Source organism: Perca flavescens, chromosome 2 (assembly GCF_004354835.1).
Source record: "Perca flavescens isolate YP-PL-M2 chromosome 2, PFLA_1.0, whole genome shotgun sequence".
In the NCBI taxonomy this organism is placed as follows: Eukaryota; Metazoa; Chordata; class Actinopteri; order Perciformes; family Percidae; genus Perca; species Perca flavescens.
This window is the reverse complement of record NC_041332.1, coordinates 12,283,706-12,390,464: the sequence shown is the minus strand read 5'-3', so window position 1 is coordinate 12,390,464 and position 106,759 is coordinate 12,283,706. Positions and strand designations below refer to the sequence as shown.

The 106,759-nt window shown below is 41.5% G+C and overlaps 7 protein-coding genes and 1 long non-coding RNA gene across 12 annotated transcripts in view; 4 read left to right on the top strand and 4 right to left on the bottom strand.

Moving 5' to 3' along the window:
* Positions 1 to 1,296: 1,296 nt before the first annotated feature.
* On the bottom strand, positions 1,297 to 59,323 carry LOC114547667 (collagen alpha-1(XI) chain). 3 transcript variants are annotated; one of them, XM_028566966.1, is made up of 68 exons: positions 59,201 to 59,323; positions 52,469 to 52,539; positions 50,415 to 50,595; positions 33,986 to 34,153; positions 33,780 to 33,871; positions 32,711 to 32,832; positions 32,341 to 32,503; positions 30,767 to 30,889; positions 29,452 to 29,571; positions 29,226 to 29,354; positions 29,045 to 29,092; positions 27,953 to 27,994; positions 27,723 to 27,785; positions 27,566 to 27,640; positions 26,773 to 26,856; positions 26,613 to 26,669; positions 25,613 to 25,666; positions 25,448 to 25,501; positions 25,299 to 25,352; positions 25,159 to 25,212; positions 25,026 to 25,079; positions 24,886 to 24,930; positions 24,172 to 24,225; positions 23,266 to 23,310; positions 23,129 to 23,182; positions 22,996 to 23,040; positions 22,867 to 22,920; positions 22,685 to 22,729; positions 21,471 to 21,524; positions 20,996 to 21,040; positions 20,642 to 20,803; positions 20,126 to 20,179; positions 19,973 to 20,026; positions 19,839 to 19,883; positions 16,796 to 16,849; positions 16,611 to 16,655; positions 16,481 to 16,534; positions 15,555 to 15,608; positions 15,024 to 15,077; positions 14,750 to 14,857; positions 14,030 to 14,119; positions 13,855 to 13,908; positions 13,386 to 13,493; positions 13,158 to 13,265; positions 13,002 to 13,055; positions 12,772 to 12,825; positions 11,761 to 11,868; positions 10,950 to 11,003; positions 10,779 to 10,832; positions 10,625 to 10,678; positions 10,470 to 10,523; positions 10,231 to 10,338; positions 9,330 to 9,383; positions 8,074 to 8,127; positions 7,900 to 7,953; positions 7,657 to 7,710; positions 7,465 to 7,572; positions 7,310 to 7,363; positions 6,283 to 6,336; positions 6,093 to 6,200; positions 5,551 to 5,604; positions 5,382 to 5,417; positions 5,214 to 5,267; positions 4,777 to 5,086; positions 4,449 to 4,561; positions 4,182 to 4,250; positions 2,354 to 2,587; positions 1,297 to 2,269 (listed from the first exon to the last, which is right to left on the bottom strand). In XM_028566966.1, exons 4-68 carry the CDS (start codon positions 34,107 to 34,109, stop codon positions 2,123 to 2,125), a joined length of 5,094 nt encoding a protein of 1,697 aa, XP_028422767.1. In that variant the 5' UTR covers positions 34,110 to 34,153; positions 50,415 to 50,595; positions 52,469 to 52,539; positions 59,201 to 59,323; the 3' UTR covers positions 1,297 to 2,122. The 3 variants fall into 3 exon arrangements, with proteins under 3 accessions (XP_028422767.1, XP_028422776.1, XP_028422758.1); XM_028566975.1 differs by lacking the exon at positions 52,469 to 52,539; XM_028566957.1 differs by lacking the exons at positions 50,415 to 50,595; positions 52,469 to 52,539; positions 59,201 to 59,323 and adding an exon at positions 47,884 to 48,280.
* Positions 2,391 to 6,663, top strand: LOC114547694 (uncharacterized). Of its 2 annotated transcripts, none has more exons than XR_003691259.1 (5): positions 2,391 to 2,631; positions 2,801 to 3,015; positions 4,469 to 5,312; positions 5,553 to 5,651; positions 6,090 to 6,663. It is a non-coding gene; the product is annotated as an uncharacterized LOC114547694 (long non-coding RNA). The 2 variants fall into 2 exon arrangements; XR_003691258.1 differs by having other exon boundaries at positions 2,796 to 3,015.
* LOC114547689 (retinol dehydrogenase 8) lies at positions 50,431 to 57,596 on the top strand. Its single transcript, XM_028567011.1, has 6 exons — positions 50,431 to 50,603; positions 54,748 to 54,909; positions 55,010 to 55,189; positions 55,458 to 55,551; positions 57,037 to 57,220; positions 57,330 to 57,596. The coding sequence occupies exons 1-6, from the start codon at positions 50,498 to 50,500 to the stop codon at positions 57,555 to 57,557; spliced, it is 954 nt and encodes a 317-aa protein (XP_028422812.1). The 5' UTR covers positions 50,431 to 50,497; the 3' UTR covers positions 57,558 to 57,596.
* palb2 (partner and localizer of BRCA2) lies at positions 59,198 to 69,549 on the top strand. Of its 2 annotated transcripts, none has more exons than XM_028566998.1 (13): positions 59,198 to 59,372; positions 59,709 to 59,817; positions 59,927 to 59,986; positions 60,066 to 60,246; positions 60,944 to 62,365; positions 63,139 to 64,634; positions 64,769 to 64,921; positions 65,409 to 65,491; positions 65,693 to 65,842; positions 65,926 to 66,042; positions 67,303 to 67,390; positions 67,519 to 67,703; positions 68,872 to 69,549. In XM_028566998.1, exons 2-13 carry the CDS (start codon positions 59,719 to 59,721, stop codon positions 69,107 to 69,109), a joined length of 4,272 nt encoding a protein of 1,423 aa, XP_028422799.1. In that variant the 5' UTR covers positions 59,198 to 59,372; positions 59,709 to 59,718; the 3' UTR covers positions 69,110 to 69,549. The 2 variants fall into 2 exon arrangements, with proteins under 2 accessions (XP_028422799.1, XP_028422791.1); XM_028566990.1 differs by having other exon boundaries at positions 59,199 to 59,372; positions 60,896 to 62,365.
* A 2,163-nt stretch (positions 69,550 to 71,712) lies between these two features.
* plk1 (polo-like kinase 1 (Drosophila)) lies at positions 71,713 to 79,072 on the bottom strand. The gene is made up of 11 exons (XM_028597705.1): positions 78,306 to 79,072; positions 77,706 to 77,874; positions 77,228 to 77,372; positions 76,529 to 76,622; positions 76,197 to 76,422; positions 76,021 to 76,063; positions 75,253 to 75,350; positions 75,059 to 75,136; positions 73,458 to 73,612; positions 73,109 to 73,291; positions 71,713 to 72,622 (listed from the first exon to the last, which is right to left on the bottom strand). The coding sequence occupies exons 1-11, from the start codon at positions 78,666 to 78,668 to the stop codon at positions 72,425 to 72,427; spliced, it is 1,752 nt and encodes a 583-aa protein (XP_028453506.1). The 5' UTR covers positions 78,669 to 79,072; the 3' UTR covers positions 71,713 to 72,424.
* Positions 79,073 to 85,161: 6,089 nt separating this feature from the next.
* On the bottom strand, positions 85,162 to 86,157 carry LOC114574057 (GTP-binding protein Rhes-like). The gene has a single exon (XM_028606362.1). It carries the CDS (start codon positions 86,118 to 86,120, stop codon positions 85,476 to 85,478), a length of 645 nt encoding a protein of 214 aa, XP_028462163.1. The 5' UTR covers positions 86,121 to 86,157; the 3' UTR covers positions 85,162 to 85,475.
* A 5,016-nt stretch (positions 86,158 to 91,173) lies between these two features.
* LOC114568033 (fascin) lies at positions 91,174 to 98,043 on the bottom strand. Its single transcript, XM_028597380.1, has 5 exons — positions 97,125 to 98,043; positions 94,996 to 95,152; positions 94,696 to 94,817; positions 94,213 to 94,383; positions 91,174 to 92,657 (listed from the first exon to the last, which is right to left on the bottom strand). The coding sequence occupies exons 1-5, from the start codon at positions 97,957 to 97,959 to the stop codon at positions 92,452 to 92,454; spliced, it is 1,491 nt and encodes a 496-aa protein (XP_028453181.1). The 5' UTR covers positions 97,960 to 98,043; the 3' UTR covers positions 91,174 to 92,451.
* A 6,415-nt stretch (positions 98,044 to 104,458) lies between these two features.
* The window catches only part of iqce (IQ motif containing E), a 14,880-nt gene continuing 12,579 nt past the window's right edge, over positions 104,459 to 106,759 (top strand). Inside the window, exons 1-4 of the mRNA XM_028566142.1 lie at positions 104,459 to 104,883; positions 105,496 to 105,537; positions 105,645 to 105,690; positions 105,800 to 105,949. Of these exons, the coding sequence (XP_028421943.1) occupies positions 104,812 to 104,883; positions 105,496 to 105,537; positions 105,645 to 105,690; positions 105,800 to 105,949 (310 nt within the window). The 5' untranslated portion in view covers positions 104,459 to 104,811. The remainder of the gene's footprint in view (positions 104,884 to 105,495; positions 105,538 to 105,644; positions 105,691 to 105,799; positions 105,950 to 106,759) is intronic.

Below are 106,759 nucleotides of genomic sequence, written 5' to 3'. Positions count from 1 at the left end.
CGTTTTTCTTGTCCATATCTGTGGACACTGTCATTTATCTTCAGTACACAAACTGAAAATGAATAAAACAGTGTTGAACCTTCCCTGGGTTGAAGCTCAGAGTATAAAATATGCACATTCCCACTGATGGTCGTAGTTACCGATGAGGTTACTGACTTTCATGTCACGCCATCTATATTTAATTGCTAAAAATGCGCCTAAACACTCCTGGTGGTGTTCATCTGCTTCCTCTCATTAAAGTTTCAGCAGCATTGTTTTCAATGTTGTATGTACCGCAGATGTCGATAGACAGATAAGGGTCACCGCCAAAAAGAGTGAATAAGCATAGACAGAAAAAAAGGGAGAATATGAATGATGTATCCTCAAGCTGTAGCCACAATGAATAATAGCGCGCGCACGCACACACACACACACACACACACACACACACACACACACATGAAAAGGCTGGTTTAATGCCAACCCATACTCAGCTCCCTGCCAGAAAAATATGAATAATCTTTGACTCAAATTTGACATTTGAAAAGCAAGTACATAAGGTCTGTGGGCTGCTGCCCTAAACAAACTTATTTAGGCCTTTATTTTAACTTAAACTCCGCATTTCTGCACTTACAAAAAACACTGCACTTGGTTCAAAATGGAGTTGCTGGACTTTTAACCAGAACTCCAGTTCGAGCGTACATTTTATCATCCCTCCATTGGCTTCCAGTTGTTTTAAGAATATAAGCTTTAACTGACACGTTAAACGGATTGGCCCCAGTCTATTTTTCTGACCTTTCAGGATAAAGGTGCTTAAGCAGCCATGTGGTGCATTGTCATGTACTTTGTTTAATTTTGTTTTATATATATATATATATATATATATATATATATATATATATATATATATATATATATATATATATATATATATAAAATATAATATAATATAATATAATATAATATATATATATAAAAATATATATATGAAAATGGGCGTTACTTAAATCAATAGGCTTCATCCCCTGGGGACCATGAATGTCTGTACCAAAAATCATGACAATCCTTCCAATAGTTGTTGAGATATTTCAGTCAACTAGTGTACTGACTGAAAGACTGACATTGCCATCCCTAAAACTAGCTTTTAATTGACATGACTTATACCGTATGCAGTCATTAAGCACCATGTAACCATGGTAAGAGAAGTGCAATCTGAATATTATATATATATAAAAAAAAGATCAAAGTGCAGACCTAAAAACCACACTGAATTGAATTTCTGGTTGGAGAGCATCAATAAAACTAAATCTCACCATATTAACTTAAATGTACATTATGTACTTTTATTAAAATATGTTACTCAGTCACTTCCCCACACAACTATGCATAGAAAGACCTTGAGGCAATCACGTACCACAGTTTCTTTCTTATGTTGAAAAAGTATAAAACACAGCTTCACAATATAAAAAAATGCACTGCCCCAGTTCCCTTTTACAAAGAAATGTACTCTGTTAGGAGCCACATACTAGCACCGTGATGAATTACACTCCAATATCCATCACATAACATATAATTATAACAACAAAGTGACAACAACAAACAAATACATCACAGCAAATTCAGGTTTGATGATATAACGGAACAACACGGTGGGTGAATGTTGCTCAAATATGGTGTTTTTATATTTTTAAAGACGATTCACTGATCATAATGTTCTTAGACGTGTGTATGATTATGTATAGGTGGGAAATGAGTGCATAGATCAATACATATGAACAGACGAGGATGAAACATTGAGAGCACCACTCACTCCTTCCAAGAGGAATGATAAAAATGAAAATATGAAATGAAAAATAAAATGTGTGTAACTGAGGATGTGGTTGACTGTCAATACATTTATGCACTGCTCATGAAAACACAATATGCGAGTCAGTTGTGAGAATGTATGAGATGAATAAAATGAAATTAAGGAGAGCGAATGAATGTCTGTGTCACAGATGAAAGTGTAGATGAAGGAACACTGTTGTAGGTAAATCAACTTATAAATATATGGCACCAGGTAAGTCTTGAATGTAGTTTTCTACAAGTGTCCATGGCTCTTTTTCCTATTAAATTACTCCTGTTGTAACGTTCCCCCGCTTGGTTAACCGTTGTAGCAGACTGGGCCGACTTGAAAACCAAATTTCTGGTTCCCCTTCCCAAAATCAGCCACAGCCACGTCGATGATGGGGAGCGTGTTGGACAGCGGAGCATCAAATTCCAACACCGTCCTCTCTTGCCCCGAGCGCGTCTACAGCAGAGAAACACATCGTATCGGATCAAAAAAAAAATAAATACACGTGTTTACACTTGCCTACATATCTGTGTTGCTCACCTGACACCCGTCGTACAGCGCACTAATGTAATGCGTGTTCTCATGCGTCAGCTCCTCCCCGTTGGCGCCTCTGAAGCGCAGTGCGTGTTCGTGGCTGTGAGCGGCGGCGTGCAGCCAGGCGGCGGAGTTGAGGCAGTGGTAAGTAAAGGTCTGCTTGGCCGTCGCGCTCAACAGCTGCAGGAAGGTCAACTGGACCACATGGACTGGAACGTCGTCCCACCCGGAGTAGGAAATCTGGGTTAGGACACCGGAATCACACACATAAAGTACACAGAAAGGTAATTGTGTAACATGGGCACAACATTGATGACATCTTCACAAAATCATGGCTAACCAATAAAGCAACACAATTTACCTGGCATTGCACCGGCTTATAATGCTGATGATGATGCTCGTGACTGTACATTTTTTAAGCTAATTTTTAGGATTTCTTTTTGGATAGTACAGATAGACAGGAAGGGGAGGAGAGAGCGCGAGAGGATGACACACAGCAGAGAGTCAAGGAGTCCGCCTCATGGATGTTTTAAGAGAACTGGATACAGAGTTCGGCGGTACGTTCCAATGAGAGTGCTCAAAAGCGCATAAAGCAATCATGGAGCTCGGATCTTCCGCGTTGACTGGCCCATGACGTCACGAAGGACATGCGCACTAGCAAAAAAAAGGTTTGTGTTGTCGTAGCAACCGGTAGCAAGATGCTCGTTCATGAGCTTCTGTCTCTTGCAAGCATGGCGAACTCATGAACTCGCCGTTTTCATTGTATAAAATATTCATTAACGTTAAACATAGTGTTTTCATTGTTCCTGATCGTTTACATGCTTATCTATATAAATGATGGTTGTATTTAGACAACCAAGGACATGTAATCATTATGTCGTGCTACTAGCTAGCTAGCTAGCGCTAACTACTAAGGTTAGCCTGCAGCTTCATCTCTCATCCACGTTACAGGCTTTACAGCATACAGCCCTCGGATGGATCATAATATAATACCATGGATGTATTAATAGAACACATGAATTACAAACATTAGCTATATCCATTATTACAGCTACAGGACCTTGGGAGAAGGGCGCAGTCCCGCGGGTCTGCTCGCGTCCATTACGCGCATTCATCATGCCTAGTTTACTCTGGATTCGGCTACTAGTGAATGTTAAAAATGTTAAAAACGTGATGTTTTAAACAAGGACCCTTTAAGTGTTGGGGCTGGTAAGTTGATGTACCCCAAAAAAAATTATCCGCTGAAATAAAGTAAAATAAAGTTTCTTTTGCCATGCAAAGTCAATGGGAAAAGTCTTTCTGGGTCAGAGGGTGCAATTCCACCCTTATCTGCTAAGCCCATGATGGCTTTAAGACATGGCGCTCTTCCTGGGGGCTTGGTCCGCCTACATCGGTGGCAATTAATCCTGAAGTGTACATGAATGCTTGTACCATATTAATCCAATCGTTGTTAAGATATTTCACAAAAACACACATATGCCGACCTGCAGCAGGAAAAATGGCATTAGAAAATTAGCTGAAGCTTGTTAACCAATCAGAAAACTTTACTCCCTGCAGCCGCTCCTGCACTTCTGGTCGGCTCATCCCTGATGTGATCTGATTGCTGCCAAATATCTGACTTCAGTTGATCTGATGTGTTTTGTCTGCTTTCAATACCCACTTAATTAAATGCTGAGTGCCTTTGTATAGCCGACATGTGCTGCTGATTAGCATTCAACCACATAAGCCCCACATTCGCAGCATTCATTTCACATTTGAGGTCCTTTACCATTAAGTCTTGTATAAAAACACACACTGACATACATTGATATAATGTAAAAACATCCAACTATACCTGTTTTCCTTTCCTGAATTTACTATACCAGGTGCCAGACGTCTCCCCTTTCCAGGCTGCTAACTTCACCTGTTGGCAAACAAACCAAACACTGAGTCAAAACACAAGCAATGACAAAATAATGTTTTAACGTTTTTTTTTAAGTTATTCAGCTTCTGGCAAAGGCTCCTGTTACCTCTGAACGGTTTATCAAATGCTCAAAAGTGTGTGTGTGTGTGTGTGTGTGTGTGTGTGTGTGTGTGTGTGTGTTTCCGCATGTGAACTAACCGACTGGAACTTCTTGTCAGGTTGCAGACACGTCTCTCCCTGTGCAGTGAAGTTACAAAACACTTTGAAGGAGTCTCTATGGCAACCCTGGTTGGGATCTATCCAGTACTCACCTGGAGAGAGAGAGAGAGAGGGAGAGAGAAAAAGGAAGAGGAGGACAGAGGGGTCAAATAAATTCAACTACTGTCAACAACAAGAAAACCAGAGGGAAATCCTGCAGATAATATCAGCTGGACAGCAAGGAAGAAATACAGATAAAATGAGTTCAGACATGCAGGCAGACAGCTGTGACATTACTAATGGCTGGAGACACAAACTGATAAAGTACCGTTGGGGAGATCTGGGTGGAGGAGCCAGAGCTCCTTGCAGGTGCGGGCGGGGCTGTGGTACGTCCCTTGCGGGTTTCGCAGATCCTCCACCTCTACTTTCATAGAGGACAAAGACGCAAATACTTCTTCCATGCCTTGGCCCTCCTCCTTCATCTGAACGTCCTGCTCCGCCTGGTCCCTCTGCATCCATTCCTCCTCTCCTCCATCTATCGCCTCTTCCTCTTCAAGTGCAGCACCATCCACCAAGGTGTGGGTTCTCCTTCTCCGTCCTCGCTCTGGCAGAGGGGATATGCCGACTGCTGGCATTCCCTGAGGAGAAGGGAGGAGGGACACAGGAACAGCGCAGGAAAAAACAGATGTTTTGTTTCTGCTAACTGTCAGTTAAGGAGAGTTGTATGGCTGTTGGATGCACTACGTTTCTGTAAGCAGAACTCACTGGTGGCCCTGGAGGTCCTACAGGTCCAGTGTCTCCTCTGGGACCAATTGGACCCTAAATCCACACAGAGCAAAGGGATAACTTCAGGGTGGTAGAGAGGTATGCAGCTCCAACGTGATAGTACTGACTAATTTAATCCAATAAAACAATTATGTGCATCACAGTTACCTGGTTTCCTTTGGAGCCCTTTGTACCAATAGCACCCTGCGAGAGAAATAAAGAGTTAAAGCTAAAGGCACACAGAGGGAAGATGAACAATGTTCCAGTAACCCCATGCTAACGATGGTGATGTATATATTTTTTTGCATTTGCTGTCAATATTATCTTGAATACTCACAGACAGACCCGTGGGGCCAGGGGGGCCGGGGGGACCATGTGGACCGAGTAGACCCTGATATTAAACACGAAAGAAACAAAACTGTCAGATAAAGAGAACAAGTAGGTATGCTGGAGGTAACCACTACGAATGCATTGTTGTTTGTGATGACAATTATAAAAAATATAGAATAATCGCCAGCTTTATCCTTTGAAGATAGATTAACCTGTTGGGGCTCCCCGTGAAAAAGAAAAAGTGATCTATGAGCGAATGAGTTTACTATTTTTGTCTTTCTCGGTCTTTGATTAAGCAAATTCCAATCAATCATGTTGATTTGACAATAAAGTATTGAATCTGGATTACTACAGCAAGAATTATGGCTTATAAAAAAATCATACTGAACCATGAGTATAAAACCATGGCATGTATCAAACAGAATTTTCCATAGTTACACACCTAACATACTGTTATGGCGAGGCCCATGAACCGGCGTACAGATTGCCTACTTTGCCAGGTTGGTAACCCAGGCTTGTGTGTATGTGTTTTGTGTATATTTTCAGCACCTCATCTCCTTTTGGACCCATTAGTCCCTGGTTTCCTGGCAGTCCTCTGTCGCCCTTCTCTCCGATGTCTCCTGGTGGGCCTATCAGACCTATCAGACCGCCGTGGCCCTGCACAGATGTCACAAAGGAGCACGGGGTCAAAGCCGAGTCAAGCTCGGAGTGAATGTTTGTGTGTGAAGTATGCACCCACCTTGTCTCCCTTCTTGCCATGGTCTCCCTTTAGTCCTAGTAATCCCGGTGGACCCTGCCAAGATGAAGTTATGAGTCAAATGTACATGTTTTTATCAGGATACAATATATTGATTCTTTGGACAACGATACAATATTTACAAAGTCTGCCACGATACCATTTCGATTTTATTCAATTCAGGGGCCTGCAACCCATATGAGACAATACCATAAGCCCATTTAACACGATCATTTATATATATTTACAAAAAACAACTATCATCACTAAGCTCTTCCAGACATTTAAATCAAAACTCTTTTTACTGAAAAGAATAGATATAAAGTGTGAATTTCAAAATAAAGGCACATCTTAAAGATGACGATATGTATTGGGGGGGGTGGCAGTAGCTCAGCCCATAGGGAGTTGGGTTGGTCGTTGGTTCAAGTCCCAGTACGGACAGAGATACGGAGTGTGGACTGGTAGCTGGAGAGATTCCAGTTCACCTCCTGGGCACTGCCAAGGTGCTCTTGAGCAAGATACCGAACCCCCCTCAACCACTCAGGGCGCCTGTTCAGCAGTCGCAGCCCACTCACTCTGACTCATGTAAAGGACCGTGCGTGTGTGTGTGTATTTCAGGCCTGTGTGTAGTGTGTAATAACAACAGAGTGTTAATTGTAATTTCCCCATTGGGAATCAATAAAGAGAATAAATGATGTATCTATATTTTCACTTTGTATCGATAATATTGGATCATTGAGGACTGAATCGATATTTCGATCCAGATTGATGTATCGTTACACCCCTAGTCAAATGCAAGTTGAAATGAAGCAAGTGTATATAAAACCTCCTTCATCTATCACTCTGACAGAGAATATAGTATGTGATGGTAAAAGGTCATCCTGCTTCTCCTCCATCTATTTTAACAGCTAAGGATGTGATATCATTGTTTTGATCAAACTGTCAATACAATCTTTTTCTTTTCTCTTAATGTCATTGGGAATATTATTCTTTACTCTGTTATGTTCTGAAATGTGATGAGTCATCTTACCATGGGACCTGGGGGTCCTGTCTGGCCAGGTGGTCCATTTAAACCCTGCTCACCCTGTGAGAGAGAGAGAGACACACACACAAACAGAAACAATTGAACCTACATCTTTTTTTACGCTCCACATCCACTGCTTCATTCTTCACTGTCTGACTTACTCCAGGGCCAGGGATCCCTCTTAAGCCTTGAGGGCCAGGCTTCCCGGGGTGTCCCTGGGCACCTACGGGCACTGTCTTCCCTATGGGACCTTCCAAACCGGGCGCACCCTGAAACAGACGCAGAACAAGGTGAGCTTCAGAAGCTGTCAGAGTTCAGATGTCATTGTTCAAAGAGTTGTTTTGAACTCTCACCTTTCCTCCTTTTAGACCCGCCTTTCCTTCCTTCCCTGGTTTTCCCAAGTGGCCCTGAAGAACATATACACACACACACACACACACACACACACACACACACACACACACACACACACACACACACACACACAGACACAGACAGACACACAGACAGACACACATACAGAGGGTTTAATCTTATACTTAATCAAACAGGAAATAGAAAAGGAGGATTCTGGGTGAACACAAAAACACACACACCCTTCGGCCAGGAGGTCCAGATGGTCCAGGTTCTCCTGCCGCTCCTGGCGGCCCCTGAGAAATATAAAGAAACTATTATATACAGTCATTGCATTGGATGATGACAGCATCTTTCACGTTTTTTTAATGAATTAAAGAACATCACGGTGTGTGATGTAGAAGGGAGGAGCTCACAGAGTTCCCAGGGTCTCCTATGTCTCCTTTAGAACCGGGCAGACCATCCACACCCTGATGAGGAAAGAAAAAACAGTGGGCAGGTGAAAACTACACTTCTTTTTCACAAGAAAGTAAAGCTGAAGATGTCTTTATGGCAACATGAAAGAATCTTTTGTAAAAAAAACCTTATGTTTATAGTGATGTGCTAATGTTGATACAATTATGAGACATATTAAAGAGGAGTAATAAAACAGGCAGACGATGGGTTGTTTGATCTATTTTTAAAACTCATCAAAAGACCTGATCGCAAAAATGAAAAACATCCTGTCCTAAAGGGTTCTCTGTCTTAACTGCCATGACTTTTCCATAAATCTTACCAAAATACAAAATCCCAAATCATTACCTCCCAAAACAAGTCAGGATTCTTTAACTATACTTTTCACTTTGGGGAGTTGAAATGCAAAATAATATTCATATTATATTATATATGAATATTATATATTCAATTGCCAGAGGTAAAGGTACATGAGGAAGTTTGTATTCTCTTCAAATTATGTTTTTTTTTTGTGTGTTTTTTTAAAGATAATGTTTTGGGCATTTTAGGCCTTTATTTTTTTTATAGGACAGCTGAAGACATGAAAGGGGAGAGAGAAGGGGAATGACATGCAGCAAAGGGTCTGCGTCGAATAGTAAACCTCTATATATGGGCGCCTGCTCTAGCCGGTGAGCTACCCAGCCGGCCCTCTTAGAATTATCTTTCCAGTAATATATGATTCTGTCTATTGATCTTCGATTTGAATAGTTCTGATAAAAAGTTTGGCTTATTTCACATTTCCTCCTCCATTTTTGTTGTACTGTATATATATATATATATATATATATATATATATATATATATATATATATATATTTTTTTTTTGGTCAAGTCTTTTTTTTTTTTTTTTGGTCAGCTTTTGCTTTGGCAATTTCACATGTTTCACTTTTTTATTTTTTTATTTTTTAAAGATTAGTTTTTGGCCATTTTTCATCCTTTACTGTTGATAGGACAGCCTAGACCTGAAAGGAGAGAGAGGGGAAACAACATAAAGCAAAGGGCCGCAGGCCGGAACCAAACCGCTGCGTCGAGGACCGAGGCCTGGGCACATGGGCACACGCTCCACCAGGTGAGTTACCCACAATGTTTCTAAAACTGCCAAAATAATTGGAATTAAAGATGAAGAAGAAGAAAAAGAAAAAGGGAAGGAGCAAGATGAGTAGAAAGAGCAGGCACTCACATTGGGTCCAGCCTCTCCCTGCTGTCCAATGTCCCCAGTGAGACCTGGAGGACCCTGAGAAGACAGAGTAGTAGTACAGCATTATAGCGAACATCGATACTTTAATGGCACCAAAAAAAATCAAAATAACTTATTTATCTTTCAGTGCCAAAAGCACCTGAGCGCGTATGTGCAAGCTCATCTGTCCTCTCTGCATATTGACACAGAGCGGAGCTCTGACCGACACACACACACGGAGAGGTGCGGACGGAGTAAACGGTCTGCAGTTTTGTTGAAGTCACAGAGTCATATAAATCAGCCGATAAAGTGGTTTCAAGTGTGGTTACAGTTTTTCAAAACTTCACGCAAACAGCGTTTGCTGTGATATGATATTAATGGCGAGCAGAAAGCGGTCGCTGTGCTGTTGACGTTACACTTCCTCCTCGACAAGCAGGCACAACGGTGGTTTCTCTGCCCTGATGACTGACTGACAGGCTGAGCTTGCAAGGCAAGGCACTTTTAATAATGTTACTCCGAGTGAGCAGTTTTACCAGAATCTTTTAATTTTGATAACTGTTTTCATTCACAATTAAGGTGGAAAATAAAAGCTTTGTGTTTAATGTATTTTTGTTGATGTGGAAATGGATTTTAAAACATATGGTATCGAAAAAAGTATCGTTAGGAACCGGCATCGAAACTGAGGTGTCAAAATTGGCACCGGATCGAAAGATTTTGAACGATGCCCAGCCCTAGTTTTGAATCATGTTAGTCAAGTATGTTAGTATAAAAACTGTATTTAAAATGCATTGTACAGTATAATGTAGGTTCAAAGTGTATTACAGAGCTTCGTGTTGCATTGTGTTGTACAGTATATATAACAGTGCAGTATTAAAGAGTGTTTTTCGGTGTGATTGTCTCTCACAGCGTTGCCCTTGGCTCCATCCTCCCCTGTGAGGCCCCTGGCTCCTGGAGGACCAGCTGCTCCTGGAAGCCCCGTATCTCCCTTCTCCCCCTGGTCTCCATTTCCTCCCTGAAGTACCAAAAGGAGCAGAGTGAGCAATTAAGAAGGCTGGAGCCGAGGCGAAGATCAAAAGAAGCTTATCAGCTACAGATGGTGGGAGAGAGTTTGAAGACGTCTTCAATCGATCAAACCAAACTCACAAGCCTTCCTGGAACACCAACTGCTCCGGGGTCCCCTCCCTCGCCATCCTCCCCCTGAGGGAGAAAGAAATGATGTGTAAGAAGAGACTATTTGTTGGGGACAAAACATCATCATACAATATGTACGCAAAAAGTGTAACTTGCAATTTCTTTACCTTCTCTCCAACAACACCTGGCTGTCCTATCATCCCGAGTCGACCAGTCGGACCCTGCACAACACAAGTGAAATCACATTATTTCTCCAGAATTCAAAACAAGTGCTCGACTACCGTAAATTATGATGCATAAACATTACTGTGAGTTACTTACCTGTCCCCCAATAGGTCCTTGAGGACCAGAGGGGCCTTGTTGACCAGGTGGACCCTAAACCCAGGTATGTAATGAAGGAGAAATAATAACATCAGCTCATCAATTTGTGTAAATGAAGGAAAATGTGACGTAAATAAGGGACAGATCTTTAAAAACAGGATATAAGCTCACCATTAGCCCCCCATGGCCACTCTCACCCTTCTCTCCTGGCAGGCCGGGCATGCCCTGAGAAAACACACACACACGCACGCGCACACACACACACACACACACACACACACACACACACACACACACGCACGCTCGCACACGCACAAACACACACACACACACACACACACACACACACACACACACACACACACACACACACACACACACACACACACACACACACACACACACACACACACACACACACACACACACACACACACACACACAGGATTAGAAGCTTAGAGCTCCAAGTTCCAACTGTCTATTCAGAAGACACCATTTCCATAGTCTATATCCTTAACTTCCACTTCCGCCGGAAAATCCGCATGATTTTACTCATTTAGGCCGGATATCCGTTGCCTTGGGCTTCCTTTGTGTAGATATTTAAAACTCTGGTCAATTTATGAGGACTAGGGTTAACCTTTTTTCGGATCCTTGCAAGGTAAATTGAGACAGCTAGCTAGACTATCTGTCCAATCAGAGTCTCTGTTGCACGACTAAAACAACTTTTAAACGTACACGTTACACCAAAACCAGTTCCTTCCGAGCCTATTTTGCAGCGGCACCGCGGCTTTTCTCCGGTGCTTAGCACCACCCATGACGATTGTGATTGGTTTAAAAAAAATGCCATTAAACCAGAGCACGTTTTCCTCCCATCGTTGATGTGGAGTAGCCAGACTCTCCTCCAGTGCACTTTGGAGGAGGGTCTGGCAAAGCGAGACTATCATTTCTATGATTCATACCCTGACTGCTGCACAAATCTCACCTGTAATCCTATTGGTCCTCTAGAGCCCTTGAAGCCACGGAGTCCCTCATCTCCTTTGGGGCCGTACATGCCCTGCTGGCCCCGGGGGCCCCGCAGTCCATCTATACCCTGTTACACAGAGGAGAGTGAAGAGTGAGTCCTTTCGACTTTTAAAGGTCCTGTAAAAGGTTTTCTTTACATCCCTAATGGGATGTAATTCCTGTAATTCCACAAGGTAACAAAACACACCTAAGACAACATATTTAACTTTTATAACTCTGTTTTGAGTATTTATCTTGGACTCATAATCTAATCTCTTTCATAACCATGAAAGGAATAATTAAAATGTTTTAGCAGCTATGCTTATTTGCTCTCTTGTTGCGACTTAGAAGACATGATCAATATATCGCTCTCATATCTCTCCGTTAAATACGAAGCTACAGCAAGGAGACAGTTAGCTTAGCTTTAGCATACTAGCACCTGGAAATCCTACTTATATATATGTCATCATGGGCATATGTCACCATGAGGTAGCCAGGCAACCTGCACAACTTGCACAGACTCGAGGAAGTCACTATGTTTGGCTAAGAAATAGAACCACAACTTTTCATTTATAAATTGAGGTTTTTGTACATATTTAACAAATGAGATACAGTGAGCTCACTGTATACAGTGAGCTCACTGTATCTCATTTCGTATTTAACGGAGAGACATGAGAGAGATATATTGATCCTATCTTCTAACTCGCAACAAGAAAGCAAATAAGCATAGCTGCTAAAACATTTTAATTATTCCTTGCATGGTTAATGCATTATGAGTCCAAGATAAATATTCAAAACAGAGTTATAAAAGCCAGACAGTGAGCGCAAAAAACAGCATCTAACTGGGTTTTCTCAACATAAGAAATGTTAATTTGTGGGACTTTTGGGATTCACAAACTTCTCCCCATATTTGTGCTTCAGTGTGATTTGAGGTCTTTCAGTTTTCAAAACACTTAACAAAGACAAACAGAATAGAGAGGAGCAGACTCACCGGAAGTCCTGGCTGACCAATTACACCTTGAGTGCCAGCAGGGCCTGAGGGGCCCTGTGGGGGAAGGGGGGGGTGGTGAAGAGAGAGAGAGAGAGAGAGAAAGAAAGAAAGAAAGAAATAAAGAAAGAGAGAGAGAGAGAGAGAGAGAGAGAGACATTCAGACATGATTAGATCTACTCTGGTTATGGAGGACAGTCCATGTTGATGTACTTCTTCAGCTTCAGACTCACAGCTTCCCCTTTGTCTCCTTTGCTGCCTTTCTGCCCAGATTCTCCCTGCTCTCCCTGTGGACATACAAACACACACAGAGGAGACACAATGTATCGCCACAGGACAAACACACACTCTCTCTTTGCCTCACTGACTCACAGACACACCCAGTTCACCTTATCCCCGTCATCTCCTGGAGGTCCTGCAGGGCCCATAGCCCCAAGCATCCCTACAGGTCCCTGATCTCCATCCTGACCGGCTGGTCCAATCGGACCCTTTTCTCCCTGGAACATTAATATATTCAACATGTATTATTCTGCATACAAGCCAAATACACACACAGACACACATACACACACAAAATAACTAAATACAGCAATGCAGAAAAAAGGAGGTGTCATTACAGGCTCGCCCTTCTCTCCCATTGGTCCAGGTCCTCCGATCGCTCCGGCCCGACCAGGCTGTCCGATGGCACCTGCTGGTCCCGGAGGGCCCCTCTCACCTGTCGAACCCTACAGACAGGACGTGTTGATCTTTGATCGTCTCGGAAATTAAAAGTACTTAGGCAATGAAGGCAAAAAATGGTGGAATAATAAAAACTGCTGGAATCTTATTTAATGCTTGATACTGCTTTCAATTATAATACATGACAAAATACGTAGTTGAAAAGATGTTGATTGACTATATTGAAATTGTGAATTTGGTCAGTGGAAATCAATTGACCATGGTTTCATTGGTCTTGTGTAAAGTTCTGCGCTGGAAACGAAAGAAAAAATGCAACTGAAGAAATATGCTTTCATTTCCCAAACCGATTCAGGGGACATCATGAACTATGAACTATAGGAACACAGAAAGAGATGTACTGTCACTCACTATGGCTCCTGGTGATCCAGTAGGTCCGGATCCGCCTTTCAGACCAGGAGGTCCCTGTATTGATCACACATAATTTTTACTATGTAGCTTGTATCACTTATGATATAAAGAAATCAAGTAATTTGTATAGAGTGTGGTGGATGTGTCTTTGTGTGCATCATTCTGTGTGCATTACCATATCTCCAGGGGCTCCTCTGCTCCCCCTGAACCCTTTCAGTCCTGTAGGGCCATTCTTCCCAAATGTCCCAGGTAAACCTGGATCGCCCTGAGACACAAAAACAACATAATACAATTAAAACACACACAAAGACTTTATTATGACTCTACATGGTACCTGCTTGAGTCACCTCGACTCTACTCGCCTTTTTTGTTTTTCCATTATGAAAAAAGGTACCTGGTACCTGCTAACTAAGGTACTTTTTATAGTATCCCCTCCGTCGAGGTTCCAAGCGAGCTGAGGCGATACCAAAAGGTGACGAGAAAACCTGCAGACTACTGATTGGTCGGAGAGAATCGTCACTAATCGCTGCGTCATCATCGCTAGCGACAGACAGGGGTGTCCTGAACAAACTCGCCAATTTTAAATAGTTTAGCCAGCTGTGTTTTGTTGCTGCCTCCAGCTTCTTTTAAAACTAAATTTGTCTTCTGGCTGTGGCAACAGCCGCTGAGAGTCAAAAACACACACCTTTGATGTTCTGTGTGTGTGTGTCGCGTTAGGTCACGGCAGTTTCCTGTGGCGGCGCTATAACGACCAGCCACGGTCACCTCACGCATGAGGCGGTACTAAATCTGCAATGGAAAATGGAGTCGAGTCGAGCAGAGCAGAGCTGGTACAAGCAGTGGGTAAGCGCCTTTAGATGATCATGATGATGTGTGAGTGACTGTGTGGACCCACCTTTCCACCTTCCTTCCCAGCAACCCCAGGTAAACCGTGCTCTCCAGGTACACCTGGTGTCCCTGGGTGACCCCGGTCCCCTGTTGGACCGGGTTCACCTGATTTTCCCTGAAACACACACACACACACACACACACACACACACACACACACACACACACACACACACACACACACACACACACGTGATTGGATCAATTACACCAATACAGACATGGAGCACAAGCCCGGAGAAATATTACGTAACAGAGCTGAGTCACATAGTTGAGCTCACCTGTGGCCCCACAACACCTGAGGGTCCTGGAGGTCCCGTCTTCCCGTGGAATCCCTGCAGTCACAGAAAAAGATGGGTAGAAAACATTTTCTTGTGTGTGTGTGAAGACCATTTCCCAACATGCAATTTTTTTGGATTGTTTTTGAAAGTGTTTATTTTGAATATGTAAAGAACAGAAACAGCAGACAAGAAATAAAAACAAAACAAGTCATAATAAAAAAATAACAAGATAATAAATTAATAATAATTACAACAAAAGAAATTGTGAATACTTGACGATCTGTTCACAGATCCCAAAAGGAGTGAGAAGAAGAATAAACGTTATTTAATCCCACCCAACGTCCGCAAATCAATGATTATAAGATCTACCTGCTTCCCAATTGCTATTTACACGTTCTCCCTCATACCCAAAATCAAATTTCAAATTGACATCAATTATTTACAAAAAAGACGAACATAAACGATGGAAGAATACATTTCAGAAACTCAAAAACCAAAAAAATGACTTTCACGAAACTTGACTTCACTTACCGGCTCTCCTCTTTGACCTGGGTGACCTGGAAGTCCGTCTTTCCCAGCAGGACCCTACACACACACACACACACACACACACACACACACACACACACACACATACATTTGCAAAGACCAAGGTGAGAAATGAATGGGCGCTCAGGATATAAACTGCCAGCATTTTATTTATTGAGCGGATGAATATTCAAATACAACTGCAGGAACTGCCCCCTGCAGGCCATCAGAGGCAGTTCATAGCAGCATATGATGAGGATTTCGTTGTAGTGCTTTCTCAATCAGAATTTTCTTTTGATGATTTATTTTGATGACACCTGCAGCAGTATGAAATATTGGCACCATGCAGCCTGCACCACAACAAAATACCACCTGCCACCCGAGCCCCGATATAAAATAGAAAAAAAAAATCAGATACTGTCTCTGTTTGCCAAAGGTTTGGGACCTTTTGTATTTTTGGAAGATTGGGTTTTCACTGTAAAGGCTTGAAGTTGAAAATTCTTGTTGTTGTCTTCTTCTGTATGTAACGTTGAGACTTAAGACTGAACTGTATAGTACGTGGTTTGTTGTTGTTGTTATCTTCACTAAAACATTAAACTAAAACGAATAAAAATAATTGATAAGAAACAATAAAACTGTTTTGGAAAAAAGGAGCAACAGAGATTTTAGCAATGGGAAAGAAGTGTACCTACTGTGTTTAGCTGAGAAATTATCCTTAGCTGTACAATATAAGTGTTTATTTGCCAGTATACTATGCAAATGTAGTGTTTTATATTTATGTGATTTGTCCCCCCAAAAAAGAGAAGATTGGGTGGAGTGGAGTGGTGGAGTAAATCTTTATCCTGATAAACAATTACAAATACAGATTATGACTAATGAATACATTTTAAATTTGTATGTGTGTGTCTGTGTGTTATCTCACAACTCACGCTTGATCCTTTAGGTCCTGACTCTCCATTCCTTCCTTGCGGCCCTTGAGGCCCCTTAAAAAACATAAGCAGCCATTATAACAGGTGATCAATCAACTAATTACATATATTTTAGTATAGTTTTTCTTACCATTTCTCCAGGAGATCCTGAAGGCCCATCCTGTCCTGAGACCCCCTATGGAAATATAAGAGTGAAGAAGAACATGTAAGCTGTGACAGATAGAAACTGGTGAAGCACAGCTAATGGTGATGGTGTAGTCACCCATTAACAATGACCGACAGAGTGTTACTATTGGCAGAGGAGAGTCAGCTGACCTTTTCTCCTGATTTCCCTGTAGGCCCTTTTGCGCCTCTGCCACCTCGAGCACCCTGCCGTAAAAAAAAAAAAAAAAAACAAGTGTGAGACTAAACCCAAGACAGCCATGAACTTTTACTGACCTGAGACATAAGGTGTGCTTTAAACCAATCTTCAGTTCAGTAGGTAGTGACCAACTATACAGTGAACGTCCAGGGACTGATTTGGTTAACGGTTCAGTAAACACAGTGATGACTCTGCAACATTAAGAACATAATGTTCTTAATGTTACATTAACATTAACATGTTCTTAAGATGTAATAATCTTAAGAACATAAGATTCTGTTTTTTGCCCTTTTTTCGAAAAAGACAATGTTCCGACTAAGCTGTTTACATGGCTAATGAAAGTGAATATTCCACTTAGATTCCTGTTTACATGCAGCCGTGCAAAATATGTTGTTTTCAACGTTTTCCACCGGTGGCAGACTTGTTGGACTGTGCGAAAACAGTCCCCTGTTATTCCTCCCATCAAATTCTGAATATTGTCATATTCAGAATAATAGTGGAATATTGGTGTGCATGTAAACATATACAGTGACGCATCATCACCTTTTAAGTTAAAGGGATAGTTTGGATCTTTTGAAGTGGGGTTGTATGAGGTAATTATCTAAAGTCAGTGTGTTACCTTCAGTAGATGGCGGTCTGCATGCCCCCAGTTTGGAGAAGCGGGCAGGAGTACCCACAAGGGAGCTTAGCTGGACTGCTATGGACGGGGCCACACAGCCAAAATGTAATAAAAAAAAAATCAATATCCGTTTAAGTGTAGGCTATATTTACAATATTTTAACCGCTTTACAATGCCGCCAGACAGCCCTTTATGAGGGGGAACTGAAGCTGTTATATTGCTCTCTTAAAAACAGTGACAAAAACAGTACTTTAACCTTAGACAACACGGGAATTGCTGGTCTACCACTGCCTCAATCAGTTAGTTTTTTAGTTCATACTCTTTTAAAACACCAAAGTTACACATTAAAACTAACTAACTAACCAACCAAATGACTGAGGCAGCGGTAGACCAGCAACTGTCGTGTTCTGCTAGGTAAAATTCTGGAAACAGGAAGTGCGCTGGTCGTTTAAGAGGACAGAGAGTTTACTACAGTCCACAAGAGGGCCTAGATAAACAATGGTCTGTTATAACTTCTGGGCAAGGGCCTATGATGACAAACGTGCTGTCAGATGACGTACTATGCTGTGCGATTAAATCCATCCCCAATGTATAAAATACTGCGTGCTTTTAGAATGTCTTTAGTGATACTCTGCAGAGTGAACTCAGGAGCTTTTGTTTTAAATAAAGGTCCTTATTATATCACCATCTTGGTCTCCTTGTATAATTAATTAAGTTAAGTAAGTCTTACATAGAGAAATCCACAACAACAGTTTCTGTTTTCAGAGTCTAGTAGCTTTAAGGACAGCATGGAGGATATAACAGCTTCAGTAACAGTCATAAACAGCTGTCTGATGTCAAGGTTTAGGTGGATAAAATACGTTTTGCTGAGAGCAGTACAGCTTAGCTTCCTTGTCAGTACTCCTGTCTGCTTCTCCATACTGGGGAGGTGCAGACCGCCATCTACTGTAGCTAATACACTGACTATGGATAAGTACCTCATACAACCCCACTGTAAAAGATCCAAACTATCCCTTTAAGATGAGAAACTTGTTGGCAAACCGTTGCCTATTTACACATCCAACAGACATGGAGCAACATTAGCATTCATTAGGAGTCATGTTTCTGACCACCTGAAAAAAGGTTAGTCTAATATTCACTCTCTTTTTGGTCTCCAACAACTCTTGAGGGAAATGTCTGGCTCTTTAGCTGCTAAATGCTCCACTGAGTGAACCAAAAGTGTAGTGATGCTACTCCATATTCTCAAAGTATGTTCATACCTAATCTGCTGTAATGGATACTAAATTTAAATACTATGTCATCTAAACCAAGATACAGTAAAATGACACTTAGAATTTAACAACATATACAACATCCCATTGGTCTTTAGTACAATGTCAAAGCCTCATGGGAGCTGTAGTTGAATGCTAATATATTTTTTACAAGGGGTTTACATTTTCTTGCCAGTGTCGTGTCAGTGCAATGTAAGGCAAGGCAAGGCAAGGCAGCTTTATTTGTATAGCACATTTCAGCAACAAGGCAATTCAAAGTGCTTTACATGAAACATGAAACATTAAAAAAAGTTAGAAAACAATTAACAACAATTTAAGATCATTAAGACAAGAATAAAATGTACAGTGCAGTATAAGAATTTTAAAGAAAGAGCAGTTAAAAATAGGTTATTTAAAGAAAAGCAACATTAAAAAGATATGTCTTCAGCCTGGATTTAAAAGAACTGAGAGTTGCAGCGGACCTGCAGTTTTCTGGGAGTTTGTTCCAGATATGTGGAGCATAAAAACTGAACGCTGCTTCCCCCTGTTTAGTCCTGACTTTGGGGACAACAAGTAGACCTGTCCCAAACCACCTGAGAGGTCTGGGTGGGTCATAATGTAGTAGCAGATCAGAAATGTATTTTGGCCCTAAACCATTTGGTGATTTGTAAACCAGCAAAAGTATTTTAAAATCAATTCTTTGAGGCACTTGAAGCCAGTGTAAAGACTTCAGTACTGGAGTGATGTGATCCACTTTCTTGGTTTTAGTGAGGACTTGAGCAGCAGCGTTCTGAATCAGCTGCAGTTGTCTGATTGATTTTTTAGGGAGATTTGTAAAGACACCGTTACAGTAGTCAAGTCTACTGAAGATAAAAGCATGTAGCTCACAATATGGACAGAAATACCAATTAAAGTGAGCCTCTACAAAAAAGCAAATGGAAGAGAGGATAGCTAGGAGAGGGGGCATGACTTCATCGCTCTATTTTTAGACATCTGACTCACCTGATTTTAAAAGTGCATTCTGGAAATTGTATAAGGAGCTGAACATGCTGTAAAATTATTTTGGCATGTGGCCTGCTTTTTGAAAATAGCTCACTTTCTGTGCTAGGGAATGTTTTGAGCACTCACATTCGGACCCCTCTGGCCTGCAGCTCCTGGCTGTCCTGGAGGACCCTGGGTAACACCACAAAAGACAGGACATTATAGGAAAAAAGTCTGATTTCCTGACGCAATATCATCCTGATGTTAAACCCTCTACTCACTTTCTTCCCTTTCTCTCCTGCAGCTCCCACTGGACCAGGAAATCCATCAGAGCCCTTAACAGGAGGAGGAAGGTGCACACATTTGGTTCATTACTATATCTGTAACTTGTTTAGATTAATTTAATCGATCATTGATTATTTCATTTATTTTACCTTGGGCCCTAGTCGCCCTGGATATCCCGGCAGCCCAGGAACTCCCAGTTTCCCCTAAAAAGAGAGAGACAGCGTGACTCTTTAAGCTATAGTGCGTAGTTTCTGTCACCCCCATGAGGAATTACAACAAAATTGTCGGCGCGTCCCCATGATACAAGCCTTACGTGATAGTGCACGCACCCCCACGCAGTTGCTAGTAGCCAAGGAGGACATGGAGGATTAAATAAACATGTTGGACTCTTCAGAAGAGGTAGTAATCTTCACTCAAGCTTTTGCGTGGGAAAGTCCCCGGACAACACAATCTTCTGAACATAGCCATACTGAGAAATACAGCGAGAGTTGTGTGGAGCTGATAGTCTTGATTAGCCTTGTAGCAACTCATTTGGAAATGGCTTGAATATAACGGACGTTCATTAATATAAAAGTTACGAGCTAAAGCTTTAAGTTGTCTTGTACAGTTTTGTTGTACATATTCAGTTAAGCATACATTTATTTTATTAATTTTGAGCTCTGTACCTTCTCTCCAGAAGTACCAGAAGGGCCAGCTTCTCCTTGAGGACCCATCTGTCCTTTGGGCCCCTCAGGCCCATCTTCTCCTCGTCCACCTATAGCTCCGTTTTCTCCATCGTCCCCCTTTGCTCCCATCTCCCCTTTGGCTCCTGGGAAACCATCTTCTCCCTGCAGACATAAGGATTTGGAGGAGACAGAAAGACAGACAGAAAATCCAGTTTAACAGACAACATAAAATCCCAGTTGGTAGTGAAAAACACTTGCATGCATACTGTAGTTGTTCTAGGAGGGTAATATGTTATTTTCAGACAACAGTACATCATGAACGGACACAGACTGAACCACTTTTCTGTCTCTCACCTTTTCGCCTTTGCTTCCCTTTAATCCTCTGATTCCATCTGCTCCCTGTCAAACAGGAGAGAAAAAAAAAACAGGAAGTCAACAAGAAAACTGAAAAAACATTATTTTTATATTATATATTTGATCACAGGCTGTTCATGACATCTTCACGAGGTGGCAAGCATATCAAATTGCTACCATGCTTTCCATTAAACCTGACTGTTGGCAGTGAAAACCAATACCTGCTTGATCTTTTCGTTACATGATGGCCAGGTGGTTAGGTCTTCCAAAAAAGTTAACTTTTTTAGAACTACAAGATACAGCCTTATTTCATTCGGACAAACATGTTGTTCTTTTTATTTACTGAAAGGGGTTTCAAAAGACTTCCTCAACCAATAGAAGACCATCAGGTGATGTTAAAGCCAGATGATCAGTAAAACTGTACTCACAGGGTTATTACACAATAGCAGGAATATTTTGCATTTGCATTTCATACCTTGACTCCTCGTTGTCCAGGGTATCCAACAGGCCCCTGCACTCCTGAAGGACCCTACAAATGAACACACACACACACACACACACGCAGAGGAGATAGAGTTCTTATCTTCTTACCAATACACTCATTCACACTTTCATACAAATACGGTCTTAAATAACGCTTAAGGAGCTCCCACAAGAGCTTCATTAGTAATCTGGCGAATATAGCAACTAATGGAAGTTGCAGTCCATTATAATTTGATGTGACCCAAACTGACACAAACCACCAATCCTGGTCCCCACACACACCAACAAGCTGGTCCAAGGGTGGCTCTGTTGCTATACCGACAAGTAGAGGCAGCCAACTGTTACATGGCATTAAACTTTGTGATGAAGTGATGAAGGGAAACAAGCAGAGGAGAGGAGTTGGAAATTAGCTTGGTTCTAATGAAGGCAAGGTGTGTGTCTCCGTTCTGCACCAATATGTTAATTTAAGGCATTAAATTAAGAGAAAGGATGAGGTGTGCGAGCGTGTGTTTGTGTGTGTGTATTTGTGAAGGTGAAAATGTATGAGAAAGGAGTGAGAAGGAAAGCCAGATTGCAATGAAAGCAGTCAAGCAAAACCCCAAATCTGGTCTGATCCTCCTATATTAGCCTGAAATACTGCAATACAGCACAGCCCATTCACTCATTAAGAGACACAGATGCACAGAAAAATAACACAGACACTACAACCACTACCTGCGTTTTATTAACACTCTTGTAGACAGGGTGCACTAATATGATATTGGATTCATTACTTCAGTCATGCATCCTGCACAAAACCCTGTATAATTAACATCTGACACACACAAGTTACCAAAAAATACATAACTGCACGCACATGCATACATCCATTTTTTCACACACTAAAGGAACAGTTCGACATTTTGGGAAATACCGTTATTAGTTTTCTTGTTTCGAGTTAGATGAGAGGATTGACACAGCTCTGATATCTGTCCGTTAAATAAGATGCTACAGCCAGCAGCCAGTTAGTTTAGCTTAGCACAAAGTCTGGAAAGAGGGAGAAACAGCTGGCCTGGCTGTGTCAGAAGGTTACAAAATCTGGCTACCTGAACCTCTAAAACTCACTAATTAATCCTTTAATCCTTCTTGTTAACTTTGACAACAGCAACACAACATGCCTGCATTGCACACAAACACAGATACTGTACATGCATACAACAGACTTACCGGCAGTCCTTTTTCACCTGGAGTACCTTCTCTTCCGGGGTGACCCTGTTGACAAGAGGGCATGTTAATATATGTAGTTAGGCATGTAGTTGTGATGTTAAGGTAAGGATTAGGGACCAGGGAATGTGTTGTGTCAATAGGAGACCTCAGACACACATGAGTACAAACATGCATGTACTTACTGAGGGCCCGTCGTTTCCAGGTAAGCCCTGCATCCCTTTCTTCCCTTGAGGCCCCTGGAAAACAAAGATCAGTCAATCAATCCCGACTCCTTCACCCCAAAGTTAAAAATCCTAATAAAAGTGTCTTACCTTCTCTCCTGGCAGCCCGACTAACCCCTGAGGACCTGGGAAACCCTGTAGGAGAGATGGAGCATTAGTGTTTTTCTGTGTATGCATTTAGGCCACTGAGTTGTTTTTGTGAGTCTGTGTTCTCTGCTTATACCACAATGCCAGGGTTGCCTTGCTGTCCAGATGCTCCGATGTCTCCTAGGGCTCCCTGTTACATACAGGAAAGGATGTCATGGGAAGTAGTTTGTTTTCAGGCTCTCCGGTCTTTACTACTATCTATATTATACTCACTATGTTTCCCTTTGAACCTTGAACCCCGTTAATTCCTCGAATGCCCTGTGAGAAGAGAAAGGAAGAGTTAATACTTCTGCGTCCTTAAGTGAAAGCACAGGAGCTTTTTTATTACAAAGTAATAGGACGCTGGAGGAGAATTTTTTTTTTTTAAAAGCAGACCGTGAGCTGCCAACTCTATATTGCAAATATGAATTCCCCTGTATAGGGTTTATTTTCTGGCAGTACCCTCCATTCATAAAAACATATTTTATTTTCCTGTCTAGCTGTCTGAAGAAAAGATACAAGGAGGGTGCATTGCCTTGTATCATTAATATATTTTCATCAGAGACTTCTAACATGAGCCTCCTGGGGCAACAACTAAATGAAACTAAAAAATGATCAGCCACCCTGATGGTTTTTGTGATACTACCTCCTTGCTTGAGGCGTTTAACGCTCAATTAACCAACTCCAAGCTAAAATATCTATTTTATACAAATGAAAAAGTGCTTCCTCGATGTGCTCAGATGTAAGTCAGTTTCTTACAAGTGCTAACTAGTGTTTCCACAAATGCAAATTACAAAGAAACAGCTTGGGGTGTTTGGAGATGTTGTATTTGGCAGGAAGACAGTCATTTTATCAGATGAGATAAGATTTACATAACATCATGTAAACAAATGAAGAACCAAAGTAAGATCATGATTAGGCATTACAATGTGGCATCGTCTGATAGTGACACTACAGCTGGATTTATGTTGGTAATGAGAAGAGCCTTATTTTCCATGTATGGATAAACACAGAGGCTAGAGGGCAGTACAATTACTGGTATCTTATGCCTTTTAATGTTACAAACGGTAACGTGTGTGTGTGTGTGTGTGTGTGTGTGTGTGTGTGTGTGTGTGTGTGCAGAGGTAAAAAAGTGCTCACAGGCTGGCCTGGGGGACCCGGACGACCTCTGGGTCCAGTCATACCTCTTGACCCCTGAAATACAACGTAACAGTTACATATAATGAGATTTCATTAGTAGATCTATAAGAGTGACAACAGTTTTGGAAAGACTGAATGCTTTGGCTGATCCTCACTTCTACAGCATAGGGTTGTTTAAGGATCAAGACTTGGTTTTAGGGTTAAGGTAAGGAAATAGGGACTCTTTTATGTACAGTGCATGGGAATCCACAGTATCTGTGTGTAATACTGTAACAAGCATCATTAAACAGAAATGTAAGTATAGGAGACATGGGATTTATTTAGTTTTATTTAATCCATACACTGTACCTTCTTTAGGGGTTTCATAGAATAAAAATTAAAAGATTTAAGAAATCTTAGTTATAATGACAGTACTATGAGAGTGTTATTGATCTTCTCTTCTAACTCTGTACAAGAAAGCAAAGACTATTCGGGCAAGAGTTGGACTTTGGCATGTTTAAGTTTAAGCACGGGAATACACTATGTAAATGAGGGTCCTCATTTGTATAAATACACAGTGTGGGGGTCTGTGTCGGTGTGGTAGAATAACAGCCATAATTAAATATATACGTAATTGTGTTTAAGACTAATGTCACATTAAGTAAAAATGTAGTGGATTTAAACAAGTTATTGATTGTGTATATGTGTGTTTTCTTATTGTGTGTAAACACTCACAGCATCACCTGGTTGTCCTCTTGGCCCAGATGGCCCCTCAGAGCCCTGTGAAAAAACACAAACTTAAGTATATCTTGTAAATACATACTGTAAACACAAACGTGCATAAACATGAATACACAACCACAGTGACCTCTCACCTTTTCACCTGGCTCTCCGGAAAGACCTACAGGGCCCGGCTTACCCCTCTCCCCCTGAGAATACACACGCATGGAAGTCGGCAATCAGTATTGTGAAATATCTGCTTATCACTCATTCAGTCAGATAACTTACGTTATGTCCTTTGTTTCCAGGGAGACCTGGTAAGCCATCAAACCCTCTATCCCCCTGAGAAAAAGAGATGTATTAGTTCATATTTTAAGAAGAGCAGTCAGTAAGTCAACAGTGTGACCGTGACATTAGATTTTTTTCACCTTTGCTCCAGCTTCTCCTATCGCACCACGGCCTCCATCTGAACCGGCTCGACCCTTATAGACACACACACACAAACAAGTTAAACATGCAAGACTCGTCCCTGTCAACAGAAGATATTTAAATCAGACTGCAGTCTTTTCAGTCCCACCTTTTTCCCAGGTCGTCCGTTCTGACCTGGCATACCTCCATGCCCTGGAGGACCCTAGGGAGAAAAGGTGGAAAGAGAGCAGTTGAGCTGGTTCTCAAATGAGTTCAAGTGTTATGAAAAGGAGTGAGGTGCTGAGTTTGTTGCCATGACAACCAGCCAACTCACCTGTGGCCCCGCATCTCCATTGTTCCCTTTCAGCCCAGAGGGACCTGGTGCACCCTGGGGAGAAGAAAGTTTACAATCAGTTGTCTGTTTGTTTGTGTGTGTGTGTGTGTACTGTATGAATCTACCTAATATTTGAATTTTCCACCATAGAGACTCAGCTAGTGAAGTCAGCTATAAACTATAGAAATAAAATGATCCATAATCCATTTTATTTTGATGTTACAAACAGCTGGTTGAAACGGTAGAGTTTTAGACAGAGCCTCAACGACTGCCCGGAAGCACGGTAACGTCAAATGGTCAAGCGAGACCGAGAGGGACTGAAGAGAGAGAGCGCCCAGCGGCGTTAGAACGAAGGAATAAAACGTGTTTTTGCCGATTCATCACTACAAATGCAACTGTAGCAAGCATCTCAATATCACTAACGTTATCCACATTCATATTTAGACGAAACAAATGTCATATCCAGCTGCAAAAAAGCCTAAAAGTCGGAAGTTAGAACGGAAGTACAAAGAGGCGTTGCTATGGAGATGCTATGGATACACCGTCTCGTCACATTGGTGTGAACTGGCAGGTTTCAAAACGCTGCAGACCGGCTCGTTGCAAGAGGTAGCAAGTTTCAACTCGTCTCGTCGCGAATCTTTGTTCTGAACTGGGCTAAACATGCAACTATTGTTTTGGGTTCTGCTTTTGTTCCTACTGTACTCCCTGACGTGTGTTTTGCTGCCTTGTCATGCATTTGTCAGTTTTAACTGTGGATTGCTTTCACTGGGTTGAGGGAGTTCACCAGTCAAATTATTTTCCCCAGTAACGTTCAGGTTGCGTAGGTATTTTATTTATAAAATCTAGTAATGTTTCTTCTATTTTTCCTACTAAATAGCAGTGTGGCATGACCAAACACTACATTGTGTTATCGTACTTAATTGCAGTCCATTCAACAGCAACCTGCAGCTTTCCATCTTCTGATTTAGGAGAAACTCAAGCAGCTGCATTTCTCACTCACCAGTGGTCCAGGTCTTCCCCTGAGGCCGAGTGGCCCTGGAGGGCCCTTCATAGCCAGCTAGAAGAGGAAGATGGAGTCAGACAACAACACACACACACAGCAGTAGTTATACAAGAACTCTGTGTGTGATGTAATAGTAATAATTCAGAAGGTTGTGTACCTTGGTCTGCTGCAGGATGGCCTGAGCCTGCGCCTCCTGCGCAGAAACCACAGTACCTGCCTTTGGATGACCACCTGACTGGAACTGCACACACACACACACACACACACACACACACACACACACACACACACACACACACACACACACACACACACACACACACACACACACACACACACACACACACACACACACACACACACACACACACACACACACACACACACACACACACACACACACAATGCAATGCAAAGCTTTTAAGTCAAACTCAGTACACCACCCAGTGGCCAATACGTAGGATTACTTTTCAAGTTTTGCATAAAAGGGTGCAGAAGGGTGAAATTAAAGGCATAAGGTTTGTACAAAAGTGATGTGATGTTATGACCCTCAAAGTCACCAGATGTCAACCCAAATAAACAACCAATTAAGTTTAAAGTTTAAAACTTAATTTTAAGTTAAAAAAAAAAATGAAGTGGTTTCTGACCACAGTTGACACAACAATTAGACCAATATATATATAATATATATATAATATATTAAAAAAACATTTTGAAAAGCTGAATTTAAATGTTTGGTTTAAAATTTTATTGATATTGATATGTGAGCTCTCAGTGAGGGCGGCCAGGTGATGTATGTATCCTGAGGCAGCCCATTTCTCAGTTATGACATTCAAACATTCCCATTTGCCCCAACGCCCTGTTAAGGGTTAAGAGGACCAAATAACTGCCATAGCAACATCACTGCAGCCTGTAAGGCCTCAGGCAACACTAAAGTATCTTTATGTTACCGGTATAAGCATGATGTTTCCTGGGGGGCCCGGTATTCCATCAGCTCCGTTAAGGCCTGGCCGCCCTGGAGGGCCCTGAGAGGAGACAGAGGAAGACAGTTATGGAGACGCGCCAAAATGTGGTGGACTTACACAGCAAACAGAGGACAGTCCTCACCAGCTCCCCGAGGTCTCCTCGAGGTCCTACTGGCCCTGTGACTCCAGCAGGCCCTGGCTCTCCCTGCACAGAGACGAAAAACATAAATAGCCAGCTGAGTTAGATGGAATTATACACATTATTATATATTTAATTGCAAGCTTCCCTTTCCATATTAAAAGTCACTGCAGTTGCACTTATGTCCATCTTTTGTGTTTAAAGTTACATTTCATGCAACAAAATGCACTAACCTCAGGTCCTGGTGGCCCGTGTGGTCCAGTAACCTGTGTTCCCTGCAGAAATTTCACAGAAATTAACTTTTTCGCTGATGATGGAGGCCATTACTAATATTTGAGAATTCAACAGACCCAATAAAAAATGAGACCAACATTTGTACTTAGTGGAACATGTTACTCTTATATACTGTACGTTGTTTTTTGTACATTTTTGTCATCGTTTGAATTGAACTAGTGACATTTTGATGGATATGACAATCAATTCCTTCCTAACTTTCTCTAAAAAAAAAAAGAATCCATTGAGAAATTGTTTATGGATTAAAAAAAAGGAAATTAAACAGCTGAAAAACCAAAGTACTTCTTCACATTGACGCAAAAATCAAACAAAGCAATAAAATATCCTGATTTACAAAACTGACCACAATGCCCTAAAACAACCAGGGACATTAAGGGATAGTAACCACGGTCATTTCTGACGGTAGAAAAACAAGAATTCGACCAAGCATTTAATGCCTTTCTTTGAGTACTTAACTGTTTTTGATACTCAATGCTGTAGATATTAGAAACCTGAACCTGCGTATCGGCCGATACCGAGTACCGATCCGATACCAGAGTGTCATATATTTCATTATGTTTTAACAGCTGTATACTACTATCCCTGTATGGATGTGATATGATTTCTATCTTTGCTGTCGGTCTGGCTCAGGTTAAACTCTTTGTGAAACATGAACAAACACAAACAATGAATGCCCCAGAACATTCTTTTATTCTCCAGTTTGACAGTCAGTTATAACGAAAAAAAGAACATAAATAAACTACTTTAACGTAGATTTTCTTACGTAGGCTTTATTACGTTGCATCAGATCGGTGCATAAACTCCAGTACTTCCCGATACCGATACCAGCGTTTTAGGCAGTATCGGAGCCGATACCGATACTGGTATCGGAACATCTCTAGTAGATATGTTTAATGCAGTTTTCAAAAAATTTTAAGGACAACTTCAAGCCCCTGTTTGTTGCGTGGAAGGAGACAATGGGGGCTTAAAACACAGATAAAAGCTTGTTTGAGTATGTTTTTAAGCATGTGTGTGTGTGTGTGTTTTCTCACCGCTCCCAAAACGCTCGGCTCTCCTTTTTGTCCTTTCTCTGGTATATCCTAATGAGAGGAGATGGAAGAACAACTTTAATGTAGATGGATAAGGCACCAAGGGGTTGTTTTCTACTCCCTACACAGGATTCCTTTATGTGCAACTGCACAAACCCTTGTTGTGTGATGGTTCGGCTGGTACCTGTGCGTTAAGAGAGTACTCCCGTTCTCTCTCGGCCGGTCCATAGCGCTCTTCGTATTCCTCCTGGTATTCATACTCGTTCACATGGTAGTAATCTGTGGTGTTGTCATAGTCTTCGTACTCTACGATCTGTCCAAGAAATACACCCAGAGACAAATAATGAGGGACAAAAAGGAAATAAAAAACACACATAGGCACAAAGCCAACCTCGTGTTTAGAGTCTCACCTCGTACTCTGTAACATTAGGACCTGCAGTCACCGTGGAAACAGAGATGTCTTCATAGAGGTCACTGTAGTCAAACTCCTCAAACTCCTCCACCACATGTTTCTTGGGTACTCTCTCCACCTGAAGTCCATACAAGACAAAACAGAGATGATGCATGATACAGGCATGTGTAACATTTTTTTTATACATTTACAGGACATTCATTCAGTATTGAAATACATTAATATAACTGATTTAAAGAACAGAAATGTAAGTTTTAGGACATAGAGGATGCCTGTTAAGATATTAGATTCCTCTAGTGGTCCTGTCTGGTTGACTGCTCTGTTACATGAAAGATATAATGAAAAAGCCAAGAAATACATGGCACAGCCCACACATGGCACTGCTACAGTTCAGTCTTTTTTTTTTTATTTTCGCTCCTTCAGGATAGCCTGTTGAAGCATAACGGCTTCATCAGCGTTCATCATCATTAGAATACACAAGTGTCTAAATTCCATGTTTTCCATTTTCTTCTTCCTGCTGATGGCATTTCTGGTGGTGTTACAATAAAACTGAAAACAATAAACCAGGAACCCTGGAGTGTTTCGAGTTGTAAGAGGATAAATAAAACGGCAGCACTGGAAGAGGATTTGAAACCTTTAGCAGGAGTGTGAAACATTGGCACTAAGAACCTGGCAAAGTATCCTGGAACAAAAAACCGTGCTTCGTGTTGTAATATGAGGAGCGAAGGATAAAGAGAAAAAAAGAGAAATTAAGTAAGAAAGAGAGGGTGAGAGCTCAGTGGACACTAGTAGCTTTTTATGATTTATTACTTTATTTCAAAATGGAAGTATGGCACCGGCAGCAAGGAAATAAAAAGCTGGAGGCGGCTGAATGATGCTTCTCAAAATGAACCTAAGGGTAAGATATTTGAGTGCTAACTCTCCATGCAGCGCATGTTTCTTCACAGCCCACAGTGATGTTTTAATTTATGTCACCAGTGGGAATATACGTATTGCTGAAAATAATTAAACCATTCATCTTTTTGTCATATCTGCCTTCTAAACTGTCCATAAATACCTGTAATAGTTTCTCCTCTTACAAATGAAACCTCGGGGGCTCCTAAGCTTTCAAAACGACGATTTACAACATTGAACACCTGAGATGCCTCACACCGTGTGTTATGTGTGGAATGGACCAGGTAGACTGAAAGACTTTGTCGGGGTCCTGTTGCTTTTTGTGCGTTCATGCTGACATGTGGTTCAACTCTCTCTCTCTCTCTCTCTCTCTCTCTCTCTCTCTGCCTTCTGTGATAGGCTGTAAGAAGGTGGCTTACCTCCACGGCCTCAGCTAATATGCTGTTGTAAGACAAAGGTGCGTCACAGTCTGGGATGTAATCCTGACAGTATGTCTCTGCTGCCCTGGGGTCAGCGACGATCAGCAGCTGCTGGATGTCTCCCTGTGTCACAATAAAACACACCAACAAATGAGCCAATCTGTGACTCTACATTAGTCAAACCATATTAGGAATGCACATTATGTCACTGCTCCTCACTGTACAATATGTCATTAATTACACGACTGACATGTCATGAGCATCTGTTTCCCAATGTCTGTGTCTTTGACTGTATGTGTTCATTTAGTCAGATCAAAGTGACATAGCGGGCTGCTTATATCGTTGCTCTGCAGTTAATCGTCTCCAGAACTTTCGGTCTCAAGTGGTGCCAGCGCAATAAGTCCACAGACAGATCTCCCTCTCACTCTATTTCACCCATCCACACACACTGAAGGGAGTCCAAGCCAAACATGGCCCGGGAGGAGTTCAGTTAAACAGATGGACCACCTGACATTGCACTGAAAACAAGGGTCAAGGTTAACACTTGAGATCTGCCAAAATGACCTCACACTGCAGAAGAAACAACATAAACAGAACTCATAAAAGTCTACAAAGACACACAGCACACATCACAGCTACAGATTTGGAAGTTTTTTCCCCCTAGTGCTTCTTGTGAATAATCAGCAGCATTTTGTGATCTTAAGCAGGACTGTGTTAATCTCAGCCATAACTACTCATGAGCTAGGAGAGTAATTCACATTATAGAGCATATGTAAGCATTTAACACAACATAACACAACATTTAAATGATCTGCAGCTTTGTAAAGTTGAAGCACTCAAGGTTTGGAGCAGAGGTAAAGGTGCAGTGCATCCTCACAGCCACTAGAGGGCAGTGTAAGGAGATAAGCATTTATGTTAATTATTCATCATTTGTCATCATTTGGTTGATAAACTGAACAAGCAGCAACCAGCAGAGACACTTTCTTACCACATAAAAGCAACTTCTTGTGTGTTCTCATTCTTTGTATTTATTACCAAAACCAAATGAGTTTACACTTAACAAGGGGTAACTACTGTTTTTTCAACCCCATTTCCCCATTTGTGTCTAATAGACTGACGTGACCAAAAATCTTTAAAATTGGTCCAGTACTGAGCGAGATCGCAGTGACAAGCCGGCGCAAACCGAGCTGCAATGTAAACCAACGGGGCAATTGTGCAGTTTTGATTTTTGTCCACTAAAAGTGATTTTTTTTTTCAGATTGTTACTAAAAGTGTCTAAAACCATTATCGATCTCACAAGGTGACTTCTTGTCCGTAGACAGGCAGCCATCCAATCATCCACATTGTCGAAATCATTTAAATATTGAGCCATGGCATTGAAAATATTTTAGATAACAGGAGCCTATCATTTCTGTAGCCTACTCGCTCAGTACAGGACCAATTTCAAAGCTTTTTGGTCACATCAGTCTATTAGACACGGGGAAATGGGGTCCAGGTTGAAAAAAAAACGGTAGTTACTCATTAACAAGGTGTGTCAGTTTCACCTCCATTCACACAGACATAAATGCACACACCTCAAACACGTCTTCGTCCAGCAGTCGTGTTCCAAACACAGTGACCCCCTCAGTGCTGACGTGGGGGTCCGGACCTCTGAGCAGGTCCAGGGTGTCCAGTTTGACACAGTCCAGGTAGAGAGTCACTGACTCTCCCTCCACACTGTAGGCTACTCTGTGCCACCTGGCAGGAAGGAGACAAGAAGAAATTCACTTACTGTCCAAATGTTCTTTTCTGAGAAGGTTTTGTGTCTAAGGTTTATATCAAAATCTGATTGCAAGGCAAAACACGAAATGTGTGTATGGGTGTGTGTGTGTGTGTGTGTGTGTGTGTGTGTGTGTGTGTGTGTGTGTGTGTGTGTGTGTGTGTGTGTGTGTGTGTAGTACCCACTTGCCATCCGCCAGGTTGATCTTTCTAAAGGTGGGGTAAAGTTCAGGAGGTGGCTGACCCTCATGGTTCTCATAAAGGAAGACAGGAGAACGGCCGACCTCCACACCCAGCTGCTGCGTGCCCTGAGAGAGAAGGAAAGAGGGATGATTGGATAAAATGGTAATGGCAAAAGGGAGACCTTGTTTACATGTGTATTTACATTTTACTCTTAACCCCCCGCTATATTTGTTTCACTATTTATTCTAATATAATATTTCATATTAAAGGTGCTCTAAGCGATGTTGGGTGATGTCACTTCTTGTTGACATTCAAAGTATTGTCCCTCCTCCCTCCTCATCCTATCCCCTCCCCCTCCCTTCTGCGCACTAACCCCCCAACCCCCCCCCCAAATCCTTCTTGTCGGTAATGTTTCGTGGGGCAGGTTGGCACAGTTTTTTTTTACAATGTGTTCAGGGGACAGGCAGCTAGCGGATAGTGAGGAGATGTTTGCTGTATGTGACAAAAAAAGGTTGTAGCGTAAAAAAACACGTGACATTGCTTAGAGCACATTTAATGTTCAATATGTTTGTTTGTTTATGTATGCACCAACCACCAAGGCAAGTTCCTTGTAAGTGTAACTTACTTTGGCAATAAACCCTTTTCTGATGTCAGTAAATGGGATATGGAATTTACAAACATAGAAATGCAATATTAATGTGCACTCTCACTGAAGATTAAGCTAAATTGTAATTTTAACCAGTTTTTGGCAAGTCTTTAACAACATTTAGTAAAACTGCCAAAACATATTCCCATTTTGAGGACAACCTGTGATACCGATCCCAGTAGGAGTCCTGCAGAGTGCATGGTTGGTAGGGGTTTTGCTCGATGTCAGTCTAGCATGTTACTATGGTGAATACATTTGCTGAATCATCTGATTAAAGGAAGAAGTTCCCTTTTGTACAACAAAATTCATGGTTGACACAGCCAAAAGAATGAACATGCCCAGTGACAGAAAGCAGAGTGGTTAACCATTCGGCATGAAGCGAAAGTATTTGTCTCAACATCCTGACGTAGCGTGCGTGATGCGTACCTGCGAGTCGTACAGGGAGAGGAGGAAGACCTGTGAGCCTTTCACAGCTCTGACTGTTGTCATCACTGAGAAATCCACAGGGAATGGTGAATCTGGAGGGAATGCACACTCACAAATTAGGGTGCAGGCTCTCAATGACCAATTGAACGTTCATACTCATACCCGGTTATTTACTGCATCAAACAAGCCCCACAGAATTACGTTACCAGGGAAGAGTTGATTGGTGGGCGCGCTCAGTTGAATCTTCTTGTCGATCTTAAAGGAGAGGTCCGTCTCCTCTCCTCCCTGTCTGCTGGTGCACAGTCCTGACTCCAAGGACACACCCTCCATGTCCTCCGACAGCTCCAGGATCTTCAGGACATCAATGGGATCCGCTGCAAAGAGACAAAAACAACAGTATGGCTGAGAAGATTGGTGGGTTCAATCTGCTGTTGCACACAGCACTTCATTCAATGTTTAAGCTACTGAAATAAAAATCAAAGTTTATTGCCCTTTCAGACCCGAAAGTGATCTGCACAGGTCACTTCAGAATCACACATTGGCAAGCAGTGATTTGCATTGCTTCCTTAAATTAATTTTGTTAATAAGACAAAAGTTATTTGTAAGTTAAGGGCCTTCTTGAAACAATTTCAACCTTTGTTCAAGCAATCTATGATGTACTTCACTCGTTATCGGTAACCTCCTTTGCTCACTGATTTAAAACAGTGGTGAAATTGCTGACCAAAACTATGTTTGAGAACTCCTGTTATACTTGTTTTTGAAGCTGCACCAATCAATAGTGTTTCATTAATAATGGATCAAACACTCGATTAAACCTTCTTATAAGAACCTCTTTTCCAGCCAAGCAGACAGACATTTTCAGCAACTAAGCTCTGATAAACACACTATGCATGTCCTACCCAGCACCAAACGGCAGACTAAGTAACTGACCAGCTGATGAACATAAAAAACATGGATTTTCCTCAGCATTGGTGTTAATACACAAACAATCTGATATCGGCCTGTGAATGTACACAACTGTTTTGTGTGACGTTACCTATGATACAAATTATGCTATCTTGTAAACTAATGAAATACTTTATCAGTCAGGCCATCTGCTCTTTGACTGTATCTCTCTCTCTTTCTAGGACACATATTTGTTGCAGAAGCTTGGTGTAATCACATGATAACGCCCATCTTGGCACTGACTCATGCAACAGACATCACACAACAAAGACCGGAGGTCTATAAAGAGTGCATGTGTGGTGATGATGATTCAGCCCGAGAGCAAACGCAGAAACAGAAACAAAGCAGAAGAGACATTTGCAATCTCTAAAGGCGTTTCCAAAAATTTGGCCAGAGTTGTAGCTTGAGCAGAATCATATGCACACACGCATTCTTTTGAACACTGTCGACACAATGGTCATAGAGATCTGTGAGATGGACTAAAGCAGAAAAAGATGGTATGTAAAAGATGAGACCGGGGGGGAGAGACAGGAGAGAAATGTGCAACATATTGAAGGGAGAGATGGGGGGTAAAGGGGGGAAATAGAAGACATAATAGGTGGTAGGGGAGAGGAGGGCATGCCTATACTGGTGTAGCTTCTTTTCACACGTATTTCTAGGGCTTACGTAAACCCTACATCTGCTTTGCACCTTTCAACACACACACACACACACACACACACACACACACACACACACACACACACACACGCGCGTATGAGGTTGGCATAATGTCTGAGTGCCAGATGTATTTGTTGACTATTTCTTTTTGTTTGTCCGTCTGCTTGTCCATCTGTCTGTCTGCCAGCTTGTCGGTATTTTGTCATTTTGCAGGGCATCACACCATTTACTGATACAGCTAAGACTGCACTATTAAAACTTCCAGTGACTTTTGTTGCTTTGTGAGCTGAAAAACATCTGTAAAAAGTTAACATTTATTTTGTTTCAGGGATTAATGCTCTGGTTGCTCACTATAGCTTTAGCACAAAACACACTTGAGTGAACAGAAAGTGGTACAGGCGCAGTGACGGAGGCAGGCCAGCTGTTTCTCAATGCATCCAGTTTTTATGCTATTCTAAGCTAATCAACTGTAGTTTAATATTTACCATACAGACATGAATGTGGTGTCAATCATTACTCCACGGGTTCGACCCCGATCTGGGGCCCTTTGCTGCATATCATTCCCCCTCTCTCTCCCCTTTCATGTCTTCACCTGTCCTATAAGAATAAAGGCCTAAAATCTCCAAAAAAATCATCTTAAAAAAGAAAATTGTCCAAGACATGTGGGCTAGCATCCAAAAAAACTGCAACACAAAATGACTATCCATCCATCCATCCATCTTCGTCCGCTTATCCGGTGTCGGGTCGCGGGGGGAGCAGCTCCAGCAGGGGACCCCAAACTTCCCTTTCCCGAGCAACATTAACCAGCTCCGACTGGGGATCCCGAGTTGTTCCCAGGCCAGGTTGGAGATATAATCCCTCCACCTAGTCCTGGGTCTTCCCGAGGCCTCCTCCCAGCTGGACGTGCCTGGAACACCTCCCTAGGGAGGCGCCCAGGGGCATCCTTACCAGATGCCCGAACCACCTCAACTGGCTCCTTTTCGCCAAAGGAGCAGCGGCTCTCTCCGAGCTCCTCACGGATGACTGAGCTTCTCACCCTATCTCTAAGGGAGACGCCAGCCACCCTCCTGAGGAAACCCATTTCGGCCGCTTGTACCCTGGATCTCGTTCTTTCGGTCATGACCCAGCCTTCATGACCATAGGTGAGGGTAGGAACGAAAACTGACCCGGTAGATCGAGAGCTTTGCCTTCTGGCTCAGCTCTCTTTTTCGTCCTGGCGGTGCGATAGATTGAATGCAATACCGCACCCGCTGCGCCGATTCTCCGACCAATCTCCCGCTCCATTGTCCCCTCACTCGCGAACAAAACCCCAAGGTACTTGAACTCCTTCACTTGGGGTAAGGACTCATTCCCTACCTGGAGAAGGCATTCCATCGGTTTCCTGCTGAGAACCATGGCCTCCGATTTAGAGGTGCTGATCCTCATCCCAACCGCTTCACACTCGGTTGCGAACCGATCCAGTGAGTGCTGAAGGTCGCAGGCCGATGATGCCATCAGGACCACATCATCTGCAAAGAGCAGCGATGAGATCCCCAGCCCACCAAACTGCAACCCCTCCCCACCCCGACTACGCCTCGATATCCTGTCCATAAATATTACAAACAGGATTGGTGACAAAGCGCAGCCCTGGCGGAGGCCAACCCTCACCTGAAACGAGTCCGACTTACTACCGAGAACCCGGACACAGCTCTCACTTTGGTCATACAGAGATTGGATGGCCCTGAGTAGAGACCCCTCACCCCATACTCCCGCAGCACCTCCCACAGTATCTCCCGGGGGACCCGGTCATACGCCTTCTCCAAATCCACAAAACACATGTAGACCGGTTGGGCATACTCCCAGGCTCCCTCCAGGATCCTTGCGAGAGTGAAGAGCTGGTCCGTTGTTCCACGACCAGGACGGAATCCGCATTGTTCCTCCTCAACCCGAGGTTCGACTATCGGCCGAACCCTCCTTTCCAGCACCTTGGAGTAGACTTTACCAGGGAGGCTGAGAAGTGTGATACCCCTATAATTGGCACACACCCTCTGGTCCCCCTTTTAAAAAGAGGAACCACCACCCCAGTCTGCCACTCCTTTGGCACCGTCCCAGACTTCCACGCAATGTTGAAGAGGCGTGTCAACCAGGACAACCCCTCCACACCCAGAGCCTTGAGCATTTCTGGACGGATCTCATCAATCCCGGGGCTTTGCCACTGTGTAGTTGTTTGACTACATCAGTGACTTCCGCCTGGGAAATCGGCGACAATCCCCGTTATCCTCCAGCTCTGCCTCTAACATAGAGGGCGATTAGTCGGATTCAGGAGTTCCTCAAAGTGCTCCTTCCACCGCCCCCTATTACCTCCTCAGTGGAGGTCAACAGTGTCCCATCCTTACTGTACACAGCTTGGATGGTTCCCCTTCCCCCCTCCTGAGGTGGCGAACAGTTTTCCAGAAACACTTTGGTGCCGACCGAAAGTCCTTCTCCATGTCTTCTCCAAACTTCTCCCACACCCGCTGCTTTGCCTCTTTCACGGCAGAGGCTGCAGCCCTTCGGGCCCTTCGGTACCCTGCAACTGCCTCCGGAGTCCGAGATAACATATCCCGGAAGGACTCCTTCTTCAGTCGGACGGCTTCCCTGACCACTGGTGTCCACCACGGTGTTCGTGGGTTACCGCCCCTTGAGGCACCTAAGATCCTAAGACCACAGCTCCTCAAGCAGCTTCAGCAATGGAAACTTTGAACATTGTCCACTCGGGTTCAATGCCCCCAGCCTCCACAGGGATGCACGAAAAGCTCCGCCGGAGGTGTGAGTTGAAAGTCTGTCGGACAAAATGACTATCATTTCTAAAATACGGCACAGAATGTAAAATCCAAAAAGAAAACAACGGGATATGTAGCTAAGATCACAGCTTCAGCGTGACTGTATTGCCTGTCTTTTTGGTTTTTCTTTGCGCTTTTTAGTTTGGTCATTACATTTTTACCAAGAACTCACATCATTCTTCACATCTAACTCTCAGCAAGACGATGAATAAACGTTCAAACTATTCCTTCAAAATTCTCCCACCCATTTTACTTTCAGTATCAGAACTCTTTTCCTATTAACAGATTTTAACAGAGCACCATAAACCATGTTCATGTTGCTAAAAAGTGACCCGGTACCTTTGTAGGATTGTAGTTACAGTGTACAGTATATTTCAGTACATAAAGGTTTTATTTTAAAAGCTAACACGCTTTTCTTAAAGCCGTAAATAGGCTACAAGGTAGCTCCTGGTGATCAGACAGGTTAGAGCCATGGTTATATTAAGCTGCTCCTAAAACTCATAAGCATTGTGTACAAGAAGAGGGGTTTCAGTCGTACATACCAAGAAATGATCTGACATCTGAATGCAGCAGAGGACAAGACAAGACATGGAAACTCTCTGCTCTTACTCGATATGCACTTAAACACATCAGGTAATGCTTCCCTATGCTGTTGATTCATATTATGTACAAGCACAACACCCGCATAGAAAAACAGTGGGCATGTGCACGTGCGCGCACACACACACGCGCACACACACACACACACACACACACACACACACACACACACACACACACACACACACACACACACACACACACACACACAGGGCTGTACATACACTGGGCTGTACATACACAAGGGGTGTTCTGGTCTCCATCACTTGCTGCAGTTATCCCGAGGCTCTAAACTGTTGTGGTGTGAGGGGCACCATGATCAACAGGCACACACATGCAGAGCATGTCAAATGTAAGCCTCAACATGAAGCAGAGCAACCGTAGTTTGAACACAAAGAACAAGACTGAACTCTTAAACTACATAGATAGATAGATTGAACCATCCGAACACAATGGAGATGATTTATGGATTTAGGCTCACAACATTGACAAACTACATTTAAAAAATGTAGATAGATAGATAGATAGATAGATAGATAGATAGATAGATAGATAGATAGATAGATAGATAGATAGATAGATAGATAGATAGATAGATAGATAGATAGATAGATAGATTAAAAACATAAGTGTTCAGACAGGTTTTAAACAAAGTGACAGTTTAGCAAAACTTCTTTAGAAGGGAAAACTGAGGTGAACTTTGACCTACCATACTTGTGGTAGGTAATTAGAGTGATAGTGAAATCTTGGGTTTGCTCACTTTAAGTTTTGCCTCCAAATATACTGGCTTAGAGAATCAGACTACTCGGTTTGCTTGTTTACAGCCTTTATGCTATTCTGCCCACTTGTCTTTCTCTACAGTGAGTTATGTAACTGATAGTAGAAACACTGAATTCTATGATGACATTGACAAAAAAACTATTGGATGGATGGAGGATGGATGGATGGATGGATAAAGTGTTACAAGTGATGATTTTACAAAGACATGTTACACAAGGCTGACAAAAACGTAAAGCAGTGAAGTGTGAAGTGGAGGACACTGTCTTTTATCTGAAATCCATCTCGGTTTAAGGTTCCACATTTATCCATACAGGATACACAAGTAAGTGGAGCAGACTCACAGAAACAAACAACACACCGACACACAAACAACTTAACGGGCACAGTATTAAAAAAAAAGACTATGGATTTGCTGGAAACCAGATGTGTGTCTGTGTTTGTGTGTATGACTTAAGACTAGGTAAGTGCTTTCTGTGCACATGTGCGGTTGTATCAATATGTGTGTGTTTGTCATTAACTCAGTAATGGTGAAAAATGCAATAACATGCTGTTTGCCGAAACAAGAACTGATGTTTGGTCGAGCCACACACACACACACACACACACACACACACACACACACACACACACACACGATTTTCAGATCCCCCACAGAGGATTTGCCCAAGGAGTCTGTCAGTCCAGACCTCTTTACTCTCTCCAGTTTTCCTCAAACGTCTCTCTCAAACATCTGACACGGCTCTCCACAGAGACTAAACCAGGAGAATGATAAAAAAGAGAGAGAAGAAAACCAGAGAGAACAAGAGACAGAGAAAGAGTGCAGAGGGAAGAATAGGATGGAGGATAGGATACCATGTGTTTTCTTTCCTCCCAGTTCAGCTGGCTCTCATCAAAGAAACACAATGGACAGTCTCTCCTGCTGTCGGACACACAGACACAACAGTCTATGCGTACAGTACACAGAAACATACACTTAGAGGAATCCTTAATAGCATTAACAGAGAGAGAGAATAAGAAACCAACTGAAGGACAGACATGTGCTGCTTATCTCCTTCTAGGAATCTGTGGCACTCGTGTTGAAATCACACAACATCTCAAGTCCCAACATATCCTCGTAATCTTCTCTCCTCTTCATCCAACAGTCACTCTTCCTCTCAAACACAGATCAAAGACTGCATCAATATTTGTCAGTCACGGGGCTCCAACTCTTCTCGGACAGCTACACATTGCTTTTTGTGGCCCTGTGCTCTATTATTGTTGGATGGTGCATCAGACACTGACTTTGATTTTGGAGAACAAAGAGTGAGCTTACTTTCAAACATAAGACAAATGTATAGCACACAGACCTACTGTGTCAAGAGTGCAAAATGATAAAGATTACATTAGACATAGTAACTGTAACTGCAATATTTGTTTACCAAAAAACTCGCAATGACTTAAAATATCAAATAAAATGTATAAGTAAAATGTTATATTATCTGTATTTTGATTATGAGCTTTTTTTGAACATTTTTGTGTACTGCATGAAATGTTATATGTTGGAAGCCAAGCATGCATCAAATTGGCTTTACTTGATCAAACAAAATACTTTAGGAAGTGGCCTAAAGTATTTAAATATCCTCCGTTAAGTCAAGTTTATTACATGCAGAGATGGTTGAAACATCTGAAACAAAATAAAAGCTTTAACTGACTGAGCCCGGCATTAAGCAAAAGATAATCATACGCTGGAAAGACGCATCGCAAAGTATTAAAAAATACTTCAAAATAAAACCCTGGCATAGCAGTATAGGATATTTAACCATCATCACATCACCAGTGGTGAAATAACTGTTTCTGGACACTGAATAAGAGTGTTTTGTTGAAACAAGCAAAGGAATAACCAAAGTACAAATTACACACGCATTTACATGAGCTGTCCAGTTAAATGCTCTGTATATCAAAGGACTCCTGCTCTCTCGTCTACCTTCTACCTGATATTTTCAGTGGCTGCCTGTGCATGACAAATTGAAAAAAAAAGGTCTCTCAATCTGTTTTATAGACTATTGCTAAACAGATCACAACATCTATGATTTAACAGCTTGTGTACACAGTTAAATCATTTCAGTCTCATACTTAACATATTGACAGTGTTTAACATATGCTCCAACCATTCTATTCCCACTGCCGGATCTTGTTTTTGCTTTAAACAAATTGATATGGCTCTCTGATCAGACTTGGAAAGGCTCAACAGAGACTTTACACCAAAGTCAACTGGGTTTGCTGTAAACTAGGACAAATCTGACTTCAATTATAGCAGGGTACAATATAGAAAATGGTTTGACAAATGGCCCGAAGAAATGTCAAAAGAGTCAAAACAAAACTACTACAAAAAAACACTACAACAATCTGTTTGTTTTCGGTTGTATTGCTTGCCTTAATTCTATATTTTGTAAAGGAATTATCATGTTTAGTTGTTTTTTTCTTCTTCTATTTTGTATAAGGGGATGACTCTAAGGCTTCTTTCCTCTCATGTACTGTAACTACTTGTTTTTAAAGTCTATTGTGCAAATGAACTAAGCTAAAACTAAACAGTCATGCTAGCAGCTCTGCGTGGCTGAACTGAATGCTAAAGTCAGCATGCTAACATGCTCACAAACGTTAAGATACGTTTAGACAATGACAGTTTACCATGTTCACCATCTTAGTCTAGTGTGACAGCATGCTTACATTTGCTCTTTAGCACTAAACCCAAAAGACAGCTGAGGCTGATGGGAATGTTTTGCAGGTATTTGGTCAAAGACCACTTTCATCAATCACTGCACAAAAACTTTCCTTTGAGCAGGCAGCTCCATACATGTTATTTTGGTAAGCTGAGGCAATGTCTTTGTTTCATCTCAATCTCTCTCAACAGAATCTCCATTTCAGATTCTGCCCTCATTGTTTCCTTGTAGTTATTTAAAGTAGCCAACATATCTTGAAAAAAAAAAAGGTTTACACACATCCGACAACCACCACCACAAGGACCTGGGTTATATTCCTGGTAGTGGTTCCTCCGTCTGGTTTGTGCATTTTAACAAAAAGGACTTTCACTGTGTCCTTGTCTTTGCGCTAGCCATTCCTACTGGTTGGTCAAGGCACCTGTATAGAATTTCATGAACCTCTGCACACATTATGCTCTTGTGGTGAAGCTCTTTGCTGGCAGGCGAAAAGAGGAAAGACAGGTAAGACCCATAGCTGTCTACACCGTAGAAATAGAATAAGAGTAGAACGCACAGTTCAAGAGAAAATGGCGATTGTTCTTAGTTGTTATGAGCACAACACACATCAGAGGGGCCGTAGAGTGTGTCACTCTCACTATTTTAAGAAATCCGCTTTGGCCTCCGTCCCCATTAAGCCGTCCTGTCTCTTGTTGAAGCAATTAAATCCAGCAATCCTCACTTCATTTCTAGCAGCAATGCATGGTGCACAAAAGACACCTATCCATGCTTCATAACTGCTCGTTTGTGGCAAAACCTCACTTCAGGGAATCGGCGACTTACCACAATTCGGTTTATATCGAAGTTTATGCTGAAGTCAGCCCACTAAAATGGCCACAGTTCTTTGTAATGGCAACGGTACACATACAAATGGCTGTTGCTCTGACCCTCCTGCGTTGATTTAAATGGGAATGTCTGTTCTACTACCATTCTATTTCCATGATCTACACCCTCCCCAGGACAAAAGTGAAATTATCAGTGACAGAAAGTATGGCAGTAAAGAGGAAATGGTCATTCCATATTGGGGAGAAATCTGCCAGAAATGGTAAAGCAAGAGCTCAACATTTTTGCTTTAGCAATGCCACCATCTTTGTTTAGTGTGTTAACATGCTAACGTTTGCTAATCAACACTAAACATTAAACAACTAAAGTACAGCTGAAGCTGATGAATGTCATTAGTTTGCAGATACCGGTATGTATGAACCAAAATATTGGACAAAATAACATTTTCATCTGATGATGAACTAGATTGAAAGTTAAGGGATCACCAAATATATTACAATTCATCTTGAAGAAAACCCTGAATTTTCATAAGATTGTTTTCAGATTGGACCAAAGCGGTGGACCAATCGACCAACATTGCCATCCCTAGAGCCAAGCTGCTAGCGTGGTTAATAATATCTAAAAAAGATGATTTCCAAATTGAATGTGGTAGAAAAACTACTACAGCTGTGCCTCTTAGAGTGGAAAATCTTTGCCTGTACCCGACGGGACCCCGATGGGTTCGATCTTAATTTCTATCATTTTACACGGGCTCGGGCTTGCGCTCTGGGTTGTGCGGTAAATGAGCGGTCAGGTGATGCGTTTCGATTTGCGCGAAAATAGATGCTGAGGAGGTGAAACAGAGGCTGGCCTCTGGAGGACTTACTTTATTTCTTTGTTCCAACTTCCCAGTGACCTATAGCCTACGTTAGTCATGAATAAATGATGTTAAAAAATTGATAAATGACTCATTCTTGACAAAAGGTAAAAGACCTGTGTGCGTGTGCACATTTGAATAATGTCGGGCTGTAAACGGGTTTGGGCTTTTAAAAAGCTGTCATTTAAAATGTACTTGTCGGGCTCGGGCCAAATTCTGTCGGCTCGGGCCTTGTCGGGCCTAACTTTTAAGGCCCGATTACAGCTCTAGTGCCTCTGGCCACATCCCATTCAGAGTCACAGCAGGTGTTCCCCAACATCTGCCAAATCAAGAACACCTGCTGTAACATCAATGATTGGGGTTTGGCAAGAACAGCACCATTTTTAACATTTTCATCCTATGCAGACACATGCAGCAACTGATGTTTTTAACCTTTAGTCTTTCAATGTTGTGCCAGGGTAAACATTAAAAGCTATCAAGTTGTTGATTCCAGGCAATGAAATGTAAGAAAAACACACTGAAAAGGTGAGGCAGGTATCTCTTACTTCGTAATGTGTGTGTCTGCTTGGCTGAGAGTCTCAGAGAGTACAGATCTTAAACCAAGTCTGATTTTCTCACCAAACAGAACACTGATATTACTTTTTATTCCATTATCTAACCATCACACCATTTTCAACAATGAGCTCAAAATCTAGCAGGAAGGCTTTAAACTAAACATCCTTGGATATAGCTGTGTTACACTGGCAACCAGAGGATTTTACTGAATAATTTGAAAGCAATAAATAGCAAGGGTCAGGTTTAAAGCTGGTGGTGAACCAGGTATGACCCTGAAACACCTTAGGCCAGACTGTGACATTCTTGACCGTAACTTGACCACACTGCTCATAACTATGATCATAATTTACACCTAATCTGTTGACAGCCAGGTGTGTGATTGCATTTGACAGTAAGCAAAAAATAACAGAGAGTAACATGTTACTGAAGACAGTTTAATTATAGGTGTTACGGACAAGTTTGTCCAGTAGCTGAAGAGGAAAGGGAGACATTATACTGCGTGTATGTGTGTAAGGGTGTAAATTACAAGTTTTATAACAATACAATATTATATGGATTCTTTGGACAAGGATAGGATAGGACACAGTTGCTGAGTCTGTCACAATACGATTTCAATTTGATTCAATTCAGGGGCCTGCAATCGATATGAGACAATATCATATGCCCATTTCACACAGTTGCAAGTTTTATAGCAACTCAAAAAAAAGCTAGTAAAATACCATTTGACAATTTTATTACTGAGCTTTTCCGGACATTTAAATAAAAAAAAAAATTTTTTTTTTTTTAATAAAAAGGACAAATATAAAGTGGTGATTAAAATTAAGAGGTGTGTAACAAATTATGTGTATCGCTTCGCATCGATAATATTGGATCGTGGATCACTGAATCGATACATCTATCCAGATCGATGAATCGTTACACCCCTGTTGTTTTTCTGTCTTTCATTTCACCAGGTGGGTTATTTACGAATAAATTCCTAAAGGATGCGTTCTCTGCTCGCCAGGTGGGAGATGCTACACCCCGACTGAGTTTGACCCTGGATGACCCTAAAGGTCAGGAGGTCACACACTGGAGTAATGACCTTCACAGACAGAGTGAGGTTAGACCCGGCATGTGGGCTAATCATTCTGCGAAAAAGCCTAACAACCTCTGTCTTCACTTAGTTTTTTAATACATCATTGAGACACGATCGCGTAAACTAGAATACAGTAGCCAGCAGGCAGGTTTGCTTTTAATCTTCAGTACAAAGGCAGGTTGTTAAAAAATATTTGAAGGCTGTTGGGACATAACATAAATATTTTCAGCGATCTTATTCAGCACGTCGAGGCACCCTGGTGGGGTTTTTGCCAAGTCACCTGTTCGCTGACTCTTTCACAGTGAATCGCTGATGTAATCCTAAATAAAGCGGGTGCATGCTGACTTGCAAATGAAACAGCTGTTACATGAGGAAAACAACGGCCCTAATGAAGTTAAAATGAAGGATTTTTTTTTTTAAAGCTTTTCCTTGGTTTTCCTGAGTGCTTAGACAGGTTGAGAACTGTGTTCTGGATCTGTAAAGCCCATCAGGACATTATATGCGACTGACCAAACAACCTAAACTCAAGGTCCATTAAGTAGCTGTTCTGGAACTTTTGATTACATCCCATGTTATTTATTCATTCATTCATTCATTCATCTCATCTTGAGTTGAGCTTGTTTTGCCAACTGCTGTTTCCGAGGTCAAGAATTCACTTTGAAGCTTAACTTTTCAAGTATTAGTAAGTAGTTTTAAAATCGTTTTAAGATTTTTGGGAAATCTGCTTATTCGCTTTCTTGCCAAGAGTTTGTCTTTCCTAGATGCCTAGCAACCTTCAAGACAAGGAATGTACTGCCCCTGGCCAAAAAATAGTCCGATATGTATCATCATGTGACACCGCAAAGTGTTGTTGTTAGTGTTGTTTTTTTTTTTTAAATGCATTAAACAAACAAAATATAGAGTGTTAATGAATGTGCTTTCAAGTGCTAATTAGTGGATTGTGTTGTCTTTGTACAGAGTCAGCTAGCTGTCTCCCCGATTTAAATCTTTTTGCTAAGCAAAGCTAAGCTAAGCTAATCAGCTTCTGGCACAAGCTTTGTATTCACTGTACAAACATGAGAGTGGTATTGAGCTTCTGATTTAACTCTCGGCATGAAAGCAGTAGGCGCGTTTCCCAAAATGTCAAACTATTCCTTTAAGCTTACATGGACAAGAAGTGACAAAATGGAAATAAAAACATTTACAATTCCATGACAACGTAAACATTCCATCTGCTGATGTAGTATGATGATGGAACGCTCCAGAATAGCTACCAGATAGACTAAATGCAATGAGACTGTTATGTCAACTATTGTTTCCAAGGTCAAGAATGAAATTTGAAGCTAAACTACATGTGATGTTCTTGAAACTGGACTTCACATTTCTAGGAATATCACAAAGTTTAAACGGAAATATAAAATACTAAATATTTGGAAGTCAATTTAATATTTAGGAATAACCTGACTCATCTGACCTGTCCTGATGCATTAGGCCCAACTCATCTGCTATAACAGACACTTCACTTTCTCTAGTTTTGAAATGTTCTGTAGTTTGCATGGTCTCTTTAAGAAGATACAACAGCAAAGGCTCCAAAAGCCCCAGAAGAACAAAGTCCTCCTCATATGTTTCCAGTGCAGCTCGAGGGGCTGCTGTAAGCAAGAGTCTCCAGTACAGTTCAGCACAGCTCACTTTAATTTTCCTCAGTCTGTTCCCCATTACCAAGTTCAAAACACTGTATGCTGGTGTATGAGAGCACAGATTGATGCAGGTATGGCAGAACAAGTCTAGACATATAGGCCTGTGCCTTTCAACTGTCTAGCAAATGTGCAGTGGGCTCAAGGAGCCCAGAGATATGGTGGTTCAGTTCAATAAGCTTCATGTCTGCCTGACCTGGCATCACAAAAGCATCTGTCAAAAAGCCATTTGTTCTGAAAGTTGAGGGGAAAATGACTAGAAGACGTTTTTCTGGGGGGGGGAGAAGGGGGTGTGTTTTGGGAATTGACCTATCCCTGACAAATCAAGATCACGCAGACAATCAAATATTTGTCTAGATGCACAAATGGCTGACAGTGAGTGTGTTTGCTGGAAAGTTGTACAAATAGTGTTAAGGAAGGGTTAAGGATGACACTTAAACGACGATGAGCTCATCAGGGGCTGGAAGGCAGGTGGTGACAACTGGTGTGACACAGAGAGAGGAAGAAAGGAAAGGAAAGGAAAAAGGAAGTATCAACTTCAACTTTTTACAGGCTAAAATACAATTAGGCAAACTGAACTCAGGGAGCTAATTATTTGCACGAAGATAAACAAGTAAACAGTCATTAACAGTTCAGCCTACCTGCCGTCGAGGTGTAAAACACCGAGACAAGCAGCAACAGCAGCCACGTCCGGCGCACTGGACTCCATCGATCCATCATATTGCATCTGAAGCTATCGATACGGCGGCCAATAATTCCCTCGTGCGTCCCCTGCGCTCCGCGAGACACCTGAAGTCAGAGAAACTTTTGGCTTTGCGCGCGAGATCTAAAGGAACTGCTTCCTCGCGCCCGTGCGTCTCAACGCGCACTTTACCAGCAGGCAATTAAGAGCGCGCATGCATTTAAGGCTGATTTAATTGATGAAGGAAATATATTCAGCAGCGCTTATTCTCCGGTTATTCTACTGGTGTTCTGCTGGACGGACGGATGAAGAGGGGAGACCGGCGGGGGGGAAGAATTCCTTAATCTCACAAGATCTTTTTCCTTCTTCACCCACTTTCCCCACTTTCTCTCCTCCCCCCTCCCCTCGCGCCCTCTCTCCTCCGAGGTGACCCCTCCCTCCCCAGAGACTCCTGGTTAAGGGCTCGTGGGGCTGTACAGAAACATAATTACTGCGCGTGTCATTATTCGCATCATTATTGTCTGAGTGATTTAAGGGACTATGTGGCGTCTATCTCTATTTCTCTTTTGCGCGTGTGCGCACGTTGGCACGCACGCACCCGCACGTACACGTTGCGCGCAAATATGCTCGGGCACGTGCAATAAGTTTTAATGTTTAAAAAAAAACAACAACCTGCCAGCAAAGTTTCTTTCGATAGGACCACATATAAAACATCCAACATGAACAACGAAAAAATGTAAATAAAAAAATTAATATTTTCTTAATGTTCTATTACTCCCTCTCTCTCTCCACACACACACACACACACACACACACACACACACAGACAAAGCATGCTAGGACAGGACATCGGTGCTACCCGACTAATAAAAAAAATGCTGCTGCAGATTCCAAATTCCAGTGCCTGTCTGTCTTTGCCCACCCCACACTTTCTTCCAACACACATACAACATATTCTTCCTATAGGCACAATGAAAAAGACAAAATGTGCTTCCTGACTTTTAATCCAGGGGATAATCATTATTTTTTTTCTGATGTAGAAAAGTCAAAAGAAACAAGCAGCTCATGGGGAGGTATCAGAAACAATTTATAGGGAGAAGTTTATAGGGTTATTTTTCACAAAAAAGGGCCAACAGGATCAGAGCTCAGTGCATGCACCCACATGCATACGTGCTCGTGAATACCTACGTATATGAGCCTCAGGTCTCCCCTGTCCTGCTTCAGAATCCATTTAGACATGTTTTTTATTTTGATCACTTGTAGGCTAAAATATGACTCTTAGAAGACTTAGAAGGATAGTATGAGCAGGTGACTCAGGAACAAATATAACTGTATAATCAAATCAAAAAATATTTATTTAGTACAGCTTATTTTATAGGCTACATTAAAATGTAACAAAAATGCACCTGATATTGGAACAAATTCAACTTTAATAATGAAATCTGTTAAGGAATGTCTAAAATGAACAACAACAATAAACATTTCAGCAGAAAAAGAAATGTGCCAAAAACTGTCTTATCAATAACAGTTTTGGCACATTCTGCTTTCCAGCCTGTAACTGATGATCAGATAAACCGTTCTGTTTTTGTAGAAAGAAAAATACTGGAGAGAAACTGTGTACCATTTGTCATATTCTGCAGGAGGTAAATAGAGTATATGTTTTTAGAGATAAAGATACTTTAAATGCAATGTACAATAATCATTACTAGTTAATGTTTTGGTAACAGAAGTAAATTGTATGTAGGCGCACACACACACACACACACACACACACACACACACACACAGACTTTTCTTTGTATAGAGAAAAGAGAAAAAAATAGATTCCAGGAATATTTCCAAACGCTCTTCCTATTGCTTCAAGTGGGTTGTCTTAAGACAAGCAGCTACGCTCAGGTGTTGAAAGTATGTGTGTGTGTGTGTGTGTGTGTGTGTGTGTGTACGCGCACGTCCGTGTGCGTGCGTGTGTGCAAAAGAGAGGGAGACATGCAGAGATATTTTGTACTTGTGTGTGTATCTTTTGTTTCATCTATTATTGTATAACTCACTCTGCCATAAAAAAAAACATCTTATGGCATCATCACGTATAATGTAGCCGTATTTGTGTTGGCTTTGAATAACAGAAGTCTTTCCATTGATAGAGTTAGACCGATATGAAGAATAATTATATTGACCACCGGGGGGTGCCGAATCTCTTTGCTGAGCAGAAGCCGACTTTTACATATCGATATGTGACTTCAAATTGGTGCTTATCAATTTGTTCTTCACACTGTTGAACAGACACCTCTGACAGGCAGAGGGTTTATTAAGTTTCAGATAATGCCATGGCAATATTTTTCCATCATGGTCTAAAATAAAGAAGTTGGACATGACTCCCACAGGACAGACCGGGGCAAGCGAGCGTTTACTGGCTAGATAATCTCACTGTTGTTGTAATCTGTCCATGTGACTCTCTCTCTGTCTCTCTAATCCTCTTACAGTTGCTCTCACCTTAAATCGCCACTCAGCCTGCAGAGCTGCTGGTCTGCTGGTGTCTCATCAGGGTGACAACAGAGCGGAGAGGCAGGGGAGCCATGGGGAGTCCCGGGCAGAAAGTGGTGCTGATCACCGGCTGCTCCTCCGGTATCGGTCTGAGGATGGCCGTGATGCTGGCCAAGGATGAACAGAAGCGCTATCACGGTAGGTGCATTGTGTGTAGAAAGAGAAGATGGAGAGAGAGAGAGAGAGAGGGAGAGAGAGAGAGATAGAACATTCAATTGCAATTTGCTTTAGCACGTCATGTAAATAGGCTACATTAGTGTTGCCAAAGCATAACAAGAAGGATATGTAAGACAAGAAAGACAATTCAACAGCTACTACCTACCAATAACCTTATTTGCATGGTAAATGTTACACAACTTGTTAAACCCTTTATATACTAATTTGCTATCACTCTACTTCATCTGCACTGTAAGGATGCTTACATAATGAGTGTAGTGCACATAAGAGTGTTACATAGTCTACACGATTATGAAGATTGAAGCGATTATGAAGATTGAAGCCACCTGTTTCTAAAGAGGAGGGATTTCCATCTAAAGAGATGCTGACATGCTGTTTGCGGCGGTTTAAATATTTAAAAAAAAATGATATCTGAACCACATGAGAGTAAATGAGGATCCAATTTAGAATCAATAACAAAACTGTCTGATCCTAGAAAATTAATGGGAATGAACTGATAACTGGATACAATGGAGCAAATTGGAGGCTGTGTCCATTACTGAACCCTGAAGAGGAAACTCTGCATCCTCCCACAGGGAGGTTAGAGGTCACAGTCAACCTTCTGTGGTCCACATACAAAAAAAAGATTTATCTTTGGATTTAACCTACTTTCTCTTTTATTTTTAAACCTAATTTGTCTAACTGCTAGCGGTCCACTTAAAGGACCATACCAATGTTTTTTTCATGTGTCAGCCCATCAGTAAAAATAATGTATACTTTGCATTATACCGTACTTAAAAATGTGAATGAATTGTTCCAGTTAACCATTGGTTTCCATTTCATTTTCATACAGTATTAAAGTTTATTAATGAGTTATATTATCGTTATAAGGTAAAGCAGTGCAGACTTTTTTTAAATCAATCTGCACTTACACTGTATTACCATGCAATAACTTTGTAAAATTGACAAAATAAATCATGCAGCCTCACAAGACTCAAGAAAGTTTCACTTGCTAATTGATTTTCATTCCATATGGAAATTAATGGGAAACATTGGGATAAAATGTAAAGTTTTATAGATGCAGGACAAGCTCCCAGCTCCCTTCGGCCTCCCCTCTGCCACATAGTCTCTGATCACAACTTAAAGTTTTCTACGTTCAGACTCAAGAAAAATCTAATTTGTTTTTCAACAACTTAAGCATAGGCACAATTAGGTTCATGGATATATGAGTTATGCAAAACACACTTTGAAATACGATTTCAGGGGCCAAGGCCACCGGACTAAGACGTATCTGTAGAACACCGATTGGAATCACATTTCAAACCGCTTCCAAATGTCGTTTGAAATGTGATTTGCAAAAATCACATTCATGTGTTTTTTTTTAGTTATCCATACTTTCTAAAAGATCAATCTGTATGCAGTCAGGATAAGCCAAAAAACGGATTTGAACCAAACAAGGCCAAATGTCTTACTCTTATGCATGTAACAGCAGACAATAACTAAAGCCCCACTACAGCCTTGGTTAGGCTAATTATGGCTCAGCTCGCTGAGCTCCATTCTGGATGACAGGTTGGCGAGGGCTATTCCCCAACGCAGTGACGCAGTGCTGATATGTAAACTGACTGTTGTAACAGGAGCACAGATGGTCTATAATAGGGCTACTTAAGGTTATTTTTACAATTACTATCTTTAGCAATAGCTTTTCCATTGTTGTGTCACTTATTCAAAAAGAGAATTCAGTTAGAAAAAAAACAAACAGCCAGGTTGACTCAGCAAAGGGGTGTACAGTATGTGAACACAGTTTCCTTTGTGCCTGTGTATGGGTGTACTTTACCCTCCATTCTCACCTATCATCGCATGTCCCTGACAATATTCTCCCAGTTTATCATGACCTTTACTCCTTTCTTTCCGTTCACTGCTATGACAGGAAACATACACAAAGTCAGGAATCACTCAGGATGGAAATGAACACAGACAGAACGTGTTGATGCTGCACAATAATTCATAAAAACATGTTGTACTTGACACACATATTAAGACACTGGAGTCTACTCATCAACATGTATTTATGTGTGTATCTTGTGTGAACCTACATGCAGCCTGAGGCAAAAAAAACTCAGTTTGACTCTCCAGATAGTGATATCGTCTTGTTTAAACCTCATTTACCTGGGCAGGTTGCCTAATCACATGCCTATTTACAGCAGCAGCCTGAAGGTGTAGTGCTGTGGGAGTGTTGCATCCATTCACAAACTCACACTTGGAAGCTGCCCATGGAAATTAAAGGATCATAATCATACGCAGGGCTATTGGCAAACAGCAATGATTAAAAGAATCATGCCTGCACACAGGTCAAAATGGCATGACAAAGATCTAATTGAGATTGAAATATTTAAATCAACTTGCGGTTTGAAGTCAGAGGTGCTACTCTTTTATTTTTTTATTAAAGCTGCCAATATAAAAACCACAAACAAGTTGTGGCTAGGGCTGCACAATTAATCGCAATTTTATTGAAATTGCAATATGAACTAGTGCAATATCCAAATCGCAAAATTTTGTTAAAGGCAAAATATGTGTCAAACCATTCTAAAATAAAGCATTGTGGTGCTGCAGAGACATCCCGGCCTACAAATCTTATCCTACAGACTAAAGAACAAAATCTTTGTTTGGTACAGATCCTCGCAAAAAAAAAAAAAAATCACACTTCAATCATTTATTTTTTTAAATATATTTTTCAATGAAAATGAGAGTAATGATACAAAAATGATCATTTCCTCCAGTATCGTGAATCATATCGAAATCACAATATCAGTCAAAATAATCACAATTAGATATTTTCCTCATATCGTGCAGCCCTATTTGTGGTATAGCAGAAAAGGTGTGCATGTGTCCTATCTACTCATAAATCTCATGACCATACAGACTTACATTTAACAAACCTTAGAGTCCGTAGCCATGTTAATGGCTCTGTGAGGTGAGGTTGTACTTATGCACAGCAGTGCTTTGAACTACAAGCTGAGCTGTCAATGACAATCCTTACATGCTGATGTTTAACAGATGTTTACCATGTTCACATCCTAGTTAAGTGTTAGCATGGTAACATTTTATTAGTAGTAACACTAAACACAAAAGTACAGCCGAGGCTGAAGAAAATGTCGTTAGTTTGGCAGGTCATAAACAAAAGTATTAGTAAAGGTTAGGGGATCACAAAGGTCAATGGGCTTCTTCCCCAAGGGAACATGAATGTCGAAACAAAATTTCGTGGCAGTCAAACGTTGTTGAGATATTTCAGTCTTGACCTCTAGCGTGGCTACAGTATATATTGAGCGATTAAAAACACATTTTGTTGATAACTGTTAACTGATAACTTTTTAAAACTAAAAGGGTACCTATCGACTACTGTGCTGGACAATAAAGTATGAACACCTCAGCATCCTAGAACAACAGTTTTTGACAGTGTGCCGTTGGCTAAGGATCATGGAATATGTTGTTAAATTGTCATAAACAAATTGTATCTTCTATCTATCTTTATATAAGGAGGTCTACAAATAATACAGTAGATACCCATACAGGTTGGAGTGTGAAAATAAAACCACAGGGACATGTTTCAGAAAGAATTACTGAAGAAATACATTCAAAGTTAAAACCAAGTGAGTTACATATACTAGAGCAGTGGTTCTCAAACTTTTTTCAATAATGTACCCCCTGTGAAATATTCTCTGTGCCAAGTACCCCCTGAACAGCGCAAAGCATTTTTTTGGGGGGAAAAAAAGCCTGTATAAAGAGGTACATTACAGCAGTCTGATTGACTAAACAACAACTTTGTAACTGAAAAACATTTAAATGCTACTTCAAATGTTTAAAATACATTACTAAATTAATTTACTATTATAGTACAATTTTTTCAGGGAATTATGCATGACTGATATTTTTTAATTAACATATTTTAAAAGAATTCTCACGTACCCCCTGCAGTGCTCCAAAGTACCCCTAGGGGTACGCGTACACTCCATTCACGTGGCTGATTAGTACTGCAAGGCATTTTTTCAAAACTCAAGACTTAAAAAAAAAAATGTCTTGTGCGCTCCTCTCAATCTCTTTCTGTTTTCCCTCTTTTCCACCGGTTCAGTCATAGCAACGATGCGTGACCTGAAACGTAAAGATAAGCTGGTGGAAGCTGCCGGGGATGCATACGGGAAAACTCTTTCTCTGGCTGTACTGGACGTCTGCAACGATGAGTCCGTCAAACAGTGTTTTGATGGCATCAAAGATCGACACGTGGATGTCCTCAGTAAGTAAAATGCATCCTCATCGTTAATGCTGTCCCAAAGTGACGTTCATACTCAATTTCTTCCTTGTCCTCTTTGATTCTTTCTTCTTCTCCTGACCAGTCAATAACGCAGGTATCGGCCTAGTGGGTCCAATAGAGAGCATCCCCATCGAAGAGATGAAGAAAGTGTTTGAGACCAATTTCTTTGGGGTGATCCGCATGATCAAGGAGGTGATGCCTGACATGAAGAAGAGGAAAGGAGGACACATCATCGTGGTCAGCAGTGTGATGGGACTGCAAGGTTAGCAGACGGTATGGTAGGGGAAGGGAGGTGAGGCGGGGTAGGGTGTCAAACGCTACAGGGAGAAATGACAGTTTGGCAGCTTCAGTTTGATGTATGTATGGGTAGATGATGGACGAATGGAAGAGAGGGTGGAAAGCTGAAGGAAGCCTAATGGAGTTTAAGTGCTGCTGTATGTCAGTACGAAACAGTGAACAAGAAGAACTGATCTATTAAACTGTGCATGTTGTCTCAAAGTGAAATGTAAGCATTTACTGTGTTTCTATAGGTGTGGTGTTTAATGACGTGTATGCAGCTTCCAAGTTTGCTATGGAGGGCTTCTGTGAGAGTTTGGCTGTGCAGCTCTTGAAGTTTAATGTCACGTGAGTGCCCCTGATGCTACTTCCATCATTACTAACAAACCACACAGACACAGAGTCTGACATTTAACAACAGGCTTTAATCGTGTGTTGCCTCCTCCTTTTATCTAGGCCCCAAAATCATGATTGAACCATTTCAGAGAACCAGTTTGCTAATTAGCACTAAACTCAAAGTACAGCCGAGGCTGATGATGATGTCAGTATGTATGTGGTCGTAAATTAGTTATTAATTAATTAAAGTATTGGACACATTTCAATTTTGGCCTGATGATGGCGCTGGATAAAACGTTAAATGCTTTTCTGTTACGCATTTTTATTTAGTAAATTATATTAAACTATAAATTGTTTACCAGCCACTACTGTAGGTAGGATTGTGAAGATCCAGGACTTAGCCAAAGAATTTGAACATCGACAACTTCTCAGTCCCCCCCCCCCTTTCTGCTACAGCCAAAACGGTCTCACTACCCAATGTGAGTCGAGTGCCGATGTGAGTCGCGCATGCGTCACTTTGCGACGAGTAGCCTACAAGATGAGCTAGCGTTAGCAATCAAACAATCATAGATAGCTAAAACGTTTTTGAAATGACTGCTAGCTACAAGTTAGCAATCAAACACAACAAAGGCTGTCACTTGAATGGCGTTTTGAGCTAACGTTAGCAATCAAACAATTATAGATAGCTAAAACGTTTTTTAAATGATCATCATTTACACATAAACATCTTCTGTTATTGTATGTAAAGAGAAAACTTTATTATTTTACAGATTTCACAAATTTCAGTAAGACACGTTATGCCGTAAACCGTTTAAATCTGAGCATGCGCGACTCACATCGGCACTCGACTCACATTGGGTAGTGACAACGGTCTCCTAAGCCCCTCCCCCCACAAGGGAGAATGAATGCGTGTCCATGAGCAGTGATTGACACGCAGTTAGACAGCCCCCCTGGCCCTGATTGGTGCATCTGAACAGGGAGCTGCGGATTTTTGCAAATCGCACTACAGGCTGTAGGTGGTGCCAGAGGAGCCAGATTTTTTTTTTAAATGACCTGCTTCATGTAGTTCTACTGGAACATAGGGTCAGTTTCAGCAAATATGACAGAAAGTTTTATAAGTCTTACCTACTGCATCTTTAACCAACAACTCTACATACAACATACAACTAAAAGCTCAAAAATATGGTGTTATCCTACTTTCTTTACTTTAGTCGGGCAGTCCAACGCTGTTATAAATCCTGAATACTTTGTGTCCAAATCCCAGGGTCTAATGATACAAAAAAGTCAATTTGTTTTAATTTAGGGAGACTACGCCCAAATGTTGAAGGGATTAATAAATTATTGAAATTGTTATTGATTAATATTCATTTGTGATTTTAATCAATAAATGATTTCAGCACTAGTGTTGCCATTGAGTTCTTCCTCAATCTAACAATGCTCTTTTGTTGAGTTCCAGTCTTCTTATGTTCCCCCTCTGTTGTGTGTCTCTCTCCTTAGATTGTCGATGATAGAGCCGGGCCCAGTGCGCACAGATTTTGAGACAAAGATGATTGAGGAAGTGAAGCAGAAGGAGTTTCCTGGAGCTGATCCAGATACGGTGCATTACTTCAAGAATGTCTATCTTCCTTCTTCTATTGACATCTTTGAGACACTGGGACAAACGCCTGACGACATCGCCAGGGTAGGTTTACATGAGTGACTTAGCTTCCCCAGTGACACATCTGCAATTAATCCGGCAGGTCTGACTGGAAATCTCTGTCTTTTTTTCTCCATTCTCTCACGCTCTGCAGTGTACCAAGAAAGTGATTGAAGCAAGCAGGCCGCGCTTCCGTAATCTGACCAACCCCTTGTACACTCCCATCGTAGCGATGAAATACGCTGATGAAACTGGAGGCCTGTCTGTCCATGCCTTCTACCACATGCTCTTTAACCTGGGACCTCTAATGCACGTCAGCATGACTGTCATGAAGTACCTCACCTGTGGATGTCTGAGGAGCAGGACAGTCGCACCAAACTAGAAACTTGCCATCTTATACACAAATGTGAATCACCTTGAGGATGTAGACCACAAGCTACCTCGGCTTAAAAACAGCTTCAAAGAGATAATGTTCTGTGAGCTGCCATATTTCCCTCTGTTTATACAGTTATCTGTTTTGTAATGAACAGTTACTCAAAAAACAACTCATTTCTATATTCTCTTTTCTGTATAAGATTGTAGCTTATGGATGTGTAGATACCACACCTGAGTCCAGTTGAGTTAAAATACAACAACCGTTTTAGAAATAGTTGTAGCCTACCCAGAGTGCCAAATGTGTAGGGTTTTCCCTTATGAGACAATATACTGTAGCCTGATTTCACTGTTTTATCCCAACCGATCCCAAACAACTTCACATTTCAGTCTTATACTCTAATTGGTTCTGAAAGAGGAGTCTACACCTTGTTTATTTGTTTGTATATGAACTTACTTTTTGAATTCTGTCAGTGTATTAAAGCAACTATTTTGGCATTACCTTTTTTTATTTATACACCTTCCAGTTGAAGTTGTGTTAGTGCTTCTGATAGTTTTCAGCAAACATGGTTGCATACATATGATTATTGTTAATACGTTATATGCACCAATCCCTTTCTCTCTGTGCAGAAAACACTCTTTCCTGGCAGTGTCTCTGTCAATTCTCTCAGGTGGCAAGCACCCTCATTTCAGCAAAAATGTCTCTGTTGCTACTTTAGACTGATGGAAAACTATTTGCCATTCTATTTGTGAATACAAAACACTGCCATATTCTGAGTTTTACAAGATACATGATAAAACCAAATACAATTACAATTTCAATTTAAGTTATGCCATTAACTGACTAATTAGATTCACCCAAACTGCACTGTTTTGATTTCATAAGGGGATTCAGAAAAAAAGAAATATTGGAATTCTATTCAACTAATATAATTTGCAACATAGTCACCTGCAAATATGTCACAGACACCTAAAGATGAGCATCTTATGCTTTCCACATGTCCCCATTATTTATCTGTGATTTTAAGATTAGCAAAGTTTGACTAGGTTTTTTTTCTGTCTAAATGAAGTGTAAATATTTTTACTTACTCGTGAATACATTGTTATTCAATTTTGTTAATACTTATTGTGTTTCCTCTTCCTGGAACTAAATAAAAACAGACCTCATGAATTAAAATATGTGCATCATCTTTGTACGTACGACGTACATAGTTGTACTTAGTGATGTGAATGCTTACTTCATGGAAACCCCTCACTTTATACTTTTCTGCTTCCTATTTTAAGTGAACAGGCGGGTGTTTTTCTGCTGCATTAATACTTCAGCTAAAGTTACATTAGTGCCAACTGACGTAATGTTCCAAAAAATAGCGCTAACTTTTTTTGTATCTAATTTTGTAATAGTAAACTACGGCAACGTAAGAGTTAAATCCGCTTGAAAAGGTAAATAGTCAAATATTTTCCATAATACATAGCAATTTCAAAATGTTTGGCATATTAAATCACTTTACGTACTGTACATTTCCACTAGGGCGTTATTAATGTGTGTGCTATATGATTTTGTAGTGAATACGAAAGTAGCTAAACTTTCAGTTCATCATACGTTAGCTAGATAAACATTTCCACATTGACATATGCATTTCCCATTCCCATTACCTGCTTCGTTCATGGATGTATTGGCTTCGGAGTCAACGCACCCAGAATGCACCGCACCAGATTGATCGAGTCATCAACGCTCCACTGCTCAAGTCTGTAGGAGGCAGTCGCGGGAAATTGGAACTAAATCGATAACCGATAACCAAAATAAACTTTCCACGGACACACCACTGTAAGTCTGCCCCACCAATTAACTATGTTAATATACTTTTATGGGCAATTGTCGTTTAAGCGAACTAGGTGCATTTGTGTGTAGACAACTTTGCTGTCACCTCTTTACATTAATATGTGTGTGTGCTTTTGGCTAGCATAACGAAAATAACGCTAAGTTCGTAAAGCTGTAAACGTTAACGTAATAAGCTACCGTTAGCTCTCTAGCTATGTCAAGCTAACGTTTTTTAACAAATAACTTAACATGGAACGTAAGATGCACCACCTAAACCAATGTCATATTAGCCGTGCCATAGCTACATTTAACTTGTAGTCGTGCATGTGTGTGTTTTGTAAGCGTGTCCTGGATGTTAGGGCCGAGTGAGCAGATTGCAGAACAGTGTAAAGATAACATGCACTGTGAGGAGCAGCTGAGGACCACACTACACTGTGATGACAAGGAAAAGGTAACGTTACTGTACATGTGTCTGCACACTTAATCTATAAGTGCCACAATGAACTTTTAATTCTATGTCTTCTGACTGCTGCTGACATATTAACATTTTACCCACTCAGCTTCGTAGGAAGTTGGCACTGTTACAGAGGGAGTACCTCAGGACAGCTGAGAGGCTACAGGTAAGAGTCTCTCACTTTACTGTTATAAGCCCAGTGTAAAAATTCTGTCTCGCACACAGACACATTGATCTGCTCACAGCGTGCTGAGCGTTTGGACGCAGTGCGGAGACCTGTGGAGAGCAGAATCAGTCAACAGGAACACCAGAACCAGAGAGACCCAGAGGTGCTATCCAACCCCTGTCCCCACCAATCCTCATTGATACTGAACACCACCAATGGGACAGCCCCAAGCGTAGCTCAGTGCCAGAGACACACTGGAGGTGAGTACGTCCTAATTAGCCGCAAGTACAGGTAGGAAATATGTTCCACAGTACGTAACGGTAGTGACAATTAGATAGGAATGTATGCTGTAAAAGTTTTGAAAGTGAAACAGGGAATAGATTTGTCAAAATTGTAGCTGGTTATATTTGTATGTTTAACAAACTATATTAAATCATTCAAATTTACATGCAATCCAGATATAACTATTTTAGTTATGCTAAAGGCTTATTGTTTTTGTTAGTGTGCTTGTAAGCAGCTAGAAAATGTCTAGGAAGATTGTGTAAAAAGGGGAGGGAGATATTGGCAGATAAGGTTGAAGGGAGGAGGCAACAGTAGTTTCTTCTAATTCACTTAAAAATAATCTCTTGTCATGGTGCCTAATTTGATCAAGAAATTAACAATATATTTTGTATTGGATGTACTGTAAATGTGCACCTGTATGTATGTATGTATGTATGTATGTATGTATGTATACATGTGTTTCTTATGTTTTGATACATGAATTACTCCCATGCCTATCCATCCCAAAACAAAACAAAACATCTTATAATATGGCTGATATTACACAGTCTTTTTGAGAAGCAGACAATGGTTTGCTTGTAATAACAGTGGAAGTAAGAATTCACATATGTTCTGATGTTTTACCAGGTCTAGCAGATTTGGATAACTCTGATGCTGCTTGCCCACAAACCCCAGATCCCAGCCATGACACAGCTAAAGGTCACAGATCCACTCCCGGCCTGCGTCTCAGGTCTCAGCGCAGCCGCTTGCGCTTGCAAAGAAGGAGTGCTGTCAGGAGTACAGACGACAACAGGGAGGAAGGACGGAGCCAGAGAGAAAGGATGGAGACTGTTAAAACAGAAGGAAGTGGAGAGAGAGTCAAAATGGAGGGAACAGAGGTGGTGAATGAAAGTGAAGATCTATTTTCTGGTACAGACGCTGAATCTCAGTCTCTGCTGCTTCCACACTGGAACTCTAGTGGTCAAACTGAAACAGGAGATATTGCGGGTAAAGAGATACAAGGCCGACAAAAACAAAGGGAAAAAGAGACGGAGTTGAGAGCGGAAGGGGAAATAGAAACGGTGTCAACCTCTTTATTGCTCACATGTAGGAACCCTGCTATACACACTGAAGGAACGGAACAAGATGTCACACCAAATGGAAGAAATAAGGAGACAGAGGAAGGAGAGGAAAATAGGAATACTAGAGGGCAGAGGGATGTAAGGCTGTGTGAAGACAGCAGTAATAAAGACACTGACAAAAATGCAGCAGAGGAAATGGAAAGTGAAAAACTTCATGATAAGACAGCTGAAATAAAAGAAGAAAAAAGGGAGTTGATTGAAGGAGAGCATGATGTAAAGGGTGTGAGTCTCCTGGACTCCTGTACCCTGGTGGAAGGACTACTTTTCCCAGCGGAGTACTACGTTCGAACCACAAGACGTATGACATTTTCACAGAGCCAGCCTGACATGCAGGCCGTTATACTTTCCCAGCTCAGCGTTGGGCGACATCGGCGCGGCAGAGGATTGAACAGGCGCGCACACAACCCTGAACGATCAGGTCAACACGCTGGGACCGGTTTGTCCTCACCGGCAACTGCACCTGTAGATACCCGCATGGTATCCCAGTCTGCTGACACATGTGCTGAGCTCAACAGTCAGAGCTCCAGTGAGATTTCAGATCAAATCTCAGCTTCACGTCATCAGGTTGACATTGATGCTTGTCTTTCTCCTACGGTCAGCACTGCTCGTCCAGCAAGAGGTGGGAGGAAGAGAAGGGGTCGGGGCAGAGGGAGGCCTCAGACCCCACGATGCTCTATAGACACCCATCGACTAGGCCTCGGACAAACCTCCCACAATCCCCAGCCAACCAGCTCCCCTCTCTCTCCCTCCTCGTCTCCCCATGGAGCTGATGGCCCAAAGCCCCGCCTCACTCCGGGAGAAGCTGTCCCAACGCAGGACGACCCCCAGTCTGTGTCTATCCTCAGCCCAGCCACATGGCCTTCCTCTGGAGTTGATGGAGTTCAGGTCAGCTCTGCCTCTGGACATCTGGGAAAGGTCTTTCCCATCTTTCTAAAGAGCAGCGATGCGACTAACGGATCCACACAGATGAGTAGAAGTAAGACTTGTATTATGACTCTGTATCTGTGTGTCAGCGATAGAGAATGAGGTCTACAGCTTTGTCTTGCTGATATTAGCATGTTGATTTACCGTAATTACAGGTTTGGATACAGTAAAATGTTATATAAAGATGATTAAAAGCTGGTGATGATTAAAAGCAAATGTTTCTACTAATTTATCTACTACCAACTTCATTGTGGTCCAAAGGCTACTAAAACATATACGACAGCCGTACTGTTGCGGTGCTGGCTGACATATTGTCATATATGCAATTGGCATCATCACAGCAAGCATATTCTCTCTACTCGTCAATTCAAATCAACTTTGTCATTGTTACTTGCAAAACAAAACATAGTCTTGTCATTCCAAGGTAGTGCATTCTGCTGGGGCTGCAATTAACGATTATTTTCATTGTCCATTAAAATGCCGTTTCTTTTCTTGATTTACTGATTAAATGGTTTGTCTATGAAATGTGAAAAATGTCCATCACAGTTTCCAAGAGTCATTACTCACATTACTATGTGAATTACTCAAAACAATTAACTGATAATCAAAATAGTTGCAGCTCCAAAACCTACTTTTACAAGACATTACATTGTATAACCACACGTCTATTAAAATATGTGTTGTGTGTGTGTCCCATAACCTCCAAATAAAAGTGTCTAGGAGACAAAGGTAGAAATTACATAATACATAGAGAAGTAAATGGATAAAAGAGAACTCTGAAACTATTGCCTCGCATTAAATTATCTTTCACTTTGTGTCCTGCAGGTGCAGCAAGCTTGCAATCTCTCTTCTTGCCCTCCTCTTCACCTGCCCAAACTTCTCTGTTTCCTCTCCCCTGTCTGTCCCCCGGCTCGCTGGTCAACAAGCTGATGAACTTTGACATTACGCAAGATTTCCATCTCCCCGATGACCAGTTTGCTTCCCTAAAGCTGCACAAGCTCTGCCAAGTCGCTGTGGATTCAGAAGTTGAATATTTTACATTGCCTTCTCACAACTCGCGCAGGAGCAGCCGGCGCTCTGACACCCAGCGCAGCAGTGACACAATGATGCCTCTTCCACTCGCGCTTAGTCTCACGCCCACAATCGCCAACTCACCCCACCCCACTGAAACAGAACAAGCTGCTACACGGCCTGTAGACTTCCAGAACTTGTCAATAGAGCACAAGCATGAAGATAAATTGACAAGCCAGTCCTTAACTGAGGGGTCAGCCAAACAAGATATCATGAAAATCCCTGGAGAGCAGCAGACTGAAAACCTTTACCCAGAGTGTCAGGCTCGCACCACCTCAACAGAATGTGTGTCTGTGGTTCAAGACTGTGCTGCCGACTGTGTCGATCAATACGTTGAGCAAGATACTGCCGTTCTGAATACTCCAAGCCAGAGTAGCGTCTCAGCCAACAACACACACAGGACTGTTGACCACCCTGTCGAACCACAGCCTCACATCAACTTTGCAGACAGACCTGCAGGCAAAGTGAATGATTATGTCATCGGGCGCTCAGATGAACTTCAAATAAAAGAGTCTTTCGTCATTTCATCAGAGGAACAAACAGTCTCTCCCGGTGTAGTCCATCCTTTGGAGGATCAGAGGTCTACAAACCACCACACAGAAGACAAGGCTATCATCGAGACTCTCTCCTTAGATTGCCCTGTAGAGAAAAGCCCTGAGGAACCTTCTAACAGCTGCACTGCTGTACAGTTTTGTAAGAGCGGTGAAGCTCCGGGGGAGTCTCCTGCGCAGCATCTGAATGCTGCCAGAGATTCACATGAAACCACCACAAGTCCTCCCAGAGACAGACTGGTGGGAAATAAAAATCCAGACTCCACAAGAGTGCACTCTCAGCTCCTGTTGAGCCCTCCTCTGGCATCAGAAGCCTGCCCCTTCATCACCCCACACCTGCCCTCCTCTGCTCCCCCCTACAGCCCCCCACTACCATCCCTAGGACTCACCCCCCACCGCCCTCTGACCTCCTCTCCCACTGCCCCACCTCTTACCCTGGCTCCCCGCCTTAGCCCGTCCACCCAGGCCCTGTCCCCTCCAGCTCTCTGTCCTTGTCCATCCCTCCTCTCTAGCCAGCCCACCACCTCCCCCGCCGGTCAGATCCCGGCTTCACCGGTGCCGTTATGTACAGATGATCAGAGGGTTGAACCACCTACGTTAGTTTCTAGCATCCCGCCACAGGGCTCCAGTGGGCAGGCAGGCCTGAGAACAGAGGAGACCGCGGAGGAACACGTGACGAGATGCACACACACACTGAAGGTAAAAGGTTGTAAAAATTAAGGAATTCATGTTTGGCTTATGCAATGGCTGCAACGTGCACTTTTGAATTAAAGTCTGCAATTATTTGCAGAGGAAATGCGTGTATCTGCAGCTGTGTGTATGTGTGTGTTCAGGCCCCAGCAGGCGGCTGTCTGGTGGATGCATGCTGTCTGCCCGGATCCTCGGGCCATTTGTGTGTCGTAGCAGCCGGAAAGTGGGCCGTGTGTCTCTGGAGTCAGACCTCGGCTTCTGATTGGAGTTTAACACACACCTGGGCCTTCAATGAGGTGAGTGTGGTTGTGTGTGCGCGAATGCATACCTGCATATCAGAGTCATTATTTATTTGTTTATTTGTCAATCAAGGACAAACGGCATACATTAAAGGGATACTTTGTCGATTTTAAACCAGCTCTGCGTCATCTTTGTGGGGAAAGTGGGAGACGTTTTTTTGTCGTCCAGCGGATCTTGGCAGACCTCCGTAGGGAGCTCTGTGCACTAGCGCCACAAAGGGAAGCCAAACACTGTTCAACTTAACACACTGCCCACACAAAGATGTCACAGATCTGGAAAAAACAATCTCTTTAAGATAAACTAATAAGCGAATAAATCAAAATTCAAAGTCTGGTTTTAAAGGCACTAAAATAGGACAAGAGTTCACATTCCCTGTTTCAAGGACGAAATGGGACACTTTCTAATATGGCACACATTAATTTGGTCAAACTTGCAACACTTTTTTTTTTAATGTGGATGATTCATTCCTCTGTGTGTTTACAGCCAGTCATCAGTGTGTTTCCTGTCCCGGATGCTGCCGGGCTGATCTGTGTGACTCTGGGTCAGTTGGAAATCAGAGAAGTGAGGTAAAAAAACAAACACTCATCGTACTTTCTGCCATGTATTTAAAAACACATTTGGCTAATTGTCTGGACAAGTATTAAGCCTAGTGCTAATCAAGGACATTTTTCATCTGGACATCTGAAAATAGGTTTATTAATTGTGCCCGTGGAAGGGTTCAGGGTTCATCTTAAACGTAACTGTGTGTCGGTTGTCCATGTGCACAGGATGCTTTCGTGCTCCAGCCTCTTGCAAGTGCAGCTCTGTGAGGGCGTCGTCCAGACTGTTGTGGGTGTGTCTAAATCCAGAGTTGTTAGCTCCTCCCACTCAGCATCTGGTTCCACCCTGCAGGTGTTTACGCTGTCAGACAGTGGCAGGTAACGCACAGTTGGCGTATTTATTCTATCTCAGTTATTTCCTCATTGCACAGATATATCTCAGTGTCTCATCTCTCTCTCAGCACATGGAACTCTCAGACTCTCTTGTGTCCTGGCGTTTGTGTCGGGGCCCTCGCTCCAGTGGACGGGCTTTCAGATGCTCTGATCGGCACAGATGAGGGCGGAAACCTCTTCGTCTGGTAAGGAAGATTGTAACGGAGAAGCCATTGCCACACTAATTGTTACCACGCAGCAAAATGTCCTTTAAAATATTTGATGACATTTAGCTTTTGTTCCTGCGTTTATTGCCATTTAGGAATGTAACGATTACCGGTGTAACCGTAAATCATGATAAAAATGTTGACGATAACAATTAGTGTTTTCATTTAAAATATCATTGTTATCATGGTGGATTACCACGGTGTGGAAAACCGTGTGTTTAATCCTTCCCAGCTTCATCCGAGTCTCCTGAAGTTGCCGCGCAGGCGCAATGCGTAGCCTACAACGTGCGTTTCTTGAAGTTGGAATCATGGCGGAAGGAGGAAATGACAGCGCTCAGGACATTTATCAGCCTATTGACTATATTTTTGTAATAAACACTGTTACACTTTTTGAAACTATTTCAGCTCGTGTAGGCCTGTCAGTGCTTTCTGAACATATTTAACACACTTAAAAATACTGTGATAATATTGAAAATCGTTAGCCTGACGTGGTCATACTCAGATTCTAGCAGAACTTCCAGACCTCGAATGTTGTGGGCGGGGCTAAGTTTGGCTGGCATCCAGGCTAGAAAACCGTGATAATTTTGGTCACTATAACCCTGAGGTTAAATGTTCATACCGTTACATCCCTACTGCCGTTGTTGTTGTTGTTGTTGTTAGTTGCTTGGGCTAAAGCATGTACCAGATGGATGTAATGTTAAAAAGCGATGTAATGTCCTTGGTTCAGATGTTAAACGTGGTCCCTTCTGTTTGGAGTTGGTTTAATTTGATGGGACTACAGCAATTCAATCAGAATAATAAGAGTTGCCAATACCTACATACAAATAAATATGCAACAAAAGAAAAAGGCTATACACTAAAGAAGAACAAATACAAAATTAGGTTGAGATACCGTGAGCAACAAAAATTTGTCCATTGAATTTGTCATTTGAACATTCAAATGTTTTAAATTATTAACTGCAAAACTTACTTATTTTAAAATTGTTTAGCAATTAAAGCTGCTTTTTGAGAGATTTGAATAAGGTATTTAATACAAATTCTGATCGTTTTCAACTCTCTTCAACTGCGTTTAAATAACCGAATTAGCTGGATGAGAATTAACAGAATTAATTTAAATGTTGAACCTATAAACATGTTTCCTCTTTGAGAGAAATAATGATGATCGTTAGAATAGCATCCAGATTTGGCTCTCACGTGCACTTCTGCTGTTTACAGTTGAATGTATTTTCTGTGATACAGGAATTTAAAGACTGGACAGCAGCTGCGGAGAATTATCCTCGGAGATGGTTTATCACACACTTCCTGTCTCAGAGGATACTCTTACTGCGTAAGTCTATGTGCTTTGCGTGCAGAGGGGAGCTGGCTGTTGTCGTGAAATTGCCTGTGCCACCATAACTGTCTCACTCTTCAGATGATTTTACTCCTGTGTGTTTTTGTGTGTGTGTTGGTGCACAGGGAGTGTTGTTTGTCCTGCTGCAGCATCAGTTGCTCAGCTCTCTGGCGGAAGAAGCCAAAGATCAAATGTGTTCAAAAGAGGAAAGGAAGAAGACCGCCCTGTTCTCTTTGGTTGCCGTTAACCCTCTGAGTGGAAAATGTGTCCTGGCTACTCGGCTGCATCCCCCCAAAGCCTGGTCTGGCAGGTGAGATGAGGACTGATGTATTTGTGTGTCTCTGTACTAGAGATGTACCGATAGCAGTATCGGAAAAGCCTCCGATACCACCTAAAATGCTGGTACCGGTATCGGCAAGTACTGGAGTTTATTCAGAAAATCTAATTTAAAGGTGCCCTACCATACAAAACCGTTTTTACTTGCATTTTTTGAAATATGTTAGGTCCATATGTGTTTGTGTTATGTGGTGAATGTGAAAATGAACTGTTACCTCCTCTGTCAGCTCTAGCCACTGAAAAGAAATAGGCAGAGAAATCAGGCCAATTACAAAAGCTGGTCAGTCTGACATCCTATTGCCTGAGCTCATTACTATTCATTAGCTCACCCAGTTGGGCTGGGTAAAGGATTCTGACAGCCAGGCTCTCATTGGCTAGCTGTTAGCCAATCAGATTCAAACAGCTTAGCTTGTTGAATATTAATGAGAACTGGCAGAAATTGAGCCGAGTCTTCCTGTAGGCTTTCTATACCACGCTAGAAAGGCTTGAAACAAGGTAACCAAGGCATATTTTCCACAAAGAATGTTACAGAGTCCATGGTAGAACTTCAGACATCACCACAAAGTAATGAAATACGTGTGGCAGGGCACCTTTTTAAAGTAGTTTGTTTTTTTTCCGTTATGACTCGCTGTCAAACTGGATAATAAAAGAAAGTTCATTGTTTGTGATTGTTCATGTTTCACAAAGAGTTTAACAACAATGATAGGAACCATATCACATCCATACAGGGACAGTAGTAGTGATGCCCAAATTAAGCTTCTTGAAGCATTTTCTTTATTATATATATATTTCTGAGCCCACTAGATGGCGTTCTTGCTTTTAAGAGAAAGGCCTAAGGCATTGCAATTCTGTGTATTCTCAACCCTTTGATGAACAGAGAGCGCCATCTAGAGGGCTTAGAAAATAATGAAAATGCTTCACGAAGCTTCATTTGGCCATCACTAGATAGTAGTATACAGCTGTTAAAACATAATAAAAATATATGTATCTTTTAATACACTAGTATCGGATCAGTACTCCGTATCGGCCGATACACAAGTTCAGGTATCGGTATCGTAAGCAAAAACTAGTATTGAACCATTTCTACTCTGTACATATAAACCCATGTAACTACCACTCCCATGTGGCTCTGTGTTCTGCAGGCTGTGTGAAGCTGATGTTCACAGCTCCAGCGTGGTTGGCCTGAGTCAGAGTGGCTGTGTGTGTGTGTGGGACCTCGGGCAGCGGGCGACCTCCAGGATGGTGTGGGCTCCTGAGAGCGAAGGCTGGCAGCTGGTTCGATGGGGGGGCGGAGGTACGTTGGTGACTGGACATCACAACGGAGACGTTACTCTACACTGTTACAGTACGAGTCAGGCTTCACTCTGCCGTCAACGCTGATTACTTTTATCAAATCAGAATGTCATTTTGTCATTATATGAATGTTTACATAAAGATTTTAACATCCTAGTTCATCATACTGCTAAGATTAAAACAATATACTGTAAACTTTATAAAGTCATGGTCTTTATACGTAACATAACCTCAACGAGACTGAATGGTTAAAGGTGGAGTGCTTCTAAATTGAACCTCCTCCAGCCTTGCTACACTAATGTTTTTAGAGCGCCAGTATCACACTCGTGTGAGAATGTTTACTTGATGCTGGATTTTCACTTTTTAGACCACTGTAACCCATAACAACCTTTTATTACTGCTGCTGTTTTGACTGTTCTTTACTGTGGTTACTTGAATACATAGTTATATTTCTTATATTTAAAGAAAAAGAAGTGTTGCCAAGGTTTGTTTATAATTTACATTAAACATTTGTGAATTCTGTTGTATTTTTGTCTACTTTTATATTGCTAAGGTTGACCAAAACCATCTTAAACATTCTGTATTTATATTTTTAGAAGATGGACAGTTAGGAAATGGTGTTTCCTATTTGTCAAATGTGTAAACAACCCTGTCCAAATAATTGTATCATTATTATTATTATTCTATAAAAAAAATAAGTGTAGGTCTGTGTGATTGTTTGTTTGTTCATGGCAAAGATTACAAGTTTGATCAAAGCAAACCGCTATTTATCCTGCCAGCATTGCCCTAAGTAAGGAAGTAAATCTCTTTCTCACATTTGTTTAATTTCAAAATATATATAAGAGCATCACCTAAATACAGATGTATAGTTACAGTTTTTGTATTTACAATTTGTAAGACACAGTTCTCAACACTCAGTTCATTTTTCAGCGTAGTCTGTGGACTAAACTACTAAAAAAAAAAAATCAGCTTTTATACGAAACGCATGCAATGGCTATGAAAATTCATGAATTTATCAATATTGGCTTATGCAAAAAAAAAAGCATCGACAATAACAAAAATAATTCACATTGGAATGTTACCTGTAATTAAGGTCAGATTTATGAGTCACTAAGTATACTCTTTTTTTTTTTTTTTTTTTTTTCAGTTCGGTCTGAGACATTTTTTGGTTGCATTTTGCATGTCGATTAATTGTGTGTTGAGAAAAAGTTAATTTAGAGAATTGAGAAATGTATGCCACTTATTTTCAAATACTGTAAATGAAGCTGTAATGGCTCTTTGTGTCAGCCAGGTGGCGCCAAATGATTGCTCTACATGAGAGATCTTCAACAGGGGGGGTCCTCAGGGGGGTGGGGTCACCAAATTGTTACTTTTTTGAAAGTTAAAAAAAAAAAAAAAAAAAAATGTCTTAAAGCCTCTGAACACAGGTGTTCTCAGTTATTCTGGCTGATTAGACTCATTTCAGGTTGAAGGTGGGCCGGAGCTTTGATTGGAATTTATTAATTCTTACGACCAATAAGGATGAAAAAGGTGTCATTTGTCCCGCCTTAACAGGTGCAACAACACTAAGAGTGGACTCAGGAAGATGTCAATCACTCACACAGTCCTGGAAAAGGTCCAATCAGCCACATTAACTTATAAACACCTGTGTGGGTGTTCAGGGCCTTTAACATAAATCCAACATATGAGCAAATATAAGTCAGTCTATTTGTGAAAAAAAACAATTGATGACAGGCTACCTTTAGTCACTAAGGTAGTAACCCAGAGACAGTTAATCCTATAATTCACTGTGCCACATGTACGTTTAACATCATTAAAACATGATTTATAAAATCATGCCAACAATTATTTTAAAAGCTTAGTATTCTATCCACTAAAAATGTATGTATTGTATGTAGATTTAGGATGCCCACACGTTTTTGTAGCCCCAGTTTAATATGCAACTTAATTATATACATATATATATATATATATATATATATATACATAATATTGGCTGATTTGTCTCCCTCAGTTAAGGGGTCCTTGGCTTAAATACAACAATGAAGACCCCTGCTCTACACGGTTCAGAGTGTCCTGACATTAATGAAGATAGCTTGGTGCTTGTATAATAACGACTGTACACCTAACAATCATCTCCTAAAACATTTTGTATAATTCTCTCCATTGCTCCATAGTCAAACTCCTGAGGTTGTTCATCTAGAGTTAGCGTAAAATGGCGGGGATGTATGAAAGGCAATTGACAAGTTGATATATTCTCAAAATAAAAAAGAAAAGTTGTGTAGAGAATCCAGAGATCTCAGTACTTTGCACCAATGATAAAATGGCTTTTTTTGTGTAAAGCTTGTTTTCTGAAGGAAAAATACCTTCAATGTTCTTGGTTTTAGTACTTATTAGACATGCAGAGAAGTTTTACTTTCCTAGATTTTAACACTCATCTGTAATTGTCACAGCTGGCCTATAATCAACAAAAATACTTTAAAATAATCTTGACAGAAATGGACTATAAAGTCTCTATTTACACTGATAGCTGCTATGGATCAAATTTACCTTTTAAAGGACTTTTTTGGTCAAGAATAATTTCCTTGGTAAAGAACAAACTTTTACTCAAATGTATATCTAATGTCTTGTTTTTGTGTGCAGATAACCTTTAAACCGCAAATGTGGGCAAAACAAACCACAGTAATTTGTCAAGTTCAACAGAGTCTTTATTTAAACTTGGGCAAAATTAAACCATCTTTACATCAAGTATGCAAATTCAGCAGTATGTACAAGCTTGCACGTCCTGTTGAAAAAGACAAGACATCTAAAATAGATTTATAAAAAAGGAGTAAAAACACAGGAAGAATGTGCATGATGAAGACGTATAAACATGGTCCATTTCTCTACATACAGACGATAAAAACAGACAAAACTAGAGAAGCAGACCAGAGAAGTCCCCCCCCACCACCACATCCAGTCGGTCTCAAATCGCCACCACACGTTTGTCCGCTCAGCTTTAGGTTTAACATCTCGCCTGATCCATGAACAAACAAACGGAGCAGAAAGCAATCTGGGAAGAAAGTTTCAACTTCAAGAGGATTTGAACACCTGACATCCATCTTTTTCTCCAAGTCTCATTTAAACACACACAGGGTCAACTGGTCTGCAGCCATCTTAAGATTATGTCGGCAGGAACGCTTTTTTTGTCAAGATTAAGCTTAATCAAGAAAGTTAAATAACGGTTTGTTAACATGAAGAAAAAAAGAAAAGAAGAAAAAAATAAGGATAAAAATGGAAACTCGAAAAATGCAGGACAATTTAAGGGTCTGTTCCATCCTCCAAGCAGCTGGCAGACCGGAAGTGGAAGTGAGGCGGTGATTAAAGACAAGACAAGTGATTGAAGGTGTGGTGTAAAGTGGTCTAAGTTGCGGCGGCGGCGGCAGGCTTGCTGTCCAGCAGTTTCTCCACCATGAGCTTGGCGTAGCGAATGCGGCTGGCCAGCTCCTTACTGCAGCCGAACTCCTCCAGCAGGGACAGCTTGTACGTGCGGAACTCTCGCTTCTCGTCGATGTAGGTCACGGCGCCCATCAGCGGACACAGGATCAGCTTGGTGTGGTCCTGGCAGAGAGGGGTCAGTGGAAACCGGTTCAGAATGGGTGGGCAAAATTCAGTTAATGTAGGACGTTTTATATGTATTAATATAAAAAATAAAAACTATTGGGAGAAGATTAGGGCTGGGTATCGTACAAAAACGTTATTCCGATACTGTGACTTTGATACCGGTTCCAAAACAATACCACCCCCCCCCCCAATGTCAATTTCATAAAATCAAACAGCTCCTACTACATGAGCCCCGTTTTTCCTGCCTGCCTCTACGACGTGCAACATTAAGACAGCCAATCGCAAGCATCATTAGTTCTTGGTAGAAGCATGCTGCGTGCTTATTGGCTCACAGACGCAGATGAGATTTACTCCTTGGGTATTAAAGTTGGGCAGTGAATGACATTTTTCGATACTTCAGAGGCAACGCGGGCGGTGCTCACCCCCCAAAAAAAGCATTGAATTAGGTAGCGAGCCCTAGAGAAGGTGTGGCGTGCATCTAACCTGGAAGAAGTTGATCTGAACGGCACCGTTGGTGAGGTGCAGGACGATGGCGCTCTTGGTCCTGAACCAGAGGGAGAGGTAGGGCAGCCGCGCCAGCTCGTCCCCATCCCGCCGAGCCATGTTGGCGCCGGCCTTCAGCAGGTGCTCGCTCATGTAGTTGCGGAAATATTTCAGCAATGTTATCTAGAACGGGGAAGAGAGGACCAGTACGTGAGCATCCCCGTCGTGGTCACCAAGTGCGATACGGCGTTAAAGAGACGTTAAGCGGACAGACTTAGAAAGGATCAGCTCTACAAATTACAAAATGTCATCCAAGGTTTGGGAGGGAGATGTAAAGTGGACTACTGACCTTCTTGTTGAGAGTGGTAGGGTAGGAGCGCACGCTGAGGTAGGATTCAGCCGCCGCCTTGTCGATGTACTGCAGACTGTCTCCGTCAGCGTACATGATCAGCCGCGTGTAGTCGTTGAACAGCACGCCCACGCTGTTGTCACAGAGCTGGTAACCTGAAATACACATTGGAAACTTGATTTAAAAAAAAAAAAAAAAAAAAAAAAAAAACCACACTAAAAATTACATTTGTTTTGGAAGAATTTTTAACTGTTAAAAATTAAACTCGCCAGCGCTCTCTGTGGACAAACGACATAATGCCACCGTTGTTTCTTAGCTACCTAAAACACACATTTGGCACTTCACTACAGCCATTTCCTGTTACTTAAGAACCTTTTTAATGGCAGTTTGACATTTCATAACCGGACACTGATGGCTGCATTCCATTTTGGTGTGTAGGTTTCAGGGCCCTGGTATTGTACATGCTGGCTCACTGGGACACTTAAAAAACTCAACGAGCCATCGTTGACGATATCAGTTACATCAGCTTTTCCTGCTATTCCAAGACAAAATGTCAGCAGCAAACAGGGTTTCTGCAGGACTTTTTAAAAGACCTTTATGAATGAAATTTAAGACCTATATCACGACATAAAAAAAAGGAACAAAATACAGTCACAAAAGTACTTGCAAAATAAATAAAATTATTAATCCGTAATAAAAAAAAACCCCAAGTAATAATGATCTGTATGTATACAGCAAAATATATATATGGACTAGAAGAAAAAAAGAACACCACGGGGGAGGGAGGGGGGGGATGTCAATAAGCAGTAGCATTACATGGACGTAGGAAAACTTAAGACTTGTTTAAAATTATTTAAAGTGCTCATATTATGCTCATTTTCAGGTTCATACTTGTATTTAGGTTGTAACAGAATAAGTTTGTGGTTTAATATAAAAAAATAAAATAAAAAAAAGTCATATTTTGGTTGTACTGCACATTGCTGCAGCTCCTCTTTTCACCCTGTGTGTTGCTCTCTCCTGTTTTAGCTACAGAGTGAGACGTCTCACTTCTGTTCCATCTTTGTTGGGAGTCGCATGCACAGCTAAGTACTGCTAGCTTGTTAGTTGCAGAGTATGAGGGAGTGCCACGCTAGCAGCTAGGCGAGCATTATAACGTGTGTTACAAAGTGACGCACGTTTGACTCTGAAGTAAAAGCTGGACTACAATAGAGCTGTTTGGAGCAGTTGGTGAACAGTGTTTTCTGTTGGAGATGGGAAGTCCCTTTGGGGTGGACTTTGGGCTTTTTCACTTTGTAAACCTATTACATGCACAAAAAGATATAAAACACAAAGGAACGTGGAAAAAGCATAAGATGAGCACTTTAAGACCTAGAACACAATACTTTTGTGAATTTTACTTTTTAAAGGCCTAAAATTTTGAAATTTTAGACCCCGTGAAAACCCTGTGCGACAGTCTGTTCCCTACATTTGACAGTAAACATAAATAGCCACATTAGTTTTTGTAATGTCCATCGGTACAAACATTGTTGAATCGGACGTAAGTTTCATAAAAAAGAACGTCGAGCTGGCAGATGGCCGTGGGAACACAGTCCAATGCTTACCTAGTCCATATTTATCAGAGTAGTCGACCCATTTGCTGATCCAGAAGATGGGAATACATGCAGGATCCTCAGCCTCTTCTAGAAAAACAAATTCAACAAAAGATATTTGTTTACAATGTTGACAAAGATTATCCAAACATCTGAAATCTGCAACACTGATATACGAAAAAGGATTGGTCGACTAAACTGAAGACCTTGGCAGATGACCGCCTTCTCCGAGGGCTTGGCAGCGATGATGCTGTTGAGCTGATGCAGCATGTCTTTCAGGTGGTTTTCTGATGGCTCAGGCTCCCTACACAGAATACACAAGTCACAGCAGTTATTACATCAAAAGGATTCAAAGAAGTTGTGAGCATTCCTATCTAGGGTCGGGCAACACAGAAAAATCAAATATCACGATATTCTTGACCCAGCACCTCAGTATCGATATTGCATGGTTCACATTTGGTGCTTTCACAAAATACAAATTACGTTTGATAAATAATCATCAGTAATGTGGATTACTGTGGGTAAAGGCAAATAATAGAACAGCTAGTACAGTCTGGTAAGTTCACAAAATGACACCTTTTTTACTGTAATGCAGCTTGTAAAACCAGGAAAGACAACACTGGTGTCATATTACGATATCCAAAATCTAAGACGATACCTAGTCTCATATCACGATAGGTGTAATAGTGATATTTTGCCCAGCCCTGGTCCTGTCTATGCAGTTATTTTTCTTTTTTTCCTCTTCGATTTAGGCAACTAACGATCCCCAAAACAGTAATCGAGAAAAACGATTATTTTGCACATAGTAAATACTAAAAATAAAAAAGTAAATACTGAATGAAGAAAAATTATTTCAAAAAAACGGGAAAAGTATGAGTTATTTCAGTTTAAGGTGTTTTCACTGTTGATTTGTTTAACTGTTTAAATGTAGTAGTTGCATCTCAAAACATTGCACAAACATCTGTCCTAATCACCTTTGCACAGGCTCGTCCTTCATGTCCCCCTTCTCGGTCCCTGCTGGAAAGAGAAACAAAGTCATTAACACTATATCCTGTGCAGCCAAACCAGTTCAGAACTGTTCCAATAATGTGTGGACAAAAAGGCTTCTTTGGTAAGAAGTAGTCAGGTCTTTAACTGCTGGGACCATTACCTTTGTTGTTGATAGCAGTCAGCGGGCGCCTCTGGTTGAGCTCCATAGCTGTGGAGGGGGCAATGGAGAAGCGGGGGGGCACAGTGAGACAAGTGGTGGGCAGACGTGTGGGGATGTAGCCAGACGTAAAATACTCGTCCACTTGTAGCTCAGCGATGGTAGGCCGTTGGGTGGGATCCGCCTGCAGCATCCGCTTGATGAGCGCCGACGCCAACGGGTTGATGTGCTGCAGAGTGTGGTAAATTCAGATTTTGAAATGAAATGTGTAAAAAGCTCCATCCATCTATATTAAACTTTGAAGGAACATTGGGTGCTACATGAGTCAGGCTTACCCAGGGGATGGTGTAGTTGTTCTTCTTAATGCGGTTGTAGGTCTCCTTCAGACAGGAGGTCTCAAATGGGGGCTTACCCACCAACAAAGTGTACCTGAGAGGACACAGACATGGAGGACATTGATCCCACTACGCTGAATCATGTAGAACTAGTGCAATGCGTGTCCAACGCTTGGCCTGTGGTATAGCTGGCTGTAGCTTCCTCGAGAATAGGGCTGGGTACCAAATTCTATACTTTTAAGAAACCGATCCAATTGCCGCTAAAGTTTAGAGTACGTCGTTCAATACCTAAAAAAAAGGTGTAAATCTCATCCGCGTCACTGAGCCAATAAGCATGCTTCTACCAAGATCTAACAATGCTTGCGATTGGCTGTCTAACGGTACACGTTTTAAAGGCATGCTGGAAAAACTATGTTACGAACAGAGATGGGGCTTGTGTACTAGGAGCTGAAAAATAAAAAGATTTGTGCCTTCATGTGTAATTTCTTCATTAAAAATGGATTTCATAAAATTGGTAGTGAAAAAAAAGGAATCGTCGGGGAAGAGGTACCCAAAAAAAATGTTGAACGATACCCAGCCCTACTCAAGAACCATTGAACCTCGAAGGCCAGTAATGCAACTCAACTGGATTTATAGCTAAAAGAAACAACTGTAAAACAGGTGCGCGTCTCCCAGGTGTGCTCGTGCGTTCAGACTCACAGTATGCACCCGAGCGACCAGACGTCCACTTCGTAGCTGTGGCCTTTCTTACAAAGCACTTCGGGTGCAATGTAGTTGGGCGTCCCACACAAGGTCTTCTTCCTCTCGCCATCAAACTCGATCTTAGTGGCTAAACCAAAGTCCCCTAGAAAAGAGAGACGGACAAGCTTTTTAGTAAATCAGCGGAGTTTGTGTGTGAACATGAAGGACAAATGTTTTTAATGTGCCATTTTAATTAAAAAAAAAAAAAAAAACGTATTTGTGCGTTTTGGGCCTTGGAAATGTCCCTACCAGTCAACGGAAACAACTCATCCAGGAAGTACGACATGTTCCCGTGAGGGCTGGGCCCGTACCATTTATTACTGGACCAACAGGTTTGTTTGAGAGTCTTGATAAATGTTACAGGTATGCATTACCCTTCTAGGATATGGCAAGAGGATTGGAGTCTAATCTTGTGCAATCTAACAGAGCAGATTACCTATCTTGACCTCCATGTCATCATTAAGGAAGATGTTGCCCAGTTTCAGGTCTCTGTGGATGACTCGGTTGTTGTGCAGGTACTGGACACCCTTGAGCAGCTGGGTCATGTAGTAGCGAGCTTCTGGCTCAGTCACAGCCTTACGACGCTTGTGCAGCTCCAACAAGGACTGAAATGGAAGAAAAAAAAATGATCAGGCGAAGAAAACTAATGAAACACTTATGACCAAGTTAGTCCAACTCATTTTCTTGCTACAAGACTTGAAATGGCCACTATGGCAATAATGCAGTGTTAAGGAGGAGTGTTGACTGGACAAGTCAATTCAAAGCAAATATTTGGGAAGTGACCATGGCAGCACCAAAAAGGGGGAAAATGTCAGCAACTATTAAGGATTTTTGTATACCGACTGGTTAAACGTTACGTTCAAGGACTTTAACCCGACCAGTTCAAAACTCCCTTAGCTTTTCTTACGGTTTAAGATACCTCCACTTGGACTGGTAACGTTAGGACAACGGAAGAGACCGCCGTGATGACCGTTGGCCCTGAGTGAGAAGCGTGTTCACTAGAGAACGTATATATGCATTTTCTCACGACACTCACCCTTCTCCTGCAGATTTCCAGAACAACAAAGACAAAGTCATCGTCTTCGAAAAACCCGTGGAAACCCACGACGTTCGCGTGGTTGAGACTCTTGTGAATGGCGATTTCTGAGGTCATCTTCTCTCTCTGGTGCTGCTTCAGAATCAGAGACTTGGGCACGATTTTTCCAGCGAAAACCTGCTTCGTCTCCATATCTGTAATTTCGTAGCATTTGGCGAAACCACCTTTTCCGAGGAATCTTCCCCTCGCGTATCTCCTCGAGGTGCGTGGGTCAACCAGGACATCGGGGATTTCTTTAAGAGGAGCTGATTTTGGGTCGACATGTGCCGACGGATTCGCCGGCTTCGCGATACCTGCACTCATGTTGTGCTCTTTAAAAGAAACGCTTAAAACTCTTCAGCAGTCGAGGTAGCGATAATTTCTGCAAGGGTCAAACTATTGTTAACCCTGCCTTAACCGACGTTAGTTTAGCCCTGGAAGCTAGCTTGCTGCCATACACTTGTGAATTCAAATCAAAACTAACGTTAACCACCTTTGAACGCGAACGTTATTCAAACATTTAATTTAACGATAAAAAAAAATGTAGTGCATGCGAATCTCAAGATTTAAAAAAAACCTGAGGCAGACATGAAACTAATTGCCAGACCAGTCCCTCGGTGGCTGCAGCGTTACTCCGTCCTGCCTTTTGACAACAGTGTCTGGTACAAATTTAAAATGCTGCCTAGGTCGTTACGGCGCTCTCTGATTGGTCCGCTCGATTTGAATTCCAAGGCGGTGCAGCAAAGCATCGTGGGAAGATCAGTGCAAAATCAGCCAATCACTGAACGAGAAAGCCATATTCTGCGATGTGATTGGCTGAATGTCGGTTGCTGGTCGCTCATCGTTTCTGAAAACAGAGTACTGACGGGAAATGTAGTCTGAGTGGGATTTAAAAAAACAGTTTTCGAGCACAAATTAATGTTGTCGGTTTACGTGGTCATTTAATGTTTGAAGAGAAAATGTTTTTGAATTATTTACTCAACTAAAAGTAAATTCCTCAATGTTGCTATAACAAAAACGTTCACATTTAACATTTAACTTAAGTAAAAACATTGTATTACAAAATGTAGGCTAAGTGACTATCAAAAGTGAAAGCAAGCTACTCTTTCTGAAGAGTACTGCGCTATCTAGCTTACTGGTTACCAATGGTGGACTGCAACTAAGTAAGTTTGGTCAAGTGCTCTACTTCAGTACAATTTTATGTATACTTGACTGATATTTCCATTATATGCTAGTACTTTAGGTTACTCCCTTTGGTTACTCCCTATGGTACCACTATATTTCAGTAGGGAGTATTGTGTTTTTACTCATTTATTTGACAGCTAAGTACAATTTTCTTTTCATATTATAATTCTATATACTGTATAAAACCTATGATGAGTTTATAAAATGTCAATCTAACCAACAGCAGTAGTCTATATAGAGTTACATTATGGACCTCAACAAAGTAGCCTACAACATTAAAAATGCTGCTTACTTGCATCACACCAGTGGGATCCTCTGATCCAAACATATCGCCCAATATATAATAATATATCACAGCCAGTCTCAATCTGCCACTAGAGTTTTATATCTGAGAAGAAGCCTACATTTTAATGATCTGTAGCCTACTTTTACTTAATTTGACTTTTAAATTCTGGGCTTTTACTGGGATTTGAATACTTTACATTGTGCCATATAGGTAAATTAACTCTAATAAAATATAGCCTACTTATTCCACAACCACTGGTTTAACAAAATAAATAACAATCGAAAATATCAAATATGAGGCTTCAAAATATTGCAATATAAGTGGATAAGTAGACTATACATAACCCCAGCTAAGTTGCATCGCTTTAATTCTAACATACCAGATACCTGCGTCAAATGTAATGACCAAAAAGGAACTTTATTCCATTGTATGTGTGTATATGTGGGACCTGGCAAGCCAGATCACTGGTGAGGAGGTGCCCCTTAACCCTAAATTAAGCTTAAATCTCTACCCAGACAGCTTTACAACCTCTAACAAAGTTAGGTCTCTTCTGAATATTTGTTTTTTAGAAGCCAAACGATGCATTGCTTGCTCTTGGAAATCACACACGCCTTGTGGCACATCGCAATGGTTGAGGGGAATGACTTTTTACTTAGCTCTAGAAAAGATAAGTTATACAACAAAAAATAAGCTTGACAAGTTTTGGAAAATCTGGAGCGTTTTCTTAAATTTTCTTGAGAATAACAGTATGAATGTGGATGGTTGGAGTGATAACTAGCTGGACCAAGCGTGTTTTTTATTTTTTTATAAATAATATAACATTCTCTTAATGCCTGTAGTGTGCCATCTGTTACTGTATGGTGTTGAGATAAACAATGGCAGTGTGTTTTTCATGTAAGCATACTATGGATATACAGACTTATGACTGTGGATACTACAGCTACTACATTTGATCCTTGTCTTTTTTCTGTTTTATGTTATGTACCTTGTACTGTGACAGACTCCTGCACCTGCGCTGCGTGAAGCAGAGATAACCAGGTCTTTCCTTCCTGTCAGACTTTACAATCAGCACTCCTCCCAGTAGACCACATGGACAAAACACACACACACACCAGGACTGATAAACTGTGCAATAATGTGACTGTGCAATACTGTATTTCTATATTTTGTATTGTATACTCTAATTTGTTCTCTTTATTTATACTTATTTATTGTTTATCTTTAGTGTCTTGTATTTAATCTATTTAATCTCTTGTATTTTTCTATACTATCCCTTGCTGCTGTAACATTGTGAATTTCCCCCTTTGTGGGATTAATAAGAGATTTTAGGGGCCAGTTAGCTCATTTGGTAGAGCAGGCACAAGTGTAGAGGGTTATTCATCGTCACAGAATGTCCAGGGTTCGAGTCCGACCTGTGAAAGTTTCCTGCATGTCTTCCCCCTCTCTCTCCCCTTTCATGTCTGAGCTGTCCTATCATTAAAGGCGTAAATGCCCATAAAAATTATCTTTTGAAAAATCATAATAAACTACCAAACAGGGTGCCCATACAAAAAGCTTATGAATGGCTATGTAAGTCCTGCTGAAACCTGTGCTGAGCCAATATCATGCACTGTATATATTTAATTCAGTTGCACTTCTATTTTTGTTAATTGGATGTCTTATTGTTTTACTTAATGTGTGACCTTTATGATCTTTTTAAAAATCATATTCCTGTTTCCCTATTTTTTATTTTTTTATTTAAGTGACTGAGAAAACTGCAAAAACTCCATATGCCTATATCATGAACCTCTGCAAATGGCAATTGTGATGTTATTTACTGTTTTTACTACAGCACTGATACAGTACCAGACTCATTCTTTTTATTTACATCACTCCATTTGGTGAAAGATGTGGTTGCACTCAAACAATATATTTTAAATGTGTAATCCTGCAGCAACATCATTGACATTTCAAAAAAATTTGATTTCATGTTTAAATCAAAACAGATGTAGTGTGTCCTCTTTCATCAGCAGCTATATTAATATCTTCTTCCTTATTGATGTGTTATCCGTGGGCTTGTTTATCTTAAGCGTTATTCAAGTCTGTATTTGTATGAAAGTGTGAAAGTGTGTGTGTGTGTGTGTGTGTGTGTGTGTGTGTGTGTGTGTGTTTTGCATCCAAAAGAGCACGATGTGGCTTCATTCAAAGAGAGGAGCTATTTTTATTCATGAAGCACTGACTGATCTAAATATTTCCTCCATGCATCCGCTGATGTGAACAATGGCAGCAGACATTCATCATCACGACAATGATGAAGAAAGAATAGGAAAGAAACAGCTCAGGCTGTGGATATTTATCTAATTACCACAATGACAATTTAAAAATTTGCTTTCTAATAAAACAAAAAAAAAAAAATAAAAAGGATTTCTTTGCAGTTTTTAAAGCATATCTGCAGTAGCCTATCTGCCGTGTTATTCATGTTATTTTACGGTTATACATCTACCTTTTATATCTCACAGGATACCGCAAATACAGCTTGGAGCAGTGATGAATTCTTGTGCGATTTGCTTATACCTTAACAACTTTCTCATTACCAAATACATCTCTGAAATCAGAAAAAAACATTGTCCCTCCTTCATGTGGAGTGGTGAAGGTATTTGACTAAATGTTATGTCTTTATATACATTCAATTCAATTTTCAATTCGAGGAAAACTCCCTTTTAGGAAGAAACCTCGGCAGACCCAGACTCTTGGTAGGCGGTGTCTGACGGGGCCGGTTGGGGGTGTGATGGCGATAATAGTCGCATTAAAGATATTGGAACAGTGACTTTGAAGGTAGTCGTTGTAGTTCATGTCACAGCAGGACGTTGCGGGGTGAAACGTGGCGCTGCAGAGCACGGGTGGATGCAGCAGACGCAGCAGGACGCGGCCGGGCGTTGAAGGGAATCGCAGAACATATCTCTGCGAAGAAGAAACATAAGGACTCCGGGGAGTGAACTCCCCAGAGCTAGGTTAGTAACAAGCAGTTCTGGGACAGGATGCATACAAAAGGAAACAAATGAAAACATTGATGAGAGGCTGTACTGGCCTGCCTCCCGCTACTCTCACTATATTATTGATTATATGATCAATAAATCTGATGACTACGAAGAGAAGCAGGTGGGCCGGATTAGGCGGACGCTGCAACTCCTCACTTCTTAACTATAAGCTTTATCAAAGAGGAGAGTTTTCAGTTTATTCTAAAAATGAGGTGATGGTGTCTGCCCCCCTAACCCAGACTGGGAGCTGGTTCCACAGGAAATGAGCCTGGTAGCTGAAGGCGCTTGCTCCCATTCTACTTTTGGAGACTCTAGGAACCACCAGTAACTCTGCATTCTGGGAGCGCAGTGCTCTAGTGGGACAATAAGGTACTAAGAGCTGTTCTAGATAGGATGGTGCTTGAGCATTTAGGGCTTTGTAGGTCAGGAGAAGGACTTTAAAGTCAATCCTGAGTTTCACAGGAAGCCAATGCAGAGAAGCTAAAACAGGAGAAATATGATCTCTTTTCTTAGTTCTCGTCAGAACACGTGCTGCAGCATTCTGGATCAGCTGGAAAGTCTTAAGGGTTTTATTTGAGCAACCTGACAGTAGGGAATTACAATAGTCCAGCCTGGAAGTAACGAATGCATGGACCAGTTTTTCCGCATCGTTTTGAGACAGGATATTCCTAATTTTGGCAATGTTACGAAGATGAGAAAAGGCTGTTCTCGATGATTGTTTTAGATGGGCGTTAAAGGATATATCCTGATCAAAAATAACTCCTAGATTTCTGACAGTAGTGCTGGAGGCCAGGACAACACCATCCAGAGTAGCTATATCTTTACATAATGAAGTTCGGAAGTGTTTAGGGCCCAGCACAATAGCTTCAGTTTTGTTACAGTTTAACATCAGAAAATTATCGGTCATCCACGATTTTATATCTTTAATACATGCTTGAAGTTTAGCTAACTGACTTGTTTCGTCTGGTTTGATTGATAAGTATAATTGGGTGTCGTCCGCATAGCAGTGATAGTTAAATAAGTGTTTCCTAATTATATTACCAAGAGAAAGCATATATAAGGAGAATAAAATTGGTCCAAGCACTGAGCCCTGTGGAACGCCATGTTTAACCTTTGCGTACTTACAGGATTTATCATTAACATTAACAAATTGAGATTGATCAGAGAAATAAGACTATAACCAGCTTAGTGCAATTCCTTTAATTCCGACTAAGTGTTCTAATCTCTGTAACAGGATTGTATGGTCAATAGTGTCAAAAGCAGCACTAAGATCTAATAAAACAAGTATGGAGACAAGTCCTTTGTCTGCAGCAGTTAGAATGTCTTTAGTAATTTTCACCAGTGCTGTCTCTGTGCTATGATGCTTTCTAAATCCTGATTGAAAGTCTTCAAATAAGCTGTTGCTATGGAGAAAATCATATAACTGATTAGCAACTACTTTCTCAAGGATCTTGGAGAGAAAGGGAAGGTTAGATATAGGTCTATAGTTTGCTAAGACCTCAGGATCGAGGGTGGGTTTTTTCAGAAGAGGCTTTATCACAGCTACTTTAAATGACTGCGGTACATGACCTGTTAATAGAGACATATTGATCATATCTAGTAGAGAGGTGTTAACCACGGGTAATGCTTCTTTGAGTAGCCTCGTTGGGATGGGGTCTAAGAGACAGGTAGATGGCTTTGCTGAAGAGACCTTTACCATTACCATACATGTAGCCTAAAATCAATGTTGATATACGTCCTTTAAGATAGGCCTATGAGTGAAGGGGGAATAACAGGATTTATTTTCTTTCAAAAGGGACAAAATCATAAGGCTCCTGGCTACAGTGGTGGAAGGTCATTTACCCAAGTACTGTACTTATGTACAACTTAAGGTACTTGTACTACTTGAATATTTCTATTATGCTTCTACTCCACTACATCTCAGAAGCAAATATTGTACTACATTTGCTATAGGTACTAGTTAGGCTACTTTGAAGTTCATACTACAAATATGATGCCATGCTATAGGCTATTATTAAGCAGTTAAAATTAGCTTTACTTTAACCAGCTACAATATAAAAAGCTGCAAATACAGTAAGGTATCCATATTGATAATCCAAATATATAGGCTATGTCACACTGATAAGGGTCGTTTTGCATAATAACCACTTTTACTTTTAAAACGTATAGGCTACATTTTGCTGCTAATAAGACCTAATTTTTCTTAAGTAAAATTGTAAATGCAAAACCTATTTTGTACTTTTATTTTAGTGAAATATCTCACACACTTTCATTGGACAAAGTCAACTCAGTTTAGGAGATTGAGGTGTGGTGGATTGAGAATGTATAAAACAGTAGGCAAAAATCACAACAAATATTGTATTCACATAAGATTTTTTTTTTTTTTTAAATGTGCCCAAAATTGGGAATCTTTTAACACGTAGGCTATAAAGTGCATTACATATAAGGAGTCCCATAAATCATTTGGACTATCATTACTGTCGAGAGCTTCAGAGACAGTGCATTTTCATGTAGTTCATATTGGACCTTCCTTCCAACTTTGCACCTCTGGACCGACCAAAGTAGCGCACACTGTGATGACCAGCAGCACCTGAGCACGAGCAGTCCAGCTGCAGAGTCCGTCGTCGTCCGGAGGACATGTTCTTATGTCAGGACACAGCTGTTGTTCTTCTTCAGCGGTGGTCGTTTCTTAACTGCTGGTCTGGGCAAAGTGTCTCTGCGCCTCCACTCCGGAGGGCTCGCTCGGTGCGGCACGTTCACCTGTTGCAGCAGCGCGCGAAACACTACCACCGTGTTAACACCGGTGCGCGCGGACGCCTCCACGAAGTCGGCGTCCCACTCGTTCTCCACCGTGGCCATAACGTCAGCCGCCAGCAGCACGCGACCCTCGGTGTCTTTCAGATCTGCCTTGCTGCCGACCACGGTGATGGGCGCGCTCTTCTTGCCGCCGCCCCGTAGCTGCAGAATCTCCTCGCGGAGCCGCTTCACCTCCTCCAGGGACCCGGGGTCGTCCACTGCGTACACCAGGGCGAACGCGTCGCTGTGTCGGATGCTGAGCTCCCGCATGGCCGGGAAGGAGTAGCTACCGCTGGTGTCCAAGATCTCCAGGCGCATCTTCTTCCCAGACCCGGCAGGGTCGTACTCGAGCACGTGAAGCTCCTCGACTGTGCGCGTGTACTTGTGCTCGAAGCTGTCGTGGAGGAAACGGCGGATAAGCGCGCTCTTACCGACCCCCGCGGCCCCAAGGAACACCAACCGGACCGTGTTGGGACGGCCCGACAGAGACATGATCTGATGGGCTTGACAGGTAACTACTGGCGGCGAACTGAACCCATTGAGTCCTGCGCTGGTGCAGCTGCTGGGTATTTATAGGCTGACCACCGCTGCTCTCCACCAATAAGATCCCCCCCCCTCCCCCTCCCCTCTTACTCTGTGAAGAAGGATACAGGCTGTAAGACCTTGCAGCACTCTTTTTTCTGGTATGTCAACAATCACCAGCCATATAAGATATAGACTCACACAAGATTGCTCTTATTTACAGCGCCTATGAATCATGGAACCTGAGCCACCGCTAGCCTAACAGCTTCCGTAGAAATTTGGAAATCATGGCAGTCATAAAGAGATGCACACCCAACCAAGATGCAGCCATGTGTAGTCCAACCTGTGTAGTCATGTTACTGTAACACCAGGTATGAGTCACGAAAGGCTTCTCTAAAAGCACATCTATACACATGCACACACACACACACACACACACACACACACACACACACACACACACACACACACACACACACACACACACACACACACACACACACACACACACACTCACACACACATGTGCTGCTCACTTCCTGCTATTAAAACACTGGAAATACGTTTGAGTATATAGTGTTAGTATGGTTTTGGTCTGAATTTTTAATCACTCAGAAATAAAAGTAAATAATTTCCGCAGCCTGATGATAACAGCCTGAGTGGACCACCTACGTGGATTTCTTGAGAAGCACGTAGTGGTGTGGTAAAGTCAAACAGATTGATAGCACAACAGATGGGTAGCAGTAGTGGGATTATGAAGAACCATCATCAGTAGGGTTGTAGATAACCTCCTCATTGTTTTCCCCTGAAGCGTATCAAGATTATCACATACAGAACAAAACCCTCCCTCTCTGTCTCTTGCTGACTCAGGCAGTCTGTCTGGACGTGGCTATCGGAGGGTAAACAGATACTGTGATAATTTGTCAATGTGTGTGTGCATTTGGGTTTGTTCATTAGTTTGTTCGGTTTCTTATCGCTGCCCTTGAAGAAGGTCAGTACCTGTTTAATATAAAGGAGCAAATAAGTCAGGAACAAGAAATTAAATAGAACCAACATTTGGACAAACTAACCTGAGCCACTGCGGTCGCAGCAGCAGTTTCACTGGATGCAAACGTCAGGCTGTCTGTGGGATTTTAAGGTCTTTTGGCATGATTTTGCAGCATTTCTGGCTTTTTTTTTCTGTTTCTCTGCAGGTGAATTCTCTACAATACTGTCAGTAGCGTTGATAAAATATTACATGTACAAAACAAGGCCAAAAGTATGGGGACACCTTAAATTATTAAATTAACAGCCTCCACTCGTCTGGTTTCAGGCTTTCCACTAGATTTTGGAACCTGGCTGCAAGGATTTAGCCTCGTGAGACCGTCCTGATCTCGCGAGCTCCAGTTTTCCACTCGCAGATCAGTCTGGCATCTTGAGGCAGAGAAAATTTGGAGCCGTTAGCCAAACGACCGGGCCAATCAGCGTTGGTTTTGAGGTGGGTTAGGTGGTGATAGACAGATGGTTTATCCAATCAGCTAACCAGTATTTTCAGACAGCGGTAGCCGCTCGCTAATGCTTTTTTCTCTTGGATCCTTCTTTTGCAATATGGTCCGTGAACCTGAAATGGTTCCTTTTATTCTTAAATTCTCGTTACACAAACGGCAAATCTCCTTTACCGACATGTTGCTTGCATGCTGAGCTAACGAGCTATGCTTTTCCTGCAGCAGCAGGGGCGGGCTTGTGGTTGTATTTTCATACACTTCGTGGATCTGATTGGTTGATTTGGCCCGTCTATCACCAACATAGGTGATAGACAGATGGTTCATCCAATCAGCTAACCAGTATTTCCGCCCCTTCCCAAAAGTTCTCCAACGGAAAGTTCCCAGATGGATATGCCGAGCAAATACGAAGCAATCCATCTGGCGGAGTCAGGTTAGCAAGGATTTGCTCCCATTAAACCACAAAAGCGTTCCTGAGGTGGGCCAATGACGTCGGGTGATACAGCTCTGGCCACAGTTGGCGTTCAAGTTCATCCCAGACGTGTTGGATGGGATTGATGTCAGGCCTCTGTGCAGGACACTGACAGTTAAGTTATTCCACAACAAACTGATTAAACAATTTCTTCATTTCCCTGGCTTTGCCATGTTGAAACACAAAGTTTCACAAAGTTGGACACTAATATAATTGTATATTATGTCAGTAAATTTCCCTTAACTGTAACTTGCCTACACTTTGAGAAACAGTGGTGTCCACATACCTTTGGCCATATAGTGCACTTAATGAAATTAAAATCATCTTAACTTCATCAACACTAGATGGCACCAGGAGACTCTTTAGGACATCACCTGACAGCCAGGTTAAGACAGTTAAGAAGTTATGTATACACTGGAAAGATACCATTAGACTCACAAACTCAGGAAAACAAAGAAACTACAAATGAAGTAAAGAAGTGCCATTTCCAAGATATTAGAATGTTTAGTTTAGTTTCCTATAAAATCCCCATTAGCTGTGCCCTCAAACACAGCTCCTCCTGGGGTCCCAAATGTGTGTTATGAGTTAGTGCCTCATATCAATTTTTCAGTTTATCTGAAAAATACAAAAGCACCACATTTTGGAGATTCATACATGGTTTTCTCACATCCACACTATTCTTCTGCCTCATGAACAGTTTTACCAAGCAGAGATTGAAAAAGCTATTTGTCTAACCCTGACTGTCACTCAGGAATCTCTTCTCGCATGCGTACATGTAGGGCAGACTAAATCTAAATCTCATGGTAAGCCATAACCATTTTGCTGCACACATTCTCTTTTCATCTTCAACTTTATTCCTTTCCTGCTTTGTCTTCCCCTCTGCTTATTTTCCTATCCTTCTTCCACTCAGGTGTCATATTAGCTGTTTCTGGCAGACAGATTTGTCAAGACCCTGCCATGTGTTTTCTCTTACATATTACAGCACACAAACACAGACTGACTGAAAGGGCAATGGGGGTATTATTGCATTAGTGTGAGAAGCTCCAATTCGTTTAGGGACTATCACATGTGCTTATCTTGAGGTTGCTTATCCTGAGGTTTTTATTATACACTCACTCGGTGTCTGAAGTGTCTTTAGAAACTATATCTGGAGTTATTGACTATGAGTATAACAAGGTTTATTAGGGTTATTGATCTATGTATGTCTGTTACATCTCCAACATATTCATCCTCCTCAAACCCAATCCCTGCCATTAACTGTTACCATGGCAACATGCAGAGCTCTCGCAGTGTGTAGAGTGAAGGATGCTTGTTGGTCTGTTCCTGTCTCTTCTGCCTGTATCAGAACACACATGTAGAGTTTGGCCCGCATTAGAATGACTGTGTGTTTTCTTATTAAGGAGGAGAGCTGAGTTTCCTCTGCAGAAAGACGGAGAAAGTGGAGTAGGTTACCTCCCTCTACTCTACCCTCGCCTTCCTTTCTCTTGCACAGTTTTAGCTCAGTGAAATCTCAAGAGGACATGATGCAGGCTCTTTCGTCCTTCTCCCACACACAACAGAATTCTGCAAAAATGATGTCAATGGAATTTCTTATCAGAAAAAGATGATTGCTACATTGGATAAACTGTGAAAAGTCACTAAATTGAAGCCAAGATGGCCCATTTTTAAAGAAACATGACACCCAGTGCAACAGTGTGCCTTAAATGATGGAGCAATGGATCTCTATGGAGCTTTAGATACACAGACATGCTTAATAGGATCAATTCATCATTGGTTTTGGATTTTTTATTTCGTTTAATATGTATCCAATATCACCAATTAGCCTTTAAACAATATTAATCTGTGATTTGAGTACTTTTCCTCTTGACTCCAGCTAGTTAAGGCCAGACGGGACCGAAAGATTTCTGTCCCTCAAAGCACCTCTGCAGCCTAAACGACAATTGAACCTCTGTTTTCTTGGCTTTTAAGTATCTGCTCAACCAAATTACAAACGTGAGTTGGTTTACAGCCACGTTAGTAGCTCTGTGACGCTGCTGAGTTGAATGCTAACGTCAGCACGCTAACATGCTCACAATGTCAATGCTAACACCCTGATGTTTAGCAAGTAAGTAATGTACCATGTTGACCATCTTAGTTTGCATGCTAACATTTGTTAATTAGCACTACACACAAAGTTGCTGCAGCTGGCGGCGCTAGATGAAAAGTTAGAGGATCACCAAAGTTATTACAGTTAATCCTGAAGTGGAACAACATGGCTGTCTGAACAAAATGGAAATCCAGAGGAGTCCATCCAATTCTATTAACTAAACCCACAAACGTTGTGGTGGAGGCTTCACTTTTTGGGCATCATGGCTATCTCTTCAACATTTTGTGCCAGACCATCATGATGTTGAGATGTTTTAGTCTCTAACTAGGGCTGGGACGATATGCTTTTGTCCCGATTCGATTCTTTCTTTCCTGGGTGCTGATTCGATTTGTATTTAATTGCGATTTTCATTTATTGCGATTCTAGAAGTATTGAGTAGGCCTATTGTGATTTTCTTTTCTTTCTTTAACAAATACAAAAGTTGAATAATACACTTCTACAGACAATACATCATGAGACATTTGTAAAAACCGATTGAGCTCTAAGAAGAATGCACATCACATGTCAGTCTGACATTATTTCATTGGTAAATAAGTACATAAGTACATTTTCCTCTTTTATCTGCTTTTGCTCTATTTTGCTGGAAATGGATATGATGTTGTCACCATCAGCGGTACCGTATAAACAAAAAATATTAAGGTGAATAAGTGATAAAAAATGTTTTTTAAATATCGTTCCTATCGATTTTAAAAAAGCGTCGCAAAAAAAGCACGATACATACGATTTTCGATTTATTTCCCACCCCTAGTCTCAACCACAAAGTAAATGCCTGACATTGCCATTGCTAGACCCATGACGCTAGCTAAAACGGATAATATGCCATTAACAGCTTAGAGTAGAAAGTTGATCCAATGAAAAGTGTTGACAGCAAGGTCTATGGAATAGCCATTGATTAGAATATGAAATAAATCAAAGGAGAAGGTCCACTGTTAAGAGGGAAAACTTTATTTATTTTTTTACTCCGTTCAGCTCAAACGTAAGAACATGAAAAAGACTGAAATGCTCTATGGAAGGCACAGCCACAATAATAGCCAGAGAGACTCTTTCATTGTGTTTACACACCAGCACCCAATCTAAGACATCTCATTGTAACAAACATGTGCTTTTAAGTTCTTGCAGTTGGACATTATTGTGCAGATTTTGAGTGATAGTTGGAATTAATATATCTATGACTGCATGTTTGAGTGTGCAGCAGTAACTAGCTTTTATATCCACCGCCTCCCTTTCATTCCTTTCAACTCAAAGGATGATCATTCTAACTAATAAGGCCCCTTCAGTAGATGAGTGAATCTCAAAGCTCCTTTCATTAGTTTCCTCCTGAAGTGTAATTGAGAACCTTACACTTATCAGAGGAGTGGATTATAAGGGAAACCTTTGACTGCCCACTACTTTCTGCTGATGCATCTGTCTATATACACAATGTCTACCTGCACATCTCAAAGTGAGAAAGGAAATCTAGAGAGGTGCAGCAAGTAGCATATAGGCGAAGACCATATTAGATCTGCATGCCACATCCCATTTCTTTCTTTCTTCACACCCTCACCGCACGTTAGCACTTAACATTTCCATGGTTACTATGTTTTTGAAACATTCAGTGACAAAGAAAGCCTTATTTACAGCGAAACATGGAAATCAGTAACATTCCTTTATCTCATGCATGTTGTGCTTCATAGTTGGAAGGGAGCAGGAGATGAAAGCAGCGCAACGAAGCAAGCAAGACATTTAACAGGAGGAGGTTGTTATTGTAAGTAATTTGTTATAGTTTGTTTACACCAGTAGTTACCACAGATAGGCACAACTAATAAAAGTAGCGTCCTGACATTTATCAGGTACAGCTTGTTTAAATGTGACTGGGAGTGAAACAGATAATGTGCAACCAGACTATGATTCATTCATTAAACAACAAGTCATCGTACATTCAAATCTCCAGTAAAAAGCCCAGTAGGAAGAGATAATGACAGAGGAAGAAAAAGAATACAAAAGAAAACAGCTGTAGTGCTTTGGTGCCATGACTCCCAGTTTATCATCTTCAATTTACATCACGCATCCATCCATCCAGACAAATTCACAATTACACACACACACACACACACACACACACACACACACACACACACACACACATGCAAAAACAGCTACTACAGTATCTATTAATAGTTTGAAGCATTGTGTCAGATAGTGGAGAAGTCCGGCTGTGCTTTCTCAGTATTCCCAGCGGGTGGCGCTGTCCAGGGAGTCGACGCTGGCCTTTAGCCCTCCAGCATGGTCTCCTTTAAGGTACTTCCCCCCCAGAGCACGGATGGCCATCTTGTTGAGGTCACAGAACTCAAACAGAAACTGGACCGGTGTGGAGCTGCTGCACCCCACCGCTGTGTCGTCTCCAACACACCAATACTTCCCCTGGGAGTCTGGACAAACAACACACACTTAATAAAGCCTGACTCTCACACACACACACACACAAGACAAATTGACATGTTAACATATTCAAATAACTAAGTTGATCACTGCATTTACTATTACACTCTGGTTATGTTATGGGTGATGCGGAAAAAAAACAATCTTTCTCATAATTTTCATTTTAATGTTACATGCCTCATTTTGCTTGTTATTTACATTATAATATCACCATATCATCATGGAGAGGATCCATTGTTCAGCCCTAAGTAGGTGTGATGGTTGAAATGATAAGAGGTTTCAAATGACGGATGGCTGTTGAGCAATATAGCCTTAACGCAATTCCCATTAGATGTTTTAACTATTGACTATTGACTTTCTTTCTCTACATCACAGTAGAGTTAAACAGGGCTGTGGTGAGCCCATACTGAGACAAGAGCAGATAGGGACATTGTAAAAAGGATGATGTGAATCTGATCCAGTTTCTTGCATTAAAAAAAAAAGGCTTCATACAATTCTCAAGTTTCAGATGTCTTGAGTTTCCCACAAATTACAGAAGTAATAAAGAATACGATGACGACATGCTCACTGTAATGGAAAGCATGCAAGAATATAATACTGTACTGATGTGAAATTAAACTTTTGAAAATACAGTACATTCAAATAAGTCACTATGTCACAGTCACAGGGACTACAGGTGGAAACTAGCACATGTGCTACAACCTGGTACAATGCATCTCTCCTGTCTAAGGTTAATGTATATTGTACATTGTCCCTGTTTAAATGTGTGTTGTGTTAATAAATGTAAGAAATGTGATCAAGTAGCTCTTGGCCACCCTTGTTTTTTTTTAAAGTAGCCCTCAGATGAAGAAAGGTTGGAGACCCCTGTTTTAGACTTCAGCGACCCCCTCCCAATTGGTAGGAAAGAAAAGACGCAGTGACAGACATGCTGATGAGTGATGAATATGCTCAAGGCAAAACTTAGAAAACGCCAGTTTTTGGTGGGATTGTCTCAAAAAACTTCCTGTATTTCCATACATTTTCCACACATTATTATAAGCTGCGCCAATAATTATTTTTATATTAGCAATGGATCAAAGTACTTTGTGTGCTATGAGAGTGGTCACACGTTTTGACAGACCCACACAGGATTGTCACCCAACTCTGAGGTTCCTCTCAACTACGGAGTATTTTAGCATCTTTCAGCCATTTGTTTTGGTTTTACAGCCCACAACTTTTAGTTTAGTCTCGCTGCTCTATTGTAGTTTCCAGATGCAGCAGGCAGCTTTTTTTGTTAGCGATAAACCCGCTGTACACAACCTGCCCAGCATCAACAGACTGCTGCAAATAGCTGCAAACTAGCTGGTAAACATAGTTAGTTTCTACAATCAAAAACATCTACCATCACAATGCTACAACATGCTACATTCACATATTTTCTACCAGGGCTTTCTACACTTATTGGGATTTATGTTTTGGAAAATGTCCAGCAGTCATGTGAATGTATACTTGTAGTAAATAGGTTAAACATGCAATAACACCAGAACAGTTCTATAAGCTGCCCACCTTTAAGGGAGTAAGCTCCGTTGTGGAACTCCATCTGGAAAACGTCGTATGATGCACGGTTGGAGTCCAGGGTCGCCATTCCAGCTTTACGAGCCCCGATGAAACCGTGCTCCCCACGAAGGACGATGATTGGACGGTTGATCAGCTTCATCAGGAACTGTTCAGCTTCCCCTAAAGAGACAGACCCATCAGAGTTGTGTCAAACGGATCTGGGCCTTGTTTCTCAGAAGCATCTTGAAGCTAGTTGAAGGTTCTTTTGGGAAACAGAGTCCCTGGTTTGTTCTTTCTCCTCTTTAGGGAGGGAGAGAGTGCTACGATATCCTAGCTGAGAAGAATTACTGACACTTGAAATACGGGATCCTTTAGAAATATTTTTACGTAACTTAAAGCAATAGTAATTGTTCAATGCACTCCAAAAGGTACATGTACTTGAAAATGATTTTGTTACATCATGGAGAGCAGTTCAGAAACAATGTCACTGACCTGCGCTGTCAACAGTAGCAGCTAGCTGCCCGTTCCTCTTAGCGATCACATATTTGTTGTTAGCTGCACGCACACACACACGACCGTCACGCCACTCCAGTTCAAAGTAACTGTTGGCCGACCTGTCACAGACACACACACACACACACACACACACACACACACACACGTTATCAAACTTAATGAGTAGACTTTGAGGGATGTGTCTGTGTGAACTAAAGTGTGTGATATTGAACCTGGTGCAGAGAGAGAGAGAGAGAGAGAGTGTGTGTGTGTGTGTGTGTGTGTGTGTGTGGTTACTTGGTAGAGGCAGTGCACTGCAGGCCCCCAGATGCTGTCAGAGTCCAGTATTTCCCAGCAGCGGTTCTGAAGGCACACTTCCTGTCCTCACGGCTCATCTCCAGCTGGAAGACTTCCTGGTCCCCTTCCTCGTCCTGATTGGCTGACAAGTCCATGCCTAGAAAAGTGGAGCAGTCTCTTGTCAGATTTCATTCATGAACAGATGAATGATGTTAAAGGTGTGCACACACAGGTATGTTGTCATATGACACCCAGACAGGGGATGTGTCAGTCCTGAAAGAGACGAGGGGAGGAGAGTGATGGTGAAAATGATAGCTGAACAGCAAAAAGGCAAGCTTTTCCAAATCAGAAAAAAATGAGGGTTGCAATTATCAGTGCCAATGCCAAAAATGTCTTGTGACTGCATTCTGGTCTAATAAGGATACTGTGGACAAATTAACATCGCTGCTTCTCCCATGGTGAATACCTAATATACTTATTAGCACCATGCAGTAAACACTTCTAGTGTTCTTACATAACTGAGACCAACTGATGCAAGGTCTCAAAACATAACTGTAACTAAGTCTCAGTCTGAGACTCAGTTAGTCAGTTATCTACTGTAACTGAGGCTAGGTGTCAATTATTTAGGAAAACTATAGGAAATAACTATTAATTGATTTTTACAAGCTTTTAACACATATTATCACCTTGTAAAGTTGATATGGTGGACATGTTGTCAAACAGTTGTCTGTACACACATAAAGCAGATATGCAGAAACATTAGCATTCATTTGGAATCATGTTTCTGGTCAACTGACGAACATCAGTCCAATAGTCACTCTCTTAAAGCTCTATTTTGTTTGAAATATTCTTTATATCTAAAGATAGCACATTACACGCTGCGCCAATGCTATGAAACAGCTGTGAATCTCTCCGCCATAGAAGAGTTCAGAACAAAAAGCGCTTGCTCTTCATTAAGAGACAAAGGGTCCGCTGGCTAACAAAATGTCTGTGCATGCCCATACTGAGCATACGGTCCCATTAGGAGTTATTGGACTACACATGCAGAAGCAAAGGTGGTCCTTTAAAAAATAACGTCTACTACCTAATGGTCACTGCCCTACACTGACCTCATTCAAACGTGAGTATCTTTCTTCTTCTGCAATCCATCTCTTCTGGAACACACACGCACACACACACACACACACACACACACACACACACACACACACACACACACACACAGACAGACACACGCACGCAAACAAAAACTAACAGCAACAAAATTAATCGATTAGTTGTTTGGCCTATAAATTGTCAGAAAATGCGAAATAATGTTCATCAGTCAATGATCAGTGTTTCCTAAAGCCCAAGATGACGTCCTCAAATGTCTTGTTCTGTCCACAACTCAAAGATATTTAGTTTACTGTCATAGATGGGAGAAGAAACCACAAAATATTCACATTTAAGAAGTTGGAATCAGAGAATTTTGATTTTTTTTCCCCTTAAAAAAATGGCGATTACTGATATAATTTGATAGTTGACAACTAATCGATTAATCTTTGCAGCTCTAACAGTGACTGCATGTGGATAAACTGCTGTCAGTGATCAGTCAGAGTCAGATGGCAGCACAGCAGAGTGAGACTGAGTGGCAACAAGACAAAGAGGTTGCATGTGGCATGTGGATCCACATTCAGGACTGTCTGAGTCACACCTTCCTCTGTTTTCTCTGCCTGTCCTCCATTTTTTCCCTTTTTGTCAATAAACCTCCTTGTTTTCTGTTTTTGTTCGCAGTCTATTGCGAGATAAAGAATGATGGATAACTGTAGACTGAAGCAGCCACAATGCAGGGGTAGAATTACTGCAGAAAAATGTTAAGCTAGGCAGAAGCTGGCCAACAAGGAGGGAGGGAAGAAGGAGGGGGGCTGGGTGGAGAAAGAGAGAAAGTGGGAGCATGATAATGAAAAACACATGGTGTGAGGAAAATGAAGTAACAGGAGTCTCTAATTCTCTCGTGACTCTCTCTCTCTCTCTGTGTCAAAGACAAAATGCAACAGCTGCATGTGGTGTGTGCCCAGTTATGCAGTGACTTCATCTTTACAGTAGAACGGGTTTCTTCTCTCTTGCTCTGTGTGTCTGCAGAGCCTCACCTTGCCTTGTGGAGACGTTCCTCTCGTTGCCCGCAGTTAGCACGACCTGCGCGTGGCTGCGCTCTAGGCCAAACAGCTCATCCTTCCCAACCCGGGTGCTTTTCCCAGACTTCATTGTGCCGGTTGGGCCCGCGGGTGCCAGGTAGCGGCCGTTGCAGTCGCGGAATGCCACTTTTCCGGAGCGGAACTCCAGCATGTAGCCGGTGTCCTTGTCCGTTTTTGTGGACAGGCTGCCGTCATTGCGGAGGAAGCGGTTGTCAGAAGTCTCGAGGTGGTAGCGCTGGTCCCGGTAGACCAGTGTCACAAGCGAGTCCACCCCCCATGGGACATCCCGGTCGATTGACACCTCCTGCCGCTCTCCGTGCGCACTCAGGTGGGCGAAGCGTTTGCGCGCAAAGCTGTACAGGTTGACCTGCGGGTGCACGGCCAGGTGCACGCTCCATCGCTCCGCCGGCGTGGCAGTTTGCGCAAAGCAGGTGATTCGATCCTCGCTGCCGCAGAGGTACCGGCCGTGGGGCTCGGACTGCAGAGACCAACGCCCGTCCTCGTGCGCGGTGATGACGAAGCGGCAGTCCCGGCTGCCGCGCGTCTCGCTGTCCGCGGTAACGTTGCCGTCTTTGTCCGTGGCGAGGTAGCGGCCCAGGTGGGAGCGGAGGAACACGGCGCTGCCGTCCTCCCCGGTCTGCTCCAGGGTCCAGGTCTGCTTCTTCTTCAGGCTGCTGGCCGAAGCGTTGATTTTGAAGCCGAAGGTCTCCGCGGTCAGATACTTGCCCTCGCTGTTGATGAGCCCCAGAGGGATCTGGAGCAGGTCCCCGTCGGCGCCGTTTGACGACATGGTTGCCTTGTGTCAAGAGGAGAAGAGAAAAGAGATGCTCTTGTTCAAAGAGACGGGCAGACAGAGAGAGAGGGGGAGAGTGAGTGTGGGGGTGTCAGAGGGAGGGACAGAGACATAGGGAGAGAGAGAGAGGGAGGGAGAGAGAGAGCTGCTCTGCTGACTGATGATGATGAGTGTCCCCTGACTGCCTGGCTGGAGCTGCACGAGTGGGAGTTTTTCTTTTCTTCTATAACGCGCCCCAGATACAGGCAGAGGAGCTGGAGAGAGATCACTGCAATTTTGGCAGTGGTGGAATGTAACTAAGTACATTTACTCAAGTACTGCACTTAAGTACAAATTTGAGTTAGACCTACTTGCACTTTACTTGAGTTAGTAGGCTAAGTACTTTACAGATTAAGATTTTTGCACACAAAAAAAATTACCTTTTATAAATTCAACTACCCAACAATATAACGGCCTACAAGTCCAGCTGAAATGATTAGACCATTAAACACAGAACAGTTTGGATCGTTTCCAGTTTCTAAAATGTGAAGATTTTACTTTTAATACTTAAAGTACATTTTCCTGATGATACTTTTACTTAAAGTGCTCATATTATGCTCATTTTCAGGTTCATAATTTTATTTAGAGGTTATATCAGAATAGGTTTACATCATTTAATAAAAAAAAAAAACGTCTTTTTGTTGTACTGCACATTGCTGCAGCTCCTCTTTTCACCCTGTGTGTTGAGCTCTCTGTTTTAGCTACAGAGTGAGACATCTCACTTCTGTTCCATCTTTGTTGGGAGTCGCACATTACCAGCTAGATAAGGACTACTAGCCAGTCAGAAGCAGAGTATGAGGGAGTGCCACGCTAGCAGCTAGGCGAGCATTATAACGTGTGTTACAAAGTGACGCACGTTTGTCTCTGAAGTAAAAGCTGGACTACAATAGAGCTATTTGGAGCAGTTGGTGAACAGTGTTTTCTGTTGGAGATGGGAAGTTCCTTTGGGGTGGAATTTGGGCTTTTTCACTTTGTAAACCTATTACATGCACCCAAAAAAGATATATAACACAATAAAGGAAAGGGAAAAAGGCAAAAAGCATAATATGAGCACTTTAAGTAACATTTTCAATGCAGGACTTTTACTTGTAATATAGTATTTTTACAGTATGGTATTTGTACTTTTACTTAAGTAAAGGATCTGAATACTTGAACACGTAGGCTTACTACAGCCTATTCAGTATCATCTAAACTATTACTATTACTAATAGCCATAAACCCATGTTTCCCCCTACTATCCCTCCCTCTAATTGAGATCTGCTCACCCTCAGTTCCACATGGATGGAGCCATTCACCCACTGACAGAACAGTGTTTGTCTTCAGGGCTGCGTGTGTGAGCTGGTGGGTTATGAAGACATGAGGTAAAGTTTCAGAACAAGATGATCTATAGCCTATTTGGCCAGAAGTAGGCCTATGTTCACTTTTACCCTGTGGTGGAAGAAGTAGTCAAATACTTTACTCAGACTAAGTACCAACTATACTATAAAAATACTCAAGTATATATAGGCCTAACTATGCAACAAGTAAAAGTCATGCCTCCTAATTAGGTAAAAGTACAGGACAATACATTGTAAACTTACCCTATCGGTTTTTATATACAGTTTTCATCTGAAATGTAACTAGTAACTAAAGCTGTCAGATACATGTAGGGGAGTAAAAAGTACCCTATTTCCTTCTGTATAAAGAAGCATAAAATGGAAATAGCCAAGCAAAGTACACAGAATAGTTCAAAAATTGTAAAAACGTACAGTACTTAAGTAAACTTCAACCACTGCTTTGACTTTTGAGTACTTTTGGTCTGTGGCTGTTTTTTTTTTTTCTGGTTTGGACTAGACCTCCCAGTTACAATTAAGGGGCATGTTGCTGTAATGCTACAGCATGTGATGTTTTAATTAACATTGTGCTTCCAGCTTTGTGTCCAACAGTTTGAGGATGACCCTTAACTTTTTCAACGTGACAGTGCCCTCACACACAAAGCCAGGTCCATACAGAAATTGTTTCTGAATGTGGTGTGGCACAGACCTCAACCCAATCCGACACCTTTGGTTGAATGAGGAGAGATAAAAACACACCAAACTACTCAAACTCCTATCTCTTTCTCTGTCCTCTCTCTGCCTTTAATTGCCCCTGGTGACATGTCATGGTAACGTATGTGTGCTGCGGTGATACAGTATGTCTGTTATAACGTTCACAAACACACACACACACACACACACACACACACACACACACACACACTATTTCAGCGTTGCATTTTAAGTTTAAGATTTGAGTTTTGGAAGGTAAACATGGAAATAAGAGGTCCACAGCAAAATTAAAAGCGTGGGTTTCTGTTATGAGTGTCAGTTGTTTCCTGACCTTGTTCCACCCGTTTCCATCTGCTGGTCTGGTCAGCCCTACCTGCCTCTTCCGTCCTCCTCCCCTGGGCTCTAGCATGACTCCTGACTGCACATCCACCTTTATTTATGCTGGAGAGAGTGTTACCGGGTGTGCTTATCTTCTCCCCACACCTAATACAATAATATAAGCTGGCTAATGGAAAGCCCCATGAGAAGCTTATTTACCCAGTCAAGCCTTTTGAGACATTTTGTTTGTTTTCTTCTCCCGCGTCTTAAACTGTGAATCGGATTATGTCACTGTGCTGTTTTAACCATGTATTAAAATATCAGATTACAGTGTTCTATACAGGTTTTTTTTACAAAGTTATGTTCTTCAGTGGAATAATATTAGTGGAGTGGCGGACCGTTGTGTCCTGTAATGTCGATCCTCCTCACCTACAAACCAACAGGGGTGTCAAGCAACGAAGTAGCTACAAATACTTTGTTACCTTACTTAAGTAGAAATGATATCTATACTTTACTGGAGTAATTATTTTACAGCAGACTTTTTACTTCAACTCCTTACATTTTCACGCAATTATCTGTACTTTCTACTCCTTACATTTTAAAAATAGCCTTGTTACTCCTATATAGACAACCATACAAGGGTAATTGTTACTAAGCCTGCCCTGGGTAAACCAATTTTCTTGTACAGTTTTGTTATCTTGCCACCTATCTAAATATAGTTTAGCCCAGACCACATCGCCCCCGTCTGGGCATTCAGGGAACAACAGCAAGGACATGGATCTGCATGGTATATAACAAAAAACAACCTTCTTGTCATTATTATCAAACCTGAGAACAAACTGAGACTAAATATATTGCATGTTGCAGCCTTATAAATGTGTATGGTCATTCCTCAGGTTCCTCCCATTTACAGTTAAAGAGACTTTAGGTGTTTTTTCCTCACCAGCTTCAGAGGAGAGTCCTTGTCCCAGTGCACCTTCCACTGCCACTGAGCAAGTCACTGTCCTCTGGACTGGAATTGGTCACTGCTACATGGGTGGGTCCAACAGGGATTTTTAAAATATAACTTAACATCCTCTTAATGGTGGCTCTATTCAAGTGTCCCAGTAAGCCAGAATGCTCAATACCAGCACCCTGAAACCAAAGCTTCTCCTACTGTGACAGGTCAGAGTGTCCGCCCTTTAGTCTTTAGTGTTAGTTTACAGTGTTTAAAGTTGATCTAGTTTATTCAGGGACACTGATATCTTTATTTCATAGATGTATTCAAGTCATTAGATATTATTCTATACCTTATATTCTAGTTGTGGTATAGTTAAATTAGTGGGCAATGGAGAGACAGTATTGTCAGAAAAACAACAGTAAAAAGAGGCATTCACTGTGATGTTAACCATGATGTTAATATACACATCATTTGTTCTAAATGGGCTAAAACAGTACAAATTCTCTTCTTTTTTGTCTTTCAAAACTTTTTTTCCAGTAAAATTTTATTCCACGTCAGCAATTTTCTAAATGTATGTATTTGGTTTAAATGACCAAAATCATTACTTCGTCAATGATTAAAGTTACAGATCCATGTACTAAATCCCTGCTGGTGTGGCCTTCCAGGTTCTCTGGCCTCCGGGCAGTATGCACTGCAGTTTGAGGCTCACTAGGTGGCAGACATGCTACCACTGCATGCAACATTTTAAACACACCACATACAATGTACACACACACACACACACACACAAAGGCTCTATTCTCTATTCTATATAGACAGATGTAACCAGTGGTGTAGTCTAATGTATTTTAGCGGGTATACTGTACTGTATATATGGGCCAGAATGGGCCATTTGGAGGGGGGCATATCATAGTGAGGGGGGTCTGGGTGTGCATCAATGACTTCATTTCCTGCATTCTGATACACTTTTATGCACCAATTTGTGGTGGAAATCCCTTTATTTAGCCTATGTGAAGAAGAAAAACACAGATGACAATTCAAAATATATCCAAAATATAATGGAAAGTATGTTGTTGCGTGTCATTGGGCATTTTTAAGTGGGCCTATGGAAATCCTGGAGCTTTCTTAGCGGGTATACAGCTGCGTATCACGTAGACTACACCACTGGATGTAACACTGCATAAAAGCAGCACCCGGTGGAGGATTTTGTCTGCGCAGTGATTGTGGTTGTTTGCACTGAATGCTTAGTTTGATTTGTCAAAGTTAGGTTAGTAACACAGACATACAGAAACAACATCCACACAAGACAACTAGCACTCACTGCACAGCGGATTTCCCACATTAGGTGTTGATTTTGCAGTAACAACTGGAGACAGGAGCGTTGATTGGAGTGTTGTCGCTCACTCACACAGCTGATGTGCTGACTATTCTTCAGTAGGTGTAGACCTCGATAAAACACAACAAGGACAGCTATGGTGTGCGTGACAAGGACAAGTTCATTTTGATTAAAAAGCTGATTAAATCATGTTTGTTCACTGTTGTATTACCATCATCTCTGCAGACATGGTCAAACTATAGGTGATGGGTTTGGTTCTAAAGACTGAGACTAGTAAAGCCGAGGTTCACTCTGGACACAGCCTGTGTTTTAAATTAGACGTCCTGTGAATGGCAAGGCCACAGCTGCAGCATAAAGTGTGCTGGTTTGTTAACTCACAGAGTCAGGAGGTAGTCTTGTCGACTCTTCTGGGCTCACAAAAAAAAAACATTTTGTTGAACCTGTTGAACCTCTTTTGGAAGAAACTGACAACTGCACTGTGTGTCTTAGATGAAAATCTGCAATGGGTTAGTTTGCCCTGAACAAAAGTATGCTGGTCTGCCTGGCTTCGTGGCTCTGGGGGTCCACCACCTGTCTAAACAGTATGCATGAGAATATGATACAAAAATAAGAGGCCAGTGTGTTCACTACAGAGTTTGAGAGAAGAGAGGGAGAGTCTGAAGAACAATGCAAAATGGCAGAGAATGTCAGTTTATATTTGGAGAGTGAAAGAAGTTCCCGTCTGTTCATCCACATACAGTATACTGCACATGTCCATACTGCATCCAGCATTTTGTGGCTCATTCTTCCATCTCTTAGCGGTTGTATTATGCTGCTATTTCTTGCCTTAAGAGGAAGATGGAGTAATGGAGAAAGTGGTGAATGAGGAAAAATACAACATGGAAATGGCAGGTTACAAAGCAAGAGCCTGGAAGTACATATGAATGAGAACTGAAGATCCACATAAAGAAGAAGATAATTAGTAGGAAGAAGAGAAAAGAAACACAGGAGGAAAAAATTTACTCAAAAGCAAAGATTTTGACTGCTGGAAATTTGACATCCACAAGTTTTGCTAAAAAAAACAAATTACAACTATTACAATATGTTGAATAATATGCTGCATTTCAGTATGTTTTGAAATATATTTAGACGTAGACTTGTTAGAAAAGTTTTAAAACTACTGCGAGGATACTGTCTTTATTTTGGTAAATAAATTATCTTTGTATAAAATTATGTATTATAAATTTTGTCTTAGGCTACATATTTTTAATATGCAAACAAGTTCTGTATGTAAAATTGTGTATACTTTACAACATGGAAGTCCCATGTTGATTTGCTGTGGTCAGAAGCTAACAAGCTGAACAGCCTGGATCAGTCTCAAAAGTCTCCTTTACCTACTCTTTTCCTTTCCAGACTCCTTTTGTCATGCTACTGGAGGAAAACTCTTTTAGTCCCGCCTTTTAGCACCTCTCCACCAATGGGCAATGTGAGGAAATGAGTCAAAAGCAAGGAGGGATGGGAAAACTACTGACACTCAGCCCTAGGCTGTGGTTTGAGTTAGCTTTGGCTCTGTCAAGCTAAACGAAGCTGAAAATGCACAACCGGTTTAAATTTTCAAAATAAGCCACTTGTTGAAAAACGTGTTGCCATTTTCTTAAGATATTACAATCATTTGCCCTATAATAAATACCTACGGTGAAAATCTATAGTAAATTATAAATATATCGTACTAAAAAATATTTTATACAAATTTGCCATATTTTATCCTGTTAATTTATTTTATTTTGAAGGCACATTCACGTGGCTTCTGGCACGACTCTTGACTTTTCTAGCTAAATTGACGCAGTTCATTAACAACTGCCTGGTTGCTAGACGACTCAATCTGCAACACTGATGTGAAAACAGTAACCTCTACATGGAAATAAAACATTTTAACGGGTTTCTGGAAGATATAGCTAGCTTGTCAACAGTGTCTATCGGCGCAAAACCGGCTCATTGCGGGGAAAACCCGTAGTGTTGTCGACAAACATCCACTTTGTAGTTTAACGTTAGCTAAGGTCTCTTTTGTTGCTCCATGTTTTTACTACTAACGTTAGCAAGAGAAGCAACCCCAGTGCGCTTTTTGACTCGGAAAAAATGAGAGGATTAGCTAACGTTCACACGGAGAAAGTCAAGTTTTCCAACTTAACGTGACTGTTTGCTTGCCAGCTATGTTTGGTACAACTGCTAAGATGTCTCTGGAGGCGAGTGATATTCAAACGGATGAAGACTGTGAGGAGCTGGTGAGTCCTTAGCTCTGGTTAGGTCAAGATTACAACTGACTTTTTCCCTGAGTCTGTAAAGTAAATTAGTGTTTTTTAGTCAACATTGCGTACTTATTTAAAGCCTGTTTTGTTGGGTCATTTATGACACTAGTGTCCATATTGAGCCTTGAACCCAAACACAACACGGTAGTTTGTGGCAGGCTTGTGAGCCCTTAAATTGAAGTGATGTCTACTTGTAATGCCTTAGTTGGTTTGGGTATGTGTTGACATAATTTCAACCAAATCCTCCTTGTTCTTTTTGTTGTTGATTGTTTGTTTGTTTCTTTAGGACTTTTAAAGACCTGTAGAGATGACAGTTCATTCACTATTTCGCAGGAAAAGAGCAAACATTAGAGATAAAACAAAAGACTGAATATTTTGTACAACAGAAATTGTTTTTGTCTTCCGTTTTATCCATTTAATTATAAATCCAATACTCAAATACTCAGTTTGGGAACCACTTCTGATGGCTTATAAAGATTGATTTGACACACAAACCATACATTTTAAGCAGAAACCTGCATTTTTATTTATTTATCATGGATTCATGTTCTCTCTCTCTCTCTCTCTCTCTCTCTCTTTCCAACCTAGGTGGAGGATGGCTTCACTTTCTCTGCTGATATTTTGGAAAAGGTAACCAAATTAACTGTAAATGATGAATTTCATCTGGGTTTGATTATTAACCCTCATGATTACGTCACACTCCTCTGCTTCAACGGCTTGTTTTTGTTCACTATCAGATAACAAGGCAGAAGCGGCCCTCCAGCAAGCCTCCTCCTTCTCCAAGTAAGACGTGTTCAGCTGCTCTGTGGGGATTTTTTTTGCAGATACTGTAACAAACCCACTTTTGAAATGCAATGATTGTTTATACACAGTATGTACTGTATATGTGTAGGATCTCCATACCTCTCCAGTCTGAATGTGAACCCCAGAAGAGCAGCAGTGGCGGCCTGGAGACTGCCGAGGGCCTCCCTTGGGGACACCAGAGGGGACACTCCTGCGGAGAGTGGCTCAGCTCGCCTCACATCCCTCAGCAACGGCCATGGTAGGCACTACACACACACACACACACACACACACACACACACACACACACACACACACACACACACACACACACACACACACACACACGTAAAGCCCTATAGACTGTGTCTCACCTCAGAAGGGATGGTGGGAGGAGTGGCTGCTGAGGCTTAGATAGAGAAAAATAGAGGGATAGAGCGAGAAGTGAGAGACTCCGACTCAGTTTGCCTAGTTGATTTGCCGACTTTGTAGGTGTCCTGCTCAGTTGTGATGTCTTTGGGAAACTGATGATAAGCAACTCTGCATATTACAAAAATATTGCATTTGGCTTGATCTATCTGGGATTCCACTAATAGAAAATTAGTTATTTACTTTAAAGCTGTATTCACTGATTTTTCTGTCCACAACAACAAGAAAAAACACTCAAGATCAACATATTTTCACTTTACAAAGTTGTTGTCATGTTTGCAAATATACTTTATTGCCAGTTTATTGGGTACACCTAGCTAAAACTAATGCAGTCTAATACAACAGTCCTACAATGAATCATGAAGGTTATAATGTTCAGTTTTTGTTGAAAATGTTTAGGAGAAGTGTGAGATCACTTTAGAGAATGTAGTTTGTGCCTGCTGCTAGAAATGAGTTGTTGAGACTGGACTTTGCAGGCAGCACAACCAGAAGAAAGAGCTAAAAAGTTCCATAGACTTGCAGATTCTCTATCTCTTCATTACTTCATGGTCTCTGTACTTTACTGCATTATGCGTACTTACCATGTGATCCCTTGGTATGCAGACACATTTTTGAAAGATAATTTTTGGGGCTTTTATGG

What these genes read in the sequence shown, in the direction of transcription:
- LOC114547689 (XM_028567011.1), top strand. Translation starts at nt 50,498, where the DNA reads ATGGGGAGTCCCGGGCAGAAAGTGGTGCTGATCACCGGCTGCTCCTCC. An exon ending in TGAACAGAAGCGCTATCACG is followed by an intron (nt 50,604 to 54,747) that starts GTAGGTGCATTG and finishes CCACCGGTTCAG; the next exon opens with TCATAGCAACGATGCGTGAC. An exon ending in CGCCTGACGACATCGCCAGG is followed by an intron (nt 57,221 to 57,329) that starts GTAGGTTTACAT and finishes CACGCTCTGCAG; the next exon opens with TGTACCAAGAAAGTGATTGA.
- LOC114568033 (XM_028597380.1), bottom strand. Translation starts at nt 97,959, where the DNA reads ATGTCGTCAAACGGCGCCGACGGGGACCTGCTCCAGATCCCTCTGGGG. An exon ending in GAACGTCTCCACAAGGCAAG is followed by an intron (nt 95,153 to 97,124) that starts GTGAGGCTCTGC and finishes CCACTTTTCTAG; the next exon opens with GCATGGACTTGTCAGCCAAT. An exon ending in CAGTGCACTGCCTCTACCAA is followed by an intron (nt 94,818 to 94,995) that starts GTAACCACACAC and finishes TGTCTGTGACAG; the next exon opens with GTCGGCCAACAGTTACTTTG.
- LOC114547667 (XM_028566957.1), bottom strand. Translation starts at nt 47,962, where the DNA reads ATGATGGATCGATGGAGTCCAGTGCGCCGGACGTGGCTGCTGTTGCTG. An exon ending in CTGGACAACGAGGAGTCAAG is followed by an intron (nt 21,041 to 21,470) that starts GTATGAAATGCA and finishes CCTGTTTGACAG; the next exon opens with GGAGCAGATGGAATCAGAGG. An exon ending in CCACCCAGATCTCCCCAACG is followed by an intron (nt 4,562 to 4,776) that starts GTACTTTATCAG and finishes CTCTCTCTCCAG; the next exon opens with GTGAGTACTGGATAGATCCC.
- palb2 (XM_028566990.1), top strand. Translation starts at nt 59,719, where the DNA reads ATGTTAGGGCCGAGTGAGCAGATTGCAGAACAGTGTAAAGATAACATG. An exon ending in ACTGTGATGACAAGGAAAAG is followed by an intron (nt 59,818 to 59,926) that starts GTAACGTTACTG and finishes TTACCCACTCAG; the next exon opens with CTTCGTAGGAAGTTGGCACT. An exon ending in TCAGAGGATACTCTTACTGC is followed by an intron (nt 67,391 to 67,518) that starts GTAAGTCTATGT and finishes GTTGGTGCACAG; the next exon opens with GGAGTGTTGTTTGTCCTGCT.
- LOC114574057 (XM_028606362.1), bottom strand. Translation starts at nt 86,120, where the DNA reads ATGTCTCTGTCGGGCCGTCCCAACACGGTCCGGTTGGTGTTCCTTGGG.
- plk1 (XM_028597705.1), bottom strand. Translation starts at nt 78,668, where the DNA reads ATGAGTGCAGGTATCGCGAAGCCGGCGAATCCGTCGGCACATGTCGAC. An exon ending in TGGAAATCTGCAGGAGAAGG is followed by an intron (nt 77,875 to 78,305) that starts GTGAGTGTCGTG and finishes CTTCCATTTCAG; the next exon opens with TCCTTGTTGGAGCTGCACAA. An exon ending in GAAGGCGGTCATCTGCCAAG is followed by an intron (nt 75,137 to 75,252) that starts GTCTTCAGTTTA and finishes TTGTTTTTCTAG; the next exon opens with AAGAGGCTGAGGATCCTGCA.